Here is a 144,179-nt window from a genome sequence, read left to right on the forward strand (position 1 = left end):
AGATATGAAAAATTGTGGTATATATGTGTATTAAAATTATAATGCAAAAAAGAGAGTACATGTATAATGGCATAAATTGGCATGAACATACTTTATATTCAGAATTACGAAAAATTGTGCTCTATATGTGTAATAAGGATTTTAATGCATTCCATTGTTGTATATTTAAAAAATAAAAAAATTTTTTAAAAAATTAAAAAGGGCTGGGGAGAGGCTGGGGTTGTGGCTCAGTGGTAGAGCACTTGCCTAGCATGTGTGACATTGGGTTCAATCCTCAGCACCATATACCACATATAAATCAATTAAATAAAGGTCTATCAACAACTAAAAAATATTTTTAAAAAGGGTTCAGGATGTGGTTCAGTGGGTAAGCACCCCTTGGTTCAACCCCCAGTACCAAAAAATTAAAAAAAAGTTTGAGACTAGTACTTGCACAAGTTGTGAGTGCAGAAAACACTTAATCATATAATTTAAAATGGTTTAAATGCAGGGGCTGGGACTGTAGCTCAGTGGTAGAGCACTTGCCTAGTATGTGTGAAGCACTGGGTTCAATCCTCAGCACCACATAAAAATAAAAAAAAGTAAAGATATTGTGTTCATTTACAACTAAAAAAATTTTTTTTTTAAAAAAAAGAATCCTGAGAGATCACAGCTGCCATCTGCAAACATGCCACATAAGCAGGAGGCTCCTTGGATCTGGTATCTTCTGCAGCTTGAGCAACACATTTGAGCTTGCCTTGGTGACCAGTAGCAGCTACAAGAGGCAAATAATGTCCCATAACAACTCATAGTGTGTAAACTAGGGCTTCCCCATTCCATGCCTTTTCCCTTCTTTCTGGAACCCTGATTTAGGTCAGGTCGCCATCATCCTCTGCATGATCATGTGCTATGATTGTATGAAACATACTGTAGAGGTGTCAATCCCTCCTGGCCTATGATTGTCTCAGGCATGGCCATGTGACACAGTTTGGGCTAATGAGATACTTGGGGAAGCCTGCTAGGGGTGCTTCTGAAAAAGGTTTCCTTGCTTTAAAACAGAGCTTCCAGCCATATAACAACTGTGGACCTATAATCCATGAGAATTCCCACCTTTCCACTCCCACCTTTTCATCAAGAGAAGAAATCTTCCTTTTTTTTTTTTTTTCTTTTCTGGCTGAAGTGATTGTGGGATGCTGGCAGCTGGCTCCTCTGTTACTATCTCACTGGGTGGAACTGGGCTGGGCCATTTCAGTATCAGGATCTCAGTTGTCCCATGGTTATAAATTGCCAAGTAGAACTGGGGAATTTTAGCAATCTAAGAGACACTGATTCACAGAAAGAGCAGAGCCATTCCCACAGCATCTTTGGAGATAAGCTTCCTTGGATACATCTCCCAGGGACTTGGGCCCAGATCTTTCCAAGCTCCAGCTACCAGGAAATGCTTCAGCTTTGGGTTTGGCAGTCAGGCAGCTCTGACCTCATTTGCCAAATGTACTCAGTCTCTCCCTCCCTCCTTACCCACATCCCTCCTCTTCGCCTTCAGAGAGCAGATTTGCTCTGTAGCTCTGAATGAACCAGGTCTAGCCGCTTGATTGACAAACCTGTGCATGGAGAATATTTTCAGGCACCCTATTTGCTAATAGCCCTTTCTGCAAGATTACCATTAGCTTGTAATTGCCAAGTTTTCTTTTCTGGCTTTTTCTTATTAAAGAGATCATTTAACAACCAGCAAGATCTTGGGTCCCAAGGGTCTTGTAGGTGTTTTTAACACTACATTTTTCTCATCACTCCCTCCCTTTCCCCTTTTGTCTGGGTCCACTCTTTGCTCCCTTATTAAAAAAAAATCATTGATATCCTTAAAAAAGAAAGCGTGGTTGTTCCTGGGTTAGTAGTGGAGACTCCTCACGCGACTAGAGGTGACCACAGTTTATTTGCTGAGACACATATTTCCAATGGGGACTTGTCATAATTTCTGGGGCCTCCACTCTACATGGGCTCCGTACACACAGTGTGTTACCCATCTAATGCTTTGGCCTGTGTATGTGACGGTGGTGGGAAATTAATACTTTTCCCTTAATTTCCTACCCTAGAATATACTAACCCCAAGACTTTCCTACAGGCACATGGACAAAAACAGGGAAATAAACACAGACTAACATGGAGCTTCATTGTCTGATTTCCAAAAGGAGCCATCCCTCAGGCATATGCCAGTCCTACCCCACCCTGCCTCCCCAATAAAGGTGCCACCCAGAAAACCATGTCTGTGTAACTGTCCTTGCCAAGTCCAGACCCCAAGAGCCCAGGGCACTGGAAAAACTAAGGAGGTCATTTCCTGCCAAAGGACCGCCTCTCCCTCTTACAGTTTGGGTTTCTGTGTGAGAATCTGCCTCTTTCCCAGGCAAGACTACCCACATCTAATATGAATGAAACCCAGCCACCCCTCCATTTATACTTATAGAATGTGCATTCAGTAGCACAGAGATGTTCTTAATATTTTTTTTCTTTCTTTCCCTTGTCCCTTGCCTCATTGCCATCTCTGTCTCTCCTATGTTCTCCTTCTCTCTTTCATCTACAAGCAGAGTCTATTCTGGTTCTACCTTCTAATGGCCTCCTTCCCAGTGCCAGGTTGGCAAAGTCTTCCCTAATGTCTTCTCCTGCCCCCAGTACATGGCCCAGGTGGGATGATTGCTCACATCTCTTCCTCTAGGGTCACATTTCTGCCCTGCTTGGCTGATGTTCCCAATTATTCATTCACAAGCATGGGATGAGCTCACTTGGGCCAGCCCCTCATTAGGTACCAGGAGTTCTAGATAAAAATAGTCACAGTTGTTGCCTTCCAATGATCCATAGTAGTTGAGAACATAGGCACAAAAAGAAGTGATAATCAAGTAGTGGCATCAGTGCATGTACAATGTAAGAAAGGCTCAAGTCAACAACTGACCCCAGATTGTCATTGAGGAGGAAGATCAAGAAGGGTTTCCAGGAGAAAGTGAAGTTCAATTTGAGATCTGAAACAGGAGTAAGAGCTAAGCAGGCAAAAAAGGAAAGGTATACCTGGCACAGTGGTGCACACCTATAATCTCAGCAACTCAGGAGGCTGAGGCAGGAGGATTGCAGGTTGGAGGTCAGCCTCAGCAACTTAGCCAAACATTGTCTCAAAATAAAAAATATTATGTACAACCAGAAGAATGAGAAGTTATACTCCATTTATGTATGAGGTGTTAAAGTGCATTCTACTGTCATTATAAGTAATTAGAACAAATTTTAAAAAGTTCTGGAATTCTGGGGTTGTGGCTCAGTGGTAGAGCACTCACCTAGTACATGTGAGGCACTGGGTTCAGTCCTCAGCACCACATAAAACTAAATAAACAAAATAAAGGTATAAAAAAGTGCTGGAGATGTAGTTCAGAGGTAGAGAGCCCCTGAGTTCAATCCCTAGTACTGTAATAAATAAATAAAGGAGAGGCAGGGGTACTGGGGAATGAAATTTACCAAAACTATATTATTACATTGGGTGCATGTATGAATATGTAACAATGAGTCCCACTATTATGTATAGTTATAATACACCAATTTAAAAAGTTATAAAAAAGAATTTCTATTGGAAAAAAAGAAAAAAGGAGAGGCAGGGCATCTGAGGCAAAGAGACCCTACATGTTCAGAGTCTAGGAAGAAAATGAAGGCATGACATGGTTTAGGAACTATAAGAAGGGAAATGGCCAGAGCAAGGACTATAAGCAAATGGAGGAATGGATGATGAGACATGTGGGCAGGGACAAGTATGGAACGTGAGATTTTATCCAGAGAGCCTGAGGGAACCATTGGAGGGGCAACCTTGACTTTGGTCCCAAGGCAGAGAAGGGGACTGGCCATTGAGAATGGTGCACCCAGCTCATGTGGAAGTGTGACCTAGAAATTAAACACTGGGTTTCTGCAGTCAGACCTCCTGCACTGGAAACCCTGTTGTCATTTAATATAAGAGTGACTTTGGGCCAGTTCCTGAACCTCTGTAGATTTCAGGTTCTTCAATGATGCATTAGAGGTAAGTATCAACCTCAGAGAGCATTCTGAAGATTCAATGAAATAGAATAAAAAAAAGCACCAAGTACCTGGGAAGTACTTGATATAGAGTAGCTATTTTTTAAATTAAGCCTACAAAGCTCTCACTACGTGCTGGGCACTAAGTATTAACTCATTTAATCCTTACAGTAATATTGTCATCCTCATTTTGCAGATGAGAAAATTGAAGCACAGAGAAGTTAAATCTTTTGCCCAAATCATGTACTAAGCGATGGATCAGGATTCACACTCAAGGAGTTAGCTTCTGTCATCTGTGTGCCCATATCCCATAGACCATATGACTGGTGTCATCATTATATTCATAAGTATTTTTCTCCCTTGCCACATCTTAGTATGTCACACCAGACACTGCAGCTCTTACTTTATAGCCACCATGGATCACATCTAGAGACATGTATAGAGATCCCATTTCCTATTCTGTGTTAACTAACAACCAGAAGTAGCAACTTCCCTCAGGGTCTCCCAAGAAGAGCTAGACTTAAACTGCACTGAAGTACGGGATGTGCTGAGCAATACTTCACAAATGTGAAATTGATCACATGAATAATTTGAGTTAGACATCAGGATGAACTTCCTGACAGTGAGAATTGTAAAAGAAAATTGTAAAATTCTAAGTTGTAAAATGGAGAGAGCCCATCTGCCTAGAGACAGACGGAGGTTTGAGTGTTGTTTTCTTTTCTGAGATTAATAATCAGAGAATAAAACAAATGGCCCTCAAAAGTGGTCCACTGCTTACTGGCACTGGGGGCAGGGGACAAAACCAAGAGCCTTTCCTCTCTGACCTCTGTGCCTGTGCTCTCCTGCAACCTCTCAGGATGGTGTCTCTCCCACCCTGGCTGCAGCATTAGGGAAATACCCTTGACTGCTCTACCTAGAGTCTCAGATCAGTCCCTCTGGGCTCAGGCACTGTGACAGATCTGTGAGTACCGAGACCCTCTAGGAGCCCCTGGGCAATGGTGGATGGCTGGATGGAAGGGGCCGCCAAAACCTCTGGGGAAATAAGATGGAGCAGACCAGTGATCAGCTAAACCTGAGTATACTTCCTACAACCACAGAAGAACAGGGCCAGAGAGACAGTCCCCTGAGAACAAGAGAAGGTTCTGGTTATATAGATATGATGTGTGTGTGTGTGTGTCTGGTAGGGGATGTGGGACTGGAGGGGAGAGACTGTTACCTGTACCTGGCCAATCATCTCCAGCTGCAGAACCAGCTTGGTCTGTGGGGGCCCATTACCCATGAAGAAGGAGAGGGGCTGTGGAAGGATCTTGTGTGAAGACTTTTGCATTCTAGCAAGAAAAGTTCTTCTCCCCACATAATCTGGCTGACTTGGCCTGAATGAGGGGAGAAAGCACCAAGTACCTGGGAAGTACTTGATATAGAGTAGCTATTTTTTAAATTAAGCCCTCCCTATGCTCTCCCCTACAGGCTGCGTTCTTCCTTTGTAGGGGCAAAGGGCTGAGACCTTCCCAGGCCCCTGCAAGGAGCAAGTACAATAGCACTATGCCAGCCTACAACCTAACCTCAAATATGCCATTCTGTCCCTGTTTGCAAGGCTGACCAAATGGGTGACTCAGCCCTGGGTGAGGGCCATGGGGTAATCAGTGGCTAAGGCCCAGAACCAGGGCTCCAACAGTGCTTCTTGCCCATGACTGGGAAACTCCAGCACAATCAGCCCCACCACCTTGGCCCTTGCCTCACGACTAGTGTGCCCACCGACAGATCCTAGCAGAAGCTGGGTCACCAGGATACCCCACGAGCCATGTCTATACAACCAATGAGATGAGGAGGGCTGTGTGCTGGAGACTACCTGGTGTCTAGGCAGGCCCCTGTGTGTCTGTGTAGGGCCCCCTGCGTGTCTTTACACCTGGGGTTGTTTTCTGTGCCATTGTGAGAATGCATGACCATACTATAGCACACCCTAACATCTATGACATCTTGAGGACTATTTCACTGGCGACATCACATACACTATGCCCAGATGGCTGTGTTCCAGTGTGAAATCACCACGTTTTTATTATCAACGGATTGGCTCCTCCAACAGTCCTGAATGGGCCCTCATTCCTGAACTCCTGCACCAATCCCCATCAGAGCTAGGGTCACCAAGAGAATGAGGTTAAGTGGTGAGGTGAAGATGTCCTTTGCAAATAATACTAGATAATAATGCTCATTTTTTAAGCTGAAAGTTTAATGGTTTAATTTTAGGCCTTATAAAAATCCCTTTGTGTCAAAGCCATCCAATTAAAGCAGTCAGAACACAATGTTTTTGGTGTCCAAATGGATGCATCAAAGCAGACAGGTCAAAATGTCAGGCTCATGTGTGCGTGCATGTGTCTGCTCGTGCGCGCGCTCCTGCGCCTGTGAGTATCTGAAGGTCGCTGGCCCTGCACTCCGTTTTATGAGCATTTGGACCAGCTCAGGTCTCTATAGGCCTGGGAACTTTGTTCAGTCTACACTGAGTGTGCTGATGTGGAGAGAGGTGCCCATCAGCATTGCCCACAGGAATGGCCTGGCATGGAGCATGTCTGCCTGTGACTTTGAACTTAGACTTTACTGGAGGGGGAAAATGAGGCTGATTCAAGGGGAAAAGAACCACTATTTGCATCTCCTAGCCCAGACCTCTTCCCACCCGACTGCATTATTTCATCGCTGCCTTCAGTCTGGCCAGACTTTGCAACAAAGTCCCTCTAATGGGAAGTCATAAAATGTTTCATGAGAAAGGAGCCTGGGGCCAGACCAACCCCAGTTGCAAGTCCCATTAGGGAGAAATGAATGGAGGACAATGGGCTCCATGGGACCACAGCCTTTCAAGGCTTCAGGGTGGAGACAGGCCAGGCATCTAGCTTTTTCTAGTGCCAGCACACTGGTGCCCTGGGCAGTCTGGAGAAGTTGGGGTGGGGAGGCTGGAACAAGGCTGGGCTTGGGACAGTTGCAGAGACCAAATCCAGGGTGGGACTCAGTACAACAAGGGAGCTCAGTTCTGGGCTGTGGGTGGGCATCTAGTGCATTGATGAGGCCTAGTTCAAAGATAAGAAAGGCTATTTCTGCTACCCACTTGCTGTGGGCAGGATTCTCATTTCTCTTGCTTGGACAGTGACAGTAATCTCTCTTCTGATCTCCCTGTTCTATTATCTCAGCCTCAGGCCCACACAGTGTCCAGAGGGAGTCTTCTGAAACCTAAGTCCAACCTCACCCTTCCCTAACTAAAACCCTTTGCTAGGTCCCTCATGTCAATGGTAACATTGCCCAAATGTGGCCTGGGATTATTCACAGGATCAGGTACAAAAATGGGTTCCAGGGGCAAATACATTAGGAAAATGCTGGGCCTAGCAAAGTAAAACAAACTTATTTATTTATTTTGGTACCCAGGATTGAACCCAGGGGTGCTTAATGACTGAGCCACATCCCCAACCCTTTTTTCTATATTTTTCCTTAGAGATAGGGTCCTGCTGAGGTGCTTAGGGACTTGCTAAGTTGCTGAGGCTGGCTTTGAACTCACAATCCTCCTGCCTCAGCTTCCTGAGCTGCTAGGATTACAGGCGTGTGCCACTGTGCCCAGCAAAAATAAATTTCATTATTGCATGTTGACTTGGCTAATGTGTACTGGGGCTCACCAAGAAGAGGGGTCTAAAAGAAGCTTGTTGCCCCACTTCTTTGACATCAGACTCTCTTGCACCCCAGCCTCCTTATGGAACATAGTGTTAAGCTGAACTCAGTTTAGAAAACACTGGCTCAGTGTGCCTGTCCGGGACCTGGCATCCCAGGTTCTTCCAGTTCCTCATCTCCACTCATGTTGCCTGCCCCCACCCCCTAGAATGGGAATGCCTTCCTTGCTCCTCCCCCATTACCTGGCTAATTACTACTTCCCTTTGAAAACTCTGTGATGGCACTTCCTTCAAAAAACTTCCTACAGCCCACCCCTCACTCTCCAGGCTCTCTCCAATTTGTCAATTAACACTGTGTATTGAAACAATTTCCATATTTATCTCCTTCATGGGATTCTGAGCACCTTGTAGGCAAGACCTGGCCCTTATTCAACTCTGGGCCCAGAGCCCAGCACAGGGCCTGCTGGTTCTCAGTCAGTGCTAGATGGACAGATGGCAAAGAAAGTGGAAAAGAAAGGAGAAAGAGAACTTAAGGAAGAGAGGGATAGAGAGAGGGAAAGAGAGAAAAGCAAATATATGGAGGCTTCTGTCAGGAATCCCTCAGGTTGCCTCAGGTTCCATGTGTTAAGCTAATGAATTTGAAATTAAATAATGTATATTATAGAAGATATTCTATTCAGTTTCAGTAGGAATGGCCATTAAATCTTCAATTACTGGAGTTCAGTGAGGCTGTAACCCACTCACAACAGCAAGCAGCCAACTTACTAATAAGTAAGTTGGGGCACCCAACTTACTAAAAACTCAGAGCAAGTGGCTCCCAATCTGCCCTCAGGCAACATATTGAGTGTCAGGTTGTACTCTGAGCCCTGTCCATGAGCTGCTACCACTGCCTCCTTGGAACTAGACTGAGAGGTAAAGACCTGAAGGCTCACCCACCTCCTCAGGAGACACTAGGATGTTGCAGCTCCTGGTCTACCTCCATCTGGATGATGCATTTCTCATCTATTTGGATGTATTTTCTTCTCCTTCCCTCTGGAACTCAGAGTTGGGAATTAGGAAACTATAGTGGCTAGAAAGAAGGCCAAGATTAAGGTTTGGAAGGGTTTCCTTAAGGGAAGAACTCTGGAACTCAGCACAGAATCTGATATAATAAATGCTTAAAGAATATCTGTTGAATATATGAACTTGGGTAATAGAGTATGAACTTGAGGTCTGGAGTGTGATTCAAGGAATTCCTGAAGCCCTACTTATTGCAAAAGAATGGGTCTTTGAGCCTACCATGGGCCCTGTATTTTTACCATTCAAGGTTCCCAGATTTTACCAAGTCCTTCCTTAACAAAGATGAGCAAGGTTGTAGTTCCCACTCTTGGTCTAAGGACCAAGAATGTGAGTTGTCTCTGTAGCAAGTGAATGTGCTGCACAGAAGTATGCCTACTCTCACCTGCTACCCCAGCAACCCTGGACACTGGTGAACTATCTGACCCCTTTTGAGGAGTTGTTCTTATAAACAGGCAATAGGACACTTCAGGACAAATGCAGCCTTCAGGAAAACTAACATTCCAAATGAGGAATTCCTGAAGAAAGAATTCTTCAGTGCCTTTCTTGGCTAATTGGGAATTTACCATGTGCTTCTCTCTTAAGTCAAATTCACTCTTTGGAAGTTGCCTTTCCATTCAAACCAGCCCTCCTAGGCCCTCTAGCACTCCCATGGCCCACATGAGCCTTGGGCCCAGCCCTGCCCATGCTCCTGAGTCTGCTCTACCCTTTTAGATCTCCACCACTTCCATAACTATATCTGCTCATTGGCCCCGTAGGTCTTTCAGGGCCTTTCCTGTATAGGATGGCTATGAGTGATTTCCTTCCTTCTGCAAATGTAGTACAGATGAAGCCAAGTTAATAAAGGAAGTCAGTATTGAGGGAGATGTTGAAGGGCTTAGGCAGTCAGGGCAAGATATGAGTGAAGAAGGTGGGGGCACGGCCAGAACAAAGGAGCAGGGAGACGGTCTTCTGATGAGGTCAATTTCCTGCTTTATGAAAGTGCTCATAGACACAAGTGGGGGACCCAGTCAGACAGATACTATACTGATGCTCCTAAGATGGGGATCCAATAGACAAACTAAAACAGATGCATGGACAGAGGGCTCACCAAGCAATAATAGTGAGGAGCAAGTAGACAAGGGAGGAGATAATGAGAGAAGAATATTCCAGAAACCATAAAAAGAACAGGCCAAAACTCCCCTCCAGATTCCCAGCTCTGAGGCCCCTTCTCTATGGTAAAGTCTATATCTGTATCTCTGTCGCCTTTGCAATAAACCTACTTCTTGCTTGCTATTTCTGTGTCCTGTTCGTCAATTCTTTGCTGAATGGAGATTATGAACCGAGCACTAGATGGTAACAGAATCTTAGTTTATTTGTGCTGCTGTAATAAAGTACCACAGGCTAAGGAATTTATAAATAATGTGAATTTATTTCTCATAGTTCTCGAGGTTGGGAAGTTCAAGATCAAGATGCCAGCAGGATCTTCTGAGGGGTGATGTCTGCTTCCAAGATGGTGCCTTGCTGCTTCATCCTCTATTCTAAAATGGTGGAAAGGATGGAAGGTAAAAGAGCACTCCCTTCAAACTCAAGCCCATTGTGACTTGATCACCTCCCAAGGACCCGTGGCACCAGAGATTAAATTTTAACATGGATTTTGGAGGGGGCACCATCATGCAATTCATACCACAAGTGTTGGGAAAGGCAGTCTTATGAGTACAATCCCAGCCACATAAGAGTGAGTCTCTGGCCTGGAACATATTCTTACTGGAAGATAGAGCTCTCACAACCTGGACTGGGCTTGTCCCTTAGGAGAGGACTAGCTTTCCCTATTCCTAGCCTGATGTGTGCCCCTTTGTTCTGCTTAAGCATGCATATCAATGGCCCTCAAGCGTGCTCTCAGCCTTCTGAATTTCAGACCCCATGCAGCACCTGCTTCCGCACACCCAGACATACTCACCTCCTCTCTCCTATGGCCCACGTGGCAGGAGTAGCCAAGACTTTCTTTGTTTTGATTCTTTAAAAAGTTTTATTGAAGGACAATTATTATTTAAACACCAAACATATTTAATATATATAATTTTATGAGTTGATACATATGAATACACCTGGGATACCATCACTGCAATCAAAGTACTTAACATATCCATCACCTTCAAAAGTTCCTGTTGCTCCCCTTGTGTTTTATCATGGTAAGAATACTGAATATGAGATCTACCCTCTTAAAAAACTTTAAGTGAGCCATACTGTATTGCTAATTATAGGGACTATGTTGTACAGCAGATCTGTAGAATTTACATTGCATAACTTGAAAATTTATAGCAGTTGAACAGCAATTTCCCATTCCTCTCTCCCCCTGTAGCCCCTGGCAACCACCATTCTATCCTGTGCTTCTGTGACTTTGAATATTGCAGACAACACATATAAATGGAATCTCATCTTTCTGAGACTGATTTATGTCACTTAGAATAATGACCTCCAGGTATATTTATTTATGTTGTCCAAAAGTGGTAGAATTTCCTCCTTCTTTAAAGCTGAATAATATCATAGTATTAGCAAACACAACTTTTTTCTTTCTTATATCACTTTTTCTTTATTCATTCATCTGCTGATGGACATTTGGGTTGATTCCATATCTTGGCTATGGTGATGAATGCTACAATGGATGGGGGATGCAGATATCTCTTTGAGATTCTGATTTCAATTATTTTGAATATATACCTAGACATGGGATTGCTGGATCATGTGGCCATTGTATTTTTAGTTTTTAAAAAATCTTCATGCTATTTTCCACAGTGACTGCAGCATTTTATACCTCAGTAATGGAGTGAAAGATTTCTAATTACTCAACATCCTCACCAACATTCGATAACTTTTTTATAGCCATCCTAGCACATGTGAGATAATATCTCATTATGACTTTTACACAACACTGATGATTAGTAATGGTGACTATTCCTTTATACATGTAGTAGTCATTGCTATCACTTTTTTGAGAAATACCTATTCAAGTCCTTTGTCCATTTTTAAAAATCAGATATTTTTTTGCTATTGAGTTATAAGTTTCTTATATGTTTTGTGTTTTGCATAGTAACTTATTATCAGAAAAATGGCTTGCAGATATTTTCTCTCCATTTCATTTTCACTGTTTTGATGGCAGAGCCCTTTTGGTCTAATATAACCCCACTCATCTATTTTTGCTTTTCTTGTCAGATACAAGAAATTATCACCAAGACCAATGTCAAGAAGCTCTGCCCCAGTTTTTTCCTGGTTTTACACTTTTGGGTCTTATGTGTAATCTTTAATCCATTTTTCATTGATTTTTGTGTTTGGTGTAAGATGGGGGCCAATTTCATTTTTTTTTGCATATAGATATCCAGTTGTTCTAACAGCATTTATTGAAAAGACTGTTTTTACCCTGTTGTATATTCTTGGTACTCTTGTCAAAGATCAGATCATGTATACATGAGCTCATTTCCAGGTTCTCTATTCTGTCCCATTTGTCTGTCTTCCTTAATGCCAGTACCATACTGCTTCAATTACAATAGCTTTGTAGTATATTAAAATCAGGATTGTGATGACTCCAGCTTTGCTCTTTCTAAAGATCACTTTGACTATTTTGGTCATTTTGGATTCATGTGAATTTTTGTTTTTTCTATATGTGAATTTTTTTTCTATATGTGTAAAAATTCCATTGGGATTTTAATTGGTGCATAGTAATTATACAGAATGATGGGTTTCATTGTGGGATATTCATACATGCTGATAAGATGGTTTGATCAAATTCATTCCACTATATCTCCCCTTGCCCTCCCCTCCCTCCCCTCATGGATCCCATTCCTCTATACTAATAGTCTCTTTAAATTAACAATGTTCCTTTTATCTTCCTTCTTGTAGCTTCCACATATGAGAGAAAACATGCAATATTTGTCTTTCTGAGTCTAGCTTATTTGGCTTAACGTGTTGTTCTTCAGGTTCATCCATTTTTTTCCTGAAAATGACATCATTTTATTTTTCATCATGGCTTAATAAACATTGGGTGGTATTTGCCATATTTTATTTATCCATTCATCTGCTGATTGATACCTAGACTGATTCCATAACTTGGCTCTTGTGAATTGTGCTGTGATAAACATGGGAATGCATGTAAAATATGCTGACTTTTATTCTTTTGGGTAAATACCAAGGAGTGGTATAACCAGATCATATGGTAGTGCTGTTTTAAGCTTTTTGAGGAACCTCCATACTGATTTCCATAGTGACTCTACTAATTTGCATTCCCACCAGCAGTGTGCAGTTCCCTTTTCTCTGCAACCTTGCCAGCATTTAGCGTTATTTGTGTTCTGATTGGAGTGAGATGGAATCTCAGTGTAGTTTTGATTTGCATTCCCCTGATAGCTAAAGATGTTGAATATTTTTTTCATATAATTGTTGGCATGAAAACACAACATTCCAAAATCTGTGTGGGATACAGCGTACACAGCACTCAGGGAAGTTTATAGCTATGAGTGATTACAAAAAAAAATAATCAGGAAGATCTTAAATACATAACCCAATGATGCAGTTCAAGAACAGACCAAACCCCAAACTAGCAGAAGGAAAGAAATAATAAAGAACACAGCTGAAATAAATGAAATAAATACTTTTAAAACACACAGGATCAATTAATCAAAGGGTTCTTTGTAAAGATAAAGGATAATGATAAAACCTTAGCTGACGTAACCAAAAGAAAGAGAGAAAAGACCAAAATTAGTAACATTAGAGGCAAAAATGGAGGTTATCACAACATATACCACTGAAACTCAAAGGAAGACTATTTTCAAATTTTACATTCCAATAAATTGGAAAATCTGGAAGAAATGTATAAATTTTTAGATGCATACAACCCACCAAAAGTGAACCAAGAAGAAATAAAAAGCCTAAACAGATCAGCAACAAGCAATGAGATTGAGAAAGAGGGATAAAAATGATCCCAACAAAGAGTAGCTGAGATAGATACACAGCTGATTTTTTTTTTTGTACCAGGAATTGAATGCAGGGGTGCTTAACCACTGAAGAACACTCCCAGTCCCTTTTTTGTATTTTGTTTAGAGGCAAGGTCTCACTGAGTTGCTTAGGACTTTGCTAAGTGGCTGAGGCTGGCTTTGAACTCGAGATCCTCCCGCCTAAGCCTCCTGAGCCACTGGGATTATAGTATGTACCACCACACCTGGCTTGTACAGCTGATTTTTAAGGAAAGATTAACAGCAGTGTTCTTCAAATTATTCCATGAAATACAAAGTCAGTATCACCCTGATATCAAAACCAGGTAGAGATACATAAAGGAAAAAATATCACAGACCTATATCCTTGATCAACATTCATGCAAAATCCTTAATAAAATATTTGTAAATCAAATTCAACAATACATCAAAAAGATCGCACACCATGATCAAGATGGTTTAATTCCAGCTATGCATGAATGGTTCAACATACACAAATCTGAAAATATACCACATAAATAGAACCAAGGACAAAAATCAATGATCATCTTATTAGGTGCAGAAAGAGTCATTGATAAAACTCAACACCATTTTGAGAAAACAAAAGAAACTAAGGATAGAAGAAACTTGTGCAATAAAGGCTCTATATGATAAACCCAAACCCAACATCATTCTGAGTGGGGGAAAACTGACAACATTTCCTCTTAAATCAGGAAAAAGTCAAGATGTCCACTCTCACCATTGACATGGGGACAGCACCAAATCTGTAGATTGCTTTTAATTGTATGAATATTTTAACAATATTAAGTCTGTGAATCCCTAAACATTGGTGATCTTTCCAATTATTTGTGTCTTCTTGATTTTTTTTTCTTCAGATTAGTATAGTTGTGGCTGTAGCTGTAGCTCAATGACCAGAGCACTTGCCTAGCACATGTGAGACGCTGGGTTCAATCCTTAGCACTGCATAAAAAAAATTTAGAAAACACAATAAAGGCATGCAGATTAGTATCATTGCCAGGGGAAAAGTCTTTTGCCTCCTCACTTATTTCCAAATATTTTATTCTTTTTTATGCTATTGTAAGTGGAATTATTGTCTTCACTGTTAATGTATAGAAACAAAGCATGTTTTTTAGATGATACTGGAGATTGAACTCAGTACCTTACACATGTTAGCAGGTTAGGTCAGCACTCCACCTCTGAGATATATTCCCAGGGCTTTTTATTATATTTTGAGACAGTCTTCTCAAGCTACCCAGATTGGTCTCACACTTGCAATCTTCCTGCCTTAGCCTCCTGAGTAAATTGGTTTACATTTGTGTGCCACCACATGTTGTTTTTGACTGCATTTTCTGTGTCCCATAAGTTTGGTATGTTGTATTTTTCATTTGTTTCAAGATATCTTCTAATTTCTCATTTGATTTTTTAATTTGATCCATAGATTGTGAATTTTCTAGTTTTCTTTATGCTTTTATTTTCTAGTTTCATTCCATTTTGATCAGGAAAAATATTTGTATGACTTCAGTCTTCCTAAATTTGTTAAGACTTGTTTTGTTAACTAACATATAATCTATCCTGGTGAATGTTTCATGTGTACTGGAGAAGAATGTGTATTTTGCTGCTGTTGAGCGAGATGTTCCAAATATGTCTATAATGTCCATTTATTCTATGATGTTGTTCAGGTTCCATGTTTTTTTAAAATTTTTGTATGTATGTTCTATCCATTATTGAAAGTACGTTATTGAAATCTGACATCATATGCTGCTGTCTATTATCTCTCTTTAGTTTTGACAATGTTTGCTTCATATATTTGGGTGCTTTATTGTTGCATATATAATTATTATATCTTCCTGAGAAATTGACTCTTGTCATTGTATAATGTCCTTCTTTGTCTCTTGTGACCATTTTTACTTAAAATTTTTACTTAATTTTTTAAATATTTTTTGTCCTATGTAAATATAGCTACCCCTGCTATCCTGTTTGCCATTTACATATAATAACTTTTTTCATTGTTTTCTTTCAGCTTGTATGTATCGTTAATTCTAGACAAGTCTCCTGTGGACATTATATAGTTAGGTCTTGATATTTTATCCACTAAACCACTCTTTGTCTTTTGATTGGAAACTTTAATCCATTTACATTTAACAGGATTACTGATAGCAAAAGACTTGATATTGTCTTCTTGTTAATTATGTTCTGAGTTGTAGTATTTTTTTTGTCTTTTTCTCTCCAACTGGCTTCCTTTGTATTTCTGTTGATCATTTTCTAGTAGTATTTGAATCCTATTTTTATGTGTTTTTAATTAGTGTGTGTGTGTGTACGCATGCATACTTACCATAAGCATATATTAGCCTCTTACACATATAACAGTCTATGTCAAACTGGTAACAACTTCAATCTCATGTATGCTTTTATTTTTCATGCATGCATGCACATAATTTATGCTATTTACATCAGAATTTACATATTTTTATATTGTGTATATTGTGTATCCATTAATAAATTTTTGTTTTTTAGCTTTAATTCTATACCATTGCAGAATTACAATCTTCTATACTTGTCTCTATAATCCCCTTCATGTAGTAAGTTTTATGTTTTATATGCTTTCATCTTGGTGAGTAGTGCCATTTTGTTTTAGCTTTAAGAACTCACTTTAGCACTTCTTGTCTAGTGGATACAATCTCCCTTTTGTCTATTAGAGAAATATTTATCTAAACTTCCTCATTTTCAAAGGCTGATTTTGTTGGTTATAGTGTTTTGAGTTGGCAAATAATTTTTTTCTTTTTATACTTTACTATTCCTTTCTCTTCTGCAAGTTTTCCTGCAATCAATGTATTCACAGTCTTAATGAGACACTCTGTACATTATGAATCCCTTTTCTCTTAGTGCTTTCAATATTCTCTTTGTATTTGAACTTTGACAATTGATTATAATGTACCTCACTATGGACTTCTTTGGGTTCATTCTATTTGGGATCATTTGTACTTTATGAACTGGATGTCTATTTCCTCCCCAATTGGGAAGTTGTTTTTTAATCATTATTGCTTTACATAAGCTTTCTGCCCCTTTTTCTTTCTTAAACTTCCTTGATGTGTACATTGGTCCACTTGATGGTATCTTATAAGTTCTGTAGGCTTTGTTTCTCTCTCCTCTCCTCTCCTTTCTCCTCCTCCTCCTCCTCCTCCTCCTCCTCCTCCTCCTCTTCTTCTTCTTCTTCTTCTTCTCCTCCTCCTCCTCCTCCTTCTTCTCCTTCTTCTCCTCCTTCTCCTCCTTCTCCTCCTCCTTCTTCTTCTTCTCTCTTCTCTCTTTCTCTTCCAGTGTTGGGGATAGAACCCTGGGCCTTACACATGCTGAATAAAAGATCACCCACTGAGCTACATCCCAAGACATAAAGCTTTATTTCTTTAGGGACAGTTACTAGAGATTTATTTCATTTCTTAGGTAGGATAATATTATGCCTTACCTCTCTCCTCCTGAAAAGCCTTCAAAGGCTCCCCACAACCTAGGCACTAGATAATTAAATTAAATTCAGTCTCCCTCTGATTGTGTAGGGCTCTCTGCCCCAGGTCAATTCTCCCTATCTCTGTTCCCACTGTGTTTTCCTCCCAGCACAGTTCTTCAAGATCACCAGGTAGAACCTGTGCTCTCCCACCTTCTAATGTTACGGTTTGGATGTGAAGTGTCCCCCCAAAACTCACCTGTGAGACAATGCAAGAAGGTTCAGAGGAGAAATGATTGGGTTGTGGGAGTCTTAAACCTAGTCAGTGAATTAATCCCCTGACAGTATTAACACAGATAGTAACTGAAGGCAGGTAGGGTGTGGCTGGAGGAGGTGGGCACTGGGGGCATGCCTCTGGGGTATATATTTTGAATCTGGTGAGTGGGGTCTCTCTCTTTGCCTCCTGATCATCATGTGAGCTGCTTCCCTCTGCCACACTCTTCTGCCATGATGTTCTGCCTCACCTGAGCCCTGAGTAATGGAGTCAGCTGCCTATGGATTGAGACCTCTGAAAATATGAGCCCTCAAATAAACTTTTCCTCCTCTATGATTGATTGTTCTGGTCAGATCTTTTAGTCGCAGCAGCAAAAAAGATGACTAAAGCAGCCTACTGTAGCTCATAGCTCATACTTTTTCCATGGCATCTCTCTCTATCCCTCCAATCCTGTTCCTGTCTTTTGTGGTGATGGCACTATTCTAGTCTTCTAAATGCTATTTTGATGCAATACCTCTGCACCAACACATTAGATGAAATCCTCCTCTAGTCTTCTCTGCCACTCTGGCACATCTCTCATGTTTCTTTTCATATTTTAGCCCTCCTTGGGTCTCAGTATCACTGACCTAAAAAAAGCTTAAGCACCTGGGGTTGCTATAAGGCTTAGATTGAAGAAGTTTGTGTAACATGAAGTTATAGTAGTTTCCTGTTGCCCTTCCTCATCTTACCATTCCCAGGAGACCAAGTTCTCAGCTTGTGAGGTGCTTCACTCTGTGATGCTGTAGCACTGTGTCACTATTCTCTAACTTTCTATCCTGTGAGGGGACTAGGAAGTACAAAGCCTTCCTAGGATCTCAGCCTCTAAGTCACAGACATATTAAGTAGTAAATCTGTCCCTGGGTTCAATTTTCAGCAACACACACACACACACACACACACACATACACACAAAAGAGGTAAATTTGCCAATTCTTTGTAAACATCAAATACAGAAATAAGGCCAGACTAGGCCTGGGGGGGGGCAGTTAGTAGGAAAGATTTGTGGGGCACAAATCCGTTTCTTCTCCTCTTCACCTGTATCCATGGGCTGATCTCTACAGGAAGACCTCAGAACATCTTTTGCCAAGCAATTAGGCTGATTCCTTGCATGTCCTCCCCAAATTCTCACTCTTCCTCCAAGCCTCAAGGAAGTCATTTTTTTTGCATAAGCCCCATGACTCCCAAGTGAAGTACATCAGATAAAGGGGTGTTTTCATGATCCACACAATGAGGAACTTCTTTCTAATGTCAACCTCAATTTTTCCATCTGAGCCCTAAGCCTACTTCCTCTCTTTTCTCCATAGCCATGGGAAAACACTTCTTACCACCCTCCAGGTGAAAACTAGGCTCAGTCATTTGTTGATCCTTTTAGGACTGTGATTCATTTTCCCATGAGTTCATTTCACTGGTTCTAATGCCCATCACCCTGCCCAATCCCACCCTTTCTTTGGTCTTTGGAATCTGCCAGAACAAGCTTCAAATCTGGGCTCCCTCATTTGCTAGCTCTGTGACCTGTTGAGATCCTTTGCCTCTTGGTTTCTTTTTTTTTTTTTCTCGTCCATAAAATTTGAGTAATTTCATTATTAAACATAGAATTTCGGTTAATGAATAAGAGAATTGTGATGAAAAGTAAATGAGCTAATACATAAAGGTGCTTGGCATAATAAGTGCCCAATAAATGTGAGAGAAGGAAAGTTTGTTAAAATGTATGAATGCTTAGCATACTGTAAGCACTAAATAAATGTTACTCTGCTGATATCCACCTTTTTGAAATAAATAAAAAATTGGGAGGCAGTGCAGAGACTGACCATGGCTCTCAAAATGCGTGAAAAACCAAGAGAAAAGGCACTTCTCTTTCAGTTACCACCAACCTTCCTGCCACCACCTCAAGGACTGATCTCCCACCCACCCAACACTTTCAAATCACACAGACAAGATTTGTTCAAATCTAGCTTCACCACTAACTAGCTGAATATAAGTTGGGCAAGTTCTTTCCTTCATCTTTCCGAGCCTGATTCTAAAATGAGGATTAAAAAAACAAAGTTCTGCGAGTATCTAAACAGATGGGTGAACTGTGTCAAACATACTGAGGTTGTTTTTAATTTCCGTGGTGTCTCCTCCTTTCCCTGGGTCCCAGGAAGCCCGTCTCCTTCTTAGCACCCCACCCTCTTAATCCCTATCTCATCCCCCTCACCATCTCTTCTGCTTCCCCTTGCCATAAAGTTGTCACAGTCAGGACATGGCCATTTCCTGTGCTTGTTTATGTTGGTGTTTTTCTATGACCTGGACAATGTGTACCACTGCATGGACAAGCTGGAGCCACTGATTCAGCTGTCCCCTATCCCTGTGGGGTGCTGGCTGGCAGGAGGCCAGCCTCAGTCTGGTGCCAGTTCTTTTTCTCCCCTCGGAAGAGAGAAGCTGAGACTCCTGGGCTTACCCTAGAGCTTCCTCAGGCCTTGCTCCAACCCTTCTCCATCAGGAGCCCTGTGCCATTAAACTGCTCTCATTCAATAGTAAGGAGTTTGCCCAAGGTCATAGGAGCCAATTGAAAGCCCTGAGAGGAATTTGCTTGCAAGAACTCTGGACCAGGAAACAAGGTTGCAGTGGACTTGAGAAATGAGGAGTGTCTACAGTCTGTCAAGGGAGGCAGGGGCTGCTGTTGCAGTCAGGCTGCTAACGGACTTCACCCAAGCGTAGACACAGGCTTCTAGCTTCCCCAAGCCTCAGCACTTCCCTCTTCCATTGTGCCTCTTGAAATCTCTGGGCTGGCCTCTGTCAGGGCCAAGTTATCCTTAGGCACAGTAGGCCCACTACCTTGGACCCACAAAAAAAGTTTTCATTTTAATTTATTTTAACACTAGGAGGAAGCATTTCTATATTATAATCATTGATACAAGGCTGGGGTTGTGGCTCAGTGGTAGAGCACTTGCCTAGCACGTGGGAGGCACTGAGTTCAATTCTCAGCACCACATTAAAAAATGAATAGCTGAAATAAAGGTATTGTGTCCATCTACAACTAAAAAAAGTTAAAAATACTGTGCTATCTCACATCCAAACTCTCATCATCGAAATTAATTAAATTGGGTACAAACAAGGCTCCTGAGTATAATGTTTTAAGTACAACTGCCACGGCATAATTCCTCTCCATCTGTGGAATTGTGAAACTAAAGAGACAAGTTATCTTTTCCCAATACTTCTAACATGCAAATGTAAAACAGGCTTAGGGTAACCATGACAGACATTTGTGTTAAAGTGGGTAGAACAGAGGCTGGGGTTGTGGCTCAGTGGCAGAGCCCTTACCTACCATGTGTGAGGCACTGGGTTCCATCCTCAGCACCACAGATAAATAAATAAAATAAAAGTATATGTCCATCTACAACTACCAAAATTGTTTTTAAAAATAACCACTATATAATATGAACACAGCCTAAATAATAGCTGTCTTTATATCAATACAGTTATAAAATACAATTTGAATATTCTTTATGGAGGAAGGGGCCTACATGAGCAAAAGTACCTAGGGTCAATGAAAGTTCCTATACCAGCCAGGTGCAGTGGCATGCGTCTCCATCCAAGTTACTTGTGAAACTAAAGGAGGATTATTCCAACCTGGGAGTTCAAGGTCAGCCTGGGCAATATGGTGAGACCCTATCTCTAAAAAAAGTGAAAACTCATATGTGGCCCTGGACTCTGCTCCATCCCAGGCCCAGCATCACCTGCATTTTAGAGGCATCCTGGCAACCCAGGGCCCTTCTTGACCATGGCCAGAATCCAGCAGCCTCCACGGAGCACCATGGCCTCGCTTCTCTTCAGTCAGCTTTTCCCCAACACCTACATCCCAACACAGTTCCTCCTTTGCTCAGTTGCTCTCAACTACCACTCCTGGGTCCCTCCTCCATTTGTACCCACTCCTGAAATTACTGGCAGGAGGGCAGAGTCTCCTCCAGTGTACAGAAGACAGGTTTGAGAGCTTGGGCTGAAGTTCAAGTTGCCTACCTCTCGGACACTCAGATCTCCATCTGGAAAAAAGGGATGCTAATACCTCACAGGGGACTTTTGAGGTCGACAGGACATCCTTTGCAGGCAGGTCTATGGCATGGTGCCTGGCACACAGCAGGCAGTCTGTCTCCATGTGTCCTCTCCTGGGCAGTGGAAGGAGATTGGCTGCCATCCTTGCCTACCCTTCCCTAGGCTCCTTCCAGCAATAGTGTACTGTTCCATCTCCACAGTCCCCACCTTGTGTCCTCTCATGTCTCTGCTCCTACACACATATCTATTGCATATAGCACACCCTCCCTGAGCAACTTGGATATAGGCTCTTCTAGATCAGACTCTGTGCTGGCCACTGGGGCCAAAGAGATGACTCTTACCTGTCCCTGTTCTTGATGTACACAGCCTATGCCAGGAGACTGACTTGTACATTGGAGAATACATTTATGTGACAAATGCCCCCTCAGAAAGTGTTTCAAGAGCTCGGGGGTTGGTTGCTTCAGAAAGGCTAGCTGAGGCTGGAACATTGTGAACTTTAGAAAGGGTAAGGAGAACGTGCCAAGTGTGGGGAAGACCTTGTAGAGGAAGTTCTGGAATGAATGAGCTAGAGCAATAAACAGTACTCACTTTCTGGCTATGACTGTGCTGGGCTCTGTGCTAGGTGCATCACACAACTTTTATAGGATCTTGTCAACACCCTAGCAAGGTAGGCACTCCTGTACCCATTTTACAGATGAGAAGACTGAAGTTCTGAAAACAAAGTGATAATAAGTGACAGAGCCACAATTTGAACTTGCCTCTGTGTTGCTCCAGATGCTTTCTTCTGGAAACCCCTACCTCCCTGAGCTGGGCACTATGAAAGAATCAGGTATGAAGTCTGTAACGTCCCTGACCCTGTGTACTACCAGGCTAAGGAGAAGACTGGCCCTGTGATTAGTACTCAAGGACTCTCAGGGGAGGCATAAACTAGATGGAGCCCTTGAAAGAGATGTAAATGACAGTGGCAACTCAGAGAAGGGAGAGATCAGTTCTTGCAAGAAGCTTCAGAGATGATTTCCTGGTGGAGAGGTATTTGAGTTGAGCATTACCAGATTGGTGGGGTTTAAGGAGGCATTAAAATATAGTAACCTCTGGGTAGGGTAATAACATTTTATGATAGACAACCTTCATTGCTAAGTAATACATGCATCTCTCTGAGCCTTTACAAAAAAGATTTTTTTTTTTTGCAGTGCTGGGATTGAGCCTAGCATTCCACACTTAAACACTCTTCATTGAGCTATGTATATATTTTGAGACAGGATCTCCCTATGTTACCAAGGCTGGCCTTAAACTTGAATCCTCCTGCTTCAGCATCCTGAATAAGTGTGATTACAGATGAGTGCCATGGCACCCAGCCCTCAGGGCTTTCTTTTAAATACAGGGAACCTGAGGCCCTGAAAGGTAAAATAATTTGCCTACAGCTGCACAGCTAAGACCTAACAGCTGGCATAGAACCTGGGTCTTTCAAGTCCAAGAGCAGTCCTACCTCCACTCCTGACAGAGAGAACTCAAAGAGTCTGCCTGGGACATGGCTGGAGAAGGGATCTAAAGGGGAGGAGAAAGTTGGTGGGCAAGTCAAGGCCACATGGTGAGGTCGTGAATGCCCCGGTTTGAAAGTCAGTTGCAGAGAGGTAAAGGAAATGATGGGTTTTAACCCAGAAAGCTACGCAATGACACTGGATTGTAGAAAAAATTCCCCAGGCCAACATAGGTGGAAATGGGCAGGAAAAGAGGGAAAGGAGGTAAGGGTTTGTTTTACTCAGCTTTTTTGCTGCTGTGAATAAAATATCTGACCAGAACAATCATAGAGGAGGAAAAGTTTATTTAAGGGCTCACGGTATCAAAAGTCTCAATCCATACACAGCAGGCTCCATTCCTCAGGACTTGAGGTGAGGCAGCAACAAATCATGCTGGAAGAGTGTTGCAGAGGGAAGTAGCTCACATGATGATCAGAAAGCAGAGAGAGAGAGGTTGACATTTGCCAGATACAAGTATATACTCAAAGCCATGCCCCAATTCCCACCTCCTCCAGCCACACACCTTACCACTTCAATAAGCACTCAGCTAATCACTATCAGGGGCTCAATTCACTGATTGGGTTAAGACTCTCACTACCCAATCACTTCTCCTCTGAAACTTCTTGCATTGTCTCATAGGTGAGCTTTTGGGGGGCACCTCACATCTGAATCATATCAGGGACTTTCTCTGAAATTGAGATTGAAATGAATGACACATAAGAGGAATCCTTCTGACATTGGGAACAGAGGCTGGTACAGGAGACGCTGTGCATGGTGAGTAGACAGGACAAGGCAAGTTCCTCATTGGGGCCTACCTAGCTTTGTGGGGAGGGGCCCTCCTCTCTGGCCTTCTCTGCTCCCTCTCTGCCCTTGGGCCATTGCACTTGCTCATTATTTCCTCCACTCTGAAATTTTCTTCCTAGATATTTGCATAGGTAATTTCTTCTCCTCATTCAGGTCTTCTAGCCCTCTTTAGAGAGTTTTCCTTGGCCACCCTATTGAAGTGACCATCTATTCATTACTACCTCACCCTGCCCTCCTAGCCCTTAGCACAGATGAAGTTAGCTTGGGTGTGTGTTTATTATCTGCCTCCTGATAATCCCTCAGGTACTAGCATGTGTGCAAAAGGAAGGTAGGAATTTGGTTCCATCATGCATCAATTGGGAAGGGTATGTGGGAGGAAAGTGTTGTGGTATATTTGGGGATCAGTGCTGGGCAGCCAAGAAAATGACCAGTGTCACTAACAGAGACAGAGCAGGCTGCGGGGGAGCAGAAAGTGTAGGGAAGATGATGCACTTGGCTGCAGCCTGTTGAGTTGGATCTGCAGGTGGGGCCTCCAGTGGAACCGTCCATTCATGCAATGGGAAATACCATCTTGAGCTAAGGAACAGGTGGGGACTCAGTGATGATGTGAGGGACATCTGCACAGAGGCACAAACTGAAATGATGGATGCCAGCAAGCTGCCTAATGAGCGAGGTGAGGCAGGAAGGAGAAGCAGAAGGAAGGATATTGAGGAATACCTGTCATTGGGACAGGACAGAAGGAGAAGAGAGGTGGAGGAAGGGGCAGGAAAAGCAATCCAAGTAGCTGTGGTCAAAGAATTGGAAAGGGATCTCTGAGTATGGAGGAAGGAGCAGTTCAAAAAAGAAGATATGGCCGTGGAGTCAACTTATCAAGTAGGAAGTGGAGTGAAAACCAATCAGTAGCTAGAGACCAAAGAGGGCCCTGCGATATTTCAAGGAGAGTGAGGAGGGAGGCATCTCCAGAATGGTGGAGTCTGAGGCTCTGGGGGATCTGGGAGCCAAGAGGATAGGGAGGGTCTTGGATGTTATCTTAGTTTGTTTCAGTTGCTATAACAAAATACTAGAAACTGGGTAATGTATAAAGAATCGAGGTTTATCTGGCTTATGGTTCTGGAGGCTGGGAACTCTAAGAGTATGGCACCACCAGTACTATATTTTCGATCTGGAATGCTCTCCAAAGGCCCATGTACTAAAGGCTTGGTTGCCAGCCTGTGATGTTATTGGGAGGGAGTGGAACATTTAGGAGATGGAGCCTACTGGAAGGAAGTTAGGTCACTGGGAGTGTGTCCTTGAAGGAGATTTTGGAATCCTGGCCCCTCCCCTCTCTCTTTTTGCTTCTTAGAGGTCATGAGATGAACAGACCTCCAACATATGTACCCACCATCATGTGCTGTGTCACCTTAGGCCCAAAGTGACAGGGCCAATTGACCATGGATTGATATGTGAGCCAAAATATGTCTTTATTTTTATTTTCTCAGGTATTTTGCCATAGCAACAGAAAGCTAACATAGCCAGTGTCTGCTCTACATCTGGTGAGGGCCTATTTCCTACATTATAACATGGCAGAGGGCATTTCATGGTGAGATAGATCAAGCTTGCTACTTCCAGTCTCTTTTCCTCTTTTTTTTAAATTCTGTGGTGCTGGGGATTGAACCCAGGGCCTTGTGCATGTGAGGCAAGCACTCTACCAGCTGAGCTATATCCTCAGCCCCCTCTTCTTATTTTTTTAATCACTGAGCCACATCCTCAGTTCTTTTTATTTTTTATTTAGAGACAGGGTCTCACTAAGTTGCTTAGGGCCTTGCTAAGTGGCTGAGGCTGGCCTTGAACTTGTAATATTCCTGTCTCAGCCTTCAGAGCCACTGAGATTATAGGTGTGTGCCCTTGCACCCAGGTTCATCTTATAAAGCCCCTAATTCTACCAAGGGAGTCCCACCTTCTCAACCTCATCAAATCCCAACTATCTCCCAAAGGCCCACCTTCAAATACCATTAATATATGAATTTGGGGGTTAATTCAACACAAGGACTTTGGGGGGACACATTTAAACCATAACAGACACTAAGCAGAAATAATGTACATATGCACCCACCCAAGGAGGGGGGTGTCACACCCCCAAGTCCTGCTTTCATTCTGACACCCACTCTTCTGCCCCCAAACCTGCCTTCCCTCCTTTTCCCCCAAACATGGGACCTGATCACATTTCCTGGAAGCTGGATCCAGAAGGCCAGGGACTGGATTAGCAAGTTTTAGATTCAGAGAAGCCAATTCACTTGCAGCTGTGTTCTCATGCCTCACATTGAGTATGTTGGAAAGGCACAGAGCTTTTCTCCATGTTGTGGGTCTCTGTGAACTGTTCCAGACAGACTTGAGCCATCACCCCCCCCCCCCAGGTACTATCACTATGATAGTCTTCTTTTTTTTAAATTTGTTCTTTTTAGTTCTACATGGCAGTAGAGTGTATTTTGACATATCACACATACATGGAGTATAACTTCCCATTCTTGTAGCTGTACATGATATGGAGTTACACTGGTCATGTTTTCATATATGAATATAGGAGAGTTATGTCCAATTCTTTCCACTGTCTTTCCTGTTCCCATCCTCCCTCCCTTCTCTTCCTTCCCCTTTATCTAATCCAATGAACTTCTGTTCTTCCTTCCCCCTTTTTGTGTGTTAGCATCCACATATATGATAGTCTTGTTCACATCTGACCCTCCAAGGCCTGCCATGTTGTGTCTTCATATGGTTCCTGTCTTCTTGTTCTTCACCTTTAGCAAATGTCATCCTATCCTATAATTGCCCTATTAAAAGAACAACCACTACTGCCCACCCAACACTCCTTATCCTCCTTTCCTGCTTTATTTTCCCTACATGTTTATTAACTTCAAACACACACACACACACACACACACACACACACACACACACACATTATTGAATCCATAATTGTCACATGGGAAAGGGCACACTTGGATCTCAACATACATAGGTTCCATCACAGCACTGCTTCTTGCTGCCTCATGACCTTGAGCTACTATCTTCCCTTTCCTGTTCTGACATATATTCACTTGTGCAATTGGGAGATGAACTAGACAGTAAATCTCTACCTGGAAAGAAGTTCTCCCATCCCTAGGAATGAGCTGGATGAGGGAAGGGGATAGAAGTTCAAGGGTTCTGTGATGGAGGGGGCAAGAGCTTGAGAGCTAAGGGGACAAGAGAAGGGACAGGATCTGGGGGACCATGTGAAGTAAAAAGGAATAGACACTAGGGCACACTGAGAAGAGTTGGAGGCAGGGGTAGAGGCTGGGGTTGAATCCAAGCAGCTTCCTGTTGCCTGTGGCCACATTCCCACACAGAGCAGCAGCGCCCCCTTGTGGACTCTACTAAAGCTTGGCTCTTAGCACTGCCACTTTCCCTTTGCCCATAGTCCCAGCTTTCAATCTTTCTTTAGCCCAAATAGTTACTTTAGTGCTTCCACCACTGTGCACAGCTGAAAGCCCCACACAGACAACAGCCTTCTAGAACATGCTTACTCACATCCATGTCTGGATTATTGCCTGTATTACCTATGTGGGCAAATATTCCATAGTGTCTATGCACTCCTGCTTTGTGCCTACATGCCATAGCCATTAGGTTTCTGTGCTGTGAGTGTGGGGAAGTACTGGGCAGCCCCTTACTCTGCACAGGACCTGGGTCCAAGATGGATGGCATATCTGACCATGACTCTGTGGGAGGGTTACATCATTTTGCAAATGTGGTTCTAGAATAGGAGTATTAGGTGCAAATCAGGGGCTATTCATGCTTGTGTGTTTGGCCTGTTATATTCTAGCTTAAATTATTTTGTAATGAATCATTTAAAATTAAAATGTGCAGATTTTATATAAATGTTTGGACTTCCAGATCCCCTGGAAAAAGCAGAAGTGGTTATCTGGATCTGGGTCTATATTCCTATTTGTCTATAATGGATGGGAAGGGAATACCTTCTACCCAATTTATATGGGACATGCACTCTATAATTCCTATGGCCTTTACCCAGCATGCTTTGCTTATCTGTACTAATTGCCTGGCTACATATGAATTACAATTTGAAACTCTTATAGTTTTCCAGGAAAGGAATGGGAAGCCTTATTTATTTGGTTTTTTGGGAGTACTGGGGATTGAACTCAGGGCACTTGACCACTGAGCCACATCCCCAGCTCTATTTTGTTTTTATTTAGAGACAGAATCTCAATGAGTTGCTTAGTGCCTGGCTTTTGCTGAGGCTGGTTTGAACTCTTGATCCTCCTGCCTCAGCTTCCTGAGCCTCTGGGATTATAGGTGTGTGCCATTGCACCCAGCTAGGAAGCTTTATTAAAATTAAACAGTCATCAATGAAATAGAGGAGGATCTTGGAAGGAGATTCTCTGGAAAGACTAAGGAGTGATACCGGAAGTACCCTTTCTGACCTTCTCTCCTGAAGAATTTCCTTCCTGAGCTCACTTCTGCCCACACCTAGCAGTGGGCTCTGTTCTATGTAACAAAGGAAGATGTGTAGAATTATTAATAAGACAATGGCATCAAGGTGACCTACCACTTCATGAGGACTTGGTGAGTAGTTGAATACTCATAACCTCCTCATAAGGTGGTATTATCTCCATTTTAAAGATGAGGAAATTGAAGTTCAGTGGTTAGAAAGGGGGTAATGACTTTTGAGCCTTTGAGCCCCTGGCCTGCAGGTACTGTGTGTGGGACTGAGGGCAATTTCAAACACATGATTTGAATTCAGTTGAGTGGAGTTTGCATAATTATCATCAAAATCCTCAAGATCAGTGGATTTTGAAGTATAGTGCCTGGATGGTTTAGATATAAAGTATCCCCCAAGGGTCCATGTCCCCCAAGGGTTCATTGAGAACCAAAGGATTGGTCCTCAATGCAGCAATGTCCAGAGGAGGGGATTTTAGAAAAGGATTGGATCATGAAGACTTTGACCTCATCAGTGGGACTGATGTGTTCCTAGCTAAATGAGCTCTTGGGGTAGGCTCAGTTGAAGGAAGTGCATCATTGGGAGCATATCTTTGAAGGATATGTCTCATCCCCAGTCCTTTCTCACCACCCTATCTCTTTCTCCCTCTTCTTCTCAGCTCTGCCAGGAAGTGAGCACTCATCCTACATGATGTTCTGTCTTGCCTTAGGCCTGTAGCTATGGAGCAAAATAAACCATGAACTGAAACCATTAACCAAAATAAATCTTTTCTCCTTTAAGTTGTTTTTCTCAGGTAATCTTGTCACAGCAACACAAAACTGATGCCAGAACCAATGGCATTAGCATCACCTATGAACCTGTCAGAAATGCAAATTCTCAGGCTCCACGCCAGGCTCATGAAATCAGAAATCTTGGATGTGGAACCCAGCAATCCATGTAGTAATAGGCTCTCGGGGTGATGTTGATGTTCATGAAAGTTTGAGACCCACTGGAGGAGTTACGGACACACACCTTGGCAGACTGTGTAGCTAGCCTGGCCACCTGGGTAACTAGCTATGTAACTACCTGAGGTGATAACATAATGTCTCAGAGATAGTAAGAAGTGGTGCCAAGCTCGACTCCAGGAAGCCTATACAACCATGTACTGTATAATGCTTCAGTCATCAATGGACTGGATATAGGAAGGCGGTACCATAAGATAGCCCCTAGTGATGTCATAGCTCTCTTAGTTGGTATAAGTGCACTCTATGACATTTGTACAACAAAATCACCTAACAATACATTTCTCAGAATGTAACCTCATGGCTAAGTGATATGCATGGCTTATGGCTAGAACAGGGACCCCAAGCCTCTTGTGGCCATTTCCACTTCAACCTTTGTATGGGTGGTGTGTAGGAGAGGGAGGAAGGAAGGAGTTTACCCAGGCTGATCTCTTCCTAGGGCTACTGTTAAGGATACCTAGCATTGGTATTAAACAATTGCTCTCCCCAGAAGGTTTGCCTGTTGACAGCAGCTTTCCCTGACAAGGGTGCTACCCACATGGCATCTGGGAATGCCAGCCAGGTCACAAGATGGGGTGTTCAGTGTCTGCCCATGCTTTGGCTTTTTCAAGTTCTGTTCCCCCATTACCTCCTCAAGACAAGAACTGAGGCCCTCCTCATTGCTCCCACAGCCTCACCCAAGTCCTAAAATCAATGAGCTGGGGCTTGCGAGAAGGTGAGGTAAATGCTCACTCCTGACCTGTGAACTTGAGTGCAACCCATGCCCAGTTCCTAACCAGTTGTCTCAGCAAAGACAGCACAGAGCCAGAGTGTATCTCTAGTAATGCTTTATTGTTCTGCCAAGGGATTCTTCTGTACCCTGCTCTCCACCTCTCCTCTCCTGTAGGAACTGTCCTGCCCCGAGACCTTCCAGACCCTTGCTCCCACTTAGAGATTATAACCCATTTAGGAGAAACTATATATATATATCTGCATGTATATATGTGTGTGCATATATATGTATATATGTATCTATATGTACACATACAAATACACATATATATTCTGACTGTACAGTATTTATAGGTACAAATAAAATACTCAAAAATTACAATGGTGGCTGGGACCCATCCCACTCCAGTTTACTTAGCAGAAAGAAAAATAAAGCACCAGTGGGTGTTTGAATGGCAATTGGATCTCCATGTCAGCAAAGCTGGCCAGTGAGTAGGACTGATCAGGTTTGGATAAAGCCCCAGCTGGTTAAAATGGGCCTTTCCATCTCACTGGCCCAAGAAAGGGCTATTACGTTAGCCCACTATCATAAGCAAAAGGGATGGGGACATAGATACTTGTCTTTCTGCCACTAAGTACTTTGACTTGGCCTGTGTGGTGGGATTGAACTTGTTTACTCTGCAGACATGGCAGTGCACGGTCAAAGGGTACCCGGGACCCCAGGAAGTGGCAGATAAAATGTGGAGCCCAAGCCAAGGGAGATTGGTTCATTGGTCTCTTGAGACTTGAGAAAGGAAGGTTGTCCACCTTCATGTCTCAAGCTATCCCAAATCGTCATGTCACCTACTTGGGGCCTGACAGTGCCCACTCTAAATCAGCCTCATAAAAATTGGCATCGTGTTTACATAAACCAAACAACTTATGGTGGTTGGGGCTGTCCCATGCTCTTCCCCTCTGCCTATGTGTTCTAGTTCCATTTCTGGAATGGCCAGTTTAGGGCCAATGTTGACCCCAAAGGCAGGACCAGAACCTCCTGTCCAACCTCAAAAGGATCCTAGCACCAAACAGGATGGCTTGGTCTCTCAGTCTGGCAGAGAGCTGGGACCATAAGTGCTCTTGACCTCTTTCTCCCTTCAGGTGGGGGACTGTTGTGGCTTACTGGGCAGGTGATGGACAGCAGCAGTCTTCCTGCTACTAATATGATTGTCTTCTCTTAGGAGAGCAGAATGCAGTGCTAGGCATGAAGATAGAGTGAAGGGGGACACCTAAACCCTCCCCACCCGACCCTGGCCTGTGCATGCAGAGGCACTTTAGGAAGTAAGGCAGAAGAGCCACCTGGGCCTAACTCTGCTGCTGGCTGCAGCCTCTGGGGGGGCGTCTGTTCTTATTCCCTTTCACTTCCTTGGTGACAGGGGGCCTGTGCCATGCCGGCCCAAGCCTCACAACTTTGTCTCAGGGCCAGCTGCCTGCAGCGTGGGGAAGGAATCCCGGATCTTTGCCACTTCCATAGCACAGAGGTGCCCAAAGACTTTGTTGTACCAGTCAGGAGAACGGCCCCTAGAAAGGCAGAAGAAACCAGGCATGAGCTTTCACCAAGGGGAAGGAATAAAGGACCTGACCCCCACCCAGATCATCCCCACCTGGGGACCTGATCTCCATCCTGGAATCAATGGCATGAGACATAAAGTAAGCTCAGAGGCAAGGGAGGAGGTCAGGGCCACAGGGCTGAGGCAGGTCATCTCAGGCCTGGTACCTGAGGTCAGCACGGCAGATGTGAGTGAGGCGCGAGCGTCCCAGGCCACAAGGTTCCATGAGGTACTGGGAGGTGAGCATGAGAGCCCGCACCCCTGACTCCGGCACAGGTTGTTCAGGATCCAGGGACTGGGAGACAAGCAGGCAGCCCCCGCGAGGCAGGTCAGAGCGCCACATTCTGTGGGGACAGAACGCCCATTCAGATTCCTGGTGCTGGCTCCCACCCCACCTCTTGGGTCCAGGGTGGCAGCTAGAGCCCCTTACCGGAGCACCACGAAGTCACGGCAAGGATGGGGTGCCATGCTGTCGGTGACGTAGTGGTACAGCTCCACCCCTGGCATCAGGGCTTCCAGCACCTGGGCTCGAAGCAGATCCTCATCCCAAAGGGCCCGCTCCCGTAGGACACGATGTAGTACCACGGCTGGAGGGGCTGCCACCTCTGTGGACGCCTTCCACATACGCAACGGGTGTCCATCTGGTGCCTGCAAACCATGGTGGCAGGGATAGGGCCAGCTGTCAGGGACAGAGAACTCCTTCTCCATTCTGCAAGCCAGGCCTCCAGCCGCAGGGCCCAGGGTTTCCCTTGCTCCAGCCCCTGACAAAGGAAGGCTGCAGTTCACCCCAGCTAACCCTAGCTGGGCCCAGGCAGGCTGGCCCATGCTCTGTCTTCCCTGTCTTTTCTGGATTCCTACTTTTCAGCCTTCTCAAGAACACAAAGAGATGACATGCCACACATTCCCAGAGGTTTATTGGGCCTTACTATGACTGGGAATAGTGCTTGGAATTTCTAAAAGTGAGCAAGAAGAGAAGGTAGTGATCATCCTCAAGGGACTCTTCATCTGGCATGGGAAGTAAAATATGTGCACGATGGCAAAAGCAGTCATTAACACAGCCTTTTGTATGTACCAGGAACTGTGCAAGGTCCCTCCATCCTCAATTCCATAAGGAAGGCTTCATCATGACAATTTTATATATGGGAAACTTCAAGCTTGCCATCTTACACAGAAACAGCAGCCAAGAAAGTACAGCCCAATGCTGGGAGGGGCATGGAGAAACATTAGCTCCACTCTGGGGCATAACAGAAGGCTCTGGATGAAGGAGGGGACTTAGAGAATGTCACATGTCCCAGCACAGTTTGTTCAAGATCCAGGGACTGGGAGACAAGTGGGCAACCCCCTAAGAATGTCACTTAGAGAGCATTAACAATGGCATGTTTGGGAGCAGGCTAGTCAAGTCAGAAAGCTGCCCTATGCAGACACACAAAGGTGGAAGTGCAAGTTCAGCTTGGTTGTGGACAGGGAGTATTTGTGCCTGGAATGGGGCTTCTGGTAAAGAATTCTGGAAGGTGGTCCCTGAGAGAGACCCCTGGGTTTTACTTGGTTTTTGATTCAGTAAGGTACTTGGTTGGCTGGCTGACATCCTCTAAGTATCAGGACCAAGCCCAGTGAGGCTGGCATAGCAGCTTCCCATGATTCCTTCCTTTAGGTTCCTCAACCCTCTTGCCTACACAATGCCAGCCTCCAGCCCCATGGCAACTATGGGGAGCGTGGTGCCTACCTTCCTGCAAGCCAGTTCTGTGCGCTGGGGTCCTGGCACGCTCACCCAGCCCTTGAAGCGCTCAGCAGCATCCCGCAGCAGCTCCTGCACACTCTCCTCCATGTAGAGGCTCAGGCTCACTCCTGCGGCCTGAGCTCGCCGGAGCTCAGCCAGGGCTGGGCCGGGAGGGCTGAGCTCAGCTGCACTGTAGGAGCCACACAGTTGCACCACCATGTCCTGGGGCACCTGAGAGGGCACAAACACACAGGGATGGGGGCCATGGGGAGCAGGAGACCCCATGAGGTCTGTCAGGTTTGTGTTCAGGGCAGTGGTGAGGCAGTGAGGTTGAGGAGAATCCTTGTGGGGGAGCTACTGGAAATATATGTGACAGGTTGTGCACTATCCCTGACTTGGGGTGCAAAGGTCAGGCCTGACTGGTTCTCAAAAGTCTGGTAAGCAGACACCATGACCTGCGCTTACTCACTTGGAAAAGTTTCTTGCAGTCACTGATCATGTGTGATAGGCCCTGGGTGGCAGCCATATTTTCACTCAGGTCCCTAGGACCTGGACGACCAACCAGGCTGCGTTTGCTCTTGATCCTGGAGGGAGGGGGAGAGAGGAGAGGATGGCACCAAGGAACAAGACAAGATGGCTGACAAGCTGGCTTCCAGCTCCCAGGAAAGGCCCTGTTTTTTTGGAAAGGCCCTGTTCCACAGTGGCTAACAGTCCTGGGCCCTGAGAAGTCACACTGTCCCCTTGTGGTAAGGCCAGAAAACAACAATGTGAGCAGTCAAAGGTCAAGAGTCCAGGGGAACCAAACCCTCCCAGCCTGGCGCTGCATGCCCTTGCCCTGTTTCACCTGGGTGAGGGGCTATCCTTTTTGGAGACGTTGAGGTGGAAGATGGAGGGTGCCAGGCACACTGCCAGGTTGCCAGCTGTCATCTGATTTTCCTCAGCCGAGGCAATGTCACTTAGGAAGTAAAGCAGTGTCTGTAGCACTTCTCGGTTCTCATCGGGGAGCAGCAAGGTGGCAGCTTGTGCTGCTGCCAACCACTGATCCTTGGGGAGGACTGTAAGGAAGGAAGAACAGAAGGGCCTTCCTTACCTCCCCAGAGGCACTGGCAGCAAGCCTTCTGCTTCTAGGAATACATAAAAGTTCCCAGGGGAGCCACTGAGATGGAAGGAAAGTCAGGTTTTAGGATGTCTCTGGGGGCTATATCTAGTTCTGCTCCCAATATGCAGTGTGACCTTAGGTAAGTCTGTTCCTGTCTCCGTGGCCTCAGTCTACCCTTTCATATTATGGGTTTGGGGGAACAGAATGTGGTGTCTCTCCAAGTGCTTTTCCAACTCCAGAAAGTAAATAAGTTCATGGATCTGGCCACCAGATTTCTCTGCCCCAAGTCAGGAACAGTTAGAATGGGGCAATTATTTGGGTTGAGGTAGAAGTGACTCACGCTGATAGATCTGCAGGAAAGTGGTGGTGAGCTTGCTGGTGAAGATGGGCTCAGGCAGGTCCCGGAAATATTGCTTCAGGAGATCAGCCACATCATAAGCAGACTGGCCCTCATAGCAGACATTGTCAGGGGAGCTCTCGTTCATTTGGCGCAGGTTCTGGATCCTGGACTTGACCCCAGACTTGCGGAAGATGCCCACCTGGCCCATGCAGAAGAAGGAGGGAAGGAGGGCGATGTATAGGGAAGGAGGGAAACTGTGAGCCAGTCCTGGTCTGGGTGTCAGGAGCACAGATTACCCTAGAGAATTTGAAGCCTAGGAGGCTTCCATCTGGGCAGGGGAGGAGATAAATGGCAAGACCAGAGAGAAGGCTTTTTACAGCCTGGGGACTGAATAGAAAGATGGGCTTCAGGGATAAGAGTAGGGAAAAGGAACCTCAGGCTAAGGCAGTTCCTAGCAAATGGGGACTAGTGAACCTGGGGCAGAAAGAGGCTGCCACAGAGCTGGACAGAGGGCTTCAAACTAAGGAGGGGAAGAGAGCTTTGGCTCCATTCTTGCTGAAGAGAGGACAGGTCTCTGGTAGGCCAGTCCAGCCCAGGGGGAAGGTCAGAGCAGTTCCCTCCCCGTCTCCTGAGCCTTGGGGGCCTCTACCAGCTCCACTCCCACTACCAACTCTCTGCAGGTTCCCCAGACGGCTCACCTGGTCCAGGCACTGGCTGCGCAAGTAGCGCATAGCTTGCTGAATACTTTGTGGCAGGGGCTGGCCTGTGCGCTGCACGTGGATAAGGGGTGGTACCCCAAATACATGCTGTCCCTTATAGTCTGGCGTCTTATTCCTTTTCATGAACTTGGGCATTGACCTGTTTAGAGGAGTGACAAGTGATCATGGAGGAGAAGCACAGTTTAGAGACTGTCTAGTCTCAGAAGCTTCAGTGGTGCCTGAGAAATGTAAGAAGTATACCATATCCCCAGGGGCAATGCTCACTGAGCACCTGTTTTGGGCCCAGCCTGAGGGAGTCACACAGGGACGCTGGGGGCTCTCAGTCCAGTGAAGATGATAACTGTGTCAATAGGCAGTGACAATTCATGTGTCCAGTAGTAGGACAAGTAGTAGGGCAAGAACTTAGGGAAAGACTCACAAGGGAGGGAAACTGTACCTAGCAGGTCAGGGAAGGCTTTAGAAAGGAGTTGGTAATACAGCAGGCTCTGGAAGGACAGAAAGGCATTGTCCCAGAGAAATGATGAAAAGATATTCCAGGTGGAGAGAACAGCATCAACAAAAGCAAAGGTTGGGTGGGGGGGGTGCATGGCACATTTAGAGAAAGACAATTAATTTGTTGTGGTGGTGCATGCCTTTAATCCCCGAGACTCAGGAGGTTGAGGCAGCAGGCTTGCAAGTTCAAAGCCAGCCTCAGCAACTTAGCAAGGCTGTAAACAAGTTAATGAGACCTGTTACTAAATAGAAAAAAAGGGCTGGGGATATGGTTCAGTGGTTAACCACCCTTGGGTTCCATCCCTGGTGCCGAGAGAGAGAGAGAGAGAGAGAGAGAGAGAGAGAGAGAGAGAGAGAAGGGCAACTAGTCCCATTGGCCTTTACAATGACATTCCTTGACACTGGCAGGGTACAGAGCCAAACACATGGGGCAGGACCAGAACATGGAAGGATCACCATGGAAAGGAATTGGACAACACAGAGCCACAGGGGGTGTTTAATTCTCCAGAACATGACAACCAAATAGGAATGGAGAAATTGGAATGGAGAAAGGACAGCTGTAGAATCCAGGGTCCCCCATCCCACATCCATCTTCACATGGCCCTCCAGCCTCCTAGCACAGCACACCACTCCCCAGGCCTGTGGGCTTTGCCTGCCTGTACCCACCTCTGGGTTGCCTCCCCAGGGGGCTAGACATGAGCCAGCGGCTCCCCTCCCCATGGCTTGGGAGCCACTCACCAGACCCAGCCTTGTTTGTGGGGCACAGTGTACTTCTCCATGAAGGCGGTAAGCCGCAACAGTGAGCCCTTGTGCAGGAGGTTGATCTGGCCGGCAAACTGCCTATTGATCTCCAGCGACTCCGAGTTGAGGCTGGGCCGGTGGGAATTCTGGAAGCTGTGCCAACGGAGCTTCCTGGTGGGGGTAAAAGGGGCAGAGAAGGTGAAAGGGGCAGAGAAGGTTGGAGAAGCAGTTGGCTAATCCTTAGAAAAGGCTGTGTTCTTCTGGTCCTTTTTTTTTTCTCCACAGAGAAAAGATAAGACAGAGATGAGACCATATTCAGCACTGTTGCTGGACCCCAGGGTGAATAAAGCTCACTTTGGCTCCCAGGTCTGCCCAGGGGCCAAGGAGCTCTCAGGGAGGGTAGCACTGTGCTCAGGCCCATGCAGTGCCAAAAAGCAGTGCCAGCCTCTACCCATTGCACTCCTCTTAAGGAGCTTCTCCAAGAAACCCTCAGTAGCAGAGCTGAGGATCACAGAACATCTCCTCTAACACCCTCACTGCACAGATAAAGAAACTGATACCCAAAGAGAAGCTACCATTTATTTCCTCAAGGTCACAACAGGGGCAGACCCTGAATCTAACAGTCTGAACTCCTAAGTCTTGTACTCTTTCTATTTTTCTATTTTCCAGGACTAGCTTTCTAGAGGTGATCTCCCAACCTGCAAGAACTTGCTCCTGGGTCTCATGACTAAGAAATTAGACTGGGTAGAGAGAGAGAGAGAGAGAGAGAGAAGGGTCAGGGATCCCCACCCACAACCCTACCCCAAATTCCTACCTGCAGGGTCTGGTAAGTGAGGCCCCAACGCCTGAATCACGCCGTTCACGGGGCACTGGTGCCTGGAGTCCCACCAGAGACCCTGCAGCCTCCGTCTCATTCGTGGAGTTCCCACTACTATCAAGTTCACTGGAAGAGGCCCCAGTGTCAGAAATGGAGTGTCCTTCTACAGACAGACTGGAAGCAGAGGTGGGTTCCCCACCTGAATTCACCTCTTGCTCATTGTCCTGGACCCAGGCTGGGGCCTCAGCTTCTACCTGTGCCAATGATTCGACCTCATCTGGGGCCTGAGCTGGGCCTACTGGCTGGACTTTGGCCTGGATCCAGGAGAGCGACTCTCCAAGGGCTGGAGTTTCTGCCTGGGCCATAGTCTCAGCCTGTTCTTTGACTTCAGCTGTGGCTATTTCTACTGATGAAGTAGCCTCCTCCTCTTCTTCCTCCTCCTCTTCCTCTTCCTTATCTCCAGGCTCCAGTTCTGGGTACATGGCCTGGGACCAGAGCTCAACCCGTTGCTGCAGCCCCCACACATGCTGGAGGATGTCATCCAGGCGGGCATAGCTGCCCCCACCTTCCTCCTCATCTTCAGGCTCGGCCCTAGCCAGTATAGGCTCAGCTGGGTACAGCTCAGGCATGTTGTCATAGGTACTGGCATGGCTGCCTGTTGAGCCACAGGAACCCCGGCGGCCTTCACAGCCCCAGCGCCTAGCTGGCTGCCAGTCTGCCAGGCGGTGTCCATCCTCTGGACACAGGCTTTCAATGGACAGAGAGCGAGGGAATGTGCCTGGTTTATGGTCCCCAGGCACATGCACCAGGTAGTTACCCCGGTGTACCTGCTGAGGATGCCGGTACGTGGCCACAGGCCAAACCTCTCGAGTCCCACCAATACTGCCACTAGCTGAGGTGGATGCCCAGTTCTTGGCCCTATAAAATCCAGCTGAGAGGAAGCCACGGCAACTGCGGAAAGATGAGGCTTTGGGGGCCCTCTCTGAAGTGGTGGGGCTACGCTCAGGCCCTGTTTGCCGGCTATCACCCTTTTCCTTCCGCCTCAGAGACTCAAGGTGCTTGAGAAAGCTTCGGGAACGTTGTTTCTTGCTTTTCTCCTGGGGAACCTTCTGGCCCTGGGTGGGGCTGAGGAGGGTCAGGTCATTAGTGCTAGGGACATGGTCTACCAAAGGCAGGTGCACTGGCTCGGGTGGCAGGCTCACAGTGATGGCTGGCAGGGAGGTGGCGCTAAGTTCAGTGAGGACACTCTCACAGCTTGAGGTCACTGGAAGGCTAGGGCTCGGTGGAGCCAGTAGGTCAGAGGAACCCACGCGTGACCACCGCTTGCTTTCTGGCTGAAAGGCCCAGTGAGTGCTGATGGTGCACTGCTCTTCCTCTTCTGAGTCTTCATTCTGGGGAGGGTACCACAGGGAGGGGTCAGCAAGGTCTAGCCAGCCCACGAGCCCCAGCCTGTGCTCTGCTCTCTGTCTCTAAAGTTTCAGGGGGCTGTGAGGTGAAGGGCCTTGCTTTATGGTTGAGGACATGGCCTAGGAGTGGGCAGCTGGATCTGGGAGTGCTGGAGGAAGCCAGGGTCAAATAAGGAGCACAGATGTATTATAACAGCCATTGAGTTCACCTATCCTTCACATTATACAGACAGGGAAAGTGACACCTCCAAATGAGAAGTCACATGACCAAGGTCATACAGTGACATGCAGTAAGTCAGTGACAACCTCCTAAGTGTTCAGGCTGAAGTCTTATATGAGAATCATAAGAGGCTGGAACCAGGGAGGAAGTTTTGATTTTCTAATTCATTTTGTCCTTGGCAAGGAGAGAAAACTGAGGCCCAGACTGAGGAAGAAGCTTGGCCAAGGTCACTCGAAAGTCAGTGACAGAGCTGCAACTAGGCTCCTTGGGCCTCCTGCTTCATAGGTAGGGATCTAGCAACTTGGTTGCCCCATCTTACTGCAGCTCTTTTGGGGGAAAGTTCTGGAAGAAACCAACTAAGTTGTTCCCCAGTAAATGATTGGGTTACAAGGCCCACATTTCAGAGCTATGTCCAATCCAATGTATAGAACAAATTCTTCTTAGTTTCTGCAGTACCACAACAGCAGTGATGGAAAGACCTTGGAAGGCTACTAATCCAGCCCCTCAATTAATTGAAAATGAGGCTTCAGATAGCAGGTGAGACCATCCAATGAATTTTAGCTATCACAAACCAAGCAGTGAAGGCAGGTGGATTTCCTTGAGGAGGGGCCATCACTAGGTCAAGATACTGACAAACCCATAAGGGAGACACAGACTGAGCTGGGGCAGTAAAAGGCCATGGGCCAGGGTACTTGCTCACATCCTCTCACCTGTAGATGAGGCTCATCAAAATCCAGTGGCCTCATAGGGTCTGCTACACAGGGGGCTTCCTCCATTCCTAACCTGAATTGGGGCAAGGCACTGCTCTAGACACCCCAGACTTTTGTGATCCTGAAGTAGTTTATATATGTCATGGTTCTCTCCAAGGTGCCACAAGACCACAGGTCCCACCCCTTGCCATGATTCACCTGCTTGCATTGAAAATGAACCTCCAGTTTCATCGAGGCACAATTATTCAAGGTCATCAGCCTCCTGCAATGAAATGAAAGTGTTTACCCAAGGTCCCAATCCCAAAAGCCTGGCATGGCTTACCAAGACACTGTCAAATTATTGTCTACCACTTCACATGGTCAAACCATCAAGACTTCTCCCTCAAGCCCCAGTGTCCATGAAGGCCTTAGCATCTGGCACAATGCTCAGACGAGCATGGCCTTTGTCCTCCAAGAGCTTATAGATAAATAAATAAACCACTACACAAATGGGACAGGTTCAAGAACAGAGGAGACAGAAGGCACAGCAGACAGAAGGTGGGACAAGGAACTCCCATGAAGAGTGAGGGGTGCAGTCAGAAAAGGCTTCCTGGAGAATAGAAATGAGATTTTTAAAGGTGAGGAAAACAGAAACTCCTATCCCAGGCTCTTCCAGGAGTCTATGACAAGATACAGAGGGTGAATTCCAGTAGGAGATAAGTAGGAAAAGCTAAGATCAAGGCTGTGAAGACAGGTCAAAAGCCAGATGGCAAAGGACCTCGAGTGTCATGGCTGACAAAAAAAGCTTTGAAATTTTGTATGTATGTAATAACAAATTTTAAACAGAGGAGCACCCACTTGGAGATTTAAAAAGGTGATTTTGGTGGCTGTTGAGAGGCTGGACCCAGAGAGGGTGGGAGTAGAATACAGAGACCGGTAGAAGGTTACTTTCAGAAATCCAAGGAGAAATCATGGTTTGGCTTCAGAGAAGGGCTGGGCTGCTATAAGTAGAGAGACTGAATCTGAGGAAGGAGAGATCTGAGTTTTCTAGCTAGAGTGACTGAGTATGTGAGAGTGTCACAGACACAGAAATCAGAAGAGCAATGTGACAGCAGAAGTTGAACCTTGTTAATAACCTGGGCTCCTCTGTTAGACAGCACAAGGGATTTATTTTTCCATGAGGAAACCCCAAGCTGGGCCCTTGGTTTCCTAGCCCTGACCCTTAGTCCCCCTACCTGCACAGGGCCCCCAGAGAGTCCTCGTCCAGAAAACCGTGGTCCTTCTTCACAGAGCCAATATCCAGGGGAAACGAGCCTTCTGTATGGCAGAGAGAAGCAAAGATAAGTCAAGTAGTAAATCAGAAACCCAGCCTCTGCAGCCCTTGAGCTGGAAGTGTACAGGGGGAGGGGAGGGAACAGAGGAAGCTGGAAGAGAAGTCAAAGCAGAAGGAAAAGAGTCAGGAGTAAAGAAGGGGGACACATGGAACTCTGAGTTGACAGTTGTGACAGTTGGGAGAAAAGCCAGGAGGGTTGAGCTGGATTGAAGGACCCCATCAGTCAGTCAGGCAGGTTCATAGGGCACCACAGGCCTAAGAACCTGGGTAGCTGCCAAGAGCCATCTTGAATTCTTCTAGTTTGAATCCTGGGCTGCTCAGACAGGGAACCTCCTCCCTGGCCCAAGGTGAACTGGAGTGGAGGGGTAGAGAGGGAGTGAGGACAAAAGGGCCAGTATGTACTCAAGCAATACCTCATGCCCCCTTAGTGTCAGAACATTGGGAATCCACTCACTGGGACTTATGAAAGGGAGAGGAACGAGGATTAAGTTAGGAGAAGGGGAAAGAGAATCTGAGAAGTCCCACAGTCCTCTACCTTACTGGTAAAATAAGCCTATTTATTTACTATTCATTCATCCATTTACTCATTTGAGTAATACTAAAATGGCTTCATGCCAGGCATTATGCAAGGTATTGGGCACACAATAGTTATCAGGACAGAAATGGTCCCTGCCTCCAGGAAGTAGTACTCTCATGAGAAACAGACAATAAACTATATACAAAACCAAGAGAACAGAGTTACAAATGCCATGAAAGACATTAACCAGGATGATGGGGTAGAGAGAGGCTGGTGGGGGCTACTTGGAGAGAGGTGGTCAGCAAAGGCCTTTCTGAGGCACTGACTTCTGCACTGAGCCCTGAAGAATGAGAAGAAGCAGGCTGTGCAAAGAAACTAGAAAGAGTTTCAGGCAAAATAAGTGAGCTATACCCAGCAGCTCAGGTGGCTGAGGCAGGAGGATCATGAGTTCAAAGCCAGCCTCTGCAACTTAGCAAGGGCCTATGCAACTCAACAAGACCCTGTCTCTAAATAAAATAGAAAAATGGGCTGGGGATGGGGCTCCATGGTTGAGTGCCCCTGAGTTCAATCCCCAGTACTAAAAAAAAAAAAAAAAAAGTGAGTAATAGCCATCAGAAATTTGGTTTTAGACCTTTTAAATCTCCTAGATACCTATTAGACATCTGAATAGAGATATTGATTTGGTAGCTAAATAGATAAATCTGGAGCTTGGGAATGAGGTCCAGACAGAGACATTGGGACTACAGATACACTTGGACAAGGACCTCATGGAAAAGAAATGGTGAGAGTGTAGAGGGTTCAGGCTGAGCCCTAGGACACCTTAACATTTAGAAGTCAGAGGAAGCAGAGTCAGCTAAGGAGACTGAGAGCAGCAGCCAGAGAGCCAGTCAGGAGAGGAGGTCGTTCTGCAAGTCAAAGGAAGGAGTGGCTACCTGCACTGAATGCTGCTGAGAGCTGGAATAAGAGGACTGGGATATGACCACTAAATTTGACCCCATGAAGGTCAGTAGTGAGTTTGACAAAGTGAGGTGGGGGTGAAGCCAGGGTGCCGTGGGGGTATGGAAAGAAGAGGGAAAAGGGAATATTGAATATGAAGAACTCTAGGAAAAGGAGAATGATGAAACAAAACAGAAATGAGGCCATCACTGTGGACAAAGTAAGGTCCAGGATGAGCCATTAGGTTGCAGACTCCATTGTGTCTATGTGAATGGCATCCTCAGAAGTGGTACAGAACAGTGTCCCTGGCAAAACAAGTCCTTTCTATTGTCTTGAGCAACCAATAAAAAAAGATCCCTTCAAGTGTGGTCAACACCAGAGCTTGTGGAGGCTGATGAGAGTGATCTAACAGACGATGATGCAGGAGAGCAGAGCTCTACCTTCAGGAGTCAATTCCCTGAACAAATTTGAGCAGGCCCAGGATACACAGCTTCTTGTGTTGTTGGAGAGAGAGTCTGATTTGTCCATTTCATAGATGAAAAGCTGAGGATAATGAATGTTTAGGTATGGGGGGAGGGGAACAATTGAGTGGCCTTACCTTCAAAAAGCTGAGCATACTGAGGGAATCCTGTTGCTCGGAGCCATTCACATGCTTGTTTGGCCTCAGTTTCTACAACAACAGGGAGAAAGAAAGAGGCAGAGAAATGGGGTTAGCACCCAGCCATCTGGATGTGTGCTGCCTTACCTCTAGCGCATAGGCGTGTCTAGTTCTGGAGATCCAGAAATGGCAGGGGAAGTTCAGGAGGGGTTGGCCCATTGGCTCCAGGTCATAACCAGGGAGGGCACCCTTGGTTCCTGTCCTGGCCACAGCTTTCTTGAGCCTCATTCCTTGCCTGTCCAAAATCCCTCCCACTCTCCCAGCCCCTGCCCAGGAAGGGAACCCAATGCCAGCAGCAACTCCTGGGATCATCTGGGATCAAGAAATACTGCTAGGATAAGAAACCACAGCTGTGCCCACCCCCAGCCTTCCTTAGGGAGCCACCCACTTCCAAATCCCTGGGTAGAACATCTTAACCCAGCTAGGAGATGTGGAATGTTCAATGATACTTATTATTTCCTTTCTCATCATCACAGCCAATGTCCTCCAACATAACCTCCAGCATTCTCCTTCCATAACCAAATCTCTTTGAACATCCACAGATACCTGCAAACATTTTTCTGTGTCCAGATGTACAAATAAGATCAGAAAGGAAGGGACTCCTCTATAGTCTCTCAGAAATACTGGGATGGTATTTCACTCTAGTTTGGGCTTCCTGCCTTTCTTTCTTTCTTTTTTTTTTTTTTTTAGGTGGACACAACATCTTTATTTTATTTTTATGTGGTGCTGAGGATCGAACCCAGTTCCTCGTGCATGCCAGGTAAGCACACTACTGCTTGAGCCACATCCCCAGCCCTGGGCTTCCTGCCTTTCTGACAGTAGCTTCCCAGTGGTCTTCTTCCCCAACCTCTCACCAAGTTCTAGTTCCCCCTCCCAAGGGTGCCTCGCTTGGTCTGCCCCAGCTCTCCTCAACATCTCAGGCTATTTGTGGCCCAACTCAGTAATAAATGTTATGCTGACATAGCACTAGCCTTGGGAGTCTTAGAGGGACATGGCTGGGTCAGCATCCCACCTCTGCTCTGAGAGTGCCTGGCACAGAGCTGGGCACTAGTGCCAGCCTCAGTGAAAAGATGCAGCTGGACTAAAGCCAGTCAAGAGACCCTCTCAGCCATCAGAGTAGGCCAGATACCAGTAGTGAAGCTCTGGAATTGCCAAGGTGGCTATTTGCTCCCAACCCATATGGTGCAAAGGACTAGGGGGGCTGGGGTCATGGAACCTTGGCATTGTAGGGTTGACAGGGAAAGGCTGCTGCTTCAGCCAAGCTGTTCTGGACATGGAGTCCTACCCTCAACACTTCCTTCATTTCCTTACTGCCTATAGCCAGAATCTAGTCTGACCTTGCTGACCAGAAATCTCTAAGGAGACTGGTGGGATTTTTCCAAGACAGGAAGTGCTCCCCCTTCCCAGTGCTCGCCCACAAGGAAATCCAGAAGAGATCCTGGGACTGATAAGACAAAGAACTCTTCAAATTTCAGAGATGCTGGGGAAGTAGACAAGGGAGGGGAAAGTAGGAAAGGGTGGAAGATAGAAGCAATAACAGGTACCTCATAGGTAGCACACGGATGAGGAATGAGAGTGAGAAGAGAAAGCTCTGTAACCCCTGGAGCCCACAAAGGCTTTGGAGGCAAATGGGATTGGAGCAGGACTAAACATCTGTACATTTCCATTAGAGCATGCAGCAACTCAGTGGCCATCCCAGTGTCTGTTGTAGCCAAGTTTACTCCTATCCATGATTTAGGAGGATCAGTGCAGAATTGTTCATCTGTATATGCCTGCAGGTTCCCCAGTTTGTGCATGTACCCACATCTGTGTGTGTGTGTGTGTGTGTGTGTGTGTGTGTGTGTGTGTGTGTATACCTACATGCACATGCACATGCGTTCTATCTTACTGAAACTTCCTAATGTATGACAGAGATCTAGAAACAGAACCTTGGAGAGCCCTGGGAAGTATCTGACAGGGCTCTGCTAGCAGTACCTCAGTGCATCTGGCAGGGGGCAATGCAGGCCTGAGAAAGGATTCAGGTCTCCAGGCCAGCAGCCGTCTGGGCAACGTGGTGAAATCAGCCAGTGAGGATTTAAAGCACATGGTTTTGCTGCTGGGACAGCTGAGCTGGCTGCCACAACCACTTCCCTGTCTCCCCCCCCTCCCCCCCCCCCCCGTTCCTGCCACACCCCCAGCAGAAGACAGTTCCCTGAACTAAGTGCCCCTCCTGGCAGCCAGCTCTGCTTTCCTGTCATTAGAACAAAAGGGAGGTGCCAAAGGATGGACCAAGTCATAGTTTCCATAGAGGTGGGCACAGGAGGAGGCAGTGATCCTTAAAGAGTCACAAGTCTGGTATGGCCATTCCAAGCAGGGAAGTCATTCTTTGGCATGCCAGGAACAAACTCTTGAAATCCCACTGCAGCCCACAGTCACTCAAGACTAGAGACTGAACAGAAAAGAAGTAGACAGGCACTTCCTTTCCCTACTACTCCCTTCCTCAGCCTGAAAAAGGTAGGACAGTACAATAATGGAATCCAAAAGTTTATGCATCTGCATTTGCCCAAGTCATATAGCCCATGAGTGACAGGCTGCCTGCCTGTTCCAATGACACTAAGTAGTAATCCTTGCTGGGGTTGGCAGGGAGGGGACAGGCTCACTCAAAAGTTTCTGCATTCCTACCTGGAGCCCTCTAGCACCCTGCCCCTCAAAGTACAATCCCAGACTAGCAGCATCAATATCACATGGGTGCGTGTTATAAATGCAGAATCCCAGGTCCTTCCCACCCAGACCTACTGAATCCCAATTTACACTTAATGAGATCTGCTGGCAATTTGCGTATACATTAAAGTTTGAGAAGTGCTAGTCTAAATCACATGGCTGAGCAATTCTCACCCCTGGATGCACATTAGAATCAGCCAGGAAGTATTTTAAAAATACCAGTGCCCGGGACCCCCTTATCAGAAGGCTAACTTAATTGGTCTGTGGTGAGACTCTCCACAGAAGTATTTTTTGGGGGTCGGGTACTGGGGATTGAACTCAGGGGCACCTGACCACTGAGACACATCCCCAGCCCTTTTTTTTGTATTTTAGTTAGAGACAGGGTCTCACTGAATTGCTTAGCACTTCACTTTTTTTAAGCATATTTAAGAAATATGCTTAAATGTCACCTAAATGTGACATTTATTAAATCGTTCTTTAGGGAATAATTTAAGATCACAGGAAATAATTGAGAAATTCCAATTAAAATGTCCTTAAAAGTCCCTGTTTTTTTATTTGTATATGACAGCAGAATGCATTACAATTCTTATTACATATATAGAGCGCAATTTTTCATATCTCTGTTTGTATACATAGTATATTCACACCAATTTGTGTCTTCATATCTGTAGTTTAGATAATAATGATCATCACATTCCACCATCATTAATTACCCCATGCCCCCTCCCTTCCCTTCCAACCAAGCCAATCTCCAAAAACCAAATGCTGAATGTTTTCTTTGATATAAGGAGGCTGATTCATAGTGGGATAGGGAGAGGGAGCATGGGAGGAATAGACGAACTCTAGCACTTCACTTTTGCTGAGCCTAGCTTTGAATTCATGGTCCTCCTGTCTCAGCCTCCAGAGCCTCTGGGATTATAGGCGGGCACCACTGCACCCAGCATAAGTTTATTTGTTTGTTTGTTTTTAAGCTACAGTATGAAGTATTCTGTGGCCCAGGGGACTTTCCCAAGGTCACTCAGTGTTAAGTGTCCCAGCTGACACCACAACCCTGATCTTTTAATTCCTCATTCAGTGCTCTTTTCCAGTGCATTATGCCATCTGCCTTTAGATGCCAAACAAGCAAGGGGCTTAGACTCAAAGGAACCATCTCTAAGCCCTCAAATTTTTTTCTGCTCTTCTGGTCTAGTGGAGCTATGAGCTTGAGTTCAAATCCTAATATTGTTAGTCACTAGCTCTTTGAGTCAAGTTGTATGACCTCTCTATGCTTCTGTTTCTTCCACTGTAAAGCCCAGGTCATAGCATCCAATTCTTACAGCTCCAGAGAGCATTAAATGAAATACTGGAGAAAATAAATGCCCTAGGATCATAGTACCAAGCACTTGACATCTGCATTCCCTCCCAACTCTGATTCCAAAAGGTCCCAAAGAAAGAGAAAACTGGGCCAGGTGTGGTGGCACATGCCTCTAATCCCAGTAGCTTGGGAAACTGAGGCAGGAGGATCGCGAGTTCAAAGCCAGCCTCAGAAATTTAGTAAAGCCAGTGAGTCCCTGTCTCTAAAATACAAAAGAGGCTGGTGATTTGGCTCAGTAGTTTATTCACTGGTACAAAAAAATAATAATAAGAGAGAGAGAGAGAGAGAAAGAGAGAGAGAGAGAGAGAGAGAGAGAGAAAGGAAAAAAAATTGGAGAAAGAGGCCTAGCTAGCATTCCTTTATTCCTTTCTGGATCTGGGCAATGGCTGCACTCACACCTCTTACAGAATTGGAGCCAAATGGCTTAGGAAAGTGAGGTTAGGAAGGAGAAGTTTCAAAGAGGCTTAAATTGCTCCAAAAGACAAAGGAGTAAAGACGTTTGAAGCAGGGCTACAGACCGAATTCCCCAGCAGTCCTCCCTAGCAGGAATCTAGAGAATGTAATGGGTTATTACCGAACAGGATGTTAGGGACACTGGCTCCTGACAATACACCATCTCATGAAGCCCCAGAGGCCCTGAGGCTCCCTCCCAGATGGAGCAGTCAGGGACATATGTCTTGGTGATTAAGGGCTGAACCAAGATACTTTACCTTTGTCCCTCTAACCCGTCCTGGCCTGCTCAGGCTAGGCCAGGAGTGACCCCACCCCCACCTTCAGTGGAATCAAGTCACCTGAGGCTGGAGCCCAGGCAGTCCAGATTGAGGATTGGCTTATGCACCCAGCGGGAAGAGTGACACCGGGCAGGCTGAGGCGAGTGAGGTAGGAATGTCTGTGGCCCCTGGCCCTAACCTCTATGTCCAGATGTGCAGATTCCAAGGCATGGCTGCCAGCAGTTTGAACTGCTAAATTCTGCAGGTTGTGCTCTGGCCAAGTTAGGACCATGTGCCAGGACAGGTCAATAGCAGTGCTGAGCTGGCACAAACTGAATTCCATTAAGATATAAGACTTAACTCTCTCCTTGTAGAGGGGGACAGCTGATCTGAGCCACAAGTTAGGAGAAAAGACATATTAGAAAGCTCTAGAGTCAAATCAGGTCTGAGTCATACCCACATGTCTCCTGGAGGGAATGTCAAAGAAGGAATGGCTGAGTAGCAGCACATGGTTTCAGAGGTCAATGGCAATATCTGCACGTACACTTATACAGGTCACATACCAAAGATCTCTTAACACAGAGCACTTTTCTATGCAGTGAAGGATGGAATGAAAATACAGGGTTTATTCTTGAGAAATAATATGAATTATTTATGAATGATGGTAGAGTTTACGGACCCACAAAAAAGGCAGCAACCTTTCCCTCAGAGGAAATGCAATAATGCCCCAATATGATAACTAAATTATAGGGGGCAGGGAAGCTTTTTCACTTTTTTTTTTCCAAATTAGATTAGTTGATTATGTTTAGAAAGTCTGGGAGAAGGATGAAAAGGTGAAAATAACAACCATAAGTGTTCTATTAATTTAGTGCTTACTATGCCATAATAAAAAATAGTGGGATTCATTATTATGTATTTGTACATGCATGTAACATAATTTGATCAATCTCATTTCCTAGTAACCCCCTTTCCCTTCCCTCCTCCCTCCCCCAGTCCCCTTCCTCTTTTCTATCGGTCTTACTTCTATTTTTTTTTTAAATGAGCTTCCTCCCTGCCTTTTTTCCTTTTTTCTCACTAGCTTTCACATATGAGAGAAAACATATGACCCTTGACTTTCTGAGTCTGGCTTATTTCACTTAGCATAGGTTCATCTATTTACTCTAGGTTCATCCATTTACTAGCAAATAACATAATTTCATTCTTCTGTATACCTGAATAAAATTCCATTGTGTATATATACCACATTTTGTTATCCATTCATCCATTAACAGACACTTAGAATAGATCCATAGTTTGGCTATTGTGAACTGCTGCTATAACTATGGGTATGCAGGTATTGCTATATTATTCTGACTTTAATTCTTTAGGATAAATACTGAGGAGTGGTATAGCTGGGTCATAAGGTGCTTCCATTCCTATTCTTTTGAGCAACCTCTATACTGATTTCCATAGTGGTCACAGTAATTTACAATCCTGCCAACAGTGTAAAAGGGTTGTGGGACACTTTCTCCAATCAAGCCAGTTTCCCTGCTTGCTGCCTCAGTCATTTTAGGCAACTTGCTTCATCCTGTAAGCTGTTGTTTCCACATCTAATACAGGGGGGATTGACAACTCTCCTGCCTACTGTGTGGATTGATCAGGCCTTTGCTGGGTTTCAAAGTGGTATATGAAATTTATCATTAGAGATGGCTAGTTTGGCCAGGCATGGAGGCACACACTTGTAATCCCAGGAGCTTGAGAGGTTGAGGCAAGAAGATTGCAAGTTCAAAGCCAGCCTCAGCAACAGCAAGGTGCTAAGGAACTCAGTGAGACCCTGTCTGTAAATAAAATACAAAAAAAGGGCTGGGATGTGACTCAGTGGTCGAGTGCCCCTGAGTTCAATCCCTGGTATCCAAAAAAGAAGAAGAAGAAAAAAGAGATGGCTAGTTTGGTTAAGACTAGTTGAACTTTGTAATCACAAAGTAATCTTTTTAAGGTGCATTTGGATCTTGTGCTAGTTATTCAGAATTGAGAAAAGAACTGGGAAGAAAAAAGGCAGTAGGCTACCAGACTGCAGGAGGTAAGGTCTCACCCAGCCAAATTCACCAGCCCCCTCCCAGGATGGGGGCCCCCTCTTCACACTGCTATTAGGCAACTCTCAGACCTTGTGCCTTCTGGCTACTCAGCAGGTTTTGAGAGAGCTTCCTAGGCCCCAACTTCAGCCTGCTCCTTCCAGCTCAATCCAGCTCAGACCTTAATGCCCCATAAGTCATAGAACACAAGGCAAGCAATGAATGGAGGTCACAGGGATCCCAATGTAAATGTCCCCTGTTAGTTTCTACTCATGGCTGTGCATCTTTCTTCTCCTTCACTCTCAACTCTGGCTGTATATTTGCTCCTGGGGAGCTATGAAAAATGTCAGTGCCCTGGCCCCACTTATGATTTAAAAATTTGGAATAGCTAAGGAAAGGATTAGTTTCCCATTTGTTTCTTTGTTTCTGAGAGTTCTCCAGGTGATTCTAGAGTGTAGCCAAGATAAGAGAACCACTGCCCTAAATGGACATGGTCAGCTAAATAGCCACAGATAGAGAATTCTGGAAAAGTCTAACTAGAGGCCAGACTCAGGCCTGTTCTAATCACTAGCCTAAGGGGCAGAGGATAACAAGCATGAATATGAAAGCATATGTTAGGGGTAAGACAAGGCAGGTCTATGGGTGTTTCTGAAGGTAAATTTATTCAAACCATTAGCTGACCTGCTCCACGGGGCAACTTTCAACAGATGAGTCATCTCCTTTTCCTTACTTAGCATCCTGTTTGGAAAGGTATTTCCTCCATGGCCCTCACCATAGAACAGGTAGTCCCAAATCGGGTGTGATATCAGCATTGGTCTCTCTCACCATCAGTAAGCACAGAAGGAAATGGCAGTATCCTGATGGGTAGAGAAAGACTCTGGATACCACTCTCTCTGTGGCAACCCAAGTTCCCAGGGTAGGCTCTGTGAAATCAAACTGGTACCATGAAGTAGGGCTGGGAAACAGGCAGAGGAACCATCAACCACCACAGGCCTGTCAATGCAGCTAGGAAATTCTAGGCCCTGACTAAAAACTTCTCAGATAATTTCTCTTGATCTCTTAATTAATCAAGGCCTGTTTCCTTTGCCTTCTCCCCACCCACTCCTAGAGAGGGAGCCTACCATCAAGGAGGAGACACTGATCTTTGGGGAGAAAAGATACCAAAAATGCTATCTCAGAAGTTACCATCCTTGGAACTGGGTTCCCACTGCTTCTGACCGTTCCTTTCACCGTCACATAAGGACACACTAAGGAGTTAGGCAAAGGAAGCCAGTCTACACTGCCTGGAGCCCTGGCACAGGGCTGCATCCCTGAGGCAGCACTTCATTCTAATTTGCATAAAGGTGCCCTTAGAGTTTACAGTAGTCCTGGCAGAGATGCTGCTAACAGGTAATTGACTAGCTTCACCACCTCCCTGGGAAACACAGAGAGAAGGGCCTTTACTGAGAGCCATCCGGGATTCCAGGGCCACTAAGACTTCCCTTCCTGATGGTGGAGTGGCCAATCAGGGAGGCCTGCAATATCCTATCCACTGGGAGGTCCAGCACGCTTGCTACCTCTCTCTGCTCCTTCTGCTCTTAGCTGGAATTGCCACTCTCACTCAATGCTCACAAGGGAGGGAAGCATGGGGAGGAAGGGAGACAAGACCAAAATAGCTCCCATCCCACATTCCAAACCTTGCTGGCAGGGCACCACAGCAAGGGCCACCGTATTTCAGCCTGCCTAGCTTGGCAGTACAAGACACTGGCTGGCCTCCGGCTTGTAGGTCATGGGGCAAAACTCGGGGCCCTGCTGCACCTGTTCAGATGCCAGCCTCAGTCTCAGCCGGAACTACAGCTGGATGCCAAGCTCCTGGGCTCATGTGAACAACACTTTTGGAGTCTCCCTTCACAAATGAGGCACCACCAAAGCACACAGCCCAGGAGGGTCCTCTGGGACTGAGTGACTGCAAAATCAAGCTACTGAATCTTCCTGTTGCTGGGGGCAGGTTCACTTGTGGAGTTCTACCCTCTGATGTATCTCTCTTCTTAACACTTTGTGACCATGCCATAGTTATAAGGTAAAACTTTAAATCACTACCACAGAGATTCCCATCCAGAGACAATTTCTCCTAGAGGAAACATTTGGCAATGTTTGATCATTCCAACTGGAGCAGGGGGTATAAAGTGTAAAACCACAAAGTTCAGCCTCTGCCTTACCTGGGGCCTCAAGCAGCCATATCCCACCTTGGCAAGGTCCTCAGTGGGAGGTAAAGAATGGATGCAACAGTCAATGGAGGTCCCTTGCTTTTGTGGACACCTCATAGCGTCAGCCACGTAGAGGTGGGAATTCTGGTTTAGAGTTTTTATATATATGGAAATTGCACAAGAAACCCCCAAACTGTGGTTCCCCACCCCCACCCATGAAGTTGTAGCCTGAGTCCTACAAGCAGCCGCAAATGGGTGAGAGTGATGAGGACCCTGAGGTTAAACAAGACCTCTGGTCCCCTGGAGCTGCTTGAGAATCTGGATCCAGAGGTAGCCAGGCCTATGGTCTCCTAGGCTAGCAAATGACACAGCAGGGCCAAACAGACAGCTGACATTCCTGTCCGGCCCAGGGCTTCCCTGTGACAGTGAAGGTCAAAGCTGCCACCTGCTCTGCTGCAGTTGCTCCATTAGCTTTCTTGTCCCCAGGGGCTCCTGCCTCCAATCCATTCCCAGGTGCTCTGTCAAGGTCATGGTGACAAGGAAAGACAGGTGTTCCAATAAGCCATGTACTACTTTACCACCTCCAGTCTCCAACCTGTAGGCAAGAGATGCCAGCCAAACCAGTCTGGGGCAGATGTTAAACCAGCAATAACTGCTTTTCACTGGGGTATGAGTTCGAAGTATTGGACTGAAGGTCAGGCGAACTACTTTCTGGCCTCAGTTCTACTTGCTACTTATGTATAACTTAAGGCAAGTCACTACCTCTGCTCAGCCTTAGTTTCCTGTCTTCTAATGGCCATTCCCCCAAACTTACAGCCAGAGCAGAGGAATATGTGATTGGCAGTGGCTGGTTCAGTACGGAAAGCTGTCTTCCTCCTTCACATTCTCTAGTGGGGGACCCAAGTAAGCATCATCAAAAAAGGCCAAGATCACACCCATCTTCCACCATAAACCAACTCTCCTATGTTCTTGCCTACAGAACATCAAACACCTAGGCCTCAAGTCATTCCTATCCTCTCTCCCCATATGTATTTTGTGACCAATTTCTAACACCTTGATCAGGGTTTCCCAAGCCCATCTGTGCTCTAGGTTATCTGGGTTATCTCTGCCCACCACGTTCCTAGCCTCCAGTTTTTCCTTTCAATGGGCTCACCAGCCAGCTTCTTCTCTCAACATCCCAGCTCTAACCTGGTCACTCTCCTACTCTGCAACCTAATGGGCTCACCATTGCCCTCAGCCTGGAACAGTTATCAGTCTGCTTTCTACCTGACACCCATGGCTCAGCACATTCTAGACTAGTCTGATGTAAAGCTGCAAACTCCTACTGATTCACCAAGACAGGCCAAACATCCCAACCTGTGATTCTACCCTGCCATCCTACTAACCCCTTACCACCCACTTGGGTCAATTATGTGGCCTCAACATTTCATTACCTTCTCAGCAGCATGTGAGTCTATTTCTGCCATTTGACTGGAAGCTCCACTCCATTGTGTCCTATTGGTCTCAGTGTCCCCACTGCAGTGTGGTAAGGGCTACTGAATGTACTGGAAACACACAGACAAGAAGCATTGATTCCCATACAAATGGTGGACAAGCCTCTGGCTCCAGCCCCTCCTCTGGTACCCCAATAGCACACACTTTCAACTCAAAGCCACTGCACTGACTGGCAGTAAACCTTGATCAAGGCAGAAAACTCAGGGCCAGGAATCACAGGCCAGGAGACTGAGGACAGAAAATGAGCTCTGCCTGAGGGTGGAGGCATTTGAACCTCAAGAAACATTCATCTGTGCCACCCAAGATCAAGTAAGGGCATCTGAAGTTCACCTGAGAGAAGGGCCATGCACTACCGCCTACTTCTCTTTCTTAGGCTGCAAAGTCTTGGCACTCAATTGTTTTGACCCTGTGCTACCACCTCTGTGTCCCACCCCCTTGCTTACTTCCCTTTCCTTTTGCTGAGTCCAAATATAAACTCCTGGGCAGGAAATGCCTTGAAGGAGCCTGGCCCCACCCTGAGATCCAGAGAAAATTGTCTCTGACAGAAAGGAAATGGGCTGCAAAGAAGTGGAGTCCTCATGAAGCCAGAAGACACAACCCCTCCCCTGAGCCCTGTAGCCAGCCAGATGGAGGGCTGTGATGCTGCACATGGCAGGAGGCAGGGGTAAAGAGAAGGAGGGCCAAGAGAAGGAGAACCCAACATGGCGACCTATCAGCTGGGTAAGGACTAAAGTCATAGAGGTTGTGGGTATGGTGGGATGAGTGATATGTTAGCAACCTAGAGATGTGGCTTTTAATCGTGCCTCTGTTCCTTCTTACATGTGACTATGCTCACTAACAACAACAATGTTTATGATACTGAATTATTAATGGTAATTATCAATACACACTACTAAATACTGAGTGCTTACTATGTGTCAGGCCATGGGTCAAGAACTTTACACAGATTGGCCAGGAATGTTGGCACACACCTGTAATCCCAGCAATTTGGGAGGCTCATGCAGGGGGATTACAAGTTCAAAGCCAGCTTCAGCAACTTAGCAAGATCCTGTCTCAAAATAAAAAATAAAAAGGGCTGGGATGTGGCACAGTGGTTAAGTGGCCCTGAGGGGTTCAATCTCTACCAAAAAAAAAAAAACTTTACACAGATTATACTGGTCAAGTTAATTACCTTCCATTTGCTTCATTGTCTTCATCTGCAAAGTAGTGATATAATCATAGTAGAACGCCATGAGTTTTTTAAAAAAAATTTTAGTTGTAGTTGGACACGATATTTTATTTATTTATTTTTATGTGGTGCTGAGGATTGAACCCAGAGCCTTGCACATGCTAGGCAAGCGCCCTATCGCTGAGCCACAGTTCCAGCCCCAACAACATAAGGTTTTTGTGGGGATAAAATGAGATGACATAATAGCTCAAGCATACTGAGCCATTATTAAGTCTCAAGCATTTCTTCAGGCATTTTTAAAATGGATTATACCACTGAATGTTCACAGTAACTCTGTGAGGTAAGTGCTCCAATAACATGTTTTACAGATGAGGAAACTGAGGAACAGATAGGGATAACTTGTCCAATATTAGCAGCTAAGTAGTGATGGGCCAAGATGTAAATCTAGGCAATCTGGCTCCAAAGTACAAAGTACCAAATTAGAATCATCCTCTTTAAATAAGGAGAAATTGGCTAGGCTGGGGCCTGGCACATAGTGTACACACACACACACACACACACACACACACATACACATACACACACACACAAAACAAACAAACAAACCACCTATCAGGGGTTTGTGCAGTGTGAACCCTTAGGCTGAAGTAACTTCCCATAAGTGGGGAAAGCACCAGATCATCTCACATCTCATTTGATCCCTACAACAACCTTGTCCAAAGCAGGCAATGCCTACTGCACAAATGGGGAAACTGAGGCTATACATGGTCAAGTGGCTTCTACTGGAATACAGATGAGGCCAGGAGTCTGCTTAAATTTCTGATCCCCTCCTGCTAGTTTCCATTTTAGCCTCCTTCTTGCTTTCCCCTCTGAAGTCACTCCCCATCAGTTGTGCACATATTCACCTAATAGTACCTGAGTACCCACTGAGTGCCAGGCCATATGGTGGACAGCAAAATCTGAAAGCACAAGAAAACCTGATATCTCCTGGAATACTTGGCCAGAAATATTGCCAGGCTCATCCTTCTCAGGGAGGCAGAGGCTAAGATGGACTGTCCCTTCAAAGGATACCCTGGGGCTTGTTTTGGAAATAAAATAATAGGGAATGAACTCCAAAGCAAAGGGGATGGCAGCTGGTACAGCCTGAGGAAGGAAGTTTGCAGCCCCCAAGGAGCTTGAGATGGGAACATTGAAGGGAGGGCTGGATCTGGACAACTCCCTACCCACACACTCCCAATTCAAGCATGGGCCATATGAGCTGGAGGGATCACAAGTGTTAATCCAACCAGTCTCCTGCCTGCCCCTGCTCACCCACGCCTTCTAAATAATGCAACCTGGTTGTCAAGACAACACATGAAAATGTCCCTTTTTCCCTGATGCCACTGAGCACCCTGTTTCTGACCCTCAGTGCTGAAAGGTGCTAAGCAGGCAGGCTTTGTTCTGATGCCAGAACCTGCCCACCCCCATCTGTCCTGTATGCCCTTCCCCTACCTTAACAGGACTCCACTTTAGAACATAATACCCACTCCTTTGTGTTTTCCCTCTTTCCATCTGTCCACCTTAGAGGTGGTAGGGGACAGAGAGGGCAGGCAAGGACCTGACTGCACAGAAGTGACTGATGGCTCTTGGGTGTGATGAGCACTTAGAAGGAGGAGGGAGACCCATACTCCCTTGCCTCTTGGCCAGGCATCAGGACAGAGAAAGGAAAGGTCCAGCCATTAAGGACAGAGGACATGGAGTCAGACTCCCTGGGTCCCATCCTTCTACCATTATTCCTTAGCTGCATGGGTCTGAGCATGTTCTTCCTTTAACCTCTCCTGATTCAATTTATTTATGTGTAATTGGGAACATGATAGCAGTAACTGCCTTACAGAATCATCATCCAAGTTAAGCATGTTAGCCAGGCATGATGGTGCACACACGTAATCCCAGTGGCTCAGAGGCAGGAGGATCGCAAATTCAGAGCCAGCCTTAGCAATCCAGTAAGGCACTAAGGAACTCAGTGAGACTCTCTCTCTCTCGAAATAAAATTCAAAATAGAGCTGGGGATGTGGCACCCCTGAGTTCAATCCCTGGTACACCCCTCCAAAAAATTAAGCATGTTAAAGTGTACCAGGGATTTACAAGTGTTCACTATTACTATTGGTGTTGCCATTACCACAACCTGTTGCAGTGTCATAAATGTCTCTGAAGAAGGCCAGAAGAAGGAACCCTTTAGGTGGGTCCAGCTATGGAGAGCTTTTACAAATGAAGTGAAATTGGAAATGATAGAAGAAGCCAAACCTAATGCCCAGAGGTGGCGGGTTTCAGCCCTACACATCCCCAAGTCCCTGAAAAACAGCAAGGTGACAAGAAAGTACTACTAAGCAACAACAACAGCCAGAGTTTTATATATATTGTTGGACTGACTATTTAACATTCCCAAGAGGTAGGTACATATCTCCATTTCATATTTGACTATATCAAGGCTCATAAAGGTAACATAATTTATTTGAAGTCACCCAGGGCTGCATATACCAGAGTTCATGCTCTTTGCCAGGACACCCTTCTGCCCCCCGCACATCGTGTACACCTCTAGATGTGTTTTACTTCTGCTCCACTCTGGCCCTTTTCCCACATTCCCCTCTTTGTTTTTTTCCCACTGAAAATGTCCTGCTGGGGTAGGGGTTGCTCACACCAGATGTTAAGGGCCAAGCTCTTCCTACAAGCTCCCTGGCCCTGCCTGAGCCTGATTTGACCTCAGCCTGGAACAGAATGGCGGGCTGCAGGTGCCTATCTCACACTTCAGACAGGCCAGCCTTTGGCCAGTGCAGATAAAAGGCAGGAAATCCTAGGCTACCTCCCCTGGAGGTTGCTCCCTCTACCAGGGGAACAGGGCTGCAGCCAAGGCAGAGGTTCCTCTGTAGTGGGGAAGCTGCCTCTCCTGCTGGGTATGGTTTGTGGGGAAACCAAGGAGAGCTGAGCTTCAGTAGACCTAGGTTCCAAATCCTCCCTCAGTACTCAGTGAAAACTATTCATTTCCCTTCCCTTGTCCTCATCTGATCACCAATGGTCACACTGAGGGAGGGACCTCCACTTTATTGGGCTGCTTTGAGAATAGAATAGGATCATGGAAGAAATGGGAGGACTCGTTGTTGTCACTGTCATCAACTGCTGGGAGAAGGAATGACTGAGTTGGTGTTTCTCCCTATCTGATTCACTCTTTTAGGCCCCACTGTGGGCATGGCTCATACTCATTTCCGGCTTCAGTATTCCCTAAAATATCCCCTTTCCTCCACCCACTCCAGCTCCAAACATGAAGGCAAGTGTCAGAAAATCAGGGTATACTGGAAGCCCCCCATATTACCCTGTATTCAGCTCATCAACTTGGGCCCCTGCTCTCACCAGGCTTGTCCCCCACCAAAGGGGCACTGATAAGAAAAAGGACTCCCTAGTCATGGGAGCTGGTTGGATGAACAAATCAGGAAGAGATCTGTATAAGGTGTTTGGACCCAAGATTCTAGCTTTTAGTATCTACCTTTTGGGGTCACCAGAAAAGAATTAAGGAGATATGATACTGAAAAGTTCAGACAAGAAGTAAACAGTGAGTGAAGTGCTTTCAGAACCCCATTTCCTGCCCACATACATTAAGGGAGCCACAAAATAGTAGCATGAAGAGGCTGGGAAGGGGGCTGAGAGGAATAGTTGGAGGAGCTGAGGTTGTTCACCCTGGAGAAGACACATGGGGACTTGAGTTCTGTTCTCAGACATTCTAGGTAGTCCAAAGGGGCAGAACTGACCAAGGATTAGAAACTTCAGGGAGACATAGTTATGTTTGACATGAGATAAAACTTTCAGATATCCCCCAGATGAAAGCTATTGCTTAAAATGCAGCACTCCCAGTTACTGAAGACAGGCGAGCAAGAACTACACAAGTACATGGTGAGAAGACACGAACTTCAGAAGGTGACTTGGATTCAGTGTCCTTTAAAGGCCCTTCTCTCCTGGATTCAGTCTGCATGCCTACTTCTAGGGGGATGGTGGGGAAAAAAAAAACAGAAAGGTGACTGGAGCTGGCCATGCCCTCCTTGCTTTTCGCAGAGACCTGGGATCCCAGGAGCACCTTGGGCCAGTGGAGCAGGGGGAGCAGGTCACTCATTAACTTGTGGCTGAATGGGTCAGAGGGTAGCCACCTGGGGCAGATGCAAGCATGGGGAGGGACTAGAGAACAAACAGCACAAAAGCCCATGCCAGAGGAGAACCCAAACTGATCCAAGCTGTTAGAATATTTAGTGACTAGGCCTGGATGAACTTGAAGCCGGTCTTCCTTAACCCTGTGGATAAGAAATAAGGTCTTTGTAGGACACAGTGGTACCTGATTGTAATTCCAGCAGCTAGGGAGGCCAATGCAGGAGGATTGCGAGTTCAAAGCCAGCCTCAGCAATTTAGCAAGGCACTAAGCAACTTAGTGAGACCTTGTCTCTAAATAAAATACAAAATATGACTGGGGATGTGGTTCAGTGGTTGAGTGCTCCTCAATTCAATCCTTGGTACCAAATAAAAAAAGTAGTAAGGTCTTGAGTGGGAATGCATAACTGCACAGATGTAAGGGAGCCTGGGAGATCCTGAGACCATGCCACCTACACTGCCTGCTTTATAGACATGGAAATATAGGCCCAGAGAAAGCAACCATCTTCCCCAAAGTCATTCACAGAGTGGCAGAACCAGAAGCGGAGTTTTCTGATGTTGTAGTTGGTCCAACCAGGGTTCATTAAATGTTGGTTCCTTCTCTTCCCACTGAAACTGTAGAAAGCTGCTTGTGGTCTGGAGCTTTCTAAATTGGGTCTGGGTTCTCGCCCATCCCTTCCCAACTCCTACTGCTTCTCTGGATACAGGCTCTCTGAGGAAATCATCCTCCACTACAGAGGCCCTCAACTTCTCAGTCCAGTATGGAGGGACTCACAGCTGTGCTCAAAACACCCATACATGCTCACACAAACTCACCTAGCAACAGCACACCCTTTGAGTGGGCATTTCTTGCTCTTTCAGACTTTCAAATTGGGATCAGAGGATCTGTTGCTTCTGGAAACACCCCTCTAATATGCTTCTGACACTGATGCTTAACTCCTCACCCCACTGGTGCCCATACAAATCCCTACTGATTCAACTACCCTGCCTTTCTCAGGACCATCCAACCTGACCATGTGTCCTTCAATCCATGTGAATAACTATTTCTATTTGCCTAAGTAAAGGACAAAGGGGTAGAATTTTAATTGGCCCAAGAAGTTCCTGTGACTGAATGTTTGTCAATGTCCCCTCAAGGGGAAGGTTGGTGTTTAGGATGGGGTCCCTTTAAGGCCTGGGGTGGACAGGGAGTTAGTTAATGTCTATCCCCTAGAGGTGACTTTCCAAGGTGGTTATTATGTGGCTCAATCATTAACCAAGCAGTGGCAGGACCCCAAGCTTGCTGGAAAGGGGCCACTCCTTTCCCAAGGACAGCCCAAGAGCAGGAGGCTGCAGCCAGGGAGAAAATTCCTGGGGTCTTTCTGTCCCTTTCTGACAGGCTGCGGTGGAGTGTAAGGGGCAGAAGCCTGTATTGAGGAAAGCTCTCCCTCAGCCCACATTGGGGTGGAGGAGGGCTGGCCCGGAAATGGAGGAAGTCAGCACACCCTTACTGGGGCGGGCGGGAAAAGAGAGACAGTGAGGGTTTTTATCATGAATGAGAGAGGAAGCTCCAAGCTGGGCCTTGGTGATTAGATGACAAGCTGGAAAAGACGCTCATCCTGAATGCATCCTGTTTTGCTCTCAACTGGCCTCAGGGGCCAGGGGCCGGGGAGGGGCCTGGGTGGAGAGCAGCCTCCCAGGAATTCTCCCAGGCCTGCTGACCTCAAGCTCCTGGGTGGCCCTGGAACTGGGGAGGCAAGTGGGAGTCAGAACTCTCATTTACCACCAGAGAAACAGAGGTGTTGAGTTTCTGGGAGAAGTTTCCACAGGTCAGCCTGGAGATGGGGAGTCCCAGAGGCAGTTAACATCTGCCACCAAGCTGCCGCCACACTAGCAGTGTGGCATCTGTAAAATGAGGGACTAGGGTTCCATAATCCCCTCTAGCTTGGACTTTTAATGGGCTTTGCTTCCAAGGTTCAGCTCAAATGTCACTGCCTCTGTCAGTCACCTTCCCCTCAGTCAAAAGCAATCGCTCCCTGGACTGAACTCCCAGGGCAAAAATCTCCTCAACAACTGGAAATAGGAATACTGATCAGACATTTGATGATATTAAGGGACTGTTTTTGGTGTGATAATGATAGTGTGGTTATTTTTTTTGATGATATATTTTTTAGAGATATATATTGAAATATCTTAGATGAATTGATAAGGTATCTGGGATTTGTTTCAAAATAAAAAGAAAGGGGGTGAAGTAGGCGGGGATACCTGAGGCCTTATTACACTAATTGTCTCTCTTTTGATATATATTAATGGTTCTTTATAATTTCTTTTATGTTTAATTTTTTTAGTTATAAACACCATTAATTAATTAATTAATTAATTTTTTATATGGTGCTGAGGATTGAACCCAGTGCCTCACACACACTAGGCAAGCACTCTACCAATAAGCCACAACCTCATACCCTCTTCATAATTTCTTTAAAAGCCTTCACTGAGGTAAAGAATTTTAGGGGGCCATGTATTACTCAGACCACTAACCCTCAAACTAGATGAAAGATTCACTGAAGGGGGTTGTAATTCTGTGATCGCCACAAGACCTGGCACCACACCTAAACTTAATGATTAATAATTTGTAAAAGTACTTGGTAGTTTACAAAGTTCATAGCTGTGTATCCACTGGTTTAACTCACTGAAGGGGAAAAAGTGGAGAGAAACTGAGTCTGAGGTTGAGGAAAGTGGCAGAGACTGGATCTAAACCTCCATATTGCCAATTCCCAACCTCTGCTCTATGCCACCTTGGGACTCTGAAGGAAGTTAAACATTCAGTTCTTAAATTCTTTATGCGATTGAGGTAAGCAGGAACAGCAACTATTGGGAATGGAAGTTCCCAACATGGAGGGCTGCACAAAAAGAAACTCAACACAAAAATACAGCAATCTAAACTTTTGACAAGGGCCTAGACTGTGGCCTCCAGTCCACTGATTTGTATCAACTAAGACCTTCCCTTGAAATGCATGCATGCTCACACACACACACACACACACACACACACACACACACCAAGAACCCAAGTCACAGATGAACAGAACTTTAATAAATACTTTACCTCAACAACTGTGTGCCCAACTACCCTCCACGGGGTCATGGGGTCGGGGAGAATATAAAACTCACTGAGACCTTGAGGAGTTCATACTTTCCACCCCCAAATCTTGGCCTCTTTTCCATTCCTGTCCCCATTTTGTCTGCTGAGCAGCCTCCCCAAGGCCCAAGGCCATGATGCTTAATTCTACCCAAACTGGAAGCCCAAGAAAAAGTTTTCTCTCTCTTACTCAAGCCCAAATCAACTCCTTATTCCAGCCAGACCCTTTGCCTCACCTTCCCCAAGAAGATGAATGAGTGTATAGCCTGCCTTTGTTAAACCTGCCATCTACCAAACCCAAATTTTCCATGGCTAGAACGAGGAGTTCCAGAACTTGTTCCACTGCATTGGCAGCTACAATAGCATCCCAACTAGATACCATCCCTTCCTCCTTTTGTTGACCTTCTTGCTTTTGTGTCCCTACTACTATCCCTAAACCTGGCCCCAAGAGTCTTCTGCTCCCCTCCAATTTGTAATCCCAGCAATGGATTTTTAAAAATTTAAGAAGACATATAGAGGGTCAAAGTCTAGGTCTCTTAGTGCCACTTTCTTTTGTTCCTCTTCTTGAACTCAGGAGGTGTTAAGGTTTCACAAGCAAGGCCCTACAATTCTCTTGCAAGACTCACTGCCTAACCACAGCACTCATACAGAGTTACCCAGCCCCTTTGTGCACCTTTGTCTCCTCTGATTGTTTTTTAACACCCCCCCCCCAATATCATCTCCTGGAAGCTGCTCCCAAAGGCACAGAGGAGTTGTAAGATGCACAGTGAGGTTCCAAATATTTCTCCAAGAGTTGCTTAAGGTATGGAAAAAAGGTATTAGAACCAGGGAGACAAGACTCTCTCCAGTGTGGCATTTCCTAGCCCTAACCATAGATGTTCAGGGAGCAGAAATTCCAAATTCCAAATCCAGAACCTGGATGTAAGGCCAAATCTCTGAAATGAAGACAAGTTTAGTGTGTCCAGCTAAATGGCAGTTACAGTTTTAAGGCAAAAAAGTTTCACCCACCCACTCCCAAACACATCCCTCCCCATCATGGTCTTGCATTCCACCAGCCACCCAGAAACTACTTTCAGCCTTCTGTTTTGGGGATGCCTTCCCTTCCATTCCCAGACAAGTTTTGTCCCTCCTTCATTCCAGGAGGATTAAAGTGGGGGTGGTCTCAGATAGCAAGGATACAGATGGTGAGGGGAGACTGTACCCTTAGACTGGGGGTGGGAACTGGTGGCTCAGGAGGATTTAGGGTTTGAAAATAGCCCTGGGTGTGATTTATTGCCCTTTCCTCCCCAGCAGCACTGGGGAGGAGAAACCTCCAGAGCTTACTCTCTGGGGTCCCCAACCTCAGGGACCCAGGGCTTTAGAAGGAAACACCCACCTCTCCCCACCTTCAGTATGGCCACTGTCTTGCACACCACCCCCATACACACTAGTTTTCCAGCTGACTTAGCTGCATAATCAACGCAAAACTCAAACTGCATAGCTCCCGTCACCCCAAGCGTCCCAGAGACAACCCTTTACCTGCCAGTTAGAAGACGGGCCCCAGGGTAACCAAGTAACCAAGTATCAGCAGAAGAGACTGTGCCTTTTAAATATTGAAATCCAGCTGCCATCTGAGGTGCAGTCCAATACACTTAAGTTCACAGAAGTAGTACGACTCGCCTAAGGTCACATAAACTGGCTGAACCCCAGTTTCCCGAGTGATAATTCATTGCTCAATTTCAACAAGTGTTGGGAGAAGAGACAACCCTGACTATCTAATTTGGAACTTTCCAAAACTTCCGCGGAAAGGCCTTTCTTCAGAAGTCCTCTATCTACACGCATTTCGGTCTTCTTACGGGAGCTGAGCCCTAGAAAGACGCGACCTATCCAGAAGTTTTCCCTTGGTCCCTAACACCACGTTGAGACAAGAAACTCCTAGGCATTTCTCAGAAACTAAAGCAGTGAGACAGTGGCAGATGGGAAAGTCCATCGGCCGAGTATGGCTTCCTGGAAATGCCCTCGAAAGCAGATGAAGGAGAAGCGAGTAGGAGACACAGCGTGACTTGGCCAAGGAGCCCAAAGCCCCGCCACCCCGGCCCTGCCGCACACCCCTCTGAAGCCTCCAAGCGACGGCTCCCTGCTCCACCCAGGCCCAGGGGTGGCAGGCGGACACTTTCCACAGCCCCGCTCGCTGGGCTTCTCTGGCCGACAGTGTGGCCAGTGCTCTCAGGAGCCCCCCCCCTCCCCGATTTCGTTAACTCTGAACCCAAATCTTGGAGGTAACCGGGTTCGGTCTGTTTTCTCCCGGTTTCCTATGTACGTCGCCCCCATGGAACCGCTAGGAGAGGGGCCCGGCCGGAGCGCGCCAGAGAGATTAGGCGGGAGGAGGGAACCAAGGCACCCCCTTCCTCTACCGTCGCCCCAACTCTTACCTGGAAACCGAGTCCACCTCTTTGGCTTCTGCCCGACACAACGACAGGCGAGCACAGGCGAGACTGCTCCCTCCGGGGCACGCGAGAAGTCTGGAGTCGGGCGGGGGTAACGGTGCCAGCCAGAGGAGCAGCTGGCGCTGCTGCTTAGCCGTTGTCAACCGGAGTCCACTCTCCTCACAGGTGGGGAGGGAGCGGCTGCTAGTCCGGCAGTAGCGCCGCCCCGCCCACTTACAGGACCCTCAACCAATGAACGCGCAATCTGGCCCAGTAGCCTCCCCAGAAAACCGCCCAAATTGGGGTGGGCGGGGCTCTGCCTGCCGGCTGCTCCAATCCCCACGCCGCTGCCTTTCCCTCAGGTCACACCGCGGGAGGGAGGAAGCACCAGCCCAAAGCCAAAGACCCAGGGTGAAGGAGCGAGTTGGTCAGACGCACAGATTAATATTTATTGAGTTCTAAATGTGTGCTGCACCGCGTGGGGGCTTCAAATACTTATACCACGTACACAAGAGGGTTCAGTGATTTGCTCATGATAATTTATGGGGAGTCCAGAGGACGCCTTCAGTGAAATCTTCAAATTAGTAGGGGCAATCAAAGGAGAACGAAATAATTCAATATTTGAGCAGGAAGTTGCCATCCCTACCTTGCTCAGGTCCCAGCATTCTGCAACTTCCCTGATAACACTACCCCTCTGGCGCCCCCCACTCAAGTTATCTTCATACAGAATGCATGGAAATTTGGAGGAAACCAGCATTAATCATGGCAGGAGTGGGCTTCCAGTTCTGACAGCAAGTACCACGGGAAAGCCCAAAATCAGTAAGAAACCATGTTAGGATTTGATTTCTCTGTTGCTTTCCTCCCAAGATTCCAACGCAAGTTCACAGCTTCAATTTCACTGTTGGATTGAGGACTTCTGTTAGTCAGGGTTGGGAGTATTTAAAACCTCCTGAAGTCTATCCACTATTCCCCCACATTTACTATTACAAAAATTGAGGAGAAGTGAGTCGCTCTAAGCAACTCAGCAAATCCATGCTATTGGTTATTTTCCCCACACCTAACAGATGGGAGAAATGAAGCTGAGGTTCTTAGAATGCAGGAACTGCAGCATCCATCAAATTTGCTTGCTAGATTATCCAACACAGATGAGAGCAAACATGATTTTCCAGATGGCAACTTTCTCAAATTCACCCATGACAATGACAGAACCTAGCTTAGTTCCAGATTCTCCCTCCTTCCTGGCCTTCAGTCTCTAAGTCTACTAAGTCAAATTGAAGTTCTCCTGCCCTTATGAGATTCAGAGGTGCAACAATGAAGAGAGGCTACTGCCTGCACCTATCCCTTTGTTACTCTCAAAGGCAGGGCTGTAGTTGGTATCCTCTGGCAATTTATTCAAGGTGAGCCATCTTGAAGGTGGATGAGGCCTGAATACAAGAACTCACTTCTGGAAACAAAATCCTACCCAGAGTCAGGAATCCTTATGATGGTTGGGAAGGGATATGACCTCCTTCCTAAGGCTGGACTGTAATAATTGTAAGCATCCCTAAGGTCCTGACTTGAAACCAAACATATCTTGCTTATGCACAAATGCTAGAAAGGACGTAAAAGTAGCGATCCCCACCATGATCCTATCTCCTCCCCAAGGGGAAGAAACCATGTCAGAGCTGATTTCATTTACCCCATTGCCTACAGTGGTTTCTCAGTAATGTTTGCTAGTGGTTGAATAAATATTGAAAGATATGAAGAAATTAAAATCCTATGAAAAATAAGCAAACCCAACTTATCTTTCAGTAGTTACATATAACTGAATCAGGATGAATTCTGAGACATCAGTTATTTTTTTAAAAGGCACTCAAACTAGAAAACTACAAAAGTATAAAATATACCAAAAATTACAAAAATTGGAGGGCATGGTGGCTCACATCCATAATCCCAGCTACACAGGAGCCTGAGGCAAGAGAATCAATAGTTTAAGGCCAGCCTAGACAACTTAGTGAGACCATGTCTCAAAATTTAAAAAAAAAAAAAAAAGCTTGGGGATATAGCTTAGTGGTAAAATGGGACAGGAGGTACAAAACTACAAAAGGAACACTACAAAAAAACCCAGAAACTGCTATAAATAAATAGAACAAGAACTTGACAGTATCTGGCATAGAGTAAGCACTCAATAAAAATATTTCTTTGAATGACTGAATGAAAACAATAGTCAAGGAAAGCTATAACCCTAATATTTTCCATGTACAATATGACATTTTGAAATAGTCCAAGCAATATCAGGGCTATTTCCTTGGATCTTTTTTTTTATCTTTAATCTCCCTCATCTTTCAGCTTCAAAAAGGCAAGGGGAGCTCAGCCTCTTCAGAAGGGCAAAGACAGCTGAGCCCCTTCAATACTGCCAGCCCTGGCTCCCCACTTCAGCCTGACTCTGTCCTGAATGGAATGGATAATCAGTAATAGTGCTTGGAGTGGATGAAGAAATGGTGCCTTCTGGGATGTAGACTGAGCAGCTCTGCAGATAACTGGAGCTTTAGGTTCTTGGCTTCCCTTTTCCCACAAGTCCTCACTCTTGCTTGTGTTTTTTAATTTTTATTTTTTTTGTAGTTGTTGATGGACAGCATGCCTTAATTCGTTTTTATTTTTATGTGATGCTGAGGATCAAACCCAGTGCCTCACATGTGTTAGGCAAATGTTCTGCCACTGAGCTACAGCCCCGCTCTTGCTTGTGTTTTATAGTCCACCCCTTCTACACTGGATGACAGCTCAGGGAAATGTAGTGTATGAAGCAGGCTAAAGGCTGGAAAAAAAAAGTGGTTGTGTATGTGTTTCTATGCCTGTGGTATGGAACTTCCTTCATTCTTATCACTGCCAGAGCCCAGCTGTATAGGAGAGTGTAAAGGACTCCAGAGCCAGACACCGTGGTACAAACCCCACCTCTAGCTCTGCGGTTCTGTGGTTTCATATCCTCATCTGTACACTATAGATGATGATCACAGTACTGATCTTACATGGCTATGGAACAGAGCTACGGGGCTAAAAATCACTTAAAATGATGGCTGCCACATAGCAGGTTCTCAGAAGTGCCAGATATGGAGACAGAGGCCTGAGAAACGGTGGAAAGAGCGTTGGATTAGAAAGAAGAGCTGCATGTTAGTCCTAGTTCTGCTTTCTGACCAGGTCCCAGGACAAGGCATTGTATCACTACAAGCATCAATTTTTTCACCTGTAAAATGGGAGGAGAGTTTAATGACAAGTGCACAAAGTGGACACAATGGATGTGAGAATGTTCTGTAAGGCCAGTGGCAGGGGTCAGAATGAAGGAGCTATAGAACTAACGTTTTTAAAGGACCAATCAGTCTCTTTCTTCTAGAATGTAGCAGACAGCAACTTCACCTACTACCAGCCAGAACCTCTCTCTGAGACCTTTGGGTCCAACATGGGCCTCTCTGAGGACTCACAACAGTCCCTACATCCCTTTCTGCCTGGGAATAGGATTTTATCACTCTGTTGCAGTAAGCCCACAGCCTCATTCCTCAAAGGCTGGAGTGAATGTCAGGACAGCAACAAACAGACCCTATCACTACTTTTTCCATGGAAGGTAAGGGAGCAACAGCAAATCACTGGTGGGAACTCAGCTGAGGAGTGTAACGGGGGAAAGTGGAGCCTTGAGGGGGAAATGAATTACACTGTGACCTCTCCTCCCAGCACATGACAAAAGATGCCTTCTCTCACGGCCTTCCACACTTGTGCACGCATTCCTGAAGGCCTCATGGAAGTCCACGAGCAAAACCTGCTCCTGGTGGTTGGGGTCCCCACCCAGCCTCGTGAAAGAGGGCCATTGATCAGATGTGAACAACATGGAGTGGTCGTGGTTTATGAAGAAAATTCCTGAGGTGCTGTGGCCACGGCAGAGGACCTGCACTAAGGAGGGGGCAGCGTGAGCAGGGGTACATCTCAGGAGGCGGAGGCTGCAGTGGCAGGGGTGGAAAGGGGCTGGGCACACAGGCTCCTCACTGTTTGTACCTTGCCAAGTGGGGATGGGGGACAGAAAACTGGATCCTGGGAGGAGCACAAAGACCCCTCTCAGCCCTCAGCCCAGGGCACAACCATGGTCGCACCCACCTGCCACCTCCAAGCAGCCTGGAAGGAGGAGCTCTGCGCTGGCACTGAGGGAAGCTGAGAGCTGGCCGAGCCCCACCCAGGCCAGGGGACTTCAGGGTCACCCAGCCTCTCTGCGCTCTCCCCCCCTCAGCTGGGACACAGAGGTGCTCCATCCCTGTGCCCGGCAGCCTCAGCAGCCCACAGGTGACTCCAGGCACTGGGACTGGGCATGCAGGCAGACAACCCAGGCAGGCCCCACTCTCGCCCAGATATGCCAAGAGCTGTCATTGTCCCTACCAAACACCAGACAAGGTGTCAGCCCGGTGGAAGGCTGGACCCCAAAGCCATACAGCAGACCCCAGCCAGAGCCCCACTGGCTGGTGGGTTCAAGGGGGCCCGAGGTTTGCGGCTATAGGCAGATGGAGCACATATGAACCCCATTCCCTCAAGGAGGTCTGCCTACCCCAGGCCCAATCCAAGAGGTAGGTCACCATGGACAGGGCAACTGGTGACGGAGACATGGACTCCCACAGTAGGATGTCCACCCCCAGCCACCCCATGGCTGCGCTGCAGTGGAAGGTGCCAGTGTGCTGAGGACATGAGCAAAGGCAAGCCCACCCTTAACACTGCCCCCTCATCTGGCCCCGCGCCCCTCAACAGGAACACACACACACACACACACACACACACACACACACACACAAGCAGCTGCAGCCACACGGTCACTTTCTCTAGACCCCAACTCTTCCCTTGGCCTGATCCAGTCTCTGCCCTGGATAGGTCTTATTTCCTCACCTAGATAAGCAAAGGCAGGACCCTAGTTCCCAAGACCTTTCTTTCCAGAACATTCTCTGCTCTGTGAGATTCTCTGTGTGTTCCTGAGGATGTGGAGCTTCTGCAGAGCAAGAGGCTAGGAGTGGAGTGAGGATCTCTGAGGAAGGAGGGAGCTAAGAGAAAGGCCAGAAAAAAACAGAGGAAGGGAGAGAAAGGAAGGGTGAGAGAAAGCTGTGGAAGGGAGGGGTGAGGCCAAGTGGGCTCAGAGGCTGGGACCAGTCTCTGCCACAGAATCACCCTCAGCGCACCCTGGACCCATGGGCACCCAGAGCCCCTGAGCAGACCTCAGGATCCTGTCCCCTTGCCTGGGAGCCTTGCACGTGTCCTTCTGGGGCTGTGGCTTCCACAACAAAACCTGGGAGGGTGAGGAAGAGGTGGAGGGCAAAGAAAGGGGGCTCTTCCTCTCTACCACACGCTCCCCCATCAGCCCACATGGCCTGCCCTGCTGCTGCCACCAAACCCCGAGCCCTACACATTGGAGGGCTGCTTGGGGAGGGGTAAGGCTCTCACAGTACTGCCCAGAACTGGCCCAGCCCAACCCTGTGACAATGGGTCTTGAGGGCTTAACTATCTGTGTTCAGGCCACTAAGCCCACCTCCAGACAACCACCCCCTGCTGTCCCTGAAAGGCAGCCCTCAGAAGCCCCAAGAGGCCATCAGAGAGGGGGTGGGATGTGTGGTGAGGTTCAAGGGTCACTTAGCCAAGGGGTTAGGTTCTGCTTGGCTTCAAAGTCCCTGTCCCTTCTCAGAGGGCTCTTCTCCAAGTATAGCTCCCACACACACACACCACCACCACCATATCCCTCCAAAGATACACCCTCTCACTAAATAACGCTTCGGATCTGATTAGCATCAGCTGCGGTTCCCCATGCCCAAACATATGGTTCAGAAAATGTGGTGCCCAGATCCTGTCTGGGTCAGGTACTTGCAAAGATGGGGATGTGGAATGGAGTACCAAGTCACAGCAGCCTGGGTCTCTGCCTTTTTGGAACTCCCACTCCAGTGGAGAGAGGCAAGTGTAGCCTATCCTAACAGAGAATGCCTATCCCAAATGGGTGGGCAGGATCTGATGTCTCTGGATTAACAGACCCCCAGGATTGAGACTCCTGGGTCAGGGGCTAGGATCTCTAAATCTGGTTTCTAACCTGCTGCTTCTATCACAGAAATGCTTGGTGATCTGGCAGAGAATCTTGCCTTCTCTGGACCTCAGTGTGTGTGTGTGTGTTTGTGTGTGTGTGTGTGTGTGTGTGTGTGTGTGTGTGTGTGTCGTGTGTATAATCAGAGTCTGATCTAGGATCTCTTGAGTGCCCTTTCAGTAGTTCAGGATCCATTACAAATCTATGGTGAGAAACCCAACCCAGTTTACTATTTCCTCCTTATCATTTGGATAGGATCAATAGAGTGTACCAGGGAAAGTAGCAGGCAGTGCCCAAAGATATAGAAAGCTGCCAACTTTTAGAAAAGCAAAGTTCCAGACACTTTGAGAGATCCCTCTGGGTTCAAAGAGGCCTTGGGATGAAGCTTTTAGGCAATGGGAGTTGACCAAAAAGGTGCTGCAAGGATAACTGGGCTGGTAGTGGTATATGCACATGAGGTACAGAATGATGTACAAAGGGGTCATTGACAGGGGGATAAGAAGTAGGGAGCAACAGTCTAGATGTTAAGAAGCAAGGATATAGAGTTTGAAAGCAATCAAATAAAACCGGGGGGTTGGATAGAGGGACAGATAGACAACAGAATGACCAGGGGAAAATAGAGGCCGAGGGTCAGACATGTAGCAGGACAGGAAGACAGGCAGAAGCATGAACAAGCAAACGCCAGACACAGAGGCTAAGAAAGTCTTAGCAGAATCAGCAGTAAAGGACATACTGTTTTCTAAACACCTACTATGGGTTAATAGCCAAAGAATGTAGGCAGTGGTACGGGGACGAAGGGACAAAGCCAGATGGACAGCCAGGATAAGAAGATGGGACACCTCTGGAATAGAGCAAGAGCTGCCCACGATTAAGAAAGCAGGAGCGCGGGGTGGAAGGCCTGAAAAGAGGGGACTGTCAGCCAGAGGTGGAGTTTGGCAAATGGGCATAGGGCTAAAAGAAGAAAACGGGACGGGGACGGGAAGCCAAGGAGCCAGTGAGGATCCGCAGCTTCGCGAAGCCAGCACCGGTAAGGCAGCTGCGGGAGGCTCTGGGCGAAGGGCAGCCCAGCCCTGACCGGACCTCCCCGCCTGGGTCTGCAGGGCTCTGTTCACCTGGATTCCAGCGCGGCAGGTCGCATCGGGTGCCCTTCACACCCCGCAGCGTCCACGTCCGGGGTTTCGGGAGCCACAAGGTCGGCCCCCAGCCCCGTGCTCCAGCCATGTGTCCGTGGGTGCCGCGCAGCGCTGCGCTGCGCCAAGAGGCTCTGGAGCCTGAGACCGAGCAAGTGTGCTACTCCAGCACTGGCGCCTCGGGTGGTTTGCACCCGGACTGAGCCTCTGGCCAGGGAAGCAGGGAGGGAGCAAGGGAGGAGCTGAGGGAATGAGGGCTGTAGTCTCCCCGCCCCCTCAGTAATGACTAGAAAGTTCCACGCCCCCACCGTGTGCGGAACTCTAGTCAAGCTATGCTAGTCTCAAGTCATCTACTCTGCCAGTCTCTCTCCCTAGTGCCATTAGGTGGGAGTCCCCTCATGGGTTGAAGTCACTTTCTAGCCTTTTCCACCCTGACTTCCTATTTAAAAGGTGTCTCACCACTGATCCCCCTCCTTCCTGCTCTCATACCCCTGTGTGATAGAGTGGGGGATGTCCTTAGCTCGTCTACCTCCTATATGCCCCAAATCTCACCAACCAGGTGACATGGAAGAAGACTTTGCACTAGATTGGAGAGAGGAATGATGATTCCCACCATCTTGCCAGACTGACACTCCTCAGCCTCCCACAGTATATCTCTCTCTCTCTCTCTCTCTCTCTCTCTCTCTCTCTCTCTCTCATACACACAGCACATGCACAAATGCCCCATTTTCCCGCTGGCTGGCAAGAGCAGTGCAACCAGCTACGTTCCAACAAGAGCACCTTAAAATCCTGCAAGTACCAAGAGTGTTCAGGAGTGGAAGCTGTCTTTTATAGACTCTGTTATATTACAAATGGGAAACCTCAGGCTCAAAAATACAAATGGCTTGGCCAGTATCTATACAGGGACAGTTATCTCTATGTGGCAGGACTGTTGTGAGGGTTTGAAGGGCTGAGTTCACAGGGTGCCTGGCACAGAGTGAAGGTTCCATAAATAACAATTAATTAACTTTTACTCTTGAAGAGCTCAGTAGTGGGGACCTATCCCCACTGATACACAAACACACACACACACACACACCTGGAACTTGGACTCTAAGGTACATAACCCCCCACCCATAGCAAGCAAAATTGTATCACCTGATTTGGAGGTGGTGGAAGGGCCTGACTGATTTCATTTACAAAGCTGAAAGTCACCAGCTTGAAGATCCAGTCATTTCCATTTCACTTCTCTCCAAGGCCAGTATGGGGCCCAAGATTTTCATACTAGCTCTGCAAGAACTGTGGCATAACATGGGCTATGACTCTTCTCTGAGCTTTGTTTGTATTTCTTGTTTGTACCCCTTATCATTTACAAAGCATGTTCAACATTGCCATTGTGTCATGGGTCACAGCCCTTCCCCTCTATCCTCTCCACACTGGGTGCCTCTATTCTGAGGGAAGCAGCCTTATCTTTGAGCAGTAGTCTAGGAAAAAGGAGAGTGTTCAGTTGATGTGTGCTTATTGGCATGCAATTTGAACCCACTTTTCATAGATTTAGTATCCAAAGTGGAAGAGAATTAGAAGTTACCATGTCATTCTTCATGCCATCACCCCATTCCCCCAGGTTAGTGCTGGTAATCAATAGGCATTGACAAAATAGTTATCAACTGAATGAATGTACTGTTCTTGTGGGGGCCAGGAATCCCAGAGGCACAGACTGAGTTCATTTCAGAATCAAGGCAGAATTCCAACTGCTCCTCCTTTCATTAGGCCACTCTATTTCATGGAATTATTTTTTGTTTTCATCAAAAATCAGTGAAATCAGGAATGTGGGGAACTCATTCTTCTCTCCCAGCACCTACTGGTCTCTCAGCAATCACCATACTGGACTAGGTCAGTCAGAGAAAATGACCACCAGGATGCACCCTCTGAGCCCAGCTTGGCGCCACTAAGCCTTTGACTTCTGAGTTTCCAGAAGTCTCTTCACTGTCGTTGCCACAGGGGCAAGTTCCAGCCTGAGGAAAAGGAGGCCCCAGCCAGCTTCCTCCCAGCATAGGAGTTTCCCTTCTGCTCTCTGGTTGGGCGTGAGCATGGGGACACAGCAGCCTAGAAGGAAGGGCGGCAGTAGCCATTTGCTACCCTGCTAAGGCATCTCTGTCTCTGACCAATCCCTCCCCTATTTCCTGAGTTCTAATGCTTCAGCCCTACCCTTAACAATGATACAAGAGGGCTCCAAAAATTAACTTGAATCACAGAACCTCTGAGCTGGAAAGGACTGTAGAGGTCATTCACTCCCACAGCCTCCCCACTGCAGGAATGGCCACTGTTGGCAGAGGGGGGCATCTTACCTAACCTTACACAGCTTCAACTTCCTTCTCCATAAAATGGTCAGGATGAAACCTAACTGACAATGTTACTGTTGGGGGGAGAGGCAAGAATGGATTTAATAACAGCTAAAATATATTGAGCACTAACTATGTGCCTGCAATTGTTCTAAGTGTTTTTTGAATTATTTAATGTCAACCACAACCCTCTAAGTAGTTGTATTTTTATTATTATTATCATCATCATAACCATCATCATCTTCATAACCCTCCTTTTACAGAAGGACAAATTGAGGAATGACAAAAGTAATGTAACTTGCTAAGTTCACTCAGCTAGTAAGCAGCAACGACAGAAGTTAAAACCTGAATGTCCATTATCTCCCGAACAATGGTAAGGATCTATGGTAAGGATCTTCTTTACTCGAAAGAATGATTGGTAGGTCATGAGGGTTCCTGAGCTCAAACTTTTTGCATTGGTGTCATTTTTGTATTCAAATACCCTCGGGGACTGAGGGAGAAGATTGTGAAGCCTTTGGGGGTGGGGGCTAAAGATGTAACCTGAAGCTTTAGCTCCACACAGGGAATGTCTTTGAAGTTCCTGCTCTTATCTTAAATATCTATTTGCATTTTCCAGTTTATATTACACACACACACACAAATATATATATATATATATATATATATATATATATATATATATATTTCTTATACAAATTGGTGTTTTCCTTCTTAAGCTTTTGAGGAAAGTTGACCCTCCAGGAAGATGAGACATATTGGTTCTATGATTCCTATGCCTACAGACTACTACCTTGCATCCCAGAGGTGCCAGACACATGGCATAGGACAGGCCCTCAGTAAGTAGGAATAGCTAAAGTTTATGGAGCCTTTATCACATGAGTCAACACTCTAAGTAATTTCTACATATGATTTAATCTTTGTGACAAGTTTGGGTGTGATTTTCTCAAAGTCACACAGTTTGGACTGTCAGCTTGGGCTAGTAACCTTCATATATACCGCCTCTGAGGCCACATGGGAGCTCCTCTTACCTTCCTGCCTTCACCACTTCCCACTAGATCTATTGATTTGTTTATTGGAAGCACTGGACCTTATTCCAATTAGGTTGTCAGCTCCTGAGGGCAGACATTAGTGCCTCTTCCCACACCTCATCAATCCTTGGATTTGAGCCCAGATCTGGGCAATACACAGGGCTGTTCCTCCATTCATGTTTGGTGACTATTTCCTGGCTGGTGACAGTCTCTTGGTCCTAGCACCTGTTTGCTGATGGATACAGCATTTCACACAGGAGTTCTCTGCCACCACACCCCCAACACCTACCCCTATTGCAAAAGTCCAGCTTCAATGGTGGCTTCTCACAACTGAAGGGACAAGGTCATGCTTTTTTTTTTCAGTACTGAGGATCAAACCAAGGGCTTTAGGCATGCTAGGCAAGTGCTGTACCATTGCACTACGTAACCAGCACAAGTCCATACTTCTACAGTGGCATTCAAATGACTGCTCAAGCTCACCCAGCAACTCAGCTGGCATTCCAAAAGTACACCAAGCTTCATTAACACTCCAAGTGTGTTACATGTGCTCTTCTCTTTCCCAGAAATTTACTTCCTTATTTCCTTTACTTACATCACAATCATATGGTGCTTTCAATGTGCCTGACCACCACTCTAAGCTCTTTGCACATTTCAACTCACAAATTTCTTTTAGAAAATCTGTACACACTATTATTATCCCATTTTATAGTTGAGAAAACTGAGGCACAAAAAGGTTGAAGTATTTTCCCTATCTCCTGTACCTGGAAGAGTCTTATATATCCTTTGAGTAGTTCCTATGAATAGCAAAAGTCATTCCCTTTCTGGATGAGTCCACAGCTCAGCTACACCAGCAGTCATTCTATATTGAGCTTAGTTATTTATATATCTTCCTGCTCAATAAGAATTTGAAATCTCTGAGAACAGGGACCATATTTTATTATTTATGGCCTATTCATTGCTCAGGAAGGGGTATGACACAGAGTCTGTCCTTAGAGAATATTGATAAAAGGTTTGAATAAATGGTGAGTGAGTGACGGAGGGAGGGAGGGAGGGAGGGAGAAACCCTGAAGCAGACTTGACCAAACCAAATAATGGCTGAGAGATTGGGGGTTTCTTTCCCCAATATCACTGCAGTGGAGGTACATAAAAATGAATTGATGACCAAATATGAAATACAATTGCAGGTGAGGCAACGCCCCCTCCCATCCAGCCATTCATGTGGCTGGACCAAACCTGGCACCCTAACCAGAAAGCCATTCTGGCCAATGAGGCATCTAGTGAGCCATGAAAGGCAATAGCTCTGCAGGCTGCTCTGGAAAACTGAGCTTGCTGGCTTCTCTGTTTCCCCATCAAAGGCCCCATGACTGCTTCTACATTCAGACAGAGTTCATATGGAAAAGATGGAAGGACTTAGATGTCACCCCAGAGAGTTGGGGTTTGTTGCTTTTGGTCTCAAACATTATACTTCAGTGAGTTTTCTCTGTCCTTCCCTTGCTGGCCAAATGTACTTTGTGGAAAAGGAAAGGGGAATTTGGGCATAATTCTGGTTTCAAACCCTGGCTCTGCCATTCAGTAGTTGTGTAACATTTGGCAAGTTACTGAGCCTCAATTTATTCACCTAAAAAGAAATACAAAGTTTTGCCAGGCCTGGTGGCACACACCTGTAATCCCAGTTCCTCAGGAGGCTGAGGCAGTAAAATGGAAGTTGGAGGCCAGCTTCAGCAACTTAGCAAAACCTGGTCTTAAAACAAAATTTTAAAGAGGGTTGGGGGTGTAGTTCAGTGGTAGAGTGCTTGTCTAGCCTGTGAGAGGCCCTGGATGAGAAAAAATGGGGACAGGTTATTGAGCCTAAGTTGTTCAATAAGATGTGTTTGTCAATTGCAAACTCATCCTTTAACTCTTCACCTCACCTCATTGTTTCTTCCTGCCCCTGTGCAGGCTGCTCAGTTCTAATGACCACTTATCTTTCTGCCCTTATCTGGGAAATAGTTACAGTGCCCACATACACCTGTCCCCTATCCCCGTTCCTTGGCCTTAGGACACAAACCTTCACCTATCTCAGAACTTGCAGAAGTCCCTCCTCCTCTTCGCATTGCCTGGCAGGGTGTAGCACCAACATACCCTGTAGCAACATATACCCTGTGGTCTAGTTCAGGGTTCCAGGCTCTATCCACTTAAGCAACCAGCATGGTCATGATCAAAGGCTGCTTTTGTGTCCCTGGAGCAGTTTGCATCTTGGGGATCAGAACTCTGCCTCCTGCTAGGTGCAGTGGTGCACGACTGTAATCCCAGTGACTCAGGAGACTGAGGCAGAAACATCACGAGTTCAAAACCAGAATCAGCAAAAGTGAGGCACTGAGCAACTCAGTGAGACCCTGTCTCTAAATAAAATACAAAAAAAAAAAAAAAATGGCTGGGGATGTGGCTCAGTGGTTGAGATTGAGAGTCCCTGAGTTCAATCCGAGGTACCAAAAAAAAAAAAAAAAAACCTCTGCCTCCTGCATCCCCCTCTTCTTGTGACAAACTAGGAAGGCCTTGTTTGCATCCATCCCTTACTATGTCCCCCCTGGACTTTCAGGCCAATGCATGAGAGGGCGCTGGGTCCACATAAGGGCAGATTGGAATTGGTGGGCCCTTGTTAATCCTCTGGTCCATCCCTCATCATACAGCTGGAGCTCCTGAGTTCTGTCTGGAAGGAAAAGCAGCTCCAGGCTCTGGCCCAGGCTTTGCCCTGCAGATCCAGTCTTCCAGGACTGTCACCAGACCTGAGTAGCTCAAGAGTTTCGGTCAGAAGAAGAGATGACCTAGAAGCCCCAAAGTTCTCTGGGGGCATTTCTCCCATAACTTCTCCTCAGTGTGGTGTCCCCAGGCAACCTATGTTGAGGTCCTGGAAAAAAAGTTGGCAACTCATTGGTTCTTAGCCAATCAGTGTTGGCAATGGCCCACTCTCCACAGATAGGGGTGCACACACACTTTAACTGTGAATAGGGCAGAGTGCCAGGTCCTCCCCACAGACTTCCCCTCCAACAATGAGTTGGAAGTCAGGCTGCAGTCCGGAACCAGAGAAGAGGGAACCTGCAAAAATGCCAACTCAGGCCAAGAGCCCGATTGGAAGGTCTGGATGGTGGAATTTAGCTGTGGGTCAGCTGCATCCCACAGACTGGAGAGCTAATGGGAACCCCAACCCCTGTGCAGTGAGATACCCCAAATGGGTAGAGAATTGTCTTGATGTCTGCGGTGGGCCAAGCAGGATATGAGTCTCTGAAATAGACTGAAATTAAGGGCCCGTAAAATTGAGAGAAACTTCCTTGTACTGCACCTAAAGCCTGAGGGGCTGCCCCCTCTCTGCTGGCCTGGAAGATGCCAAGCAAGCTGAGATTACCCCCTCCCCAGGCCTGTCCAACAGGGTAATTAAATCTGCATATATATATTTTCCCTACCTTTTGTCTCACTTTGATGCTTTTACTTCTTTAAAAGCTTTGTTTACCCTCAGAGATTGCAAAGATGGAATTTTTGAAAGAATGTGTTTCTTTTACGTTCTTAAAAAGATAGCTTTGAAGAAAACCTATTTTCCTATCAGTTTGCCTTGAATATTTTCAGAGTGGCGGGAAATCAGAGGGGCGGGCAGTGTAGCCTAGCCTCTTCCCCAGGCCAGAATCAGTGCCACCTGGTAACATGTCCAGACACCTCCCTTCACTCCTGCTTACCCTCTTTTCCTAGCATTTGTCTGACCCAAGTCAGGGATGTCCGTTCTGTGTTCTAGTTTAACCAAGAAGCTGTTCTCTTTGACCAATGTACCTGGCGGTGCTTATGCTGTCTTTGGCTTGCTGTGCGAATTTGGGCATATTACTTGCCCTCTTGGAGTTGTGACAGCATCATCTAAACATATACAAGTTTAGTTGGACTAGATCAGTAGTGCAGGAAGAGCCTCAAGTTCTGCTGTGGGCTGTTGCGGGAAGAACAGGGCAAAACTGAGTCAGGAGACTCCAGGCCCCCACCTTGCTTCAATTAGCCATGCTGTTGGTGTATTTGATATAGTGGGGTTTCACATAGGATTCACTTTGTGGGGGCAGGGAGAGTCTGCATCTAAGAAAGTTGTAAGTCAATAGACTAGATGTGTCCTTGCACCTGGGCCTCAGTTACCTTACAGGGTATAACACAAGTGAAATGCCTAGAATGGCAAACAGCACAGAACAATGGTAATAATAATAATAATAATAGTGACCATTTTTGAGCACTAGCTATGTGTTAGGCATTGTTCAAAGGCTACATGGGGATCAACTTAATTGATTCTTCCAAATCTTCTCAGAAGTCACTATTATCATTTTCATTTTTCAAATAAAGAGACTGACCAGAGAAGTTTGGCAACTTGTCCAAGATCACACAGCAAATGAAGGGTACTACTGGAATTTGAATACAGGCAGTTTGGCTTCAGGACCCTCATTCTTAACATGTATTGCTTCTCCATATATATTTGGTTATTTTTCTGGTTGTTGTTTTCTTTGGCAAATTGTTTCCCACCGTCTTTAAAACGGGTCAACCTCATCTTGCAATGTGACTTTGACTTAGATTATGGCTGTAAAGTGGGCAACTTAGGACCTATTCTGGCAGCCAAACCAGGCTGTCCAGTCCCCTCATGTTGGTGTGCCATATCTGCCTACAGTTTAGGGCCACTTCTCCAAAGACTGAGAAGTGCTGAGTTTGCTATAAAAATAAGGACTGGCTCATGTGCTTAAGAGCCTAGAAAAAATCAGGCAGGAGATCTGGTGGGAACTTTAGAAGGTGGTGGGATGCCACACATGGTATAGGACTCTGCTGATTTGTTCCATTTCAGGTCTTACTGACCCTGTCACTCTAAATCACCTTCATATTCCTGGCTTAGCCTTCTTCTTCCCTTTGGACTCCTTTTCTGGCCCCCTCAATCCTTCTCTTCCTCTCTCCTCCCTCTCCCTGCTCAGCAAGACTCATAATAACTTGCTAAACCACAACCCTCCCATTTCTTCTATTTCCACTTTCCAGGGGAATTTTGCAGCTGGTCTCCACAGTTTCTCTTGATTGAGCCCCTGCTTCTCTCTGGCCACGCCCATCTCTTCCTTGGCCCCACCCACCTTCCTTAGGCTAGTTTCCTCAACTTTTACCCCCTCACCCCACAGGTAAATTGCAGAGGCTTATCCTTTGCCCCCTTTACTTGGTAATCAGGGCCACTATCTCCCTCGGCAAGTGTCTTCGCTTATCTGGGTCTCAGTTTCCCCATCTGAAGGAGGTTGACTAAATGACATCTGAGAAGCTTTCCATATCTAATTTCCAATAGTTTTCTAACTGGTTCATTTAGAAAATTGAATCTTCTTGGCCACATCTTTCTATTACCTTTACACACACACACACACACACACACACACACACACACACACGTTCTTTTGGGGTAAGGAACTTCAAAAACATTCATTGAGGCCAGAATCTGAGGAACTGGTTGCCTAGTGAGGCAAAGAATGGAAACAAGATTTGCAGAATTTTCAAAATAACAAAAGTTCATGGGGACAAGGAGGCTTGGCCAGTGACCACTTGGTGGAGGAACAGAATTCTGCAAGCTAAGTAACTTCAGAAAAATGGTCCTCTCAGCCAGGTTTGGCTTCATACAAAGGCCAAGGAGCTGTGTGGCATGAACCCTTCAGGGGCAGAGCACAAGTTCCATTGCCCCCCAGCATCATTACCTGTCCATTCTGGACAAGTCAGGGAAACTAAGAGCAATGGGGACAGAGCCCCTGATGCGCCAAGGTTTCTGTTTCAAAGGTGCTTAGTCTCAAGTTGCAGAGACAAGAATGGAGATAAATAGGCCCCCTTGCAGGCTCCTAGATGCTTTCATCTCATTTTTCCTTTACAACAGCCTGTGAGATAGTGAGAGAGGAACTGTTATCCCATTTACAGATCAAAGAGGACACAGAATTCACTCCAGCTGATCTGATCTCTCAGAGGCTCAACCCCAAGTGTTTAGACCCCAGGGCCAGTTCCCTGTGCAAAACATATCTGCATTTTCAGGAGCTTTGACAATACAAGATTTTTGGAAAGCTACACAAGCAAACCAAACCAAAAACCCTCTTAACAGTGGTAACTCTGGAAAGGAGGAGTCAGGGGTTATGGGACTTTAGATCTTCATTTTATATGCAGATACATTGAGATTTTTACTCCAAGTGTGTATTTTTATTTTTATTTCATATGTGAAAGGAAATAGCTTGAACACAAGGCAGAACATGATCTTATAACATGTCTGCTATAAGACAGACATTAGTATTCTGGGGATTCAAAAGAGGGAGGGGACAATATTTGAGCTGGGCTTCAAAAAAATGGCCAAAGTCTAAACAGATTGAGATGGGGTGCGGGGAATTTGAGAATTCCAGAGACTGCATAAGTCAGCCATTTCCACTCAGCAGCTGTGGTTGACTTCTGGGACAACAGGCCTGCCTAGAAGGAATTCTTCCTGAACAATCAGGTACACATAGTGGGTAGGATTTCCTGTTTTCTTTCCTTTCCTCATTTTACATTGTGAGATACCTGGGCCAGAGTCCAGAGCTTGGGAAACACCTGCTTTCATCCACATGGCTCTCACCTGGACTGTGATCTTGGTTTGCCTAGGACATGTCCAGCTGGGCCAGTTCAGCCAGGCGCAGGCAGAAGGAACCATAGGGAGCAGCAGACATCCTAACAGAAAGGGGCCCCAGCCTAGCACCCTCTCCCCAAACTGCTTTTCACCAGAGGTCAAGATTGGGTGTCAAACTATCAGATTGATCACATTTTTTGGAAAATTACATTTTTCACAGTTTTTGGAAAATCAAGGCCAAACCCCTTTCCAATTAACGCTAGTAGAAACACAGAATGTAGGAGCTTGAAGGACCTTAAAGGTTACCCAGTTCAGTCCCTTCTTCAATGGTGGGGAAATTGGGGCCAAGACAGAGGGACTTACCCAAGGTCACAGAACCTATTAGCAGCCACGTCAACACATCCTGCCTGGCTATACTTAAGTCCCAGTGATGAATGACCCTTGCTGTGAACTGGGCCTTTTAAGAGGCGCTCATTGGCAGACATAAGAAAGACAGCACATCTGGTCTTTGGAGACCTGAGGTGTATGAGGCACATTTGATCTTTCTATCACTCCCCACTAAAGTTCCCCTCTGGCCTGCATGCTGCCTCCTGGAGTGCGGGTGAGGCTCTGGAGTCAGCATTCAACATCTGCCCTCCCCATCCTAGAGGCCTGGGGCTCATTCCTGAGGCCTCAGCTCCTGCTTTTTTAATCTTAAATCAGACTTCTGGACTGGAGAAAACGCCTCCTTCTTCCCCAATCCTACTGCCTGGGCTACTTGTCATGTTAATTTTATCATCATTTAATAACTATAGTTTTTGTGTAGTCTGTGAGATTATAGAGCATTCCCACTCCCTCCATCGAAGTTAGGTCCCAAACCCAGGAGTTCAGTATATGGACTCCATTTTATTTATTTATTTTTGGTACTGGGGATTCAACCCTGGGGTACTTTATCACTGAGTCACATCCCAGTCCCTTTCTTTTCTTCTTCTTCTTCTTTTTTTTTTTTTTTTTGAGACAGGGTTTCCACTAAGTTACTCAGGGCCTTGCTAAGTTGCTGAGGCTGGCCTTGAACTTGTGAACCTCCTGCCTCAGCCTCCGGAGTCACTGGTATTAGTTGTGTGCCACCATACTCAGCTGGACCCCCCTTTAAAAATTGAGAGAACTAAGGTTTAAAGAGATGATCACACGGTTAATAAGTGACCGAGTCAGAATTCAGACCCAGAGGGCCGGGGATGTGCCTCAGTGGTAGAGCACTCACCTAGTGCGTGCGAGGCCCTGGGTTTGATTCTCAGCACCACATAAAAATAAATAAATAAATAAACAAAGGTATTGTGTACAACTAAAAGAAATAAATATTTTAAAAAAAAGAATTCAGACCAAGAGAAGCATGGATTCTCCAAACACTGAGTTATTTCCAGTACACTAAGATTTGCCTTTTTGCTTGTTTCTTGGCAATGATGAATGGATGGATGGATGGACAGAAGGATGGCTGGAAGAAAGAATTCCCAAGTGCTCTCTGTGGCTGGCTCTATATTAGAGGTTACAGAGAGAGAGGAAGCAAGTTGCTACCCTCAAGAAGGCCACCATTTCAATCAGTGCTTCTTGCACCAAAGCACACCCAAATGACTGAAAACAATGAATTCCATCTCCACTCAGCCCCTAGAAGCTGGAGGACAATCCCCTGAAGCCAGAAACAAGTAGGAAACTTTCATCTTACAGGTTCTTGGGAACTTAACATGCTATTCCACAATAGGTCTATACTTCTTTTAATATAAAATGTTAGTTTGTCCCCAGATCTTCTAACAAAAATAAGCTGTGGTAAGCAGATGCTCTTGGAAGCAATATACAGGAAGAGGTTCTACTTATCTCTGGCCCCAGGGGAGACAGTGGTATGGTTTTGTGTGGTGAACTTCTTATTATTCTGTGAAACTAAGATTTTGGTAAATAAGGCTATGTGTTCAGAAATGCCACACATGTGACATATGTATATGTGTGTGTATAGGATATCCAGAGGTGGAAAGAGTTGATTTCTTTACAGGTACATGTGTTTCTCTGGCACCCAAGGACAAGTCACACTTCTAACCTGGCAACTAGCTGTGAACTAGGCATGTTCCTCAACCAGAAACCAGAACCAAAAAGGATCCCAGAGATCCTGGGAAGCTTCCTTCCAAAACACTTTTTTTCATTGGTCCTTCTAGCAACAGGGTAGGGAAAAAAGATGGCACCCATTTCCCAGTGATAGAGAGCTGAGAGGGCAGAAAGCCAGGCAAATGCACAGCAGTATTATTAGGGGTGATGAAGTAGTTATCCTGGGAGATATCTGGGCACTGACAAAGCACTTCCCTGCTTTTGTTGGGGTTCTGAAAACAAGGAGCCAGCACTTTATAAAGTCCAAATGTTGTTCTCCTGTTTGCACATTGTCTAATTGTGTCTATTTTTATTTTTTGTTTTAAAGGAGGGCTCTGAGTTCCAGTCTGCTTTGGTGATCCTCAGAGAAACAAGAAAGGGGGCTTGGATTCTCTCTTGGGCCATAGGTTAAAGAAGCAGGACATCTCTGGGGAGCCAGATATGGTGATAACAGCAGTGAGATCAAAGTATGACAGTTTCAAGTGGCGGATGGGGTGGGGGAAGGGCTGGAGATTCTGAAATGACTGACCCTCCCCTCCTTAAGAATCTCCTTTTGGCCTTTTTCTCTTTCCAAACCTTGAAGGGCTTTGTGTTTTGTTTTTAATAAAGGAGGCTGTTCCCTTCCCCTGTGGAATGTATTCCCTGAAATATCCTGCTCCAGGGACAAATGGACACAGGATTGGAAGCCTCTGTTCTCAGGAGCTCTACTTCCTATGTTTTCATTTTTCTTCTCAAAACGCAAACCAAACCAACTCTTCCTGTTTCTGGGTTTGGGATGTGGAAGGTCACACAGCAGGAACCCTCTAGCAAACAGGTCAGAAGGGGCCAGTGAAAACTACCCCTTGGCTGCCCTGCCATGGGGGAGGGCTGTTTGAGTGAAATTCTGTCCTATTGAAAGAAAAGGAAGGCAAGGAATGGCACTCAGGTTATGGTGAGGGATCAGCTAAGCTTATGACACCAGTTTGTTCTCCTCTGCTTTGGCCCTATCCCCAGGAAGACCAATCCCTGGGCACCATGGAGCCTTCAGAGCTCAGTGACTAGTCTTCAGCCATTGGTTCCTGTTCATTAGGAATAAGGTCAAGGAAGTCATCAGGACTGTCATTCATTCATATATATCTCCAAGGGTCACTTAACCACTGAGTCACATCCCCAGCCCTTTTTATTTTGTATTTAGAAACAGGGTCTTGCTAAGTTGCTTAGGGCCTTGCTAAGTTGCTGAGGCTGGCTTTGAACTTATGATCCCCCTGCCCCAGCCTCCTAAACTGCTGGGATTACAGGTGTGTGCCACCATACCCAGCTAGGACTGTGAGAAATTATTTTTAAGAGCTAGAGTTTTCATTTTGAGGAGGGACAGATTCTGGGCAGGAAATTGAAAATGAGTGGAACCTGAGTTCCAGTCTCCATTTTGTTATCCTCTAGCTATATGCTGTGGTGCACGTCATTTACTTTCTTTGGGTTTCCCCCAGCTGCAATGAGAGCATTGGTCCATATAATCTCTAAGGTCTCTTCAACCCCAGGAATTGGGGAATTCTAAATGCCAGCTGTCATAAGGAAGAAGGAGCACACTCCTCTCATAAGACTCTAATGAGTTAAAAACAGGATCACTGGGTAGAATTTGTTGTAAGGCGAGGTCTCTCAACGTAAAGTAGAACTTTCAACTGAGTGTAGAACAGAAAAGGCTTCACTCTACCTGGAAAGTTTGGTCAGAATCTGAGTGGGCACAGAGCAGGAATGGTATAAAAGTCAACCAGGAGCTGGGCATGAGTTGCACACACCTGTAATCCTACCAACTCAGGAGACTAAGTTCTGAGGATTACAAGTTCGAGGCCAGCAGGATTACAAGTTCAAGGCCAGCTTCAGCAACTTTAGTGAAGCCCTGTTTCAAAATAAGAACTAAAAAGGGTTGGAGTATAGTTCAGTGGTAAATTTCCTGTGGGTTCAATTCCTAGTACATAAATAAATAAAAAAACAAAGCCAGTTAGCAATTGAACACTAAACTCAAGCTATGATCTCCGCCAACCTTCACTTCCATGTGGTAGGCTCCAGTCTCCACATGAAATCTCCATGAGACCTCCAAAAGGTAAAATGGATTTGGTTGAATGAAGTAGACATGAGATATCCCTCAACTTTGAACTCTGATTCCCCAGAATTTCTGGGGACCCAAGGGGTCCTTAGTATTTGGTTTGAAAAGCATTGATTACTATGGTACTTAATTTCCTTTCCAGCATAGAGATGGAAGGCAACCTCAAAGTTTTAAATATTGGGTTGAAAATGTGCTTTACATGGATCTGCACCACTGGTTAGCACTATTGGGCCCTCAAGGCCCTGTCTTAAGACATTATATCCTCTGGAGCCAGTGGAGCTCTGTGTTGATCCATAATAACTAGTTCAGAGCTGAAATCATAGGGAAGAAAATCTTCTGAGAAGAATTCACCAGTCTGATTACCAGAAGTTCTTTTGCTATGCCATCAAAAATAAAAGACAGTCCTTGGCAGATTGATTGTTTATGTGAGGCCCTGTGCTTATTTCTGGGAATACAGGGATTAGTCAGATGTGGCCATTGTACAATAAGAGTTCATGGTCTATAGGAGAGACAATAAAGGAAAGAATCCAACACAGAACAGTGTGATATGTTGTAATAGAGATATGGACATGATGGGAAGGGAAGGGAGTCCGAGGGTGGTTTGAAAAGCCAAGATGAAGAGGGACTGGCAAAGGTACCACCAAGAGAGTCCAATATGAGTGTTCCACGTTTGTCCAAGAACTAGTGTGTTGTCCCTTGGGGTTCGGAAATGTGGTGATGTGGTGTGTGATGACCTTGAATACCAAAGCAAAGAAGTTGAACTTTGGTCAAAGGTATAAAACAGAGTTGTTGAGTTTTTGTTGTTGTTATTTTGCAGTACTGGGGGTTGAACCCAGGGCCTTGTGCATGCTAAGCAAGTATGCTACCAGTGAGCTACACATGGCCCAAAAATCTTCTTTAAAAAGAGAGAACTCTGGTAGCAATATGGAAGGTGAAGTGGTAGAGGAAGCATAATGGTGAGAAAACCAGTTAGGAAGCAATAGAGACCATCCCTGCAACAGCTGCTTGGGCCTAGATGGAAGTGTGCATGACAATGTGGATGAATGATGGAGCAGATAAAACAGAGGGACACATTTAGGAAGCATTAAAAGGAGCTCTCACCAGGCGTGGTGGTACATGCCTATAATCTCTGTGGCTCAGGAGGCTGAGACAGGAGGATCACAAGTTTGAGGCCAGCTTCAGCAATTTAGGGAGGACTTGTCTCTAAATAAAATATTAAAAAGGGCTAGGGATGTGACTCAGTAGTTAAGAGCCCCTGAGTTCAATCCCTGGCACCAAATAGATAAACAAATAAAGTCTCATGCATGTGATTTGGTGGCTGAATGGTAGCAAAAGAGAAAGATGGCAGAGTCCAAGTGACTCCCATGCGTCTAGGGTGGATGGTGGCACATTAACTAAGAAAGGGAATCTGAAGAAAGAAAGCTTCCAAAAGAATGATGAAGAATTGCAATCTTTAGTGTTGAGTTTAAAGGATCCACAGGCCCTTCTGGTGCAAGTGTCCAGTAGCGCCTCCCAAGTCCTTTACAGACCTGGCATTTGACCTCGAATTCCCATTCCTTCTTCATCTCCTGATCTTCTGGATAGTCCCAGCTTACAAAAATGGCCAGCTAGACTGTACCTCAGTACATTTGTCTGTCCTGCATCTGTAAGCTGAGGCTTGAGTCTGGTTTGCATTCCTGAAAACAGGAACTGGCCACCTGGATTTCTCAGTACCTTTGGCCCCAAAGGAAACCATTCACTATATGCCTCCACAGTTTTGGGAACCCTTCCCCCACCTCAAATAACATCTTGAAATTGCCCTTTCCACTGACCCTAACCCCCTCTGTTCAGCCTGACTTTTGGCAAAGACATAGGGGATAATATGGAGTCAAAGTGCAGAGGACCTGAGAACCTTCTAGTTCAACCTTCTCATTTTTCAGACAATAAAACCAAAGGCCCAGGGAGGGAAGGCAACTAACTCAAGGTCTCAGAATGAGTTTAATGGAAGGCATGGGTCTACATCTTAGGTCTCTCAACTCAAAATGTTTTTGCCTTGGCTGAATTCACTGTAGGTCATGGTTGAAAGATTTCCTGTCTCAAATAATAATCAATTCCAGATACATCCTAACTAAGTAAATCTTTATACTATTCCAAATTGTTGGGTAAAACATCTGTCAAATGTTTGATAAATCAATGTTAAATAGCCAGATGTGTTAAGAGTTAGTTCTAAGAATGATTTGGTCTTTTTCAGAAGACAGGAAGCAGATCAAATTATTCTTAATTTTGATGATTTTCATGTGTTTAGTACTTTAGCCTACTGCCCTCTTGAGCCTTGGAGGGGACACCCAATAGCATCTTAAATGAATGCATTTAAATAAATAAATTTGTTGCTATTTTCTACCTTTTAAATAGGTCTTCCAAGGCCTTGGAGCTCGAGGGAAGGGTCTGGACGAATCTGGTGCAGAGGCTAAGCCTGCAGCCAGACAGGAGCCAGTTGGGTTTGGGAGCAGGGGCTCTTATTACAAGCAAAGTATTACCCCCTCAGGTCACCTCAGTCACTTCAGCAGGAGCCTGGAGAGAAGCCTTGAATGACTTTGGCCAACAAAAGGATCTTTGTGCTCTAGGAGCAAGGGCCTCAGGGAGGATCTGGCCCCAGTGTGGTAGGAAGGAAGGTCAGCAGCCCCCTCACCTCTCCAGGCGGCTGGGAAGGGGAGCTGAACTGTTCAGCAGAACTGGTGTGCAAGCCAAGGAGTCACGAATTTCAGAGCAGCAAGATACCTTAGAGATCCTTTAGAGCAAAGTACTCATTTCATAGTTGGGGACATTCAGGCCCAAGGAGGGCAAGGGACAGGTTCAAGGTCACACAGGTGGCAAAAGGCAGAGTCAAAACTGGAACATAGAGCTCCTGGTCACATGTTCTTGCTTCAGTACCTAAGAGGCAGTTTTGAATTGTGGGTTTTGTTTAAAGGAAGGGGGTTCCCTTAGGCTTCAGAAATCTCCGTGTTAGAGGCACTTCGAGGTAGGAGGACTTGAAAAAAGCATGAGGAAATGCAGAAAGCCCAGATGCCTGAGTGGGGAATGTGCCCCTGAGGCCTGATCCTCCTCCTGACCTGCTGGTTCCTATTACCTCTAGCTCTATATTTTCCAGTGTTTGGTAGATATTAGTGTGGGATGATTTGGGATGGTACATTAACATTTTGAATTGTGATGAATATCTATTTAATTTACTATGAATTAAAAAAAAAAACTAACCAGTACCTGAAAACCTAATTACACAGCTATTACACCCTAAACCTAGCATGCACAAGGTCCTGGGTTTCATCCCCAGAACCACCAAAAAAGAAAAAAATTCTGAACTTGGTTTACAAATAAGTGAAGTTTGGGAAACATTGGATTTTTTTTTTCTTTTCTTTTCTTTTTTTCTTTTTCTTTTCTTTTTTTTTTTTTTTTTTTTTTTTTGGTACCAGGGCTTGAACCCAGGGGTGCTAAACTACTGAGCCAGATCCCCAGCCCTTTTTTTATATTTTATTTAGAGACAGAGTCTCACTAAGTTTCTTAGGGCCTTGCTAAGTTGTTGAAGCTGGCTTTGAACTCGCAATCCTCCTGCCTTAGCTTCCAGGGCTGAATGCTGTGGATTTTTAGATAGACCACAACAGCAGAGCTCTCAAAGGTCATCCAGGTCATCCTCTGGGCCTGGGCAGCACCCCATATATGGAGTCCAGTTGGACACTCATCATGCTCTCCTATAAGACAATGCCAAGGTGTCCCATGAGACCCCCCTGCCAAGGTTTCCTCAGTCCATGGGACCACTAGGACAAAAGTCATACCATATCAGAGAAATCTTCCATTGACTCATCCTGATAGGAAAAATGATATATGCAAATTATATGCAATTGTCAGCTGGAGTCAGTGTCTCCACTTTCTTGGCTCTCTGTTCTGCTGTAGTGGCCCTTGGAAGCATGGCATGTAAGAACACAACAGATTCAGGGTTCAGATGTCAGTATGTAGGTTCAGAGAAGAGGAAGTCTCTTAGGATCATGGCGCCATGTGTGGCACTGTCAACACAGGGTCCCCAACAAATGCTGATTCTACTGCCCCACTTTTCCTGCCCCCCCCCCAATCCCTGCTCTGCTCCCCTTTGTGCAGGCTGTCCTCACCCGACTCTCACTAGACTCAGGCAATCACAGATCCTTCTGCAGTCCCATCCAGCACAGCACACTTTCTTCCAAACCTCTGAACTCACTGAGGGCCCAAGAAGCTACTAATTGGTCACCTCTAAGAGGATTGCTAGATAGTTGAGGGTCAGGGATGGGAAAACATTTTTATTTTTGTATCTCTTTAATTTTAAAGTGTGTGAAGGCATCACCACTCCATCAATCAACTAATAGTAAAACAAATCAAGAGCTCTGCTCATTCCCTCTATGAAACCTCAAAGTCAATCACATTTGTTCAGCTTTTTGATGTTTTTAAGGCACTGTGTCTTATGACTCATAAGAATCCCATGCAATAAGATGTGGACATCCCATTTTATAGATGTGGACACTGGTCCAGAGAGAGGAAGCAACTCGCCTGGACTCACACAGTGAAGTTGTAATGACATTTGGGCCAAAATCCAGGTGCCATGTTTCTCAATGCCTTGCCTGCTATGATTGCCACATCCACATAAAATCATCACTTCTTGCAAACTGTCCTCGAATCGGCCTGAGATAATGTGTTCATATTTGCCCTTAAATAGACATTTTCAAACTTGAACCTAAAGAAGGAGTAGGAAGACCAGTCTCATCGCAGCTTTGTAGGTGGCAACCTCTTCTGCCTGGTTCCACCCCCTAAAAGACACTCCTCTCTGCTCTAGGAGCCACTGACCCCTCAGCCACTGGGTGACCACCCTCCTGGGGTTCCACATTGGCGCCTCAGCCTGGCACAGACATTCTAATGAGGTAGCTTGGCAGCTGCAAATGCATTCATCTGGGGGGGGGTCACTATTTCAGGGCCTGAGGGGTTTCTTTTTAGCCTTTGCAGCTGGTGTCTCTGAAATGGAGAAGTCTGTCCTTCCCCCAGTATGGGCGGCGCATACATCTTGTACCCCCAGAGGTCTCTGATGCAAAGCAGGAACTGTGCTCAGCAAGAAGCCCTGGAATGGTGATGGGTGGGGTGGGGGTACTGAAGGAGCAGATGTATGCTCTATGCTGATCAAAGCAGTGTTCTGCTTCAAAATAGGTTCCTTCTACTGTCATGGCAATGCAAATAAACACCTCACCCCCGAGTTCTTCTTTTCTTTCTTTCTCTTTCGTTTCCATTTTTTTTCTTCACTACTGAGGTTTGAACCCAGGGCCTCACTTATACTATTCTATCACTGAACTACACCTTTGGCCCTTTTTTATTTTTTAATTGTTATTTTGAGACAGGGTAGCACTAAAATCGCCCAGGTTGGCCTTGAACTTGTGATCTTCCTGCAGTCGCCTCACAGGAGCTGAATTTACAGGTGTGAGCCACCATGCCTAGCTTTGTTTGTTTTGTTGCCAGGGATTGAAGCCAGAGTTGTATTACCAGTTTTATTCTCCAGTACTTTTTTATTTATTTATTTATTTTATTTTGAGACAGGGTCTGGTTAAGTTGCTTAAGGCCTCAATAAGCTGCTGAGATTGGCCTTGAATTTGTGTTCCTCCTGACTCTGCCTCCCGAGTAGCTCTCATTAACAAGCATGCACCACTGCACTGATCTGTCAGTTCTGTTTTAGAAGGCACCACCCAATAATTCAAGGTCCTAAGGTAGAAAAGTCCTTGGGAATTTACCAGATCCCTGGTCTACCTTCTGGAAGGACTGTGCCCAAAACAGCTCCAACTACTTTGCATGGTCCTCAGGAATAAGGACCTTTTCCAGTACCTTCCCAAGATACCCTTGGCAGGACATTGGCGGCTCTATGTTTCAATGCCCCTTATCCTAACTGCCACCTGGAAGCTATGATCATACAAGTAGTGACTTCATCTTCATGAAAAATTAGAGCCAGTGAGTGGCTGAGGTCAGGAGAGAGACAGGAGGTTGACCCCAAGACCTCAGTGAAACATGGCCCGTGCCACTAGTCCAGCCATGGCAGCAAATGCTTCCCTGGTCAGGATCCTTCTTTTACTTCCCAAACCTGTCACCCTTCTCTAGACAACTGTGTCCTCCTTGAAAGAAGGAAGTGGCTCAGGGAGTGTTTACTTGTCCACATCCGAGTAGGACATCAGAGGGCAGAAGGCAGATAGGCAGTCAGGCCCATAGAAACTTGTTAAAGAGGAAAAAGAGGTTTTTTGTTTGTTTGTTTTGTTTTGTGTCTCAGTAGGCTGAGAAAAACATGATATTACAACTTTTTTATCAGTGCATATTAATTGTATACAATGGTGAATTTCATTATGGCATATTCATAAATGCATGGAGTATAATTTGATCAGCTTCACCAATTCCCCCCTACTTCCCTTTACTCTCCTCTCTTCCCTCCCACTTATTCTCCTCCTTGACTCCAATGGCTTCCCTTCTACTTTCATGGCATCCCCCCCCCCCTTTTTTTTTCTTTTTCCTTTCTTTTTTTTTTTTTTTTTTTGATATGGGGGATTGAACTCAGGGGCACTCAACCACTGAGCCCCATCCCCAGCCCTTTTTTGTGTTTTATTTAGAGACAGGGTCTCACTGAGTTGCTTAGGGCCTCACTAAGTAGCTGAGGCTGGCTTTGAACTTATGATCCTCCTGCCTCAGCCTCCCCAGCTGCTGGGATTACAGATATACACCACCACACCCAGCAGGAAGGAGGAAATTTTTTACCTGAAGGCTACATTTATTCTCTTAGCCTAACTAATCTCTTGAAAACCTTTCAGATAAAGCAGGTTTTGGGAATATCAGAGACTCTTCCCTTCCCCTTTCACTTACCTGCTTCTCTTATGCCTCACACCAGTAATACACTTCCCAGTGGAAAGAAGGCATTTGAGAGCAAGGGAAGCACGTGGGTGCCTGTCACTTGCTGATAGCTCTAGAGGGAAATCCTCTCCTGGCTCCCAGACAAAAGCAAAACCTCCATCTGAGAAATGGAAGTTCTGCCTGGAACCAAAAGGCAGGGCCCCAAAAGAGACCAAGAAATGCCCAGTGGAGGGAGACAGAGAGGATGTCTTGAGCTTAGAATCTCAGGCTCTGGCTCCTGTCCCTAGGGGACCTGATCAGCTGGTCTCTTAAGAACCACTGAGAAGCTTAGTCTCATTGTATGCTGCTTGTGAACCCCGCCTCATGCACTTACCAGCATTCTTCCTCGCTTGCATCAACGGGAAGCACTGCAAAGGAAACAGAAAAGTAGTCACGGCATTGCCAAGATGTAATGTCAAAACTGAAGGGAGCTTTAAAATCAGCAAGTTCAATCAGCCCATTTTATGGAAGGATAGATTGAGGAACACCGAAAAAGGAAAACAAAGTAAAGAGCAGTGTGAATTCTAGAATCCCAGATTCCTGACTGCCTACTCCTTACTACTTCCTCCTATCCTAATGGCTGATTCCTACGGTTTATTTCCTTCTCATGGAATGGAGAGTGCTCCTGCCAAGTTAGGGGACTAGATAGAGTCTGCAAAATTCACAGTACCATTCTAAATCCTGACAGTAAAGATAATTCAAGAATCAGTCCACATCTGCTTGGCATATACTATACTTGGTATAGCATTGACCATGCTAGAAGCAAGGTGTACTGATGGAAATGGTAGTATTTAAACTTGGAAATAGTTCAAGGTTACCTTCCCCTATTTAATGATTATATGACACTGGACATAATCCATAACCTTTCTTTACTCATTTATTTATTCAGAACTGGGGATTGAACCCAGGGTTGCTCTACTACTGAGCTACATTCCCAGCCCCTTTTATTTTTTATTTTGAGACAGGGTCTCACTAAATTACCCAGGTTGGCGTTAAACTTGACATCATCATGCCTCAGCCTCTAGAATCTCTGGGATTACAGGTGTGTGTCTGGTGCCCATAACCTCTTGAGCCTCAGGTTTTTTTAAAATATAAGATTAGTAGAGTAATAACCCTGACCTCACAGGTTTTGAGAGAAACTAATGTATATGAAAACACTTTTTAAAATGATAAATCACTTTTTAAATTCATTCAACAAATACTTATAGGGCATCAAAAGATATTTATAGGGCACCCTAGCATTATGCCTAATGCTAAGTACATATAGCAATCTAGACAGATAAGGACCTCATGGAGCCAAAACCTTATTGGGAAGGAACAAACAATCAATAAGCAAACAAAGACATAAAGGAATTTCAGGCACCACTGAGAACCAACAAGGAGAAACTTTAAAAAACAGGATGAGATAGAGAGTTATTGGATAAGGAGAATAGGAAGGTGGCCACAGGGGGTTTCTCTGAGGAACTGAACTTTGAACTGAGATCTGAATGACAAGGAGGATTGGTTATGTGAAAATCTGGATGCAGACGTTTCTAGGCAGTAGTTGAAGAGAAAGAGGCAAGAGTCAAATTCTGCAGAGCTTTGAAGGCCAGGATGTGGATTTTGGCTTTGATTCAAACATAGTATGGAACCATTGGTGGGTATAGGTCAGGAGAATGGTAAGATTTTATTTCTACCTTAAAAAGATTACTCTGGCTGCAACATGTGGTTTGGATTATACAGCTAGAGCAGAAGCAGGGAGACCTGTCAGGAGATTTAAATATTTTTTTATTTTATTTTTTTTACAGTGCTGGGGATGGAACCCATGGCTTGGTACATGTAAGTAAGCATGTGCTCTGCATCCCTAGCCCAGGTGTCTTCTGCCATAGTGCAGGTAAACAATGTTAGAGACTTGGGCTAAAATGGCAGTGATAAAGATGTTAAGTTAATGGCTAAGCGGGAATTTTATAAAAGGAAGGAAAGAAGGGCACTTCTTAGAGATAGAAGAATTTTCTAGGCCTATTCTCTTGTCTTTACACAGGCAGCCTCTTTATCAACCAAAAGGATCAACAAAGTAGTTATCAGAGTATGTTTACTATCTCTTACCTTTGGAATAAGGACTGCCACACCAGGTATAGACACTTAACCACAATGTTTCCTCATCCTAAGATTTGTCTTGGCTTTAGATCACCCTAAAATGACTAAAGGTCAGGTCCACCCTTGAAAACCACACTTGTTCATAGGAAAGAGAAGGGATCAGAGATGGGCCCTTCACAGTGTTCCCTGGCAAGGCCTTTGAGGGATGTTAGTGTGAGGGAGAAAGAAAGTTCTAGAATGAGGTAGGTATGAACCAAAAGAAACAGATATGAAAGTCTCAAACAAAGCTACAAGTTGGAACTAAGATACATCAAGTCAGTATAATTCTCAGTGGTAGATCAAAGTGGAGGAAAAAAAGAGAAAGAGTGAGCTGATGAAAGAGAAAGAGAAAGCAGGCCCCTGTGAGTTCCTAAATTGGACAGTTCTGAGAAATTAGGATATGAATTGATGATTGGGACAGACTGCTATCCTGAAGTCCTGCTGCATTCATACCAAATCTACTCCTCTCCCATCCTACCAGCCCTACCCACCATTGGGAATGTCATAGTTAGGGATAGTTCAGAAGATAATTAGGTCTTAAATTAACACAGAGCTTTATGGGTTACAAATAAATGACTTCCTTTGACTGTCACAATCATCCTACATGGTAGGTTTTATTGTCCCCTTGTGGCACATGAGGAAAGCCAGGCCCAGATAAATGACTGATTTAGCCAAAGTCAAACAGCCAGTAAATGTCAGAGACAAGATTACTCTTGAGGTCTATGGTGTCCCCAGTTTTACTGCATCCCATTATTTCCTCTGGGGTCCAGGATAATTGGGTTGGCCAGGACCATTGAGTCCCACTCTGATTTTGGCCTTGATCTTTATGCTCTTTTGGTAGCTAAAACTTTACAGGGGAAGAGGGGGTATGAATCTTTGCATTCAGAGTAGAGGCTCTTTTTGTTTCCTGGTGTAGAACGTAGTCCTCTCAGATTTGGGGGACTCTGAACCCAAGAACTAGAAGTTCAGCAGCTACAAAGACAGTGACAATCTTCTCATTCTGTGAGCCATTAATTCACATTGTATTTATGCATTTATTCACCCATTCACTAGATGCCTCCTTGGGGTCAGGCTCTGTGCTAGGTACCAAGGGATAGAGAGAAAGCAGACAAATGTCCTAACTTTGTGGAATTCACAGTGAAGTGGGGAAGTCATTGCCAGCACAAATCATTACAATTCCATGTAAATGCAACTGGAAAGTAGCACTTATGGAACTGAACAGAAGGAGTAATTCAATGCTGGATATTGAGTTGCAGTACCATCCACATGAAGGAAGTATCAATTTGAAGTCAGTCTGGAAGATGAGTAGTTAGTTTTCATCAAGTAGATAAATGGACACAACAAACATGGTGGGCAGAAGGAAGGGCCTAGAAAAGTGCAAGAAGATGTCAAAGCATGTGCTTTGAGGAAGTATATATAGTCTGGGTGGAGAACAGAGTGCCAGACAGATACTGGAGCAGCAGGTAGAGGCCACACCATGAAGGACATTGTAGGGCATCCTAAGAAACTTTATCCAGAATCCAATGGGGAGCCAATGAAGGGACCTAAACAAGAAAGTAACGTATATAGATTTGTTTTTAAGAATGTTGTTCTAGTCAGGCTCAGTTGCACACGCCTGTAATCCCAGTGGCTTGGGAGGCTGAGGCAGGAGGATCGCAGCCTCAGCAACTTATCGAGGCCCTAAGCAACTCAGTGGGGCCCTAAGCAACTCAGTGAGACCCTGTCTCTAAATACTCAATGGTTGAGCGCCCCTGAGTTCAATCCCCAGTACCCCCCCTCAAAAAAAAAAAAAAAAAAAAAGAATGCTCTAGCTGTGGAATAAAAGATAGATTGGGAATGAGGAGGTTACAGAGAGACCAGTGCACTGGAAAGGTTATAGGTTGGACAGTGACCTTTGGGATAGGAAGTTTGAGACCAATATGTGGACTATTTCCATGGGAGAAGAACCAAAGTTAAATAATAGGATGTGGGAGGATAAGAAAGGAGTCCAGGATGACTCCAACGTTTCTGGCCTGTCAACTGAGTGAATGAGGGGCTATTAACTGCAATCAGGAACAGGGGAAAAGTGGCTCACGGATATGGGAGCGAAGTCTTCTGTTCTAATGAATCTTGCCTTGGACATGGTGGACTGAAGGGTCTATGGGACATCTGATCAGAGCTATCCAATAAACACTGTGGTAGACCTACAGATGCTAAGATGCATAAAGGCAGACATGGTCATTGCCCCAGAAAAGCTTGCAGTCTGGTGGGAGATAGAGTGATCAGAAAAAAACAAAAAAAAGATGAAACAGTTTTGAGAGAAAAAGAGAAACAGGATGAAGGAGTCAAAAAGGGAAAGTCAGAGTCAAAGAAGGGATAAAAGCAAAAGGAAGGTTACTGTGTGAGAAGTCAGGAGGTCTGAGAGGAGTAGTTCACATACAAGCTGCAAAGTTATCAAACGACTTGGCCCAGCCCTGGGAGTCCTCAGCCATAGTGGCTGACTGGGACCAAGCTCACTCTCTTAGCATCTTTTCTGCTCAGTCTGCAGGCTCTCCAACTTGTCCTTGCCCTGCTGTCTGAGGGAAGGCCTGAAGAAATGGTTTGTCCTTTCCTTGCCTGATTTCTCTGCTTTCCTCTCCACCTTCACCACCCACCCCCACTCCACTGCCCCTGGTCAACCATGTGCCATAGACCCAGGCCTAGGGCCACAGTCATGAGAGCACGTTCTTCACATTCCAGCCTCCCCCAGTCCTCTGAACTGGGCCACACAGAGCCCTATTCACAGCCTGGCCCTCCCTTCCTCCCTTCAGAGTGGACCTCACCGCCCCCAGGCGCAGCCCATGTTTTGCCAACACAGACTATGGCCACTATGAGAAGGCAGGTTCCCCTGACCCCTCTGGAGCTGACTCCTCTGTCTCTTGGGGTCTCTTAGCTGGGAGGTGGGTCCAAGGGGTTTGACCCTTTGTACCTGCATGAGTATATATGTGTATTTTATGCACTCATTAACCTTCCTCTGGGTTAGGCCTGGAATAGGGACTGGGTTGGGCCACACTGTCACTGGACACAGGGATGGTAGGGCCACAGTCTGGATTCCTAGAGGAGTTTATAGTCGAGTGTGGAGATAGCTAGGTACACGGGGGACGGCATGTGAGCCTGGGCTGGATGGAACCTGCCACTGGTCTTAAATTGGAATGTCACCATGCCACTTTTTAAACCAGGGAACATGTGCTCATGTTCAGAGTGTAACTTCTACTGGTGGTGGGGTATTCTTCCATTGGAGGATGCCACTCTTCTCTGAAAAGGGGAGAGGAGACCTGGTCTTCAAAAGGACTGACTGACATGGGCATTCTGGGCCTTTGACCCTATGCCTTTGACCATTTCTTTGCTGGGCCTCAGACTTCTTGCCTAAAAAAGGCATCCTACGTGGAGCCACAGGAACTCTGACCATTTTGTTTATTTATTTATTTATTTTTGTGGTGCTGGGGAACAAACCCAGGGCTTCATGCACGCTAGACAACTACTCTACCGCTGAGACACATCCCTGGACCCCTGACCATTTTATAAGTCACTGACACACACAGAAATTCCTAATGTCTCAAACTCTTTTCTCCTCTATTCCTTCCTGCCAGTCCTGATATGGCTTCCGATCTGTCTTCCCCACCCTGACCCCTCACCTGGCCCACGGGGTTGCTTCAGGCCTGGCTCTTACTTCAGTCCCCTTTCCCTCTACTCTCCTCCAGCCTCACACCCTACTATCTTGGCTGTGTCCACAGCAGGCTGAGAGCTGGGCCAAGGAAGAGAGTGAATGAGCAGCTGCAACCCCCAGGGGTTCTCTGGATAATCTCAGGAATGTCATATCCTAAAGACTTGACTTTCCCACCAGCCAACAGGGACCCTCTTTCCTGCCCAGAGCTTGGGAGTCTTTCCGGAGGAGGGGCCTTAGAGCACTGAGTATATGTAGGAAGGGGCTGGAGGGGAGAGACCCAGCAGTTCTAGTGTGGGATGGAGCCTCTTTTGTACACTCTAATCTAGTCTGACCAGTGGTGGGAGCAGAGGTGGGAGGAGGAGGAATAGGGGAATTGCCTAAAAAACTCACTTCCTAAAACTCAGGATAGTAACATCAGTGTTTTCTACTGTCCTTCCATTTCCATGGATGATCTCAATTCTAGGCTCTCCTCAGCCAGGGTGGTGAGGGAATTGGCAGATCTAATTTTTCCTCATTTTATAAATGAATACTTTGTGAGGTGTGGTGATGCACACCTGTAATCCCAGTGCTTCTGGAGGCTGAGGCAGGAGGATCAAGGGTTCAAAGCCAGCCTCAGCAAAAGCAAGGCCCTAAGCAACTCAGGGAGACCCTGTCTCTAAATAAAATACAAAAAAGGACGGGGGATGTGGCTCAGTGTTGGAGTGCCCCTGAGTTCAATCCCCAGTACCAAAATAAAATAAAATAGTAATCTGAGGGCCCTAGCAATGGACATAGGGTCACGTACAGTAATTAATTCATCATCTTCACATTGAACTCCTATTTACTGACTCCCTACTGTGGCAGGCTTTTTCACAGATGTCATTGCAATCAGTTATGAAATGGGAAGTATGTTGCCCATGTTGTAAATAAGGAAACTGAGGCTCGGAGAAAACATGAAGAGGCAGAACGTGGGGTAGTAGAAGGTTGCCTAGTTTCCAGCTACTATCTTTATGTCATCATACCACATTCTTTTCTCCAGCTCCCAGAGGGTGACCCAACCCAGGTTAGGGAAGTTCAGCCCATGCTCATTTCCAGAGCCTCAACCCCCATTCACCAAGTGCAGGACTTCCTTTCCTCTGCCCCTTGGCAGTCCCAGCCTTGGAACTGCCAAGTGACCTGGACTCTAAGGTCCCTGGCAGCAGTGGCAGCAGCAGCTCCAGGGTTGGCCAGAAGGGTGGGGCAAGGAGCTCTACTGCCCCCACCCTACTGTGAAGTCTCTGACCCCAAATCCCAGCACAAGCGGTCTGAGCCACTGTTCCTTGTTATTGTTACCAGTGACTTGGAAATGCAGGCCAGGCCTTGGCTCCCAGAGCTTCCCAGGCCTCCAGCTGCTCTCAGGCCCTAGGGGGTTCTGGGAGGCCTATTATTCATTGCAGGATTTTTTTTTTTTTTTTTTTTTTTTTTTGCCCTGGGCCTGGGCTCGTCTCTTTCCTCCCCAGAGACCTGGAGTGGAAATCACTGACATTTTGGAAGCAGTCTTTGTTGTTTGTATGTTTTTTTTTTCCAATTTGGCCTGGAAGTTTGGGGAAATATATGCAAATATAATGAGAGTATCAGAGCTGGAATGGCTCTCAGAGATAACCAATCCAACATCCCCATTTTATGGATGGAGAAACTGAGTCCCGGTTTATATAGCTATAATGGACTCTGGAACTAGATTACCTGGGTTTAAAAAAATCCAAGGTAATAGCTGTGTGATTTTGGATACGTTTCTAAACTTTTCTGTGTTTCAGTAAAATGAAGATGATAATAACTGTGCTTGCTTTGTAGGGTTATCCTGATAGAGAAATGAGCTAACACATGTGAAAGGTTGAAATGATATGTGCTACAGAGTATGTGCTCTAGCAATAGTGATTCATGTTAGTTCCAACTTTCTTTAGTGTTTGTGAGAAAAAAAAATCAAACCTGGCATTGCCAATCTGTAGCTTTCTCCACTTACTTCCCCCTACCAGTCATAGTGTCAGGCATACCCTCCACCCCCAGCAGCCCCACTTATACAGTTTTTGGCACCAAAGAAGCTGAAGACAAAGGAAGAATTCATATCTGAGGAGACATAAGTCAGAGTTGAAACCTCACCTTCTGTTCCCCATCTCACCTGCCTATGGCCATCCCACCATCTCCCACCTTCCAGAACAAATACTGTTTAATCTCAGATGACTCTTGAGCAAATAGCACCAGTTGTGCTGAGATGGAACCACTGGGGGAGAGGGACAGAGTTCAGGCCTGGTAAATTCAGGGGATAGGAGTCCCTTCTCCACTCCCAGGACGGACCCAAGATGGTTCCAGGTTTTGCTCTTACAGGAATTACCCAGACTCCAGTGTGGTCATTTCTCCACCTTGTGGACTAAGCAGGATCACCAAGTACAAGTACTGGATAAACTTAGATTGCTAATTAATTGTATAGTTTCATACCCTGAAATTTTCTCGACTGTACCAATCGTACCCATCAACAGGGCAATTAGGGATTGTGAGTATGAAAACATCATTTTATATGTACTAGACAGTAAGCTCCATGAGCATAGGGACCTATAACTATGTTGTTCACTGTTATCTAATTCCTCAGGGCCTGACCCAGAGTAGGTTCTGAATAAATATCATTGGGTTAATGAGTGAAGGAATGAACTCTTAAGGATATTCCCAGCCTAAGGAAAATCTCCACTTCATTTCAGATAACAGCAATAAGCATCTCAACATGCTTTACCATCGTTATTTCCTTTGAACCCCACCATAGCCTTGTAAGGTAGAAATTATAATTGTGCCCAATGTACAAAGAATAAAAATGGCTACTGCTTACTAGGTGCTTTTTTTAAAAGAATTTAACCTTTATTAATTTGTTGTTGTTTATTTGTTTTTATGTGGTGCTGAGGATCTAACCCAGGGCCTCACCTGTCCTACACAGATGCTGTACCACTGAGCAACCCCAGTCCTGTGTGCTGCTTTTTGAAGGGATGTAATAAGTATTTACTCATTTAAGCCCTAGAACAACTTTATAAGGTGGTTTATATTTTTAGCTACATTTTATGGCACAAGAAACGAAGGCTCAGAGAGGTTAAGTAATTTTCTGAAGGTCACAGAGCCAGTAAGTTTTGGCCCGAACAGGTGAAGGAATTGATTCCAAATTTTACTCTAGATATCTTGGTATTCTCACTGCATCAAGAGCACCAAGGTTGAGCTCTCATACCCAAATTTCAAAGTCTCTGGCTAAGGATTTAGCTCAGTATAGAACACTTGCTTAACATGTGTGAGGCCCTGGGTTCAATCACCAGCTCCACAAATAGAAATTTCAAAGTTTCTCACCCCCCCCCACCCTTGTCACCCAACCCCAATATCCAGGGCAAGTCCCTTGGAACTGTGCCTTCTCCTGTCTCCTTACTGTCCTTGAAGACTCACCTGGCTCTTTACTCCATAGATGATTCCTTCAGATCCTGATTCCTGGGCCAGGCTCCTCCTTAAACCATTTCATTGGCAATTCCATTGAGTCTTATTCACTGAGGACAGCTGACCAGCCTAAGACCACTCAGCACAGATGAGTGGTCATACATAGGCACATACCGACTCCTATGTATGACCTAAGTATGAATACAGTGACTGAGGACAGGTATGGTGGCTCATGTTGGACCACAACTGTGTTGCTAATTTCTATGAGCTTTCCACGTTTACAAGGGACTTTTCTGTCATGCTTGGCTTTGATTTCACTAGAAGCTTTCGGGGTAGATATGATAGCGCTGTTACCACATAGATGTATGTGTGCGTGTATGTGGCACATATATAGAAGTCCCACATAGTATTGCTGTTAGATTTTACCAGAGATGGTTGTTTGAATTTTGCCACAGAACGAGTAGAGAGATTATCATACAGACCACATTTCAATCAGACTATGTCCTGACTCAGTCTATGACCTTGAGCACATGTCTTTCTTTGCTGAATCTCAGTTTCCTCATTAGGAGTTTGGAAGGGGAAGCAGACAAGGGAGAATAGATGATCTCTAAGGATTTTTTCAATTCTGATATTGTATGATTATCTACCTATGTTATAAGAGGAGGGGACTGGGAACAGTAGGGAAATTTGACCCTCTTTCTTTGTAATGTTTACTTTTTAGTTGTAGTCGAACACAATATCATCTTTATTTTATTTATTTATTTTCATGTGGTGCTGAGGATCAAACCCAGGGCCTCACATGCACTAGGATAGCACTCAACCACTAAGCCACAACCCTAGCCCCAAAAGATTTGACCCTCTTAATGTGTGTGTGTGTGTGTGTGTGTGTGTATGACAGAGAGAGAGAGAGAGGGAGAGAGAGAGGGGGGGGGGAGAGAGGGGAGAGAGAGAGAGAGAGAGAGAGAGAGAGAGAGAGAGAGAGAAAGTCAGATGCATGCTTGGTTGTGGTGAGAGGCCATAGATACTTTCCTGGCCCCTGCTGGCCCCCAGGGCAGGAACATCAGACACGTATGGGACTATTTATACTGGGTTCATCTCACACCCAAACGTCTTGTCCCTTGGCTGCCCCTACCTCAGAGAACCTCAAAGCTATCCCGAGCCCTGGCCTGGCCTCTTGCCACCTTCCCAGTATCCTTGGCTTCTGACGTGTTACCCTTGAGCAAGGTTTACTTCTGTTCCAAGACCCAGCAGGGTCAAAGTAGAGGCCTGAGGGGGGGGGGGGTTGTAGCAAAGAAGTGGATAAGACCTGAGACCATAACCCTGCAGTATGCAAATATGGAGTAAATTTATCCTTGCTTTGGTCTCCCCCAGTACACAGTTTAGAAATCTAGTGTATTGACCACCTATTCTATGACAAACATGTGAAATTCATGAACCCACGGAATATGCATGACATCCCTGTGAGGCAGGTACTGATTAGTGTCCTTTTTCAGGCAAGGAAACTGAGGCTCAAAGGCACAGGGTTAATATGTGTGCATGTGGGAGTGTGTCCAATTTAAACACATTTATCTGCTTCCCTTCTCTTATATCTCTTTAGCTGAAGGACAGCCCCATGTGGTATGGAGTTGTAGGGAGCTCATTTTCCCCCATCATAACCACCATGAGGTTGAATTTGATCATCTGATAAAGCCCTTTTCAGCCATGGCGGGCTCTGCCACAGCCTCACCCCTCCCCTCAGTCAGCTTTCCCACAGCCACATGACTGCTCACAGAGAGGCAAGGCTCAGAGAGAAAGGGTGGCTCAGAGCAGCTGACTGGGTTGACAGGCCCAGAGAGCCTGCCTTTCTGACTGGGGCCTTAAACCAGCAGCATTGGAAAAGGGAGCATGAGGCCCAAGCGTGTGCATTGGTCTGGGGTCCTGAGATCTAGCCATGTATTGATTCATGTCTACCAAGATCACACACAACCACATCCCTGTCTGTGTGTGTGTATGCTTGTGCACGTGCATGTACACACGCACATGCATGCACATGTGCCTCTGTGCTCTGTGAATACTTCTGCATATCTATATAGTTTTGCGTACATGCTTGGATCTGTGTGCTTCTGTGTGTCCCTGTGTGCTTGTGCATGGGGGTACTTGCCAGCATAAGAGAATTTGGGGTAATGAGTGCAAAGCAATTTAAATTCATGCCAAGCACCCAGAAGGGTTAATTAGGGTAGTAGTCAGGGGTGCTTCTTAAACCTGGGACCTCAGAGGCACTTTCAATTCCCCCTGCCGTTGCCTTTATCATTGCATCTAGCTTCTCATCATCTCCTCGCCACATACCCTGGCTCTGCATCTCCACTTAGACCCTTCTATTCCACCCCCGCCTGCTGCTGCTAGCGTGTGTCTCCTAAAAGCACTCATTCAATTATATCCCTATTTTACTGAAATGGGCTCTCTATCCCCTAAAACAGGAATCCCCAGACTTTGGGATTTCATGGATAAAGAATTTAATTTAATTTTTTAAAAAAGATTTTATAAGATTTCCAAAATTTTTTTATTCTTTTTTTTAAGAGAGAGAGAGAGAGAGAATTTCTTAATATTTAGTTTTCAGTTTTCGGTGGACACAATGTCTTTATTTCATTTTTATGTGGTGCTGAGGATTGAACCCAGCACCCCGCTCATGCCAGGCAAGTGCACTACCGCTTGAGCCACATCCCCAGCCCAAGAATTTAATTTTAAATAGATACATTTTTGTTTACGATTTTAAATATTAAAATATTTTAAAATAAATCAATAGGGGAACATTCAACATGTCACAAACTATTTTTTAAATTTATTTTGCAGAGGACAGACATTAAAAAATTTTTTTCACTCCATTCTATAGTAAGGACACAATAATATCCACATAAAAAATAGTTTGAATTGAATTAATTCAGCGTCTGAGAAACCACACTACATTAGTCCTTGTCTTCTCCCATTCCATTGCAGATGGGACCCCCACTGGGTGAGAGCCTTGAGCCCATGGGTTAATTTCAAACCCTTGGGGCGGGGTAGCCTATGCTTCCTTCTCTTTAGTGCCTCTGTCCTCGAACCCCTTGCTTGAGCCACATCACCAGAATGAACCCTCCCCCCAGGCACAGCCACCGTGCTGCCTGCAAGCTCTTGCCCATGCAGTTCCCTCTGCCAGGCATGCCTGGAATGCCCCTCCCCCCCTTTTTGGACTGACAAACTCTTCTCTTCCTTCAACCCTCAGGCTCAGCCCAAATGTGACCTCCTGTGAAACCTTTCCAAGTCCCTCCCCATGGAATGGATCTTTCCTTCCCGAGGGTCCCAGCAGCCCTTTCATCCTATCTTAGAATCAGGTTAATTGTTTGAACATTTTCCTGTCAGGTTGGACTGTGGGGAGCCACATAGTGTCAAGAAGGGCATGGGCTTAGGTGTTCCAACCACAACTCTTCCAGTCATATTTGAGTGGCCCTTGTGGATATTCCTTAACAGTTCATAGGATCCTTTCCCAATTATCAAAGCAGGAAAACTACATATTTTAGTAAAGTTCACTACCACAATGAATGAATTCAAAGTGCCCAGGTCTGTCTGATACATAACAGATGCTAAATATATATGAGTTCCTTGATACTTGAAAGCAGAAATCATGCTTTACAAATCCCTGTTGATTCTGCTGTGCTCATCATGTACTTCCTGTGGTCAGGACATAGTAGGCACTCAAATATTTACTGACTTACTACCTATCCCAGGGCTGGTATATAGTAGGTGCTTAATGAATATCTGGCACTTTTCTTATCTCCTTTACAAGGACAAAAACCATGTCCTTTTTCATCTTTCTGTCGCCCCTATGGTGTGTAGCACACAGTAGGTGATTGATATATGTTGATGGAGATTAGTAGTAATAATAATGATAACAGATACAATTACTTGTGTGGATGCCGCATGCCAGGCATCATGCTAGGAACTTAACACACATTATTTCTTACATTTTACATATAAGAAATAAAAACACTAACAGCAACCTCTTTACCCCACAAGGTTAGTATAACTATTGTCCTCATTTTAAAACTAAAAAACTGAAGCTCAGAGAGATTAAGTGTCTTATCTTCATATGAAACCTTGGGAAGCAACAGAGGTGGGTTTTAGGAAAAAGAGCCAGCTAGCAGCCATGCATGGTGGCACAAACCTGTGATCCCAGCTACTCAGGAGGTTGAGGCAGGAAGATCACAAGTCTGATACCAACCTGGGCAACTTAGTGAAAAACTCCGTGTCAAAATAAGATAGAAAGGACTAAGGTATAGCTCGGTAGGAGTGTCTAGTATGTGCAAAGCCCTGGGTTCTATCCCCTGAACTGGAAAAAAAAAGCCAGGTGGCTTATTTATTTCCTTAGGAAAGCAGTAGAAGGTCACAGAGCTGATTAAGAGACAAGGGTGAGACTTGAACCCAAGCCTTTTTAGCTCCAAGAGCCTCAGGTAATCTCAGGAGCTGGTCTGATCTGTCTTTCTCAGCCAGTAATGGTCCCAGCTGCTTCCTTCCCCCAAGAGCCATGGGATGGGCTGGTCTGGCCGGCCACTTACCTTCACTTTCCTGAAGCAAGACCAGAAAACGTCCAGCAGAGGCATGGTGCTGCACGGGGAGCTGGTAGGGCCAGTGAAGCTTTACTGGGCACGAGCCTCTGCCTCTCTGTGGACAAGGCTAGAAGGGACCCGGGGCTCAGGGATAGCCAGCCCTGGCCCTGGGCTCCATCAGCCAGCAAGCACTGCGAGGGGAGAGGCGGAGAGCGGCGGCTGGCCTGAGATCAGCTGCCTCGACTGCCGGCCCCTCCCGGAGGGCTGAGGGAGGGAAAAAGGGAGGGAGGGAGGGAAGGAGAGAGGCTGGCTAAGGAGGAGGGACCGGGAGGCGGGTCACTCACTGATTCAAACTCGGCACCGTTAACCAGTTGGCTGAGACTGGACAGCAATGTCAGTTGAAATTCCCGGGACGTTACAGTTTCCCAGCCTGGGTGTCTAGTCCGTCTGCTGGCTCCGGCAGCAGTCCCATCACCTGTGTGTCAGTAGGTCTGCCAGGCTGCCTCCTGGCCCATTAATACATCAGCTCTCCCTAGGGCCTTCAGGTACAACCCAGACCAGGCAGGAGCTATGGAAAGAGTGCCAAGGGGAAGGAGCAAGGAAGGAGTTCCTTGGCCCTTAGAAGGAAGGTGTGAAGGCCATCAGTGGAAGGGAAAAAGCTTATAGCCTTGGAAACACCTCAAACAGGTGGCTCCGGGCTCTGTGTCAGGGGATCCTTCTCAGCCCCACTCTAAAGTCAGGCATCCTGACCCACTGGCACTTCTGGGATGCTCCCTCCACCTGGGTCTCAGTTTTGCCAGCTGGGCAAACTAGTTAACCATGCTGAGCTTGAATCAGGGAGTGACCTGCCTCCTGGTCCCTCCTCCTTAGACAGCCTCTTTCCTTCCCTCCCTCCCTCCCTTCAAAGTCAATGTATAGAGGTCTCTATGTCTCAAGTCTGTTTTTAGGACTCCTATTTAGAGTTAGAAATTGGGTAAGTCTGGAAGAAACCCGATTCCAGAAATCAAATTTATGTCCTCTCAGAATGCCCCAGCTGCCCTCCAGGAGTGCACAGGAAGTCAGGTAACTCCCCCGAAAGATTCTGAGTCTTCAAAGTCCATTTCATCCATCCCCTAGCTCACACAGGATGGGTGTACATCCCTTTCTGAACATCTCCTGTAGAGATGATACCTTCCTTCCTTTACCCACTCCCATGCTCAGAAAGCTTCCAGTCTGAAATCTAAACCTGAACCCTCTGGACGCCCTGAAGTCAGTTCTTTCAGCAGAAATAGAGTTAGCACTCTGCAGTTGTAGAGGCTTTCTGGGCAGGAAGCCATTAAGAAACAGTGATCCTTCCACCCCCACACACCCTTTCCCCAGACCTCAAAAGGCAGGGTGCCATGGATGGTGGTTAGAAGCTTCCAGGGACCCCATGGCAAAGGGCCAGGCTTGGGTCTCTGGGGGCGCATGTCATCAAGAGCCCCAAAATAACTTACTCTCTCATTTCTCTTTCAGAGACCAAGTTGGTCAGGCAAAGGGCCAGTTTCTGGGACTCTGGAGGGTCCCAAGCCTGCTTTGAGCAAGCCTCTGCCTGCCTTCAAGGACTTTGCTTATCTGTGGTTTTGTCCTGAGGTCTATTTGGAGAGTATACAAGAGTCCCTCCTGATCTGCCTAGGATTTACTCTGTGGCCCTCAGTTTTGCTAGTTATGCCCTGAGGTTGTAATAACTGATCTGTCACCTTCTCACTCTGACCTCAGGAGTATCTCAGATGTGGCCTGGGATTATAAGGGGAAGCCCTCTACAGGGTGTGGGGGAAAAGTGTAAAATGAAGACCCAGGACAGAGATTGTTTCCTCCTTTGAGCATATGCCCACTTCCCCTGCAGCCAGAGCCCTGAGGATGAAGAGCCATGGATCAACTGTTGTAGGAGAGGCCACATGGAGACCTAAGATTGCTACATGTTCTCTTCCTCCCTGCAGTTCACCTCCTTTAGATTCAGGACTCTGGGAGGAAGTGCATTCTCTGTGGCTTTGGGCATTCGTTTGGGAGGTGATAGTGCATAGCACACCACACTGACCTGAGAAAGCAAGAGACTTCAGTTTCTGTTCTGGACCTTTCATTCCAGGTTAGCCTGAGATGGTTAAGCCCATCTGGAAGTAGACTGCCTGGATTCAAATCCCAGTACTGTTACTCTCTGAGTGACTTTAGCCCTGTCACTATATTATTTCCCCTCTGCAAGATGGGAGATATTAAGATATCTTACCTTGTGGGAAGGTTTAAACTGAATGAGTTAAAGAATTTACTGCACTGCCTGGCATGATGTTAGTTCTCAATAAATGCTATTTGTACTATTGAAAAACAGAGCTTTGGAGCCAGAAAGACTTAGATTTAAATTCTGGTTCTGCTACCTCCTGGCAGGGTGCCCTTATAAAAGCCACGTTCTTTCTCCAAGCTGGACCATGAATTCATGCTTACATAAGGGGACTGCTGTTATGAGTTAACAAGATAACATTCACATGCACTCACTAGCTTGGTTCATAATAAGTAAGTATTCAGTAAAGTTTATCCCCGACCTCCCTCTTCCTGTCCTGGGTGCTCCTGACTCTCCCTTCCTTCTGCAAAAGCAGAAGCAGCATTGATTGGCATCATTCACCTAGGAGTTCAAATCCAAGTCTAACAGCTCTTGGCTGTGTAACCTCCTTAGGAGAGTCAGCTTCTCTGGCTGTAACAAGAGCATGAGGATAAAAATCCCCACTCACCTCCTAGGTTTCCTATTTATGAAAGAAGGAATCTGAAAGGCCGGATGTGACATTTCTTCTGTCTTGTCTCTTTCCTTCCCCCATATACAACAGGGGCTCTGAGTCTGGCAGGGTCTTGCCTTACACCTAAGGTCTGCCCTGATCAATCAGTATAGCAGGCAGGAAGCCTACTTTCTTTGGGGTTGAAAGTAGCAATTAGGGAAGGTGGAACCAGGTTGGGTGCACTGGGCAGCAGCTGTGCACAGGCAAGCAGAGAGGCTATCATATCAACCTTTGCACTGCCCATGAGGGGTTGTGTTGTCTAAGGCTTAAGTCACTTATCTACACCAAGGATCCCAGATGAAGAAGAAAGACTTGGTGTGGTTGAGTCCCATAAGGAAGGAAGAATGGCCTTCCTCCCAAGGTCATTATGTCCATGTCTGTGCCAGATATTGAGCAGATCACATCTGTGACAATGAGGGCTCCCTATAGAATGTGAAAGGAAGTCAAAGAAACACTTGAACAGGAATGCTTTTTACAATTAAAAGTCATTAAGGGGCCAGGCATGGTGGCTCATGCCTGTAATTCCAGTGACTCTGGAGGCTGAGGCAGGAGGATCACAGGTTTAAGGCCAGTCTCAGAAATTTAGTGAGACCCTGTCTTAAAATAGAAAATAAAGGGGGCTGGGGATGTGACTCAGTGGTTGAGCACCCCTGGGTTTAATCACTAGTACAAAAAAAGTTAAGGACCCCAGAGAATTTTTATATATGTGGGTAGACTTATCAGTACTTACCATATTAGAAATGAAAACTGAGACATTTAAGGGATATCGCTTGATTGATTTTTAAAACAGGCCTAAAATTTTTAAATGTTAACATGAATGACATATTGGATAACATATGTTTATCTATTTTATTAAGAATAGCAATAGTTTCCAAAACAAAAATAAATCTGAGAAAAGTGACATTGTTTTACATTTTTGGGTCTCTTTAATGTCTGGCTTAATAGGAGACAGCTGGCTTCTCATAGTTGTTCTGCATTCAATCTGTTGTGAGAAGTAGTTTGGCTTGGAGTATATGAAGAAAATCCTGCCTCCTACAAATATAGAGTTTGAAAACAGAGACCTCATTGACCCTCAGAAATGTTCTGAGGGACCCTCAGGGATTCTTGAACCACACTTCCACAATCACCACATTAGAAGATCCTAATTAGACCACATTAGAGAATCCTGGAACATCTGAGCTGGATGTCTTTTAGAGCACTCAGCTTGAAATCTCTCATTGTGCAAAAAGGGAAACTGAGTCCCAAGTAGGAAAAGGGATTGGTTGATTTCACACAGCAAGTCAGTGGTAGAACTCAGACTTAGATGGAAGTCTCCTGCTTCCTAGGAAAGTTCTTCTTCCATTGTTTTGAATAAAATACAGGTTTCACAGGGCATGGTGGCACATGCCTATAATCCCAGTGGCTCAGGAGCCTGAGGCAGGATTGACAGTTCAATGCAAGCCAGCCTCAGCAATTTAGCAAGGCTCTAAGCAACTCAGTGAGACTCTTGTCTCTAAAATATTAAAAAGGGCTGGGGATGTGGCTCAGTAGTTAAGTGCCCCCTGGGTTCAATCCCTGGTACAAAAAAAAATCAGCTTTATTGTGGAAGCTCTGGTAACTATGGATGAGAGAAGTTTGGGTATTGGTACCTGGTATGTCACTGATGCAGCAATTAGAGCTTCTCAGAGCATCCAAAGATCACACAGATTGCCCCAAAAGGCAGTGAGCTCCCTGTCACTAGACATGTACAAGGAAAAGATTGATCCAGCTAACTTCTCAGATTCCTATCAGCCTCAAAGACTAAGAGATGAGACTATAAATGGTACTTGCACCACAGTTCAAGCAGTATTCCCATGGCAGAGCCAAAATGGTCAGTTTTCCAGGGCCTTGCACATGCAAGACAAGCACTCTACCATTGAGTTAGCAAGACTCTTGCTAAGTTGCCCAGGCTGGCCTTGATATTGTGATCCTCTTGGCTAAGCCTCCTAAGCCACTGGGATACAGGTGTACACTACCATTTTTGGATCACATTTACTTTATTAAAAGAAAAAACCTATTTATTTATTCTCCACCTTTCATTCAACAATGTTCATTCATTCAACAAATATGCATTTGATATCTACAATATACCAGGCAAAGTGCCAGGTATCTTGTTCTAACAATATAAATGATTTCAGATGAGAATGATACATTCATTCTTATTTCACTAGTAAACTACCTGTCTCGCCTCCTTTTATTTCAATCCTATTTATTTTATGCTCATTTTAGTAAATGCTATGGACCCAAGGAACCCTCCTCATCTACTGCATATAATAATAAGGAATTAGGAAAGAAAACCTGGACCAAACTTACACTTGCATTTCATCTTATTTTCTTGGTCTCTGAGTTTTTACCAGTGTTTCAATTAATGCATTTCAGTGTAATGAAGGCAGAGAGCAAAGCTCAGTGGAAACAAAGTTTCCTAGCATTCCACAAGAAGGCAGGGACTTGTGAAAGGTACAAGTCTGGATTTCCATTTCCAACAATGACTGTAGAGATTCGAAGAATAGAAGTGCTCCTAGGAGACAAACATTTGTGCATTAATCTCCAAATATCAATGTATTCTCCCAGAGAGGAATATGACATTATATATAGCTCCTAGAGGGCAGAAAATTCCTCATGAGGGAACACTGTTTTCCAATACACATTGTTATGGTTTACATATGAAGTGTCCCCTGGAAAGCTCATGTGTAAATGTATGAGTGTTCAGAGGCAAAAAGATTAGATTATGAGAGCTATAATTTAATCAGTGGATTAATCTATTTGATGGGTTAATAATTTGAAAAGACTACTATACTGCGTGTAACTGATGGCTGGTGGGGCGTGGTTGGAGGAAGTAGGTCACTGGGGGCATTCCCTTGGGGATCATATATCTTGTCTCTTGTCTCTTGTCTCTTCCTCCCCCTCCCTCCTCCCTCTCCCCACTCTCTGCTTCCTGGCTGTCAGGAGATGAGCGGCTCTCCTCTGCCATTCCTTTTTTTCCATGCTATTCTGCCTCACCTGAGGCTCAGAGCAATCTGGTCAGCCAACTCTGGATTGAACATCTGAAACCATAAGCCTGAATCAACTTTGGTCACAGCAGCAAAAAGCAAACTAACACACACATTTGTTTTCAGTGCAAAGTCACTCAGAATGGCATCTATCACTTTTGCTAATAGGTCACAGGATCATATAACCAGGACTTTTACTTTTCCTCGTGCATTTATTTGTTTATTCATTCAGTAGACTTTGCTGAGCACTACTCTATGCTTGGCCTTGGGATACACAGACAATGATGCTGATAATTTATAACAACACTTAACATTTCCTGGACCCTTTATGGATACCCTGACTGTTCTAAGTACTCTCCAAGCTTTATCTCATTTAGTTTCACAGCAACTCTATGTGGAAATTACTCTTATGATTCCCATTTTACAGATGAGAAAACTGAGTCCCATGGAGGTGGTAAATCGTGCCCAAGATCACACAGCTGATCAGTGACAGAGCTGGGATTCAAGCAAAAGCCATCTGAGGCCAAATCCCAAGCTTTTACACTGTACCCTTTGCTCAGATATGATCACCTCCCTGGCACAGGGTTGGAACATGCCTCACAGAAGAGTTAAGCAAGTAGACCAAGGGCTTTAATCCAAAATGGAGTATGAGCAGGTGGAAATGGAGAAGCATTGGAGGCTAGATAAAGGTTGAGTCAAGGGATAAGATGGCTTGAGGGAAAAAGGTGGCATTCATATTGAAAGATGCCTCAGGTTTGAGCAAAATATGGGACGAGTATTCCACAGAGAACAGCATTTGAAAAGGTCTAGAAGTAGGACTTCAGAAAGTGTACATGACAAAGCTAATTAAAGTGGTCTGTATTACAGGGTACATAGCATTGCCATATCGACAAATCAATGTATGGCATGCCCAGTTAAATTTGAATTTCAGATAATCAATCAATATTTTTTTCGTATGTCTGAAATGCATATTTAGCTGATGTCCTGTATTTGTATGGCAACCCCAAGAGCAAGTAAATGGGATTATAGAATGAGAAAGGGTAGATTAGAGCCATATCATAGAAGGCCTTCAAGGGAAGCTAGTGAGTTGCTAAACGACCATGAAAACATTCTTCTTTGAGTCTCAGTTTGCCTATATGTAATGTGACAGCACTGACTAGAACAGTGATTCCTAAACCTGGTGCACATCTATTTCAAAAATATAGACTCAGGGCTGGGGTTGTGGCTCAGTGGTAGAGTGCTTGCCTAGCATGTGCGAGGCACTGGGTTCAAGTCTCAGCACCACATATAAATAAATAAAGGTCCATCAATAACTAATAAAAAATATAGACTCCTAGGCCCCTCCATAGGCATACTAAATCAGAATCTTAAGTGGACAGAGCCTGATTCTATGGTGATTCTGATGAACAACTGGGTTTGGAAAATGGTGGGTCAGGTAACTAAGCCTTCTTCTAGTTCCAATGTGTATTGTGACTCATCCATTTATTGGTTAGACCAGAGAGATAGACTATGCCTTAATACTACTAAATTCTTAATTCCTTTCTGTCCCCTGAGTATTCTCATCATTAACGCCCAAACATTTCCAGAAAAGACTTGGAACTCTCCTTCCATTCCCCTCCCAGCTTACAGAAGGTCACCACGTTAAATGCCCCCAACATGGGGCATTTTGGCAAATAGAAGGCAGTGGGTCGTGTCCTTGCTGAAAAATGTCCCCTGTTTTGACAGAATTTCTTCCTACCCAAGAGAAGGGCTCAGGATGGCTGGGAAATGGGGTAGACACTGAAGTTCTGTATGTTGCAGGACCATCAAAGCAAGCAGCCAGAGACTGAGGAAGAACTGGGCATGCTCTATAAAAGAGAGATGAGCTGCTCCTTGGAGAAGTGAAATTCCTGCTGTTGGAAAGTCTGGTCTTCCATTCATCAGCGCCTGGAATCTGAAAGACAGACTTCCTAGCTTAGGAACGAATGGCTCCTGCCCACTGCCACAGTGGCTACTGCCCATAAGTAGGTCAGCTCAGAACCTCCTCGCTCTCATAGCTCCTACCTCAGCAAGCCTGATATGCCGAGATTTAGAGGCAGGGCAAGGAATCCTCGACCAGGATCTGCTGTATTTCATAGCCAGGCCCAGAAGCCCCTGCCTGGGACCAACCCATTCCATCTCTCCAGGGGGACTTGGACTACATTCCTAAGTGCATGCACCTCTTATGGTCACAGCTTTGTTGGTGTGGCCTCCTCACTAGAGTCCGCTTGCCAACAGGCGAGTTCTGCTGGGGCTCACAAAAAGGGGTTGCAACCGAGGGCTGAAGCTCATGAGCACCTGATTATGAGCAGGCTCGTCAGTCATTATCAGTCTAGCACCTGAGCAATCTTCTGCATGCACTGGGGGCTCCAAATACTCTGGCAGCAAGACATCCATCTTGTCTCTAGTTAGAGGCTGGAAGGGCAAAAAGGGCAGGGCAGGAATGCTGTCCAGTGAAGGAGGAGGAGAAAAGGGACAAGGAGACAAAAAGGGGGGAAGGGGACCAAGAACAGGAAAGGAGAAGGAAAGAAACTGGCTTGGAGCAAGGTCTGGGCCAATGACCCAGTGGAGATTGTGGGCCCACTTCTAATTCCCTGATAGCCCACAGGCATATCTTAAGTTTGTATAGAGCTCAGGAAGACTCTGAGATAGTGGCTGCTGATACTGGGAGCCTATTTTATTTGCCAGGCTTAGTGAATAGTCAAATTCCTTGTCTTAGAGGATTATAGCCACAGTTTGCTGAAGCAAATCTGGATGCCCTGAGACATGTCAGGCATTATGCAACAGGTCTTGCTACACTCATAGTTGGGTAGGTAGAATAAGCTTGCTGGTGAGCTGAGGTGACAACCAGAAGTGGTGGTATTTAAGGGAGCAGCAGAGGTCTTCAGGCCCACACAATGTCTTGGGAAAGGTCACAGTAATGGACAAGATGTTTAGGGGCATATAAACTCTTGCTAGGGTTTGGATCTGGAGTGTCCTCAGAAAGCTTATGTGTTCAAGACTTGGTTCCCAATCTGTGATGCTATGGGGAGGAATCTTTTAAGAGATGGGGTCTTGTGGAAGGAGGTTAGGTCACTGGGGGCATGCCCTTGCAGTGGATATTGGGACCCCAGCTTCTTCTCGTTCTCTTTCATTCCCACCCATCATAAGGTGAGTAGCCTCTTCTGTCACACACCCCTGCCATGATGTACTGTGCTGCCACAGACCCAAAGCAATGAGGCAAAGCGACCAGAAACTGAAACTTATGAAACCATGAGTCAAAACAAACCTCTGTTCCTTTAAGTTGATTATCTTAGATATTTTGTTACAGTGACAGAAGAGGGTAGCAATGGGGCAGGGGGGGGAATGTGTGTAAGCAGCAGGACCCTGGTGCAGGGAAAGGGGCCAGGCTCAAGTCTGTGAAGGGACCAGCAAAAAACAGATGAAATTCAGACAGCAGAACTGGAGTGAGCAAGGTGGGGACCTGGTCACTGTTATCAGAGTCCAGTGACTAGAACCAGGGTGCAGGGACAGGGGCGCCTCACAGCAAAGGACTGATGTTGAGTTCATCAGGTGGGCCTGGGGAAGCCAAATGTCAAGATGTGGGGCCAGAGATGCAATTGGTCCTGAAAATGAGATCAAAAGTTCTCAACTATAGGGGAAGGAGACCAGTAGTGACTGGGTACCATGCAAAGTTAGATGGTAGGCATTCTATAGGGTCAAGTCCAGCCCAGAGGTTGCTTGACACAACTCAGCTTACAGAGCTTGATTCAGACTCTGCCATAGTAGCAAGAAAGCTTCCAAGAGGCTCTCAGGCTCAGCAAAAGCAAATCCTGAGCTGTGAAATATGGCCTTCTTAGTGACTCAGTAAACCATGAAACCCTGGACAAACCAATACTGGGCTTCTGTTTCTTCATTTCCCTATGTGCCAATCCATATAGCTGGAGTAAATGAAATGCCCAAATGAGAATACTAACCATGGTAAGAATGATAAAAATAAGACTAATAATAATAGAACAACAAGAAGAAAGTAGAATAATTAATTCTACCAAAATAGTCACAATCATGGTTGACATGTATTAAACACTTATTATGTGCCGACACCACTCTAAACTTTTTCCTGGAATACCCCATTTAATCCTCACCAGCAACCATGTGTGAAATGTAGAGATGAAGACCCCAAGAAAGTTCAGAGATGTTTAGGTCATATAGTGTGTAAGTGGTGAAAATTGGCTTCTCATCTTGGTAAACTGGCTCCTGAGCCTGCATAAGCAGCCCTCATGCTCATGGGGAGAAAACAAATTCCCATTTACATTTCTGCTTTTTGAGAAGTGCCTTCACAGATCAGTTGCTCATTTAAAAAACTGGAATGTGTGTGTGTGTGTGTGTGTGTGTGTGTGTGTGTGTGTGTGTGTAAGTATTTTGAGTTTTTCATAGGTTCTGGATATTAAGCCTTGTCAGATGAATAGTTGAAAAACATTTTCTCCCATTCTATAGGTTGTCTCTTTACTCTGTTGATTGTTTCTTTTTACTGGGCAGATCTTACCCTATATAGAGCAGCTATTATAAAAGAAAATAAAAAGCTGGGTGCAGTGGTACACACCTGTAATCCCAGAAGCTTGGGAGGCAGGAGGATCACAAGTTCAAAGCCAGCCTCAGCAACCAGCAACGTAGTGAGGTTCTAAGCAACTTAATGAGAGCCTGTCTCAAAATAAAAATAAAAAATAAAAAAGGGGCTGGGGATGTGGCTCAGTGTTTGAGCACTTCTGGGTTCGATCCTTGGTGCCCCCAAAATAATAATAATAAAATAAAGTAACAATGCTGGTTGGGATGTAGAGAAAAAGGAACTCGTATAGACTGTTAGTGGGAATGTAAATAAATGCAACCATTATACAAAATAGTGAGGAGGTTCCTCAAAATAACTAAAAATAAACTATCATGTGATTCAGCAACTTTACTACTGGGTATATATCCTAAGGAAATGAAATCAGTGTGTTGAAGAGATATCTGTACTTTCATATTCATTGCAGCATGATTCACAATAGCCAAGATATAGAACCAGCCTAAATGCCCCTTGGCCAATGAATAGATAAAGAAAATGTGGTACATATACACAACTGAATACCATTCAGCCATAAAAAGAATGAAATCCTGTCATTTGCAACAAAATGAATGGGAATGTAAGAGATTATGTTAAGTGAAATAAGCCAGGCACAAAAAAGACAAGCACCACACATTCTCCCTCATATACAGAAGTAAAAACGAGTTGACTTGAAAGGAGAATAGTGATTACTATAGGTTATGAAAAAGGAGGCTGAATTTGATCTGTGCATGCTGTGTACATGTATAACAATATCAAACTGAACCCCATTAATATATGCTATTAATGTATGTTAATTTTTAAAAAGGTCCCAACCACCCTTGTTAGCCCATCAGCAGTTAATGGGAGCATCTCCAACAGTGTGGGTGGGTTGGTCATTATCCACACTTCTCTCAGACCTCACACCATCAAGTGGCCTTTGCTGGCCAGGCCTAAGGATTCAGCTGTGGCTAAAGCCAAAGCTTTCCTCTATAGAAGGTGCATCAACGCTTCATAAGATCGCAGTAATTGTCATCAGTTTGTTGGCACCAGGCCCTGAGCCTTCTCATAGTGTTCTGGTACACAAGTCAACAGACAGTGGTTTTAGAGCTAAGCCCTATCTCCAGGGGATCAGAGAGGGCACTGTCCTCTGAGCCAGGAGAGAGAGAGGGACATAGGATCCACTCCTATGTGAAGCAGTGATTTGACATGGGAATGGGGAACAAGCACTTCTCTTGATCTTGATTTTCCCACATATGCTTTTCAAATATTTATCATCACATATGCATTAAATAAATACTTATGCATTCAACAAATATTTATCATCATATGTCAGGCACTTTTCAAATCACTGTAAATGAGAGGGGCGTATGTCCTACCCTCCTCAAGTTTAAATTCTTTCTAGTGGGGAATAAAAATACCAACCAAAAAAGAAAATATGCAATAAAGTAAAATAATATGCCAGGTAATGAAAATGGTCATACTAAGTATAGCGGAGAGAGATGACAAACGATGAAGCCGAGGGTGGGACTATTTTAGTGAGGGTGGTCAGGAAAGCAGAGGCTTCAAGCCTGAGGATAATGGCCCCACCTCAAAGGGCTCTTGTTGAGGCCCGAAATATAAAGTGGTGAATGACTGTGAAAGTCATAAAACTGTCCAGATGGGAAGAATGATTCCTAGTTTCATCCTTAGTATCTGTCACTTCGCCTTTTGCTTTTTATCTCGACAGAAACCCCTTCCTCCCAGCCATTGACTCCTGATGTTTCCCTCCCCCAGTTCTGTGATAATTCCTTCCTAAATGCCTCAGAATTTCTCCTTTATAAAAAGGACACTGCCTGAAGAGGAAGGAGGAGTAGATGCTGGGGACCAGGGGGATACTGCCACTAGGGAAGGGAGGTAACACATCTAGAGCCCTGCAGCTTCCACTCAGGAATGTGAGAGAGCCAAGATGTAAGCAGGAAGGACTGTGGGGAGAGAACCGTCCCTAGGCGGCCTGAGCAAGTCCTAGGAGGAAGGTAGGGGTAGTGCCTAGAGGCAGCCAGCAGTGTTTATGTATCTTCTTGCCTAGTGCTGCCTGTGAAGAGATATGGGGCACATGACCCGGAGGGACCCCAGGTCCAGGAGTTCCTGAGGCAAAGTCAAGCAACAGAATCCCCCAGGGAGTTGTCTCCAAAGACACAATATCAGATCCCACCTGCAGAAGATTCTTCTGTCTTTTGAAAGAAACTCTTCAGATCATACTGATAAGCATTTCTGGTTCTGATCACTGCTCTGGCTTAACCTCCTATATAACAGATGAGGAAACTGAAGACCAGAGAGTAACAAGTGTATCTGATGTCACAAGGTAGTTCAAGTACCAGGGCTGGAACTAAAGCCTCTTTCTCTATTCTAGCCCAGGCTTCCTTCCACAGGGCTCCTCTGTCTCCTAATCCTTCACTAATCCCACCCAAAACCCTGAGTTCTGGCATATTCTACCAAGCCAGGGTTACAGGGTATGTGGTGGGGAAATTCTTATCATAGGCAATGGGAGTCTCCTCACTAAGTAACCATTGGGAACTCCAGTTCATCATTGCCCTTCCTCTCCCTGCATTCCATCCTGGTGCTGACCCCTGGTGGCAAGGCCAAGCAATGGGCAGAGACGCTAATTTCCTTGGAAGTTCCTGGAACTTACTAGGAGTGAGCTCTTCATCTTTCAGATGGGGGTGAATTGAACCCCATTCAGAAAGTCAAACAGTCAGCAATTCTTTGAACACTAGCCACTGTGGATTTATCCAAGATGATATAAGACACAGTCCTGCCCTCAGAAAGTTTACAATCTAGTCTCAGAGCTAAAACAGATATTCAAAGGAAGAGAAAGGGCCCTGAATTAAGAGACAAGAGGTGTGTCTTGTGTTCCCCACTCAGCCCCTTATAGCTTGGAGATGTAGGGAAACCCTCTGCATCAATCTTTGCCTCAGTTTCCCCTTCTAAAAATATGAATGAAAATCTCTGCCCTTCCCCTCTCCTAGGGTTACTTGTAATAGTAAATGATAGAAAGTATGTGAAAGTTACTGTGGCTCTGTAAAGTGCCACACAAACGGAAGTGGGTGTTTATAACAATCTGAGGAACTAAATAGGCTGTGGGGGATGTTCACTGACACAAGGAGAGTGTTATGCTTTTCAACTCATTTACACCTTCTTCATAAAAATGGGACTCTTTATGACAGCAGCTTGGCTTGAACATCAACCTTTCCTAAGTTAAACATTTAAATCAAATGCAAACTCACACATGATTTTTAAATATACAAACACCTAGGTCTACTTCAGTACTTTTCTTGCCAGTGTTCATGTGGTCTGAATTATGAGGATTAAATAAGTTAATGCATATGAAAGTTTTTTGGGGGAATTGGAAAACACCATGAAAATGTGTTATTAGTATCAAATGTATACCCCATTACATTTCTTTCTAGAATCCCCTATTATGTATTCTTGTAGAGTCTAATTATCTAGAAAGTGAAGTCAGTAGGCATCAAAGGTAAGCACATCATGCCACAGTGTTGAGCTGGGATGGTTCCTTGGTTCCACCAGAGGTCCACAGAGGAGGTCAAGCTGCATTATGTTGGGCTGCTAGCAGGAACAGGGACTTGCTGCTTTCCCACATGTTGAAAGGCCCTCAGGAGTACAGGGACTTGATCCAACTGCATAAATAAAAACAAGCCATTTGCTTCTGGTTGTTCCCAAGGCTCAGTTATATTCCTGCTTCTCCTGAGGTTTGCATGTTCTACCCTATATTACCCCTCCCCCCTTTTTTTTTGCTTAAGATAGTTTTATTTTGTTTTGTACTGTTTGGTTTGGTTAATTTCTGCTATAGTTTTGGTGTTGAATGCCCCCCAAAGGCCCATGTGTTAAAGGCTTGGTCCCCAGGGTGGAGTTATTAAGAGGCAGTGGAACCATTGACAGATGAGGCCTTGGTGGAAGTCCTTAGATCTTTGGAGGTGTACCCTCAAGGGGATTGTGACACTTTGGTCTCTTTCTCTTTGCTCCCTACCTCAGATGTAATTGCTTTTGCTCTACCATGTGCTCCTACTATGATCTGCTACAGGCCCAAAGCAATGGGGTCAAATAATCATGGAGTCAATGGGGTCAAATAATCTCCAAAACTAAGACCCTAAATAAATCTTTTTAAAAGTTCATTGTCTCAGATATTTTGCTACAGTGATAGAAAGCTAATACAATGTCTAAAAAAAGAGTCTTGACATTTTGTCCATTCTTGACCCTTCACCCTAAAATCCTTTATAAAGAAAACTGTCAAAGTGCCCCAGAAAAGAAACCAGTACAGGTCACTTTTCAGTTATTTTCTCATTTGACATCTGTACTGACTTTGTTAATTACTTTCTCTTCCTTGAAACACTCTGACTTCAATGACTCCTCACTTTCATTCTCCTCTCTTCAGCCTCTGGTTCATCACTACCCCATCTCTGTCACAGAGACATCTTTCTCTGCCTGTACTTTACTGCTTTTCTCAAAAGATTTTTCCTAGACTCATTCTCCTCTCCCTGGATGATCTCATTTATTTTCAAGGCTTCAGCCACCATTTAGTGCTGATGATTCCCCACCTTCATTTTGAGCCCAGACCTCTCCCTGAGGCCAGTCCCACGTTTACAGTTACCTACTTCACATCTCTGCCTTAATGTCTCCAGGCTCCTCAAATGCAACACATCCAACATTGAACTCATTGTTTAGTCCTTTCCTGTATTCTCACTTTAATGAGAATGAGGAGCTCTCACACCCTCTCACTAACCTAAGCCAGAAAAGAAACCTAGAAATCATCCAAGCTTCCCCCCTCTTTTTCCACTATCCTATCACCATGTTCCATCAGTTCTGCCTGCTGAATACCTCTCTCTTTCTTGGTTTGTTGATTTATCAGTTTACTCACTATAATAATAAAGAAGATAACTGCCATAAATTAGAAAAGGTCAAAAAAAGCGCCTCTTCTTCCTGCCAGATGTTAAACCAAAATTATTGAGACTGAGGAATTTCTGAAATAAGGGTTGATGAAGTCATTACAGATGCCAGCCCCAAAAAGGACCAGGTCCTGGGACAGGTTCCCACAACTTCCAGAAGTAGGGCATGATAACAGTTGGAAAAATAGCCACTGGACTCAGAGCTTAGAACATTTTTATTATGAACATTTGAGAGGAGAAAGCACAAGTTGTTTACATGGACCCTACATTGGATCTAGATAAGAGGGGTGGGATAATACAAAACTAGAAAGGCTTTGGGATAGGAGGACAGTCCATAAGGTGAAGCACTTGTTGCCTTTGGATTGGTTGGAGTTAGAAGCAGGATGTGGTGGTGCATAGGAAGTCGTGAGGGGATTTGGGTTAAGGTTTAACATCCGCTCAGGAATGTGAAGCAGACTTTGTTGTTTTTGGACCATTGCTGTTAACTTATTAACCTTTTCCATCCCTCGCCCCTCCATCCTCCTGCCCTCGTAATGAAATTTAAGACAACTCTGGATTTTTCTACTATCACAGAATTATAACAAACAGTTTGTAATTAGTTGAGTTACTATCATGACTGGTCTAAAAAACACAGTACTCTCACCTAACAGCCCTAAGATGTTTGCCCTAGGTCATTTCTCAGTTTCTACCTGGGAATCATCAAACTGTACTGAAGAGCCTTAATGCTCTGGAGTCCATCAAGCATCACAAGGGGAGAGGGAGAGTATGAACAATGAGGGCTCTGGTCACAACTCCTGCTTCAGACAGAGCAGAACTGATTAACTGATGAATTGATTTATATGCTAAGATCAATTTAAAATTTGATTATTTGGAAAAAATAGTTTATATTGACAAGAGAAAGAGGGAGGAGGAGTGGGGGAGAGAGGAGAGAAACAGAGAGAGAAACAGAGAGACTGGGAGACAGAGCAAGAGAAAGAGAGAAGGAAAAAAGAAAGCAAAGAAGGAAGGAAATGAAAAAAGAAAGAAAAAGTGAACACCACTGCATTAAGTATTGCAGTAGTCTCCTAACATTTCTTCCTGCTTCCAGGCCCTACCCCTCCAATCTGCTTTCCAACATACCTTATGAGTTTTGGGTTATGTAACATTATAAAAATAAATACTACATGACTTAGATGTTTGTAGTAAATAATCCAAATAAGTAATAAGTCTATAGACCAGGGCCTTTTGGCCTCAGCACTATTGACAGTTTGGACTGGATAAATTTTTTTGTTGTGAGGGCTGTCTTGCATCTTGTAGGATTTTTAGCAACCTCCCTGTCTTCCACCCACAAGATTCCAGTAGCACTCACCCAGTTGTGACAACTAAAAAAACATCTGGAAATTCTGGCAAATATCCCCCAGGAGGCAAAACCTTCCTCTATTGAAAATTGCTGCTAAAGAGTAAAAAGTGTATGTCCTCCTTGAACTCTGCCAATCCCACTCCCTTCCTTAGAGACAATCATTAGGAACAGCTGACATCTATCATCCCAGACCTTGTCTATATATAATATTCATACATATGTATATGTGTGTGTATATATATATATATATAAAACATTGTGAACATTCCAAAATACAGATGTAGAAATTTAATCCATTGTGTTCTCTAATTTTTTTCTAGCCTGGAGGAGAAAATACAAGATTCTTAGCCAAGCATAAGGTAACCTTTAGGAACTAACTTCTTGATTTCTCCTATCATCCCTTCTTTGTTGTAAAGCCTCTCACCATAAAGACTAAATAGCTCATATACTCACCTTCCCATACTCCCCTGCATTTAGAGCATGGGCAAGGGACTCAAAGGGATATCTGGTGGATGCTTCAAGGCAAGCTTTCCTGCCTAATATAAGGACACTCATTATGAAGTGGTCCTCTTAGCATGGGTGTTTTCCCTGCATGTGACACAATAACTACCTTGCAATCAAGAAGAGAGATGTCACTGGGAACTCCAGGTCCTTGATGACATCCTTGAGTCACTGCACCTGCCTGGAAACCCACCTTCCTTCAAACTTCTTCTCATGTGAGATGATAAGTCAATTATTGTTCATGAGATTTTTAGATGGATATCCACTTACTTGCAGTTGAAAGCATCCTAACTATTGTAGTTTGGATGTGAAGTGTCCCCTGAAGATTTCTGTGTTGAAGGCATGAATCCCCAATACAGCAATCTTCAGAGCTGGGATTTTGGGGAAGTGATTGGATCATGAAAACTCTGACTTTGCCAGTGGATTAATTCACTGGTATCTGAATGGACTCCTGGGAGGTGGTGGAGACTGTGGGAGGTGGGACCTAGATGAAGGAGTTCATTCTTGGGGGCATGCCCTTGGGGACTATAACTTGTCTCTGGCCCCTTCCTTTCTTTTTCTGCTTCCCCACTGCCATGAGCTAACCAGCTCTCTTCTGCCATACCCTTCTGCCATGTTGTTCTGTCTTATCTCAGGCCCAGCACAATGGAGTCAGTCAACCATGACTTGAAACCTTTGAAACTGAGAGGTAACATGAATCTTGCCTGCTTTTAAATGATCTATGTTATGTATTTGTCATTGTAATGAAGAGCTAACACATGGATACACATCATATTCCATCTATAGTTGCCTAACACGCTAGTACATGCCTTTGTGCATGCTGCTACCGCTGCCTGAATTGCATTCTCCATAATAGCTGCACAACAAATACTCTTACATCAAGTCCCACCTTAAGAACTGCCTTCCCTAGAAAGCCTTTCTAACCATCATCCTATATCCACACATGGTGAACACTCTTCCTTCATGAATCTAATTCATTTTGTTTGTATCTGATTTGTTTCTGAATTAATGTGCTCATCACAAGTCTTGGCCTAGAGTAGAGATTTAGTAAATGATTATTGATTAGGTGGATGGTCTACTGGAGGGGCTCGACTCACAAGGGCTTGGGAAGGAGAGTGTTTCAAGTATTCTTCCTTCATTCCTCCCTTCCTTCCTTCCCTCCCTCCTTCCTTCTTTCCTTCATTGCCTCCTCCCTCCCTCCCTTCCTTCCTTCCTTCCCTCTTTCCTTCTCTCTCTCTCTCTCTCTCTCTCTCTCTCTCTCTCTCTCTCTCTCTCTCTCTCTCTTTCTCTAGCATTGGGGATTGAACCCAGGGGCACTGTACCACTAAGTTACACCCCAACCCTTTCTATTTTTTTTAAATTTTGAAATAGGGTTTTTGCCCAGGCTGGCTTCAAACTTGTGATCCTTCTGCCTCAGCCTCCCAAGTTGTTGGTGTTATAGCATGCACCACAGCACCCAACTCTTCCAAGATTTTCTAAGAGGACTGGCATTATAGAAACCCTGAATGATGACGATGATGATGATGATGATGATGATGATGATGATAACTGCTAGGGAATGATACTCAAAATATTTCACCACTGTTTTGGCACAAATTCTGACCAATCAGAATGGAGACCATACACATGTATAGATGCTGAATATCATACTTGAACCTATGGGATATTTGTAGGGCTGTTATGGTTTGGATGCAAAGTGTTCCCCAAAAGCTCACATGTGAGACAATGCAAGAAGGTTTGGAGGAAAAAATGATTGGGTTATACCCTTAATCTAATCAGTGAATTAATCACCTGTAGGGATTAACTTCGAGGTAACTGTATATGGTAGGGTGTGGCTGAAGGAGGTGGGAATTGGGGGTGTGGCTTTGGGGTATATGTTTGTATATGGGAGTGGAGTCCCTCTCTGCTTCCTGATCATCATGTGAGCTATTTCCCTCTGCCACACTCTTCTGCCATGATGTTCTGCCTCACCTGAGCCCTGAGGAATAGAGCCAGCTGCCAAAGGACTGCAACCTCTGAAACTGTGAGCCCTCAAACAAGCTTTTCCTTCTTTACAATTGTGCTGGCTAGTTCTTTTCATCAGTGGCAAAAAAGCTGACTAAAATACAAAGAAAAATTTCCTAAACCCTTTTAGTCTCACTCAGTCTTTACAATATCCTACAAAACTTGCTTTGAGTACAAGTAAAGTGAGGCTCAGAAAGGTTATGTGACTTGCTTAAAAATCACAACAGCTGTGGAGTGGTGTGAGCCAGAATTTGAACCCATCTGCCTGATCTCTCCATTCTGCAGTTTCCCCAATATGCCATCACTACTCCTCCTTTTCAAAGATATTTTTAGTTATAGAAATACAAGACCTTTATTTTATTTTATTTGTGTGTTTCTATGTGGTGCTGAGGCTCAAACCCAGTGCCTCATGCATACTAAGCAAGTGCTCTACCACTGAGCCACAACCCCAGCTCCTCCTTTTCTTGCTTAAACACCTCCATATCCTATTCATTTACAAGAACTTGGTATCCATGATGCCTAATGTGAGGAGCTGGAGAAGGAGACTGGTACACCAGGAATGTCTTCTCATCTCAGACTCCAAATTGAAGGACTGGGAATGAGAGATGTTTAAGGTAATGGAGCCCATTTTATAATGAGGGAACTATATTCTTGAGAGAGAACAAAGGCTGAATATTGCCTGCAGAACCAGAAAGGACATTAAAGATTATTTAGTGTAACATCTGCCCCTCTTACTCTCATTTGGCAGATAAGGAAATGATGGTCTACAGGGAACTAACCTGGCTGACAGCACAGGGTAATGGCAAAGCTAGGGCTTAAATCCAGGTCTTTTTATGAGACAGGTCTCATTTCTATCACTTCATTCTCATCTCCCAAACGTTACTTTTGCAAAAAAACAAAACAAGAGATTTCATATATACTACAAGAAACAACTTTAAAATAATTCTTTGTCATTACTCAGCATTAATTGGCTGGGAAGATTGCTGGAAAGTTCTTGGAAGAGAAAGAAAAAGATAGAAACAAACAATTCACAGATTCTTCCACTTTCTAACCTTTTGGAATTTTGAATCCATTTGAGCCTGTCTCATTTTTATTTCTCATCTGGAATTTTTCAAAAGAGCATTTCACATTGCAGTAAATTGTTTTACACTTCAGGCCACCTTGTGTAGCAATCAGACCATTCCATTTTGCTTACCCGTGGAGGAATGCTGACTTTTGGACCATTTGCAACTTTCTTTCATGATTTGTTTCCCATTGCTACTTTTTCTATCCTGTTTTCAACCTCAGAGTCAGAGTCAAACTCAGTGCTGAAGAAGGAGAAAGAGGAAGAATGGCATACAGACCTGCAGTCCCAGGCCACAGCCATCTCCACAAATCCAAGTACTCCCCGAATCTATACATATATCCTCATATGGAAGGATCAGCATGGGGTCACAGGGAGTTCCAGCAAACCATACAGTACACATCTTCTTCTGTCCCTGAGCTTTGCATCAACTTTCTGTGGCTTTGAGAGTACTATCTCAAATCTGCCACTCATATACATGTCTATGAATTTCAAATTTTCTCATGTATAAAATAATCAATTTGCCTTGTTGAGATGTGCCTATAGTGTATGTACAAAGTACTTTGAGGAATATAGCATAAAGGAATCATATTTTTGTGATACATCTGATCTGTTAACAGAGAAGAAGGGTGAATCTTGTTGCCCTCTTTCTGGCTGGCAAAATGACACCAGTACTCTGTAGTCTCACCTAGTGGGCACTTCTTTTGTTCCCAGGGACTCACTCCTAGTCCTCTGAACAAGCCCTCCAAGGAGGTGCATTTGTTTCTGGAATAATGAAGGAGAGAGGGACAGTTGGGTAATAAATCCCAGGACTCATTCTGGAACAAACAAGTCCTAGGGAAATGGAGAGAACTTTGCCTCGGCTAGGTTGAGAGGGCAAGTGATTGGCCCAAGCTTTTTCAAATCTCTCTGCAGGATTCTTGTCCCAGGAATTCCCTACCAACTCTCCCCCTTCCCCAGTTAGAGTGAACAGAACAGACCAGGTTAGGTTTCTTATCATAGATTTGTCATGAGACAAATCTTTGAAATCTTTGGATCAGACTCTGATAGTACATACTGGGATACTGAAGTCTATAGAGGGCAACACACCTCAGCAAGGTCACACAAATCCTCCATGGTAGAAGCAGGGTAGAAACCAGAATTATATTGCCCTGACCTCTAATCCAGGACCCTTGGAGAAGGTGGGTTACAGAAGCCAGTTTCCTAGGGGTTTGTTGATCCTGAAACATTAGATCTTGCTCACCCTAAGAGCCTTGCTGCCATGCCCTCAGTCTCTTCTGGAACCTAAGCTGGCTGCTCACATGCCAGCAACAGGCATTTTCTGTCTAGGGCTGCCATTGCTTCCCGCACTGAGGTGGAGCTCCAGGAATGCAGGGACTCAGGCTTTGGGCTGGTCTATCCCTCTCCCCACCCTTACCCCTGACCCAGACAGGATCTGGGCACCACATTATCTGAACCATATGTTTGGGCATGGGGAACCGCAGCTGATGCTAATCAGATCCGAAGCGTTATTTAGTGAGAGGGTGTATCTTTGGAGGGATATGGTGGTGGTGGTGTGTGTGTGTGGGAGCTATACTTGGAGAAGAGCCCTCTGAGAAGGGACAGGGACTTTGAAGCCAAGCAGAGCCTAACCCCTTGGCTAAGTGACCCTTGAACCTCACCACACATCCCACCCCCTCTCTGATGGCCTCTTGGGGCTTCTGAGGGCTGCCTTTCAGGGACAGCAGGGGGTGGTTGTCTGGAGGTGGGCTTAGTGGCCTGAACACAGATAGTTAAGCCCTCAAGACCCATTGTCACAGGGTTGGGCTGGGCCAGTTCTGGGCAGTACTGTGAGAGCCTTACCCCTCCCCAAGCAGCCCTCCAATGTGTAGGGCTCTGGGTTTGGTGGCAGCAGCAGGGCAGGCCATGTGGGCTGATGGGGGAGCGTGTGGTAGAGAGGAAGAGCCCCCTTTCTTTGCCCTCCACCTCTTCCTCACCCTCCCAGGTTTTGTTGTGGAAGCCACAGCCCCAGAAGGACACGTGCAAGGCTCCCAGGCAAGGGGACAGGATCCTGAGGTCTGCTCAGGGGCTCTGGGTGCCCATGGGTCCAGGGTGCGCTGAGGGTGATTCTGTGGCAGAGACTGGTCCCAGCCTCTGAGCCCACTTGGCCTCACCCCTCCCTTCCACAGCTTTCTCTCACCCTTCCTTTCTCTCCCTTCCTCTGTTTTTTTCTGGCCTTTCTCTTAGCTCCCTCCTTCCTCAGAGATCCTCACTCCACTCCTAGCCTCTTGCTCTGCAGAAGCTCCACATCCTCAGGAACACACAGAGAATCTCACAGAGCAGAGAATGTTCTGGAAAGAAAGGCCTTGGGAATTAGGGTCCTGCCTTTGCTTATCTAGGTGAGGAAATAAGACCTATCCAGGGCAGAGACTGGATCAGGCCAAGGGAAGAGTTGGGGTCTAGAGAAAGTGACCGTGTGGCTGCAGCTGCTTGTGTGTGTGTGTGTGTGTGTGTGTGTGTGTGTGTGTGTGTTCCTGTTGAGGGGCGCGGGGCCAGATGAGGGGGCAGTGTTAAGGGTGGGCTTGCCTTTGCTCATGTCCTCAGCACACTGGCACCTTCCACTGCAGCGCAGCCATGGGGTGGCTGGGGGTGGACATCCTACTGTGGGAGTCCATGTCTCCGTCACCAGTTGCCCTGTCCATGGTGACCTACCTCTTGGATTGGGCCTGGGGTAGGCAGACCTCCTTGAGGGAATGGGGTTCATATGTGCTCCATCTGCCTATAGCCGCAAACCTCGGGCCCCCTTGAACCCACCAGCCAGTGGGGCTCTGGCTGGGGTCTGCTGTATGGCTTTGGGGTCCAGCCTTCCACCGGGCTGACACCTTGTCTGGTGTTTGGTAGGGACAATGACAGCTCTTGGCATATCTGGGCGAGAGTGGGGCCTGCCTGGGTTGTCTGCCTGCGTGCCCAGTCCCAGTGCCTGGAGTCACCTGTGGGCTGCTGAGGCTGCCGGGCACAGGGATGGAGCACCTCTGTGTCCCAGCTGAGGGGGGGAGAGCGCAGAGAGGCTGGGTGACCCTGAAGTCCCCTGGCCTGGGTGGGGCTCGGCCAGCTCTCAGCTTCCCTCAGTGCCAGCGCAGAGCTCCTCCTTCCAGGCTGCTTGGAGGTGGCAGGTGGGTGCGGCCATGGTTGTGCCCTGGGCTGAGGGCTGAGAGGGGTCTTTGTGCTCCTCCCAGGATCCAGTTTTCTGTCCCCCATCCCCACTTGGCAAGGTACAAACAGTGAGGAGCCTGTGTGCCCAGCCCCTTTCCACCCCTGCCACTGCAGCCTCCGCCTCCTGAGATGTACCCCTGCTCACGCTGCCCCCTCCTTAGTGCAGGTCCCCTGCCGTGGCCACAGCACCTCAGGAATTTTCTTCATAAACCACGACCACTCCATGTTGTTCACATCTGATCAATGGCCCTCTTTCACGAGGCTGGGTGGGGACCCCAACCACCAGGAGCAGTGCTTTACCTTCCCTTTTGTGTATGTTTGTAGTTGTTTTCTGGAAGGCAATGATGGACCTTCCACCTGTCTCCTCCTTCAGTAGGGCTATCTTATGGGAATGCCTGGAACACTTCCTAGATCTTTACTCAGTCTCGGCACTTGAAAGGCCTGGGGATTTAAGGAGCCCTTGCCTTATGATATGATGGTCTTTGGCCAAATCAATGGCTTCTGGGCCTTTCTCTCTCTCTGCAATTGAAGGCATAAGAAACTTATCACCTGGTGTCCAGTAATCATTAACATCATAAAGCTACATGCAAAGTTCTCTGACCTATAGTCTCCTTATTTGTGAGATGGTCATACACCAATTAAATGTAAAGCCTTTGTCATGGTTGGTAGCATGCTCTATATGAGCAATAGCTCTTTTTCAAAATAGTTTTTAAATTAAGAAATATTTTCAACACAGAGAAATAGAGGCCAATCTAACATCCAGGTACCCACCAACCATTTTTAAATTTTTTTTGGAGTTTCAGATGGACAGCATGCCTTTATTATATTTGCTTATTTTTTCATATGTGGTACTTGCTAGGGAAGGACTCTGCCACTGAGCCACAGCCCCAGCCCACCAACCATTTTTAACTGAATAATATTTTTACCTGATACCTACGTTTAATGTTGGAAACATTTATAATGTATCTAGCATTCTTAATTTTTTATTTTTATTTAAAAATCTGGTTAAGTTTATATAAAACCTTAAGGTGGTGGTAGCAGGAAGGCAATCTTAATTCCATTGGGAATCTTGGGTTTTCATAAATTTATTGGGGAAATAGTTTTACCTGTATTGCTGCAGTTTCTTTTTGATAAATAGTATTTTTATAAAATAAAAAAGCATGAAGGAGAAATTGAGGTGTGTATACATTTTCTCAAATCACCAGCATTGTGTTTGTGAATATTGAGTATCTTGCAATGGACAGTGTGGAAATTTTTCATTTTTTAATCTGAAGTAAAATGTTTTCAAGAAAATTAAAGAATAAATAAAGCCAACAAGAATGAGGGAAAATTTAATTTAAAACAGAAACAAATAAACCTAAATATCTTACAAATGACTAATATGACCTCAGTGAAGAAGGAAATGAAGAATTAACCCATGTGATGTGATTTTTCTTGGGGTGGGGGTTGTACTGTGGATTGAACTGGGGAGCATCTCCTGCTGAGCTACATCTCCAACTTCTTTTTTTTTTTTTGAGAGAAGTTCTTAATAATTTACCCAGACTGGCCTCAAACTTGCAATATGGCATACATGGAGCCAAGCTGGTTTCTAATATTAAAATTAAAGTTCAAAATGATAGAGGTTTACCCACTCAGCTACCTGCAGTGCTAGACCATCCCAGGCCTCCCCAAAATGACAGTGACTATTCTGCTAAGGTGGCTGCATGGTAGAGATCCATTGAGAGTATGTATTCTCTGTGGGCAGGGCTCTCCCAAGAGGGAGAGAAGAAAAGGGGGCTAGAAGGGAGGTTTTCCTGGTTTCTCTGTTCAAACACACAGATTATGATTGAGGAAAGAGGACAGAAGTGTTTAAGAAGTCCTTTCTGGAATGGGGAAGAATTAGCTCTTCTCTATGCAGTCTTTCAACATTCTTGAATTCAGCTTTAATTTCTACATATGCCCAACATCAAAACTGATGTTTTTTAAACAATTACACTGAAACACAGCAAGAGGAGATCCCAAAGAGTTCAAAGAAGGCATAGGCAGAAAAGTGGGAGGAGGGCTCAGTCCTAGGAAGCTCTGTCATGCACCTCACAGAAGAATCAAATCCCAAGGAAGAAGTAGTTGTCAACAATGACAACCGGTGACAGGCTGCAGGAGGAATCCTTCAATTTGGGTTTCTAAATAGAGTGTCAGTGGTACATGTGGAGAGTGGTGAGGGTAGGTAGCCCATTGTAGGAGATTTCCATCCTTACCTTCCTCCTTTCCCCTCAAAAGCATCCTACACATGACTAGCCTCCATATACCAAAGGTATGGACTTCTTCAACTTGTCATGGTGGGGTTAGGAGGGTGCTAAGCAGCTATCTCTGGCCATCACACAGTTAATCTGTCCTCTCAATTCTAGTTTTAACTCTGTTCAGCAGTGGTGGGATGCACAGGAAGGATGTGGTAAGAGCCCAGTGTGCTAGCAGGCTATACCTCAGTGGTGGCCACACAGCAACTTTGCTCAAGAAGAGCTTTACCAATGCTGAATGCTGAGAAAAATTGAGAACTACTTGCTTGAGGACAGGTTAGGTACTCCACCACACACAGTGGTAGGTTTGAATTCATGAGAACCAAGAGTCCACTAGCCTACTAGGGGCCTTATAGAAGCAGGATGTCAGAGAGGAACAAACACTGGTTCTGATCAAATATGGGTTCAAAACTTTGCTCTGCTTTTTACCACAGCAATGGCATTGGGTAAGTAATTTACTCTCTTAGCTTTAGTTTCCTAAAATATATATATATTAAGAATATCACTCATTATTTCACACATATTTACTGAGGGTCTACTAAGTGACTAGACCTATGAACCACACAAGCATGTCTCCACAGAAGTTACAGTCTAATAGGAGACTGGATATTACCGAAATAATCACGACACATGTTAAATGCTAATGGAATGTGGAGATGAAGGATTCAATATAGTCTAGGGGAAAATGGCTTATTAAGCTATCTGAGGTTACCAGGTAAAAATAGGATTAAAGGTACAGTGTTCTATTGGAGGAAGGATTCAGTGGGCAAAAATCTCAAAAATAAGACAACACATGATGCTTTGAAGAAGAAAAAATAATTTCAGTATTGTTTGAGAAGAAAGTGCAAAGGTGAAAAATAGTTGAAAGCATAGGAAGGTTGCTTGAGATAAAGTTAATGATTTGAACTCTCCTTAGTATATTGGAGAGAGCAAGGTTAGAAGTTTTAAGCAGGACTACTGAGAGTAATGTCATCAAAAATGGCGGACTAAAGAACATCGGAAAGTCTGCCTTCCATAAAGTCAACAAGAATATTCATAAAAGTTATCAAAATTAATTTTTTGAGAACACTGAAAATTAACTATAATCTTTCAGGAATTAGAGAAATGTTTGGTTAAGAAAAAGCCTAGATCTCAGTTTTGTGGCACTGTAACTTGTTCTATTGGCATACCCCCTTCCTAGGTATATGATAGCCTTGAAAACCAACAAACCACAATCACAGTGAAACCAGCCAGGTAGCAGCCACTGGAAGGGGAACAATAGGATTAGAGTTCTTTCTAAGAATTGCCATTGTTCACCCTGTTTGTTACTCCCTGGGAGACCACATTCATAGGGCCCTCTTTATCTGATCTACCTAGGATCTTGCCAAGAGCCAACAATCTTTTCCCAGTGGTATTTGTGTGGGGTGGGGAGTCCTTTTGGAGATTGAACTCAGAGGCACTCCACTGAGCCGCATCTCCAGCCCTTTTGATTTATCATTTAAATTTGGAGACAGGAACTTGCTAAATTGCCCAGGCTGGCCTTGAACTTATGATTCCCCTGCCTCAGCCTCCAAAGTAGCTGAGATTATAGACATATGCCACTGTAGTCAGCTCCCAGGGGTATTTTTTTAAAGAATCAGAGTCACTTGTTTAACAACAATACTACCTGAGGCAGTAGATAGACAATAGTGTAACCTTAGGTCTTCCTGAGATGTATACGGCTCTCATCATATTCACAGATTCATGAATATGTATATCTTTCTAGATTCTCATGAATATGTCAAAGCTTTTTGAAGATACTTATGAATATATCATTCCCTAGCTTTTCCCATATAAATAAAAATATGATACAACTGCATGTGATCTACAAGATATACATTTTAGATTCAAAAACATAAATTGGCCTAAAGGAAAATGATGGAAAAACACCAATAAAAAGAGAGCTGTGTCAAGCATGGTGACACATGCCTAAAATTCCAGTGACTCAGGAGGCTGAGGTAGGAGAATTGTCTCAAAATAAAAAAAATAAAATAAAATAAAAGGGCTGGGGATGTGGCACAGTGGTAAATATGCATCTATGCACCTACGGTTCAATTCTCAGGAATAAAACATATATATATATATATATATATATATATATATATATATATATATAGAGAGAGAGAGAGAGAGAGAGAGAGAGAGAGAGAGAGAGAGAAACTAAACCTGTCTATTACTACTATCAGACAAAATCGATAATAACCAAAATTGTTACTAAAGTCAGAGAAGGATATTTGTTTTTGATGAGTCAATTCATCAAGAAAATATAACTATTATAAGCAAATATGTACCTAACAAATAAGCTCCAAAATACAGAAGCAAAACTGCCAAAATTAAAAAAGAGAAAGATAATTTAACAAAACTATTTGGAGATTCAAATATTTCATTTCAATGATGGATAGAACAACTAAATTGAAGTTCAATATGGAAATAGAAGACTTGTATTAATACTATATGTGAATTTTGTGTCTATATAATACCATCTAAGAACAATAGAATACATATTTATCTCAATTATAGTTAGAACATTTTCAGGATAGACCATAATGTTAGGCTATAAAAACTCTCACTAAATTTAAAAGCATGGAAATCATACAAAATATCTTCTCTGACATAATAAAATGAAATTAGTAATCATTAACAAAGGACTTTGGAATTCATAATTGTGTGAAAACTAGCACAGTTTTAAATAACCAAGAGAAATGAGAAAAAAACAATAACCTCTTAGATGCATGAAAAAAAACCCAGAAATACTAAATTTGGATCAAACTAAAGCAGTTTTTAAAGGGAAATTTATAGCTATCCACATCTATATTTTAAAAAGAATAAGAACTCAAATCCACAAGATAAATTTCCACCTTAAGAAATTAGGAAAAGGGCTGGGGCTATAGCTCATAGCAGAGCACTTGCCTGGCACATGTGAAGCACTGGGTTCGATCCTCAGCACCACATAAAAATAGATAAATAAAATAAAGGTATTTTGTCCATTTACAACTAAAAATATTAAAAATAAAATTAGGAAGAGAACAACAAACGAATCACCAAGCAAGAAGAAAGGAGGAGATAATAAAAATTAGAGAAGAAAATAAACAAAATAGAAAATAAAAATACAATCGAGAAAATCAATGAAACTTATATTTGATTCTATGAAAAGACCCAAAATATTGAAGAACCTTCAATTAAACCCCCATATGAGTTAGGAAAGGAGGGATGGAGGGAGGGAGAGAGAACACAAGAATATAAACTACCAGAGATGTAAGAGAGGACATTGCTATCAATCTCACAAAAATTTAAAGGATTCTATGGAAATGCTATGAACACATATTCCAAACATTTAGACAACTTACATGAAATAAAAAAATTCCTATGAAGACATAAAGTACCAACAAGTACTGAAAAAGAGCAAGAATATCTGAGTAAACCTATAATAAGCAAAGTGGTTAAAATAGTAATCAAAAAGTTCTTACAGCCAGGCACGGTGGCCCATGTCTGTAATTCCAGTGGTTCAGGAGGCTGAGGCAGGAGGATCACAAAGTCAAGGCCAGCTTCAGGAACTTAATAAGGCCCTAAGCAATGTAGCCTAGACCCTGTCTCAAAATAAAAAAAAAATATAAAAGAGCTGAGGATGTAGCTCAGTGGTAAAGCGCCCCTGGGTTCAATGCCCAGTACCCAAATAAACAAACAAACAAAAACAAGCAAGCAAACAAAAAACTTCCCACAAAGAAAAACCCAGGACCAACATGGTTTAAATTTTTAATTCCATCAGATGTTAAATGAGGAGTTAATACCAATCCTTCAAAAATATTCCAAATAAATCAAAGTTGAAAGAATGTGCCCAAATTATTCTAAAGTCAGTATTACCCTGATACCAAAACCAGAAAAATAAATTATAGATTATCCTCTATGGACATACATGTAAAACACTTCAATACAATACTAATCAACTATTCCAGCAACATAAAAAGGACTATTAACCATGAGTAAATGAGATTTATCCCAGGAATGCCAGGTTGGTTCAACATATAAAAATTGATCAATGTGATACACCATACTAGAACAAAGTCACATGAGTGCCTCAAAAAAAATGAAGAAAAATGACAAAAGTCATCACCCATTCCTAAAAATTTCCAATAAACTAGGAATAGAAGGAAATCCTTCAACTTGTTAAAAAATATCTATCAAAATCTCATAGGTAAGATCAGACTTAAAAGGGAAAGACAGAAAGGTTTCATTTTAAGAACAGAACTTCAAGATGTCCATTCTTGTCACTTCTATTTAACATTGTAATGACGGTATTATCCAGGGAAACTCATCAAGGAAAAGAAATTAAAAGGCATCTGGGGTTGAAAAGAAAGAGCAAACTGTCTCTATTTGCAGATGACATTATCTTGTATATAGAAAGCATAGGGAGTCCATAAATATCTATTTGAACAAATAAATGAGTTCTGTACTGTTGAAGAACACAAAATCATCATGTAAATATCATTTTATTTCTATATACTAGCAGTGAACAATCTGAAAATGACAAGAACAAAATTATTCTATTGACATTACCCTCAAAATAATAAAATACTTAGGAAGCTGTTTTTAAAAGAAATGCAATATTTAAGCAAAATATCATTTAAGAAATTAAATACTTAAGAAATGGAAAGACATCCTTTATTTATGGACTGGAAAATTTAATAATGATAAAATGGCAGTCTTACCTACTGATTTAAAGATTGCATGTAATCCTTCTCAAATCCCAACTGCCTTTTTTTCAGAAATTGACAAGCTGATTTTAAAATTTATATGAACATGGAAGGCACTCAGAATAGAAAATACAGTCTAGAAAAAGAAAAGAGAGTTACAGAATTTGGACTTTGTGTGACTTTGAAACTTGCTGCAAAGGTAGTTATCAAGATAGTATAGGAGGGTTGGGGGTGAATGAGCTCAGTGGTAGAGCACTTCCTTAGCACTGGTGAGGCTCTGGGTTCAATCACAAGCATCCCCTCACCCCACCCCGCCACCACACACACAAAAAAAAAAAGCCACCATAGGTCTGAGATAATGAAATATACAGAGACCAACAGAATAGGATTGCAATGCCAGGAAAAAAAAAAAAAAACCTTCCATTTATAGTCAGTTGACTTCAGACAAAGTGCCAATATGACTCAATGGGGAAAGAATAATCTTTTCAACACATGGTGTGGACACAAATGGATATACACATGTGACAGAATTAAGTTGGACATTTCCCTCATACCTATACAAAACTTAACTCAAAAGAGATCAAAGATTTACATTTAGGACTCAAAAGTATAAAACTCTTAGAATATATAAGAGTAAATTACAGTGTCCTTAGGTCAGGCAATGGTTTCTTAGATATGACACTAAAGGCAATCAAAGGAAAAACAGATAAATCAGTCTTCAACAAAATTTAAAAAAAAATTTTGTGCACTATCCCACAAGACATCCCACAGACTGGAGGAAATTTTTTACCAATCATATATCTGTTAAGGGCCTAGTTTCCAGAATATATAAAGAAAACTTACAACTTAAAAACAAAGATACAGCTAGCTGTGGTGGCACACAACTGTAATCTCAGTGACTTGAGAGGCTGAGGCAGGGGGATCGCCAGTTCAAAGCCAGTCTCAGCAAAAAGTAAGGTACTAAGCAACTCAGTGAGACCCTGTCTCTAAATGAAATATAAAATAGGGCTGGGGATGTGGCTCAGTGGCCGAGTGCCCCTGGGTTCAATCCCCAGTACCAAAAATAAAGAAGAAGGGTGAGGAGGAGGAGGGGAGGAGGAGGGGGGGAGGAGGAGGGGGGAGGAGGAGGAAGAGGAAACAAAGAAAAGAAAAAGGGCTGGAAAGGGTTGAGGATATAATGTAAGGGTAAAGCACCCCTAGGTTCAATCCCCAATACCATGAAACATGACAAAATACACATCACATCGACCAGACAATATCAAGCATTAACAATGATGTAGAAAAATTGGAATAATCATTCATTGCTAGCAAAAATGTAAAATAGTGCAGCTGCCACATGTAGAAGAATGAAATTATATTTTCATGTCACACCATGAATAAAAACCAACTCAAAATGTATTAGAGACTTACATAAGACCCCAAACTATAAAAGCTCTAGAGAAAAACATAGGGGAACTTAGTCTAGGCAATTATTATTTTTTTGAATTTGCCCCCAAAACAAACAACAAAAGCAAAAATAGACCAATGGGCTCACATTAAAAAACAAAAACAAAAACAAAAACAAAAAAAAAAACCTGATCCACAGCAAAGGAAACATTCAAAAGTGAAAAGACACATTATATATTTGACAAAGGATTAATATCCAACATATATAACAAACTCAAACAACTTAATAATAAAAAACCAATAGGCAATTAACATATGGCCAAAGAACCTGAATAGACATTTCTCAAAAGACATATAATAACCACCACTATACAAGAAACTGCTCATTATCAGGGAATCATTAGCCATCAGGGAAGTGCAAGTCAAAACAACAATGAGATGTCATCTCACTCCACCTAGAATGTCTATTATTTAAAAAAAAACTTGTGAGAATGCAGAGAAAGAGGAACTCTCATGCACTCTTGGTGGGAATGTTCATTAGTATAGCTTTATGGAAAACAGTTTGGAAGTTCCTCCAAAAATTAAAAATATAATTACCATATGATCCTGTGGTCTCACTACTGGGTATATACTTAAAGGAAATAAAATAAGTATATTTAAGATATATCTGCACTCTCATGTTCATTGAAGCATTACTCACAATAGTGAAGAGACAATATCAATTTAAGTGTCCACTAACAGATGAATGAAGAAAATGGGGTATGTATACACAATGGAGCACTATTCAGCATTAAAATAGAGAGAAACTCTGTCATTGGCAATAATATGGATAGTCTTGGAGGACATTGTGTTAAGTGAATTAAGCAGCGCACATAGAGACAAATGCTGCATGATTTTACTTCTATGTGGAATGTAAAACTCGATCTCATAGAAACAGAGAGTTAAATGGTGGTTACCAGAGACTGGACAATAGGGAATTGGGGATACATAGTCAAAGGACACAATTTTTTAGTAAAAGAGGCAGAATACATTCAAGAGGTCTATTTTTTTTTTTTTTTTTTTGTACAGGGGATTGAACTCAGGGACACTCAACCAATGAGCCACATCCCTGCTCTTTTTATATTTTATTTAGAGATAGGGTCTCACTGAGTTGTTTAGGGCCTCGCTTTTGCTGAGGCTGGCTTTGAACTTAGGATCCTCCTGCCTCAGCCTCCTGACCCCCTGGGAATACAGATGTGTGCCACTGTACTTGGCTCAAGAAGTCTATTATATCATGGGAACTAGAGATAATACCAATATATTGTATACTTGAAAATTTTTAAGAAAAATATTGCTAGAGATTAGATTTTAAGTGTTGTTACCAAAAAGATGATAAGTTATTGAGGTAATGAAAATGTTAAATAGCTGATTAAGCCATTTTTTAATGTGTACATGTTTACACATATCAAATCTCATCTTCTATCCAATAAATATATACCTTTTTACTTGTCAAAAATATTCAATTTCTACGTGCAAAAAGAGTGCATCTGCTTTGCAAAACATTTTGGCAGTTTCTCTGAAAGTTAAACAGAGCTACCATTTGACTCAACAATTCCCCTTTTGGGTATATACCCAAGAGAACTGAAAACATACATCCACAGAAAAAGTTATACACAGATGTTGATGGCAGTATAGTAGAAAAAAAGTGTAAACCACCAAAATGTCCATCTATTTATGAAAGGGAAAAAATGTGGTATAGTGCTACAATGGACAGTTATGTAGCAATATAAAAAATAAAGCATTGAGCTGGGCACAGTGGCACATGCCTATAATCTCAGCAACTCAGGAGGCTGAGGCAGGAGAATTGCAAGATTGAGACCAGCCTCAGCAACCAGTGAAGACCTAAGCAAGTTATTGAGACCCTGTCTCTAAATAAAAGATAAAAAGGGCTGGGGATGTGGCTCACTGGTTAAGCACCCTTGGGCTCAATCCCTGGTACACAAAAAGAAAAAGAAAGCATGGATACATGCTATAAATTAAAACATCATGCTAAGTGAAAGAAGCTATACACAGAAGGACTCATATAGTATGATTTCACTGAAATATCTGGGATAGGCAAATAATTAGAAAGTATATTATTTCTCCTCAGGAGGTGGGGACAGGGAGTAATGGATGGTGACTGTTAAAGGGTGTAGGATTTTTTTTTGGGGGGGTGATAGAGTTATTCTGTAATTAAATAATAGTTATGTTGCAGAACTTTGTGTATATACTAAAAACCATTAAAGTACACATTTCCAAGTGCCAGTTTTATGATATGTGAATTATATCTCAGTTTTAAGAATGAGTGGTATGATCAGCTTTGAGTTAGAAAGATAACGCTGTGGCCATTACAGAGAATGGATTGGGATGGCAGCAAGACTGGAAGAAGGAAAACTAGTTAGAAGACTTGCCTAAACTGCAGGTGAAAGAGAATGGTGGCATAAATGGGGATTGTTCACAATCATGTTTGTTTGCTTGTCTCCTCCATCTCTACCTCCCTCCCTTTCTCCCAGTGATCATTCCTTTTACCTTGCTCTTTTGACATGGGGTGGAGAGATACCAGATTTTGCTTGGATTGCAAACTTCTGCCCTGCTGCCTATCTCACATTGACAGATGGAATGTGAGAAGATAGGGACTGGCTAATGCCAGTCAATCATATAAAAATGGCATACTTCCATTTGTTTTAAAATTTCAACTTGACAGACTTCTGGTTCCTTACAAGATGTATTAGATAGATATATTTGTTCCTGTTTCTCCCACTTGGTATAGCTTCAACCCTGGACATTGTATATAAAACAGACATAAGAAAAAACTCAAACACATACAGAAAAAATCAGACTACCTAGCCAAGGGACCAAGGAACCATAGAAATGACATACCAGTGAGTTCCCTGAGTTTTCTTTTTCCTTATATGTTCTAGACTTGTTACCAGTGACACAGGCAATGTGCAAATGACAGTGAGCATAGGCCAAAATAGTACCAATAAAAGTCTTCTCTTCCTTCCTAAAGAATCAAGAATTGGGGGGTGGGGGCAGGGGTTGTAGCTCAGCGGTAGAACACTTGCCTAGCACATGTGAAGCACTGGGTTCAATCCTCAGCACCACATAAAAATAAATAAAATAAAGGCATTATATCCATTTATAACTAAAAATATTTTAAAAAGAATCAAAAATGGGGCAGCCTAGCACACACAATATTCTTAGATAATAACCATGGCATTCCAGGCAAAGAAGAGAATGATCCAAGCAGCCAAGTAACAGTGGCTCCACCAACATCCATTGCTAGCAAAGGCCAATTGCAGAACTTAGATCTCCATATTCACCAGGCTGCAGTGCCTATCCTATCCTCCATTGAGTTGGAGTCAGAAAAGGACAAATGGGAAACTGGGACTTTCATCCCTGTTATGTAGAAACAAAACTGCAACCCAAGGTATTAATGGAGAACAATGGGGAGCTTGGACTTGTAACCTCACTTAATGGTAATGAGATTCCCTCCCTCTCAGTATGAAGCTGATGTCAGCAAATATCTACTACAGAGCCAAGGCTTCCACTACTATACAAGAGTAATAAGGCCACTCCCCCTGTTGTCAGTGGAAGTCACATGGGGATGACTAATGAGAAACCCTTGCCCCTCCCAGCCAGGGTGGTATTAGGGGAAGAATAGTGGATAGTATGAACTCCCAGACAAACCAAGCAGGAAGGAGAAAACCTCCTCCTCTAATTGTTGATGTAGGCTGAGTAGAAAACCCAGTTTCCCCAGGCATCTTGCAGTAATGAGGTAATGATCTCCTTTTCCCTTATGGGAGAGGTCCTACTAAAATAGGCTTAAATAGATCCAAAATGATGACATCATGCCCAAAATGTTCAGGATATGATCAAAAATCTCTAATACACAAAACCAGGAAAATCTCAACTTGAATGAGAAAAAAACATCAATAGATATAAATATGATGATGGTACAGATGTTGGATTATGTACCACAGGGACACAAGATTGGTTTTGTACTTGAAAATCAATAAATAAAATTCACATTTTTAATAAGCAAAAGAAAAAACACATGATCATAGCAATTGATACCTAACAATAATTTAATAAAATTCAATTCCCATGCATGATTTAAAAAACTCTCAGAAAACTAGGACTAGATGGAAACTTGATATAGACATCTATAAAAATCTTACAGCTGACATTATGCTTAATGAAGATAGACTGAGAATTTCCCTTCTAAGAATGGACTTCATCAAAACTGAAAACTTTAGCTCTGTAAGAAACACTGCTAAAATGAAAAAAAAAAAGGCATACTACAAACTGGAAGAGAATACTTGCAAGCCACAAATCTCAAAAATAAGTCATATAAAAACTCTCAAAACTGAACAGAAAAAATTAATTAGAAAAATGGGTAAAAAACCTAAACAAATAACATAATGTCCAAAAAAGCACATTTAGAGTCACTAACCATTAGGGAAATGCAAATTATGACCTTGATGTGATATTACTTCATACCTACTGAAATGGACAAATAATAGTAACATGGATTTAATATCCAGAGTATATGAGGAACTTGAAAATAACAAATAATCCAATGAAAAATGGGCAAAGGATATGAATAGACAATACTTAAAAGAAAAAAAAAAACCTCAATGGCCAACAAATTTTTGAAAAAATGCTCAAATTCATTAGCCATTGGGGAAATGCAAGTGAAAACTATAATGAGATATTATCTCACTCCAGTTAGAATGGCCGGTAACAAAAGACAAAACATAAATAAATAAAATTTTTAAAAAGACAAAAATAAAGTTTGGCAAGGGTAAGGAGAAAAAGGAATACTCATACACTGTTGGTGGGAATGTAAATTAATATAGACACTCTGGAGAATGGTATATAGGTGCCTCAAGAAACTATAAATACATTTACCACACTCTTCAGCTATCCCACTTTTGGTTATAATTAATACAAAGGAAATGAAATCAGCTCATCAAAGACATACCTGCATGCCCATGTTTATTGTAGCACTATTTACAATAGCTAACCTAGATGCCAATCAATGGATGAATGGATAAAGAAAATGTGGTGTGCCAGGTGCCATGGTGCAAGTCTGTAACTCCAGCTACTTGGGAGCCTGATATAGGAAGACCATAATTTGGAGACTAGCCTGAGCAACTTAGTAAGACCCTGTCTCAAAATAACAAACGAATAGGGCTGGGGATGTAGCTCAGTGATACATTACTCCTGAGTTCAATCCCCAGTACCACAAAAAGAAAGAAACAGTGGTATGTATTCACAGAGGAATATTATTTGAGCATAAATAGGAATGATTTACTATCATTTGCAGCAAAATGGATGGATCTAGAAGAAATTATGTTAAGTTAAATGAATCAGGCACAGCAAGAAAAGTACTGTGTGTTCTCTCTTCTATGTGGATATTAAAAATATCAAGCAGAATGTATAATAGTGTTCATTAGAGACTAGGAAGGGTGGGGGATAGCAAGAGTTTGGACAATGGGTACCTAAACACAGTTAGATGCAAGTAATAAAATGTATAGTTCTACAGAAATGTGAGGTGATTATAGTTCACAACAACTTATTGTATATTTTATAAACAACAAAAGAGAGCATTTAGAAGACTCTGAATGCAAAGTAATGATAAGAAGATGGAAATATTAATTAACCTGATTTGATCAGTACATATTATACATACTTATAGAAAATCACACTATACCCCATAAATATAAATATATATATATTATAATTATATTTATATTATAATATATTATAATTATATTTTAATCAAATTT

At 44.7% G+C, this 144,179-nt stretch overlaps 1 protein-coding gene across 3 annotated transcripts; it reads right to left on the bottom strand.

The window, feature by feature from the left end:
• Positions 1–30,055: 30,055 nt before the first annotated feature.
• Positions 30,056–106,795, bottom strand: Stard8 (StAR related lipid transfer domain containing 8). 3 transcript variants are annotated; one of them, XM_077106666.1, is made up of 15 exons: positions 106,602–106,795; positions 93,151–93,184; positions 43,165–43,236; positions 41,016–41,097; positions 40,000–40,063; positions 37,463–38,856; positions 36,646–36,819; positions 35,395–35,554; positions 34,697–34,895; positions 34,102–34,312; positions 33,727–33,841; positions 33,264–33,488; positions 31,971–32,188; positions 31,708–31,884; positions 30,056–31,511 (listed from the first exon to the last, which is right to left on the bottom strand). In XM_077106666.1, exons 1-15 carry the CDS (start codon positions 106,644–106,646, stop codon positions 31,394–31,396), a joined length of 3,288 nt encoding a protein of 1,095 aa, XP_076962781.1. In that variant the 5' UTR covers positions 106,647–106,795; the 3' UTR covers positions 30,056–31,393. The 3 variants fall into 3 exon arrangements, with proteins under 3 accessions (XP_076962781.1, XP_076962783.1, XP_076962782.1); XM_077106668.1 differs by lacking the exons at positions 93,151–93,184; positions 106,602–106,795 and adding an exon at positions 71,754–71,827; XM_077106667.1 differs by lacking the exons at positions 93,151–93,184; positions 106,602–106,795 and adding an exon at positions 64,581–64,731.
• Between the last annotated feature and the right edge of the window lie 37,384 nt (positions 106,796–144,179).

This window comes from Callospermophilus lateralis, chromosome X (genome assembly GCF_048772815.1).
Source record: "Callospermophilus lateralis isolate mCalLat2 chromosome X, mCalLat2.hap1, whole genome shotgun sequence".
Classification (NCBI taxonomy): Eukaryota; Metazoa; Chordata; class Mammalia; order Rodentia; family Sciuridae; genus Callospermophilus; species Callospermophilus lateralis.

Coding starts and splice junctions, on each gene's coding strand:
- Stard8 (XM_077106666.1), bottom strand. CDS start 106,646: ATGCCTCTGCTGGACGTTTTCTGGTCTTGCTTCAGGAAAGTGAAG. Junction 93,185..106,601: donor CTTGCTTCAGGAAAGTGAAG/GTAAGTGGCCGG, acceptor TTTCCTTTGCAG/TGCTTCCCGTTGATGCAAGC. Junction 41,098..43,164: donor GTATGCTCAGCTTTTTGAAG/GTAAGGCCACTC, acceptor TCTGCCATACAG/AAGGCTCGTTTCCCCTGGAT.